Genomic DNA, 144,179 nt, shown 5'->3' with positions numbered 1-144,179 from the left:
TTAGGAAGTAGATATGGAAGGGAGGGAGCATCCCACCTACCACACTAGGCTAAGTATTTTACATACTTTATCTTGTTTGTATGTGGGCTGGTTGTACCATTAGCCCCAATTAGTAGCTACAGAAACTGAGACACAAAGCAATTATCAATGACCCTGAAGCAGCACAGTTGGTAAATGGTGAGTCTATAACTTAGTTTCTTCCTGCTGACAATAGGGCCTCATTTTGTGTGTGTGTGTGTGTGTGTGTGTGTGTGTGTGTGTGTATTGAGGATATAATGCAGGGGCATTCTGTTTCTGAGCTACAGTACCAACCTTTTTTCTATTTTATTTTGAAACAGGGTCTCAGTAAGTTGTGGACAGTCTTGCTAAATTGCTGAGGCTGGCTTCAAACCCGCCATCCTTCTGTCTCAGCCTCCCAAGTACTGGGATCACAGGCACATGCCCCTGCGCCTGGCTCATAGGGCCCATTCATAAGTGCCGCTCTATGACACCTTTGTCCATAAAGGCAGCAGATCAGAAGGTGGTGAAATTCTGTTTCAGGCTTGTGGCTGCAAAGAAGAAAGACAGGTGGCTGTGGGGTCCCCCAGCCTAGGGCACAGGACTAGCCTGACCAATGTTGAAGTGCCCCCTGGCTTCCCATTCACTCTTGTCTTTTTGTCAGTGAAACCTGACCAATGGGTCTGAGCTGAGACAGGACCGCACACGCCTGCGCTCCCCTCTCCTAGTGACATTGGTGACAGTCACCAGTGTATGGACTGGATGCTTGTGTCCCGCAAGTTCCTGTGCTGAAACTTAACTCCTAAGGTGACAAAGTGGTGTTTGAAGGTGGAGCCTGGGAGATGACTTGGTCCTGAGAGTGGGGCTTTGGTGAATGGATTCGTGCTCTTGTAGGGGGTCAAAGTGACCAGAGTTCTCCACTTCCATTGTGGAAGGAAAGAGGAAGAAGACTGCCATTGGAATGAGTAGGGCATCTCAGATCCCGACTTCAGGCATCATGACCTGGGACTTTTAGCCTCCAGAACCGTGGGAAATCGATGTCTGTTGTGTATCGGCCACTGAGTCTAGAGAGCTTTTGAGACGATCAGGGACCACCCTGGGGACAAAGGGGGTTGCACTCATGGGCCTTAACTTATACCCTGTGAGCTATTTGAGGCCTTGTGTGCATATGATCCGGCTATACCACTCCTGGGTATCTTTCCAAATGAACTAAAATCGGGATATTATAGTAACACATGCATATCCACGCTCATAGCAGCATAATTCACAACAGCCAAGTCATGGAACCAACCTAGGTGTCCCTCAACAGATGAATGGATAACAAAATCACGGGATATACACACAATGGACGTCCACTCAGCAGTAAAGGAGAGCAGAATTACGTCGTTCATACGAAGATGGCAACACCTGGAGAACATTGTGTTAAATGAGATTAACCGAGCACAGAAAGAGAAGGGACATGTGTTCCGTCATACGTGGAAACTAAGGAGTAAGCAGAAGAACTTAGAGAATGGAGGGAAAGCCCCAGTGGATAACGGGAGTGGGGGGAGGGCGGAAGGAATGAAGGAAGCACTTTCATTGACATGTGCGCATGTGAGAACACCAAGGCCGACCTCAGCATCATGATGGAAAATGGGAGGTAGCTGGGAAAAGCTTTTCAAGTACTGTGTGCATGTCTCTATCACTCTGAAATACATGATCACTACAAGGCACCGGTAAAGTATATAAAAAAGAGTTTTGCTGAATAAAAAAAAAGAAAAGAACAAAGCCTGCTGTGTGCTTTTCCCTTCTCTCCCTCTTAACTTGTGGCTTGTCAGCTATTAAGAGCACGGCACCGAGACAGCAAATTCCCAGGATCCTTAACCTGCTACCTGCCATGCTTTGTGTTCTCTGGCACTCTCCACCTATGTCTTAATACCTACACTACCTCATCCTTATCACAACTTAGATCTATTTTTACAGGATACAGGACTGTATGGGAGATACAGTGTTTGGCATTGGGATGACCAGGTGACTATCCCACCCTCAAGGCTAAAGTGCTTACCCAGCATATTAATTCGCTTTTTTATGGCTGGGACCAAAATACCTGAAAAAAAAAAAAAAAAAAAAAAAAAACTTCGAGGAGGAAAGGTTTATTTGGCTCAGGGTTTCAGAAGTTCAGTCCATGGCTGGCTGACTCCAAGTCAGAAACATCATGCCAGAAAGATGTGGTGAAGGAAAGCTGCTTAGAGCAGCTGAAAGCTGAGAATATAGGAAGAAGGGGCCAGGGACAGACCTAGGGCCCAAGGCCATACTTCCATTGACCTACCTCCTTCAGCTACACCCTATTTTCCTACAGTTACCACCTAGAAAGTCTACGTAAATCATTAATCCACCAAAAGATTTATCTACTGATGAGGTTAGAGCCCTGATTCAGTAATTTCACCTCTAAACATGTCTGTATCACCAACACAGGATCTTATCTGGAGGATACGGCATACCCCAAACCCTAATATGCAATCAAAGAAAAAAATACCCTCTAAAGCCAATTAAAATCCCCAAACTCCAATAGAACTAGCTCTCTCTTTTGTCCAGGGGGACGGCCTGACATTCTTGGTCAGGGCTGTGTCTCCCTCTGCACATACAAGAAGTAACAACAGAGAGTCTCGTTCCTGTCAGTTATCCCTTGTTCTGTTTTAGATATAGTGTGCCCTGAAAGGGTTGATGTATTGACGTTCTGCGGTGAATTGATTGAATTATGAGGGTGCTAATTTCATCAGTAGATGATACATTGTAATGGATTTATTGGGTGGTAACCTAAGCAAATGAGAAGTGGCTGGAGGAGGTAGGTCACTGAGACTGTGGCTTCAGGGTCTCTGCACACGTCCTTAAAGCCCCTTAACAAGTTCTCTCTCTCGCTCTGGCTTCCATATTGTGAGAGCAGAGCTCGCTCTCTCTCTCTCTCTCTCTCTCTCTCTCTCTCTCTCTCTCTCTCTCTGCTTCACATGCCCTGAGCTCCGCAGACTTCGCTCAGCCTAACATGGACTGAACCCCTGAAATCTTCAGCACAGTGAGCAAATAGGTCTTCTTTCCTCTAAGTTGTGTCTCCAGGTTTTTGGGGGTCAGAGCAGTGAGAATGCTGACGGAAACATTTCTCTATTTGATTCTTCTGCTGGAAAGGGACACTCGGTTATCGCCAGCAGAGCTGACTGAGACACCCAATTCCTAGCCACGGGTATTCAGGTGCTGCCAGCACCACACCCAGCCAGGAGTCAACACTCTTTCACAAGGCCGGGACGGAGAAGGTAGCTTGGAGATGTTTATATCGGCATCCAAATGGCATCCTGGCTGTAGTGTCCTCAGAGTAACTTTTGAGCCGCTGGGCACAGCATGATGAATCAGACGTGGACACTGAGTGAGAAAGCCTGGCACTCAAAGCAGTGCAGGGTCCTGTGGACAGCATGCAGAAAGCTCAAGTGTGCACACATCCAGGGGAGCTGGACCGGGCTGCGTGGAGCTCTGAGTGAAGAGGCAAACACTAATCCTTCATCCATCATCGAGTCACAAGGCAAACCACTCCTGTCCCCAAACGGCACTTCTCTCCAACAAACAGTGGCCATAAAAGCAGAGGCTCTGAAACTTTAAGAGGCCATAAACCCTGTTGCAACAGCATGGAGCTCTGAGAACGCTCATGAATAAATAACACCGAAACCTGCTGCAGAGACACTGGTACACACAGAAAGACAGAGAGCAAGAGAGGAGAGGAACAGATACCCATGCCTCACAGCCTCTTGCATGAGCCCCCAGCCACTGCCCACTGGGGACCCATTTTCCAGAAGTCCTGAGCGGAGCCTGCAGCCCCCAGGCAGCTGGAGGGGGAGCACATTATCAAGGCAGGTGGCCGCACCCCTGGGGAGCGTGAAGGTATACCGCTGTGTTGGAGTACCAAGCTTGCATTTAACTGCCAAAGTACATGTCGAGGTCCTGCATTCAGTGATGTTTGGGGGATGTTTGGCTCTGGCAGGGGGAAGGTCAGAAATCAAAAGCCAGGGTTTTCTATTGAAAGCTGGCTACTTGAGCACATAGAGATCCTGGTGGTGCACACCTATAATCCCTTGAATTGGGGAGGCTGAGACAAGAGGGTTTCAGGTTTGAACCTAGGCTCAGCAACTTAGAGATGCTCTCAGTAACTTAGACTCTGTTTCCAAATAAGAAATACAGTGGAGCTGGGGGTATAGCTCAGAGGTAGAACACCCCTGGGTTCAATCCCTGGCACCATTAAAAGAAACAAAAAAGAAGAGTCTTCTCTTCTCTGCAGCCTTCTCTCCCCTAAACTTTTGTCTTCAATGTAAAAACATTCTTTTCCCTGCAGAACTCCAAGCAGGGACTATAAACAACTGTAAGAAAACCATTAGTGAGAGACTGGATTAATGCGACCATTTCCCCTGCTGGACTCTGATGTGATCCTGGAAACCAATGGTCTCCACTTAGACTTTTCAAAGCCACAAGCCAGGGTAAGATGCCTGGAGAATTTGCGATAAAACCACAGCTGAGGGAGTGCTTTGGTGGGAGTTTTATTTTCCTTGTCTCACTTTATAAGTACACCTTCCTAATTAAATGCCCAAACACACAATCCATCAGGGCTAGGAAAAGAAAAGAAAAAAATAAACAGCACATCAAGACTCAGAGGAATGGTGGCTCAAAGGGCTTGTGTGTGAGGGTTTCTGCTTCAACTGCAGCAGCTCAAGAAAAAGACAACGCAGGAGGTGGAACCAGCCTCCTGGGTAGTCAGTCTAGGTTTCCTGAGCACTTATTATGTGATAAGGAAATCCTGGAGGGGGGGACACAAGAAATTCAAGGCCAAGAGAAAGGAGAGTGAGGAGCCCTTGGAGTCGAGGGCGATTCTCATCAGAAGGACACATTTGAGGACAGGTGTGCTCCTCCACCTTCTTCTTTGAAAGAAATTCACGTCTGGACACAACAAATGAGACATAACCTTTCAACAAATAATAATGATCTGGGTGTGGTGGTGCACGCCTGTAATCCTAGTGCTTGGGAATCTGAGATAGGAAAATCGTGGGTTCTAGACTAGCCTCAGCAACTTAGTTAGTGAGGCCCTCAACAACTTAGTGAGACCCTGTTTCTAAATTTAAAAAAAATAGGACTGGGGTGTAGCTCAGAGGAAGAATACCCCTGGGTTTCATCCCTAGTACCACAAAAATTAATAATAATAATAATAATAATAATAATAATAATAATAATAATATTGCTGTGAAATCACAGGGATAGCATGTCAGGAAAGCCCTACATCTACCTTGGCTCAAATTAGCTCTAAAGACCACATGAACCGTGTAACCTGAAGTCGGCCTGATGACATACCAGGGGAGGGAATTTTTATTGATCTTTGGTGGAGGAGGCATAGAAGTTGAGTGTCCCTGGAGAATCTTTTTCTTTTCCCTTCTTCTTCTTCTTCTTCTTCTTCTTCTTCTTCTTCTTCTTCTTCTTCTTCTTCTTCTTCTTCTTCTTCTTCTTCTTCTTCTTGTACTGAGGATTAAACTCACAGCATTCTACCGCTGAGCTACACCCGCAGCTGTATTTTATTTTTTATTTTGAAAGGGTCTCACCAGTTGCTGAGGCTGGCTTTGAACCTGTAGTCCTCCTGTCTCAGCCCCCCAAGTGTTAGGATTACTGGTGCGCACCACCATACACAGTTCCTGTAGTATCTTTTCGCCATATTGAGCTAATCCAGGGCAAACCAATTTTTCACACCCACAAATCCCCCCACTTTTCCCCAAATAAGAATTTTTATCTTATTATTAAGTAAGAAATGCTGTGCCTCACAAATGGTGCCAGATAATAAATGTTTACTGTTGCTTAAAGAAGCTATGCTTTGGAGGTAATTTGTTGGGGTAAGTAACTGGGGTGTGGCTATAAAGGAAACCGAAGAAGACAGACATGACTTTGGGACCTGGGGGTTCGTGGGGATGGAAGAGCTTCGGGGAAAGTGGGACTGTTTAAGGACCATGGTTGCCCCAGAGGACTCACAGGTAAGGGCTTCGCAGAAGAAGTGCTACCGCACAGCTGTATTTGTGGCAGCATGTTTGTTTACCAGCACTTTCATCGGAGCTGATATTGAGAGTAGAAGCGTACCTCTGTCCCGGGTGGTGTAAGAAGGGGAGTGTAGGTGATGTTGAGGCGACCATCTGATTTCTTCTTGATGTTTCTGATAAAATTTGAGAATAAGAGGACGAGCTAAAGGAAAGATCACCCAAGGAAAGGGGCCTGAGCGCCCTGGCTTTAAGAAGTCATCACACATCTGGGTGGCAGAGGGTGTGAAAGTTAAGAAAGGGCTCCCAAGCCAGGCGTGGTGGCGCACGCTTGAAATCCCCGCGCTCGGGAGGCTGAGATAGGAGGATCGTGCAGGTTCGAAGCCAGCCTCAGCTACTTAGTGAGGCTCTCAGCAACTTAGTGAGACCCTGTTTCCAAATAAAATATAAAATAGGTCTGGGAGTATAGCCTGGAGATAGAAAGCCCCTGGGTTCCACCCCCAGTACAGTACCATCAAAAATAAATAAATAAATAAATAAATAAATAAATAGGAAGGAAGGAAGGAAGGAAGGAAGGAAGGAAGGAAGGAAGGAAGGAAGGAAGGAAGGGCCCCCAGGTGAAAAGCAAGCACAGAGCGCTCTCAGGAAAGTGATCTGAAGATGAACCCAAGACAGCGGCCCTGTCCTAGTCTGCTGGAGCTGCCTCAGCAAATTCCACGGGCTGGAGGCTCACGCGGCGACATCATTCCTGCCAGGCCAGAGGCCGGAAGTCCCAGGTCAAGGGCCACAGGGCTGCCTCCGGGTGGCCTCTCCTCCTAAGCAGCTGAAGGGCCTGCGCTGGGTGCCCCATGGCCCCTTCTCCATGTACACACGGAGAGGCTGTGCTCTGCTGGCTGCCTCCTCTGCTTACGAGGGCATCGGCCTATCACAGCGGCGCCTGCCCTTGTTCCGTCATCTCACCTCAGCTCTCCTGAGGTTTGTTGCTGTCCCTGGCTCTTCGGGACAGTCTGGCTTCTGTCAGTGTGTAGGACTTTGAAGGAAGCCCAGAGACTTGAAATGTCACGTGTAAGTGCAGCAGCCTGAGGGTGAGGATGGATGCACAGAGCCCGGCTCCATGACCACAGAGAGCTCAGCAGTGCTGAGCGCCACAGGAGGAGCTCAGATGCACTGTCCAGACACCAGCAAGCAGCTGGGTAATCTGCGGGAAGGTGAAGGGTGGCTTCATCCGCAGGCCTAGACTGTTGAGGCTAGCGATGAGTGGTAGGTGGTGGATAGACAGACAGACAGATGGATATGGATAGGTGAATAGATGATGGAAGAATAGGTGCCAGTCAGATAGATAGACAGATACAGATATACATACATACATAGATACATACATACATACACACATATAGAGGCATGGGGAGGATGTATGGATGGGTGAAGATATAAGATGGATAGATGATAGACAGATAGATAGATATAAGATGGATTGATAGATATAAGATGGATAGATAGATAGATATAAGATGATAGATGATAGATATAGGGGTACAGAAAAGATGAGTGGATAGATAGATAATGGATAGGTAAACAGGTGATCCATCAATAGGTAGATAGGTAAACAGATAATGGATAAGTGGATAGATAGATGCCAGACAGATTTAAAGACAGATGATAAGTAAATAGACAATGGACAAATAGGTGCCAGATAGATGATAAATAGATGAATACATAGATGGAAGGAAAAATAGGAAAATGGATGATAGAGGAAATAGATAATGGAGGAAACAGAAAATAGATGGTAGAGGTATAGGGAAGATAGGTAAATAGATGACAGAGATAGACATATAGGAAGGAGGAAAAGAAGGGAGGGAGGAAGGAAAAAAGGAAGGAAGGAAAGAAGGAAGGGAGAGAGGGAAGGATATAAGTACAGGATAGATGAATAGATAGAACAGATATAAAATTGTGGCAGAAGTGTTTTCTAAATCTTCCCAAATATGGACAAGGATTGGAGAGGGGGCAGAAGAACACGGTGCCTGAGAATCACAGAATGCAAATACCTCGCTCTTGTTCTCACACCCGAAAGGAGGCGTCTTAGAGGCGAAGCTCAAGGTTCCCAGTTTCCCTCTTCTCTAGACACCAGTGCTGCGTACATTTCAAACAACTTCACCCAGCGCCAGCCGGGATGTCAACACTTGACCCCAAATGGAACCCTGAGAACCAAAGCACGTCCCCTCTGTCCCCTGTGTCACACAGAAGACCAGGAGAAGAGGAGGAAGCCGCCCCAAGAGCTGCCCCCGAGCTTCTCCCGCCCCATGACCGCCATGTGCTTCCTTCCTGTGTCCCCCTGGTGCCCTCTTTCTGAGTACGGAACATGGGGTCTTATATTTTGCCACTTATTTAGTATAGTATCAGGTGGCTCTGGCATGTTCTAAAGAGTGTGGCTAGCTGGGCATGGTGGTATACACCTGTAATCCTTAGGAGGCCGAGACAGGAAGATCGCAGGTTCTAGGCCAGCCTCAACAACTTAACAAGGCCCTCTGCAACTTAGTGAGACCTTGTTTCAAAAGAAAAGTCAAATAGCCAGTTGAGGTGGCGCGCGCTTGTAATCCCAGTACTTGGGAGGCTGAGACAGGAGGATCAGGCAGATTTGAAGCCAGCCTCAGCTACTGAGTGAGGCTCTCAGCAATTTAGTGGGACCCTGTTTCCAAATAAAATATGAAATAGGTTTGGGAGTACAGCCCAGAGGTAGAAAGCCCCTAGGCTCCACCCCTAGCACCACAAAAAATAAAAATAAATAAAAGTCAAATAAAGGTGGGTTGTAGTTTAAAAGCAGAATGCTCCTGGGCTCAGTTCCTGGTAACACACACACACACACACACACACACACACACACACACACAGCTATCAAGGAGGAGAGACTCAACTGTTCAGTAATAAGAGTGCAGGTCCCCCAGAGACATGAGCACCCAGCAGAGTGAGCTGGGGCCAGGAGGGGCTTGGGGACCGCTGGAGCCTGGTGGAGACTCGAGAGCTCTGGTCCCGTGAAGGGCCCGGTGGTGTGGTACCCATGCCGTGTGCGTTTCTTTCTATCCATAAATCTGGTTGTCTACGATTGCCTGGAAACAAAGAAAAATGACTTGCACTTATTCTAGTCTGGAAAGTAGCAAGTTTGGGGAGATTTCTGACTTCCCTCCCGCCTTGCCCATCAGTAGCTAAGGGGAAGAAACAACACCGCTGGTTCAGAGGAACGCCATCTGTCAGAACACAACTCTCGAGGCAAGAGGAGGTGGGCGAGGAGGCGATACCTGTGCAGAACTCCAATTAAAGTAATTGCCATTGTTAAAAAAAAAATTACTGTTTTTAAAAGACCAAAGTCTTCTACTGGGGAACACTTCAAGAAGGGGGAGGGAAGAAAGTCACATGACCGGCTCAACTGGGGAGAAAGCCAGGCATTAGGGAGACGCCTCAGCTTAAAGCCTCCCAGGCCCTGCTTGGTAGCGGGCAGCCACCATTTCTGCGAGCCCGTCGGGATTTCTGAAGTCCTCCAAGAGCTGTTGGCAGCGCACACAGGGTGGGAGGGGTTGGACTGCACGCGCCACCTATCGTGTGATGGCGGTGGTCTTCTTCCTACACAGGAATGTCTCTCTAGTTGAGAGCTCCTGAAGTGTCCCTCCTTGTTATGTATCCAGGAGTGCACGGCCCATCCATGGAGCTTGGTTCTGAGAATCCACACTCAAGAGAAGCAATGATAGACATATGAAGAAGTAATCCAAGGTTAGGACGGGATGGCGTAGCGAGCGCTGCTGGAAGTCAGGCTGTTGGGCGGTTGAGGTAACTTTTGATGCTCTGGGCGTGATGTTAGAAAGATCTGGTTGGTGGTTTCATGTTGGTAGAGACATTCTTAAATTGTCAAGGAAAGGACCATTTTGTTGGCGGTGTTTTTTTTTTTTGTTGTTGTTTTGTGTTACTGAGGGTTGAACCCCGGGGCATTCTACTTCTGAGCTACACTTCCAGCCCTATTTTACTTTTTATTTTTAAACAAGGTCTTGTTAAGTTGCTAAAGGCCTTGCTAAGTTCCTAGGACTCGGCCTCCCAAGTAGTTGGAATACAGGTGTACATTACCAAGCCCAGCTGGGAACAATTTTTAATATCTTCAGTGTGCTGTAGATTTATATATATTTTTGGTAAAGCATTCTAAAAGAAAATTCTAAGAAAGTGAAATTAATAGAACAAAGAAATGCAATCCCAGTAACTTAATGGTTAGGTTAGAAAGATTCAGAAATTCCTCTGTCGAAATGCTATGAAAGCCGGGCGTGGTGGCGCACGCTTGTAATCCCCGAGGCTCGGGAGGCGGAGACAGGAAGATCGCGCTGGTTCGAAGCCAGCCTTGCTGGTTTAAGAGACCCTGTTTCCAAATTTTAAAAAAATGCAAAATAGGTCTGGGAGTGTAGCCCGGAGGTAGAAGGGCTTCCAGGAACCCCAGTACCACACACACACACACACACATACACACACACACACACACACACACACACACACACACACAATGCTATGAAAGTTTCACTGGGTGTGGTGGCGCACGCTTGTAATCCCCGCGCTTGGAAGGTGGAGACAGGGGGATCGCGCAGGTTCGGAGCCAGCCGCGCTGGTTTAAGAGACCCTGCTTCCAAATAAAAATATAAAAATGGGTCTGGAAGTGTAGCCCGGAGGTAGAAGGGTTTCCAGGAACCCCAGTACCACCAAAAAAAAAAAAAAAAAAAAAAAAAAAAAAAAAAAAAATTCTATGAAAGTTTCTAAAAGCTTACTGCTGATTTCTGTTCTTATTTTATTGTCAACGAGTAACAAGAAATCTTCTGAACGGCCCCAGTTCCAGGTCACATTTTGAGTAGCTCTGGTCTAGGACAGGACAACCCAGACTTGGCCCTGGAATAGTCTTTTCCTGTGATAAGTGACCACAGGAAAATGAATGTAATGGTAAAATAAAGTGTGGAAACACCACACATTGTTTTGGACATGCATAATGCTTATATTGTAGATTCTGAGAAATCCTGTTTTTAAAAAGACAGTAAAGGAGCCAGTACTAGGAGTACATTTTGTAATCCCAGTACTTGGGAGGCTGAGACAGGAGGATCGCAGGTTTGAGGCCAGCCTTAGCAACTTAGCAAGACTGTTTCAAAATAAAACATAAAAAGGGCTGGGGTTGTATCTCAGAGGGAGAATGTCCTTGGGTTCAGTCCCCAGTACAAAAACCAAAACAAAACATAACAGTGAGAAGCAAGCATCGAACCAAAGAATGGGCAGTGAGGATAAGGACCAAAACCCAAAACGGGCAGGGTTTGTGTGTGGTGCGCGAGGTCCACCAGGCCACACATGGGCACAACTACCCGCTTTCCTATCTCTAAAACAGAGGAGATGCCTGCGCTGTTGTGAGGATTACATGCTTCACACAGCGCCCGACACACGGGAGCGCCGCACACCGGCCGCTCTGTTCCTACCCTCCGGTTGCCTGACACTGGGCTTCCACGGTTCCCCAGCTCCCCCACCTGCCTCGTCCCAGCGAATGGCGCCAACCAAACCCCAAAGCAACCCCGGGGGTCATCTCTGGCCCCTCCCCTCTCACTCTTCACATCCGACCCAAGGGCAAAGCGTATCAGTCCGGGCTTAAAAAAATATCTTTGGACCTGACCCCTGGTCGCTCCTGCACTGCTCTGACCCTGTCCAAGCCGTCGTCACCTCTCCTCTGCTGACACCAGATCTGAGATTTGCTCTCGCCTCTCCTGCTGGCTCTCGGTCTCCCCTCCCGACCCGCTCCCAGCACCCCGCGTCTTTCAACCAGCAGCCAAGGGGACTTGTGACAGAAGCCACATTAAAGGTTTGCTCAAAATCTTCCTTTTAATTTAATTTATATATTTATTTTGGTATTGCAGATTGAACCAGCCGCAGTCTACCTCTGAACTAAACCCCCAGCCCTCTTTTATTATTTTTTGAAGCAGGGTCTCACTAGGTTGCTGAAGGTATTCCTAACTTGCTGAGACTGTCCTCGAACCTGCACTCCTCCGGTCTCAGTCTCCCAAGTCCTAGGATTACAGGCATGCACCATCACACCCAGTCTGCCTTTTTTTCTCAGCCCGGAGCCAAGTCCTTCTAGCAACTCATGGTCCGGTGATCTGGCCCTGCTAGGCCCCTGCGGGGCAGTCTCCTGCCCCTCGTCATCTTGATTAGCCTCGCTGGCTCCCCTGTCCTTTGTCTAGGACAGCAGGGCCGCTCCTGCCTGAACAGGTGTGTGTTCCTCCTGCCCCAGAGGCTCCTTCAGGACCTCAGCATACGGGGTGTTGTGCATCAAGGTAACAAGCGCTCCCGGTCCTCCGTGCTTGAGCTGTCTGTTGACCTGCACCTCGGTGGGCTCCGTCTCTCTGGTCCTGCGCTCTCCCCTGCTGTGTCCCGGTACCAAGAGACTGCTGGACACAGAGCGGATGCTCCGCCCGGGTTCACAGGAGGGAGCAGAGGAGGGAAGGAAGGAAGGAAGGAAGGAAGGAAGGAAGGAAGGAAGGAAGGAAGGAAGGAAGGAAGGAAGGAATATAGGGCCAATTCTTTGCTTCTAATGACCTAGAAAAACACCCGAGCCGATCATGTATGGAGCCTTGCTCAGTATCTAAGGAAAACAGGCAGGCCCGTGGTCCTTCCTCCGCAGGGCAGGGTGGTGCGGCGGCTCCTTGGCACTACCCCTCGTCTTGTATTTAGTGGGTCTATGGGGTCGCCGTTGACCCCTGGGTCAACTTCCCGTGACCTTAGGCATCCTCCCCATTGGCCAGTGGGGATGCGTCACTCTGTGGATAAAGACATCTGCCCAATGGAAGTTGAGGAGCTGAGCGGGGGCGGAGTCTCGTCAGGAGCGCGGCTGCTGCGGGAGGCTTTGTGAGCGTGGCCCGGGTCTCCTGCTGAGTTCACTCTCAGGACTCCTGTGCTGCAGGAGAGAACCAGGTGATGAGCACTCCCACGTATACCAATGGCAGAGCGGGAGGTCACAGAGTTTCAGGCTCTGAGCTTTAGGATGTGAAGGAAGCCCCTCTCCAGCAAAGGAGCTGCCTAGGACCCCACCCCAAGGATCCAGTTACTCTTCCTCTGCTCAGGAGGGAGCATGGCAGATGTGTGGTGGGCTCCCTGCAGGTTTAAGACAGAGCCTTAAGCAACTAAAGCTTTTGTGTACATTCATGCTTCTCTGTGTCTTCACACATGTATTCATTCAACAAACACTGTGGAGTACTCATCTAGGTTTCAAAGATAAATGCAATGGACCAGCAGGGCGTGGTGGTACACACCTGTAATCCTACTACTCGGAAAGCCGAGACCGGAGGTTCGCAGTTTCAAGTCCAGCCTCGGGAACTTAGTGAGATGCAAGGTGCTTGGTAAATGTAGCAAGACCCCGCTTTAAAATAAAAAAGAAAAATGTCTTGTCAGGGTCAGATATAGCGTCCCCTGAAGAGCTCACGTATTAAGCACAGGGTTGATGCAGTTAGGTCACGAGGGGCTTGTAATCGCATCCATTGCAATGGATTTATCTGGGTGGAAGCTGGGCTGGGGGTGGAGAAGGTGGGTCCCTCCCTGGGCGCAGTGCTTGGCTCCCCTTGCTTGCTGGCTCCCTGCTCCCAGCCTGTGCTGCGAGGAGCACAGCTTGGTGATCTTCCTCTGCTTCCTGCCACCTCGTCCTGAGATGCTCAGAGCCCAGCCTCACATGGACTGAACCTGAATTTCCAAGGAAACCGTGAACAAATAAATGTTCTGTCCTTTAAGGTGCGTGGAGAGGTGCACTGGGATACAGCTGGAAGAATGCTAAGACATAGCTACCATCTATCCATCTATCTGTCCTCTATTATCTCTCTATCTGAAGGACTGGGGTATAGCTCAGAGGTAGAATGCCTCTGAATTAAAAAAAAATTTTTTGCAATGGACCAGACCTCCGCCCTTCTCTGTGTCTTTGACTCTGTTTCCCCTTTCTTGGAGCTCATGAGCTAATACTGCCCCTGGGGATGAACTCAGGGCAAGAAAGTTGGAGGGACCTGAAGAGGCTTGGCCCATGGTCAACACAAATGTCCTCCTTAGGGAAGCTGGAGCCCTCCAAAGGCCCAGCTGGAGTCTGCTGGTTGTCTAGAATATTCTGTAGCCTCATATGCATGACAGATGAGTTCTGGACTTTAAAAAGTCCCCTAGAGAGAGCCAGGGGTGGGCAGGAGAGCAGTGGCCGGAGCCCTGGGTTCTGTGGGCACAGGCTTGTCAGCCTGGAGCTTCTACGTGGCACAAGGCCCGGGCCTTGCAGCCCTAATTGATAGCTTAATTAAGGAATTAGGTAGGTTATGACTTCCAACCCACGGCTTGGGGAAGCTCAATTTCATTATCTCCCTTTCCCGGTGGAAACACACACATACAGAGGTAAACAGGGAGTGGGTGTTGCTGCCCAGGAACCGCAATCGTCTGGCCAGCCTGCGTGCGCAAGAGGAAGGAAAGGGATATGCTAAGGAGAAAATGCCAGCTGGGCATGGTGGCGCACACCTGTAATCCCAGCATTTGGGAGGCTGAGACAGGAGGATGGCCCATTTGAAGCCAGCCTCAGCTACTTAGCAAAGACCTTATTTCCAAACAAAAGTAAAAAGGGCTGAGGGTGCAGCTTGGAGGGGGAATGCCCTCTGGGTGCAGTCCCTAGCACCTCACAAAAATAAATAAATAGATAAATAAATAAATAAATAAATAAATAAATAAATAAGAAAGAAACAGCCAACAGGTTTTCCCTTTACACACTAGCACCCCCAAAGACAGTGGTCGGTCCTTTCCTCCCAGAGCTGGCTGACTTGCCTTCAGGATGGGAGACGCTTCATCTCCAGCAGCCAGACAAGAGCCTTCAAAGGTCCAGAGCCTGAGAAGTAGAAGCCTGTGGAGACCCCGAGGAAGAAAACAACAGCCATCTACCCATTCACCTCCATCAGCTCAGCCTGGGTGAATGACCACAGGCTCCGTGCACCATGCAGCTGCTGAAATGGGGGGTTTCTTCTGAGCCCCCAAGATGAAGCAGGGGTTTCCTGAGAAGAAACCTGGTGTTTCATCAAAGATGAAACAGAGTTTCTTGAGAAGAAACTCGGTGTTTCCTTACCGGGTTCTTGTCTACGGTGAGCGAAGAATGACACCCGCAGACTGCAGGAAGGGGAGTAAATGGTTTATTGGAAGTAGCAGGGAATAGGGAAAAGTGGCTGAACACCCCAAAGGGGCTGTTGGAATTCTGGGGTCCAGCAGCTGCCTTCAGGACAATACTTGAGAGTAGCCCAAGACGAATGCCTTCAATTACAAGCTGCTTTCTCCCAGAGTCCATGCGATCTGCCAGAAAGGAATAGGGAAAAGTGGCCGAACACCCCAAAGGGGCTGTCGGGGCTCTGGTGTCCAGCAGCTGCCTTCAGGTCACTACCCGAGTGTAGCCCGAGGACCGTCAATTGCAAATTACTTTCTCCTAGGGTCCACGCGATCCGCCAGAAAAGTGCAGGTCACCCCTAGGGGCTCTGGTCGGCCTTGATGTCCAGCAGAGGCCTTCTGGTCACTACCCGAGAGTAGCCCGAGCCACGTGCCCTCAATTGCACTCTGCCTTCTCTCAAGGCTAACGCGACCTGTGAGAGAAAGAAAAGTTCCCCAAAAGGGGAGGGGGTCCCCGAGAGGGAAAAACCCATTTGGTGGCTGCGCTAGGGGTTTTGCCAAATGTCTGCGTGTCCTCTGTTTGTGGTGAGTTTGGGATCTTGGGAATTCTGGGAAGCAGCTCTCAGAATTTGCATAGGGTATTTGCAAGTCCTTTGAAGAGTCCCCTTTCAGAAGTGTCAGACTTGCTCCAGTGATGTCTCCTGGGTTTGTTAATTAGTAACCAAATGGTTTTGTGAAGCTTTGGTCCTTCTTATCTCTGAACCTTGGCCCCTCGCCCCTCAGGAAATTAAGTTTTTTTCTACAGAGGCCTCTTCCCTATCTGCCTACTTCCTTTCTATCTCCTCACTGCCACTGGCTCCCCTCCCGTGGTCGTAGGCAAGGCTGGGTGGGGACCCAGGAACTCCAGCTTCTTCCGGCCTTCTCCTGAAAGACTTCTGGCCTTCACCCTTGTTACTTGGTGTGTTCCCTGGACCAGCAGTGGCAACTGCACCTGGGGGCTTAGAAGACAGATTCTCCCAGTACAAGGCAGGATGTGAATCTGACAGGGTCCCTGGGCAACTCGTGTACACAGTAAGGTTTTAGGATCGGTGACCCAGGTAATAGGGAGCATGGTCTCACTTTCAGTGAAAATAAACTCTGTAATCTTTTATTTGATTATTGCGAGAATCCAAGTTACAAGACTTTGACTAGGGTTGTTTTCTTTTTTAGTTAGGAGCACAGTGAACGAAATTCAAATTTACCCCAGTGGGCACTGACCGGCAGATCGGAGATGGTGTTTATACAGTAGTGCCATGAGGCCTTAGATGGGTTTTTGTTTGTTTGTTTTGTTTTTTGTGGTACTGGGGATGGAACCCAGGGGCATTCTACCTCCAAGATACACACCCAGCCCTATTTTTTATTCTTTATTTTGAAACAGGGTCTCACTGAATTTCAAAGGGCCTCACTAAGGAGCCGAGGCTGTTTGCGAACTGCAATCCTCCTGTCGCAGCCTCCCAAATGCTGGGATTACAAGCGTGCGCCACCACACCCAGCGGGGCTGAGGTTCTGAGAAGCTGCTTTCGCCCCTCTTAGCTGGGCCAAAGTGCCAATCCGTGCCTGGCTGGCTGCTCGGTGGCCGGTGCACCTACTTCCTAAGCTCCTCTCGGGTTCTTGGGCTGTGCTGGGGGCCGTAGGCGGGTACACCTCACACAAGGTCCGTATCCCACCTTTTGATTTGCTGCCTTAAATAAAGATGAAGCAGAAGTTGGGGAAGGTGAGGTCTAGAGCCCGCCTCGCCTTGTTGTGAGACCTTGACTAAGCCTCTGATGAGTCTGGGCGTGTTTCTTTATTGGTAGCTTCCGTTTATCCCACGGGGGGGGGGGGGGGGGGGGGGGGACTCCTCTCCAAAAAGGAAGGATTCCTGTCCCTGGACACACAGACTCGCACTCTCTCACTAGCTCGCTCTCCCTCTCCCACGTGGGTGGGGGAAAGGCTCGGAACGAATAAAGGCTTATGGCATCCATATCGGACGTGCCCCGTGTATTTGTGTGCGCAGAGGGATATGCTGTGCATTTCTTTTTTTTTTTTTTTTTTTTTTTTTTTTGGTGGTACTGGGATTCCTGGAAGCCCTTCTACCTCCGGGCTGCACTCCCAGACCTATTTTTTTATATTTTGAAACAGGGTCTCGTAAGCCAGCGCGGCTGGCTTCGAACCTTTGCGATCCTCCTGTCTCCGCCTCCCAAGCGCAGGGATTACAAGCGTGCGCCACCATGCCTGGCATTGCCGTGCATTTCTAATCTTACAGTAGCGTGCCAATGTCTGGGAGCATTTTGGGGACTGTCTGACCACTGACGACCAGGAAGAAGTCTCTTGCCATGGGGTGTGATCCGAGGGGCCCAAGGGGCCCACAGCACTGACAGCTGCAGGACTCTAACTCGCTGGGTTAAGCCGGGGCTCTTTCTGGCCTCTTTGACTTTGTGTGAAGTTGCCAGGTGACTAGATTCCAGTTAGGTATGGTGTCCCTGCTGCTGGTCAACACTCTATCATGAGAGCTTCTGGTGTCTTTTTGCGCTGGTCATAATTTCCTCTATCAGCCTCAGTTAAGTTCTTGTTTCTTTCACTTCTCTAGGTTTATCTCAGATGTAACTCATAGATAAATGTGAAATTTTTAAAGAAAAATACACTGTACACTTACTTTCTCAGGACCGATTAAACTCAGACACTCCCTCTGGTCTTACAAAGACTGCTTCCAACCTAGACTCCTCCGAAGTTATTTCTAAAAGCCTATCTATAAATTAACAGTTATGACATGTTTATTAGTCTCCAGGACTTCTAAGAGTGTATTGATTCTTGGCAGGAGCTTAGCATCTGGGTTGGCTATGAAATTTAATTTCCAATAACCCGCACATTCCAGTCTTATCATCTGGTGTGGAATTGGCCTGGGACAGGGTCTCTTCTGAGCTGTGTGTGGCCTGCTGAGATCCAGAGGGTTCTTTTCCTCAGTTGCAAAGAGGGTTAAAAAAAATCAATGTAGAATGTTTTTTTAAGGTAAATATGTTCAATTTAAAGGACTGCCTGCTCGGGAGTTTATGCTCATATTTCTTATTTTCTTTTTGCACTTATAATATTCTTCGATTATTTTTCTCTTTATAAACATATTTGACAAGATACAAACAACTATGAGACCATGTCCAAATCTGAGGGAACATTTTGCTGATTCATGAAATCCAAAATAGGCCATCCTGGACTAAGGGATCATCCAGTGACTTCGAAAAGATGAGACAATCTGAGTTTAAAATCTCCTCCGCCTCCTTTCTGGGATCAATAACATACCTTCCCGTGGCTTCTGATCAGGGCCGGCCAGGGATGCAAAGCCTGGCTTCCCAGGCATGCTTTTAAAAGGAAGCCTTTAAACCTAACATTGATTTATTCAGCATGAAGAGAACGGGAAGCATCTGATCTGAGATTCCTTATTGCTAGCTCTTCATATCTTTGAGCCGTCTGCCTTTAAAAATTATTTTATTATTATTATTATTCTTGCTGCTTTTCAAACTTTCCATCATCTCGCATCATTTCGACCCAGGGCAATAATGAAGTGCTCCTTCGCCCCCAGGCCTCACCAGCCGTGGACAATCAGAACACGGCTCCTATTCCTGCTCCTTGGCTTCGAGGAACCCAGCGTCTCTGGCCACCCACGCTGCCTTCCAGGGCTGCGCCCAGAACCTGTCCAGTTGTTCTTGCGGCTCCCCTCTCACTGAAAGATCAGTGGAGAAGAGAGCAGGCCTCTTCAGGGGAGGGGCTCCACCCTGTCCCCTCCCCTGAGGACCAGCCTCACTGAATTCCCAACACTGCAGCTGCTCCTTCCTGGCGAATCCCTGAGGGTGAGCCAGGTGGCAGCTGCCCCGCCTCCTGTTCCAGGCCTTTGCCCCTCCTCCCTCGTCGTCTGTGTTTCCATGTGGCCATAGTCTTGTTCCAGGTGCCAGGCCAAGCGTTCTAAACTTCCCTTTCTCTGTCCCCTCTATTCTCTCAGTCTGCACGGGCAGAACTTCCCGCCCTCCCCATGGTCCCCTTCTAGGCTCCGAATGGGCAAGTCCCATCCCCATGGCCTTTGACCCCACAGTGCCCCTAGGCTGGTCTTAGAAAAGACCAGAAGTTGCAAAGCCAACTAAGGACGGCAGCTTTTCCCACTTAGTGATAAACCAGGTATCTTTCCTTGGCGGTACATGAAAAGCTACCCACACATTCTGAAAGGATGTACTCTAACCTATCAGCTATTGATGGATATACGTTCTCTATCATAAAGAATGGTGCATCTCAGATGCCTGCTATCACATATTATCTTTTTCACTTGTATTTCTGTTCATCAAAGTAGTATTGCTGGACCAGAGGATATATAAATTCTGATACTGGAAAAGTGGCACATTTTTGGAATGCAATTTTCCTCTCCCGAGCAAAACAGGAGCACCACTCTGTCAAGCATCTTAACTGATCACTGAGTTGATCTCAATTTCTCTAATTAGAGGATGAAACACGTGGGCTTTTATATCTATACATCTTCTTTTAATCTTCTCAAAGTGTGTGTGTGTGTGTGTGTGTGTGTGTGTGTGTGTGTGTTTCTGGGGATTGAACTCAGGGGCATTCTACCCCCAAGGTACACCCACAGCCCTATTTTATTTATTTATTTTATTTGGAAACAGGGTCTCACTAAATTGACACCAGCTTCACCGAGTTGCTGAGGCTGGCTTTAAACTTGCGATCCTCCTGTCTCAGCCTCCCAAGTACTGGGATTACAGGCTTGAGCCACCATCCCAGGCTTAAAAAAAAAAAACAACTTTATCCATTCTTTATCTATATGGTGTCTTTATCTATACATTCTCCAGCTCTCCATTTTCTTTCAGTAGTTGTACACAGTCTTCTGAGTCTGTATTTCATTCGGGGGGACTTTACAAGTCTGAAGAAGAAAGACAGCTCTTCAGATATGAACAGTGTTAGCCCTTCCCTGCTGTAAACATCCCCGCTTCCCCTTCCAGGAGCCCCTGCGTCCAGGGTGCTGGTGGGACCGCGTGAGGCAAGCCTTGCGGCCTCCATGTATTCAGGAGCCGAGTCTACCAAGGGCCAGGGAAGAGACGCACCTCCGCGCCCACTGTCAGGGCTGCCTTCTTTTTGTTTCATCACTCGAAACCTCTAAGTAAAAAACCTCTAATAAAATTCTAAGATGGTTTACTGATAGCAATAGAAGGGAGATATGGCAGCTAGAAAAATAAATAAACCTGGGGGAGGAAGAGAGAAAGAGAGAGTGAGAAAGCGACAGAGAGAGACAGAGAGAGAGAGACAGAGAGAGGGAAAGAGACAGAGAGACAGAGAGAGACAGAGAGGGAAAGAGACAGAGAGACAGAGAGAGGGAGAGAAAGAGAGAGACACAGAGAGACAGAGAGAGGGGGAGAGAGAGAGAGAGAGAGAGAGAGACAGAGACAGACACAGAAAGAGAGGGAGGTACTCTTTCTCCACTGGCCAGGATGCTCTGCTCATGAACAGAAGCAGGTCCTCGCAATTTCTCATCAAGGGCTTGAAGCCCAAGGCTCCAATTTCTTGCCATATATTCCTATACAATCGCATTACAAGAACAATTTAGGTTCTAAGGATTAGATTACTGAGCCACGAAACGCCGGGCTTTATCAGTGTTTAACTTACAAAAACAAAAACAAACCTAATTCCTGGGCCCTGCTCTGAGCGACTGGGGTTTAATTGGCCTGGGCTGGGCCTGCGCGGCCGTGGGCCCGCGAGCTCTCCGAGGGAGTCTTGTTCGCAGCTCTGGCGGAGGTCCACTGTCTTCAGTGCTCTCCACTGTCCTAACTCAGGACCACAGTGTACAGCGGAGGAAAGCGAGGCCACACAGGAACGTGACTTCACCAAGGTCACACTGAGGAGTGGCAAACCTAGACCACCATGCATATTGGGCGGCCGCGCTCCACCACGCCAAGCTGGCAACCTGCAGCGTGGGGCCATTGTTATCCTTTCTTTTCCAAAGATAACTGTTTTTTATTTATGTATTTATTTCTTTTGGTACTGGGGATTGAACCCAGGGGCATTCTCCCTCTGAGCTATACCCCCAGCCCTTTTTTATGTTTAATTTTGACACAGGGTCTCACTAAGTTGTTAGAGCCATCTTTGAACCCGCAATTCCCTGGTCTCAGCCTCCTGAGAGCTGAGGTCACAGGCATGCACCAGCAGGACCGGTCGAGCGCTATTCCTAGTGGTGCAGACGTGGTTGATAACTCACAACTGTCTTTGCGTGTTTGTAACTTCCGGGTTTGTTGGTGTCGACGCCGGCTGCTCCGCTGTTTTCTGCTGCCTGGGGAGGGCTGCCTCCTCTCTCCTGGCTACGAGCCAGGTTCCTCTGCCCATAACCATGGCTACACCACCCCACGCCCACTTGAAGCCTCATCTTTTCTCAGGAGAGTCATCTTCGGGCTTGAGATGGCTGTGAAAGGCCCTTGTGCACTGGGCGTCCCTCCTTCAGGTCCTTGCCACAGAAGTGGGTACCATTGAGGCTACACCTGCCTCCCCGGCCACTTCCTGCTCACAGCAGGGGTGGGCTGGGCTTTGCTCACCAGGGCTCTCCTGGCACTTGATACCCCCTGATCCCCCCAGCACAGAGGAGACAAATGGGCCAGGATGGGGCGCCCTCCTCTTAATTTGGGAGGAGGACTATGTTCAAATGCTCAGCCAGCCTCTACCAGGGTGTACACAGCAGAGAGCCCAATCCCAGAGGCGCTTGGGACCTGCCCAGGCGCACACCACCCATCCCCGGCAGCCCCACTCGTCCACCCAAGATGGACTGGGCTTTCCGAAGCCACGGTTCATCACTCATTCGTATTTCAATTACAAAGAAGGTCACTTTTAGCCGGGTGTGGTGGCGCACGCTTATAATTCCAGTGCTTGGGAGGCTTGAGACAGGAGGATCACACAGGTTCGAAGCCAGCCTCAGCTACTTAGTGAGGCTCTCAGCAACTTAGTGAGACCCTGTTTCCAAATAAAACATAACATAGGTCTGGGAGTATAACCCGGAGGTAGAAAAGCCCCTGGTTCCACCCCCATTACCTCCCCAAAAGGTTTTCTATTCTCATCCACACACTATTTCTACACCACAGCTCTGCTGCGCGCACTATTTATAACATTTAAATCGCGGCTCCACAAGCCGATGGCCCTTGGCTCGTTCTCTCCGTGGTGCCCACTCTATATTCAGATTCTGCTGATCGTCCTCCAAATAAAGGCCTCTGAATTGCAGAAAGTGTAATCTTTTTTTTTTTTTTTTTTTTTTTTTTGCGGTACTGGGAATGGAACCCAGAGGCATTCGACCTTCGAGCTACATCCCCACCCCTATTTTTTATTCTTTTTTTTTTGTGTGTGTGGTACTGGGGTTTCTGGAAACCCCTTCTACCTCCGGGCTACACTTCCAGACCTATCTTATATTTTTTATTTGGAAACAGGGTCTCTTAAAACAGCACGGGTGGCTTTGAACCATGCGCGATCCTCCTGTCTCCGCCTCCCAAGTACGGGGATTACAAGCATGCCCCACCACACCCAGCCTATTTTTTATTCTTTATTTTGAAACATGGTCTCACCGAGTTGCAAAGGGCCTCACTAAGTAGCTGAGGCTGTCCGTGAACGGCAGTCCTCCTGTCTCAGCCTCCCAAATGCTGGGATTACAAGTGTGAGTCACCACACCCAGCTAATAACTGGTGTTTTAATACTATGAATACATAAAATAACAAGCAGCAACACAACCGAGGCCTGCCTTGTGGAGGGATTTGAAAATGTTGAAGTTGGCCGGGTGTGGTGGCTCACGCTTGTAATCCCAGCATTCGGGAGGCTGTGACAGGAGGATCTGGGTTCGCAGACAGCCTCAGCTACTTAGTGAGGCCCTTTGCAACTAGTGAGACCCTGTTTCAAAATAAAGAATAGTGCAAATAGTGTTGGGGGTGTAGATTGGAGGTAGAATGCCCCTGGGTTCCATCCCCAATACTGCAAAATAAGGAAGAAAGAAGAAAGGAAAGAAAGAAGGAAGGGAGGGGAATGTTGAAGTCGAATCTATTTCTTTCTTTTCTTTTTTTTTTTTTTTTTTGTGGTACTGGGAATTGAACCCAGGGGAATTCTACCTCCAAGCTACACTCTAGCCCTGTTTTTTAAATTCTTTATTTTGACACAGGGTCTAAGTTGCAGTGGGCCTAAGTAGCTGAGGGTGGCTGTGAACCTGCAATCGTCCTCTGTCAGCCTCCAAGTACTGGGATTACAAAACTGCACCACCACACCCAGTCCCATTTCTAATCCGCTTTGTTTCCCGTAGGACCCCCATCCCCATGATCCCCCTAACTTAGCCCATCCTTCACAGCCGCTGCTCTTCAGCGACCGTCCATCTTGTCAAATCTACATCTTTCCAGAGTCACGTCCCCTCCCACTTGTACCTGTGACCCCTGCAATCTGACAGTGGCTCTGGGAATAACAGTAGGACAGCAAAGGACCCCTACCTGTCAAAGCCAGATGGACTCTGCAGTCCCGGTCGCTGGCGTTTCTGTTCCGTTTTCCACCACCCGCCACCACCTCTCTCCTTGGGCATGGCACCATCTTCTCTACACACTGATCAGCCGTGCTTTCCCTCTCAAGCCACCTGCCTTCAGCTCTGTAGTCTCACCAGACTCTCAGGCCCATGAAGCCAAGGCCAGACCTTGGTCACTAAAACCTAGCACTACCCAGCAGCATTATTGGTGTGTAATGACTTTGCAGCAGGGACTACATAAACTAACTCAATCCTCACAGCTGTGAAATATAACTACACTCTTCATTTTGTAGATGAGGAAGTTGACAGAATATAAACTCCATGAGGACGAGGACCTGGGTTCCACCCCAGATATTATGAGTTTAGTGGTCTGGGGTAAGGACTAAGCAGGGGGAAAAATTAAATTAAAGTCCACCAAACATTTCTAAAGAGCAGCATCAAGACTCGTTCTTGAAGAAATCTTAAGTTATTTTTTGTTTCTGTCTTCTCACCTATAAAATGATGGTAGCTACGCTTTGATTTATAGATAAGTGAAAATCCTTCTGAAAGTAAAAATGTATAAATAATTAATGTTAAATGGACTTCTTTCTCCTAGGCAACCTGGGTAATCTTAAAAATAATCTGACCTCTCTCTTTGGCCAATAAGCACTATTATCCACATTAGATATAGACATTTAAAATCCAAGCGTGGTCTATATCCATTAGATATAGACATTTAAAATCCACTAAAGAAGGTGGGCGTGGTGGCGCACGCTTGTAATTCCAGTATTTGGGAGGCTGAGACCAGAGGATCATGGTTCGAGGACAGCCTCAGCTACTTAGTGAGGCCCTCCGCAACTCGGTTAGACCCTGTTTCAAAAATAAGGAATAAAAAAATTAGGCACGGGGTGTAGCTCGGAGGTCAAATCCCTAGGTTCCATCCCCAGACCTGCAAAATAAAATAAAATAAAATCCATTAAAGAAAAATTAAAAACAAATCCCCAAACCACAATCTTAATGAGATGAAGGTGAATGTACACCATCAAATGTCTGCTTAAAGGTGTTTTTCCAAGATAACTGAGCATGATAATCTTATTTCCAGAAGAAGGTGCTGCTGGCCTCTGTGGATAAAGAAGGGGGTGTTGGCACAACACTGACTAGCTACTGTTTTTGTTCTAATATTGCAATGAAACCCAAGAGATCTGGTCACCTCAACTACGAAAGTGTGTGTGTGTGTGTGTGTGTGTGTGTGTGCGCGCGCACGCATGTACACACGGCACTGGGGATGGAACCCAGGGGCATTCTACCTCCGAGCTACATTTTTATTATCCCAGACCTATTTTTTATTCTTTATTTTAAAACAAGGTCTGAGTTGCAAAGAGCCTCACTAAGTAGCCGAGGCTGTCCATGAACTGCGATCCTTGTGTCTCAGCCTCCCGAATGCTAGGATTCCAAGTGTGTGCTACCACACCCGGCTTTGGAATCTTCTTAAAATGGAAAAATAATGCTAAATAGTTATGTCCTGTCAAAACTGATCTCCTTTCCCAGAAAATACCGAAAGACCTATGGACCGAATCTCTTTTTATTCTTTCAAGAAACATTCTTTCATAATTCTTTGATATCTGAATTTATATGCATTTACATACATATGAGCTTTATAAGAAGCTCAATTTTTAAAAAGTCAAAGTTTTAAATTCCTTTGAGATTCTGAATTGTGCTTCTTTAACTTCTCAGAACTAAATAAAGAAAATAAAAAAACATGTCATGTTGGGCACAATTGTTGTAAAGAAAAGATAAATGAAAAAATCTACCTCAAGCACGCAGTTACAGTGTAAGACCAGTCTCTATTCCTTAAAGTTCTTCCCAAATATATTTCATGTATTTATTTTCTTTTTTGTTTTTTTTCGGGTCTGGGGATGGAACCCAGGGGCATTTGACCTCCGAGCTACACCCCCTGCCCTATTTTTTATTCTTTATTTTGAAACCGGATCTCAAATAAGTTGCACAGGGCCTCACTAAGTAGCTGAGGCTGTCCGTGAACCGCGATCCTCCAGATCTCAACCTCCTGAATGCTGGGATTACAAGCGTGCACCACCACGCCTGGCATATTTCATGTATTTTGACTCACTTTGCCAATATTATTTCATCTTTTATCGTTTCATCAACTTTTATTAAAAATAAATTTGAAAGAGTAAAGCTGTCTGGTGGCAAAATAATTTCAAACTAAATTCTCCTACTTAAAAGCTAACATAGCTACATTTCATTACAGGGAAGATGGAGACTAATACCTTATTGTCCTTAGTCATGTCATTAAGTAAAGGAAAGGTGATGGAGTTCTAAGTACAGTTCTACTGGAAATCAACACAGCACAACCCAAGGACTGTGGCATATCTGAAGTGCTGGGTGAAGACGAGGCCGCACCCCTCGGTCGGAGGGAATCGGCCTCAGGAGCGTCGGTGCAGCTTCGGCCTTATGAAAAAATGCACAGCAATGACACAAAACAAATGACACTTGTTACTTTCAGCATGTTAAGGACAATCACGTCAAAAAAAGTACACAGATAAAAATGTCAGAGATGACATAAGAAAATAGTATGTGTGTGTGTATATATATATTGCATATATATATAAAAATCTACAGTATTTACCACTGTTGAGATATAGATATATATATATATATATTTGGAGCAGCTTAGGTGCTGCTAACATAAACTAAATTGTACAGCCTGGTTTATTACAAGTCACAGAATCATAGTTTAAGAATTGGAATTACTATCCTTAGCTACATTTTCATATACATTTATTCCTCTCAACTTCACATGATCTAAATCAAGAGCCCCATTATTTTTCAGGATTTTGTCTAAGCTTCAATGTAGTGCTTAGCTTTAATATACTGCATTTGTTTTGCCACTTAATAATATAATTACTGAGTTGATTAAAATCACATTAGACTCATTATATACATAAAAATATTGTCACATTCACTACCTAAACACGTTACTTTCATTTTAAGACACACTTTTGTACCTCAAAAGCTTAAAGCCCCAACTTGCAACAAGAACTATCAATGTTAGATTTTTTACTTTGTTACTCAAATATGAGCAAATATATGGAAAACAAGTACTCCAATTAAACACAAGGTCATACTTTCTTGGAGTAACCCAATTTTTGTCAGTGTTTTGGTAACTGTAGTGTAACAGAATATTTTTAAAGACATCACTGATTTTTTTTTTTACCATAAAACTGAACTTTTTTCATTGGAAAAAATACCTTTAAAGTATGAAAGCCACACTATTTTCTAAAATGAACAAAATCCTAAACTCGTATTAATAATTATGATCCCTGTTTTCACAATTTTAACATGGACAATGTAATGGCCCCAGTATGTGCAGCGATATTCACTGACTACATTCTTTAAACAAAGAGTGCCAGAAAAAGGTCCTGTAAACAAGCCCCGGGGCTTGGAGGTGGCCCCCAAGAGCTCGAGGGGCAGCAGTGAGGAGCAAGCAGCCCGCTGGTCTTGCTTCCGAGGGCTCCCAGGCGGTCCTTCCTGCCCCTGCGCGCTGCGTGGCCAGCGAGCCGCGCCTCTGTGCGCGCCCTCCGTGTGTGCAGTGGTTCCCCGGCATCGGCAAGGAACAGCACACGCAGAGCTTCGCATGCGCCCAACGCGCCCAGAACACAAAGCACCACGACGGGCTGGGTGCACGGATGCGGCGCGCTGCACCTCTGGCCAGTGGCCTGCCTAACTGCCCCTAGCTGTGAGCACCATTAGTGGTTAGCCTTTCCTTCCAGTATCTTTACCTTTCAGATTGAAAGAAAATGGCAGCCACTGAAGGAGAATGATGAGCATTCCGTGAGATGCTGTAACAATAAAGGCAGGGCACACTCTTCAGTTTAGGTTCTGGATTAAGAATAGGGGGGGAAGCTGAACTAAAGACAAGTTAAGGAAAAGAAAAATAACATATTCCACGGATCTAGATTAAAAGTAGATTTCTAAAAATGTTTCTTTAGGTCTGCGTTGTGTATGCATAGATGCCTAGATTACCTATAAGTGACATACACTACATATAACCTTAAAAATATCTGTTCTACAGTTGCTCAGTGCTTCGTAACATTAGTCAAAATAGAGTGGGCCAGGAGAATAAAAATGTTCATTTTCTGGAGAGAGGTATAAAGCAACTGAGTAAAAAATCGCTATTGTGCGTGCATCACTAAAACGCCATTGCTATGTTTCCAGGTTCAGTTCAACAGGTTCAGTGCTGACGTAATTTAAAATGCTCATCGGAAGCAGCAGCTATGGGGGATGAAGACATTTCTCGATATTCTTATTACTAACATACACTAGAATTGTGCGAGTTTTTACAATAGTATAAAATACTGCTTTGGCAATTACAAACATAGCAATGAAAGTTTCATATGTTTCTATTCTCTTGTCTTTAGCAAGTATGGATATATTCTCACAGCAATACTGATTCTTGAACCGAGAGCCCCTCCCGATTTCTATAGTGATATGCTGGGGGTGAAGGCCCTGCATACTGATACCCAGATGGACTGGCATCTTCCACAGAGGGTGAAGTTTTATACCGTACTGGACTATCTATTGAAACTGCTGGGAGATTATGGTCCTGGAAAGGTGCATGTTGAAAGGCTGAGTATTTTGGTAAATTGCTAAAGTGGCTACGGTTGGCATCGCGTGCCCACGACTGTCCATGCGTCTCGGGTCTGTAGGTATAACTAACTTCTGACCACTTTCTGTTATCTGGCAAATAATCCACTGGAGGAAGGATGAAGTTTCCATTTTTTGGTGACCCTGCATTTCCCGAGTAACTCCCAGTACCAATATCAACAGGAAGAACTTCTATTCGACTAGATGGTAGGACAAGAGGCGCTGGGCGGCTGAAGGACTTCTCTGGAGAAATCTCAGCTGAAAGAGTGGAGCCGTAAGGTCTTCTGGGAGGGCTGAGCTGAGGCCCAGGGCTGGGCTGTGCAGAGGCAAAGCTGCTGTGAGCAGGGGGAGTGCGTTTCGGAGAATTCCCCTGGTACACAGGGGGGCTGCTGTAGGACGGAGGGTGCACAGGCCCTCGATCTTCGCCTTCTAACTGGTATGGGTGTTTTTCATAGTTTGAGGGCTGGACTTTAAACGTGAACTTGTTGGACGCTTTTGATGGACTGGCTCCTGGCTCAGCATGCTTCCTCGGACTGCTAGCGTAACTTGCACTCCTTGGACTTTGAGAGTATGCCCTTTCTAGCGCCTCTTCAACAGAAGCTCCATTTTCGTTCTCACTCTCGGGCACGTTATCATACTGGGATGCGTTGGAGCCTCGCTTCCTCTCATCCACATCCCAGACCTTCATCTTCTGCCGTGTGTGCGATGCCCGAGGATCAGCAGCGCTTGGGACGGGGACTGCCAGCGTGGGCTGCACTGGCCGACCTCTGCCGTCCATGGCATACCTGGCAGTTCTTTCAATAGCCGAAACATCTGAGGGTTTGTTCCACTTGGGCATAAATTCCTTCCTGATATTTGAAGTGGCATTGCTATTTTGGTTTGCAGCTGCATGATTATATTGCCTGGAATTGTCTTGTGGACCTGATGTAAGTTTTCTTTGAAAATCTGCCTCCTCTTTAACGTCTTTACTCTCCTGGTCCGCTGCTTTCCGTCGGGGCTGCTTGGCCCTTTCTGGGGTGCTGGCTCTACTCTGGTGGGGGGCGTGCTCATGTCTTTTGTGAGGTGGTGATCCACCTTCCCTTCTGCTGCTTATGTGGGGACTGGGCCTGCCGACACTCCTCTGCCCGTTGCTCAGGTGATTGGTGCCTCCACTAGGGAACTCGGGTGGAAGCTGTCCTAAAGGTTTCTTGGGATATTCATCCTCTTTACCTAAAGGGAAAGATAAATTCGTAAGTAAAACAAACACTATCAGAATACATTATTGATAAATGCATACTTTTCATATTTGTACTGATACACGTGTACATTTTTCACCACAAAATTTTAGTGGCTGATGAGAAGTATATTTTAGAGAGACTGATGCTAAGACATACCCAAACTCAAGTCTCAGTAGGCAAACAAGCAGGCAGTAGTCGTCCACTCGATTTTCTTACACATGACTCTGTGCTTTGTTAGACACGTATCACATGCTTTTTAAGACTGTGAAGCTGATGCTGTTTTCTTTCCTAACACAATCTTGCAGATCTGCTGTTCCATGTCACACAACATGACTTTCACTTCAGCCTATCTCAACTAAAATGGCTCTGAGATGTCAGTACAATTTTTCCTTTCAACTTTAAACAGGTCTGCCAAATTTAAAATGCAACCGATGACCTATTGTAGTGTCAAAGAATTTTAAAAAGAAAAAAAATCATCAAATATTTTTAGTTTTATATTTTAAATAATTAACAGAAAATTACAAAGGGATTAAAGGGAGGTACAATAAACTCGACATTTAACAAAGCATTTAAAGATGATCTAATTCAATACAGATATCAAATAAATATTGTCATGAGAAAAATAATTAACTTATAAAAATTCTAACTCTTTTCACCTGTTATTATAAAATAAAGTACTGTTGCTGAACAGTAAGTTTTGCTCTCTTCAAATATCTACTCACCGATCCATCTAACAAATATTTTCTGAATAATCTCTGCACTGAGCGTAGTGCTAAGCAATGGCCATGGAAGAGGCTTCATATAAAATTAAGATATCAAAATCAGAATAACTGAGCTAAAAATAACCATTGTGCTCTTCTAATTCTTTAAAAAAAATTTAAAAGCAAAATCTTGGAAAATCAAATTTCATGTGACGCCTCAATACATCAAGAAAGCATAAACAAAGTGAGGTGCTCCAGCTCCTCCCACTCCTGCCTTCACCCTCTTCCTCCACGAGGCAGCTCCTCAGGGCCCCAGGTTCAGGGGACGCAGTCCTGCCTGAGTTTATAGATGGTAAAAATTATTTCAAGTGATAAGCCAAATTTAAAATGCCTGTCATGGGGAAGTTTTGTTTCCGAGTGTCGTATGAAGTGACTGGAGCATCACTAGTTTGGCTTCTGAGAGCACTGGCCCCAGTGCAGCCCAGTCAAGAGTACTCACGGGCAGGGACTCAGCTGCCAGATCAACCCAACAAAGTCCTCCCAGGACCCCACAACACTGTGTCATCTCCCACTCACAAGTTACCCATTCAGTCCCAGGCAAAGACATGGATTCCTTTCCCTGTTGGCAAATAACCCCAACAAACATAAACTATCAAAAAGATATCAAACCTATGTAATAGAGGGGCTAGGAGAGGACCCAGTCGGAGAGTACTTGCCTGGCATGTGTGAGACTCTGGGTTTCATACCCAGCACCACGAAAAAACAGTAATAACAGCATAAAACAACCAATCAAACAAGCCTATGTAATAGAAAAACTGAATTCATGTATTTTGCACCAGTCCCCTCTCTCTGACAATTTATAAGGGTAGAACACAATACTGTGACCAGCTAATTCAGTGGACGACTGATATCTCATCAGATAGTAATACAGCCAGTGAAGGCGAGCCCGTTCCAGAGCACGGGGACCAGGCGGCAGGGAGTGGCCCATCACTCCTGTCAGCTGTGCCCGAACAAGGGTTCACTGCAAAGATCTGCATGCTGAGCCCTTCACCTGCCCCCTCTCCACTTCCCAGCCTCAGGCGGCCTGCAAAAAGAGCCACCAGCTTGTGATGTGTTTTAAAGCCTCCACAGCAGTACTTAAATTAAAAGTGGAAAAGATCTTAAGCTGAACCGCGGAACACACTCTCCCAGGGATGTCACCCTGGGCGGATACGCACATCCTTCTCCCGCCACCACAGGGCTCCCTGTGCTTCTAATATTTCAACCTGTGTCAACCCAGGAAAACTCAATCCACTTGGAATCAGCTGTTTCAAATTACCTTTAGGTCAACATCCTAAATCTCCAAATTGGTTCATTTCAACAAACATAAATTTTGTGGCTACCTTTTCTGTTTGAAAAAAGGTATAGTATTTTATTACTTATGATCATTTGGTCTTATGGTTCCAGCACACTTCTAATGTCAACAATGTAATGAGCCAACCAAAGCAGTGGAATGTGGCTATATACCCACACCAAAAAAAAACAAGTGGGAAAAGCAATGTACAAGACTGACCCAGGGAGTAATAAATCCATAATACACTCTAGACTTCCAAAACTCTGCAGATTCCCTATTGCTGGGAATGAGCGATTTAAGGTTGGCTTTCCAAAGTGTTTCCACAGGCACCTGAAGATAAAATGGTACCCCCCACCCCTTCCTTGCAGTGCTGAGGATGGGACCCAGCGCATCACACCTGTTGGGCAAGCGCTCTACCACTGAGCCATACCCCCAGCCCCTAAGGCTACCCTTCTACAATGTTTTTATTTAGGCAGTATTTTATGTTAGAATTTAAGAAGTGCTCTATATTTATTTTTTTTCTTTTAGTTTCACTTTTAGAACAGGTTTATTATATTGAGAGGAACTCACGTGCCATACAATTCACTCATTTATTTATTTTTTTATTTTTATTAATTTATTTTTAATTGGTGCACTGTAGTCATATATCAATCACATTGGAGTACAAGACTTGAGAGGATATACAAGCACACATCATCCAATTAGCTCTCATCCAGCCCCCATCCCATTCCCTCCCCCTCCCTCGATCCCATGCTTGTTTGGTGATTAACTTTGATACATTTGTTTATGTACCTCCTGTATTTTAAAGAGGCTCCATCCTCCCCTATTCCATACCCTCTGATTGGTCACCTTAGTTGCTTCACTATGGGGCCCTTTCTATAGCTCGACCTCTTCCTGTTGCCCCTTTCCTCCTAGTTATTGCTGATTAGGGGAAGCATCTGATTTATATTTTCTGTGATATTTCTCTGTGCATGCCGCGTTGCAAGTATCGATCCCACTCTTGATGGCCCCAGTAGTGGCCTGGCTACCCGGTGGACTGATCCAGACCTCGCTGGCTCAAGCAGTGGTCTTGCCTCATGGGAGATCCCGATTCTGGTCTCACTGGCCCCGACACCAGCCTAACCCCGCAGCTGGCTCCGATCCCGGCCTCGGAGGCCTCAGCACCGGCCTTGCCTCACGGCAGGCTCCAATGCCAGCCATTAGCCCCGGCACCAGCCTAACCCCTCGGCAGGCTCTTATCCCAGCCTCAGAGGCCCCAGCACCGGCCTTGCCTCCCGGCAGGCTCCAATGCTGGCCACTGGCCCCGGCATCGGCCTAACCCTTGGCAGGCTCCAATCCCAGCCTTGGAGGCCCCAGTAGCAGCCTTGCCTCACGACAGGCTCCGATGCCGGCCATTGGCCCCGGCACCGGCCTAACCCCTCAGCTGGCTCTTATCCTGGCCTCGGATGCCCCAGAACCAGCCTTGCCTCATGGCAGGCTCAGATGCCGGCCTCACTGGCCCCAGCACCGGCCTAACCCTTCAGCAGGCTCCGATCCCGGCCTCGGAGGCCTCAGTAGCGGCCTTGTCTCACGGAAGGCTCTGATGCCGGCCGCTGGCCCCAGTACCAGCCTATCCCCTCAGCAGGCTCTTATCCTGGCTTTGGAGGCCCCAGCACCTGCCTTGCCTCATGGCAGGCTCCAATGACGGCCTCGCTGACCCCAGCACCGGCCTAACCCCTCAGCAGGCTCCAATCCTGGCCTCGGGGCCCCAGCACTGGCCTTGCCTCACGGTGAGCTCCGATCCCGGCCTTGCTGGATGCCAGGGGACTGGAGATACACACAAAACTTATCCAAATACACTGGAACTTATGGAAAAATTCCCCGTGAAGGAGGACTGCTGTTTCTCTATATTGTTAAGAATCTTGGACATCACCTGTAAGGAGAGAGTTTAGCGGAGACCAAGGAGAAAGGCGGTGTTGAAAGTGGTCTCCGTGATGGCGGTGGAGACTTGTATTCAGGAGAAACAGAAATCAGATCCTACCAACCTTAATTTTTTGGAGAAATTACACCAAATGTCAAATGCTACCGTCACGCATGCTTAGGAACACTGGACAACATTCAGAGTGGAAAAAGAGCCTGGGAAGGATTTGAAATGGTGGAGGCAGTGGCAATGGCAGTGGCTAGTACTCAGGGGAGGCAGAGTTCTGATGCATTACACCTGGAACCTTTGAAATAATAACCCCAGAGGCAGAAGTGCTCTATATTTAAACAGAACAAACGGGGCGATTACTTCCCTTATCTGGACCTCTGTAGTGGAAATGGATTTGCTGTTCCGGTCCTCATCTTGTCTCGCGGACCCTTTTCACAGACACCATTTCCCAAATGTTTTTAAGCTGTGTGTTTCTACAGCACAGTGCAAAGAGCACGGCCAAAAGGGACAAATAAGATGAGTGTGAATCCTGGCTCTGCCATTCTAAATTTGGACAAGTTAAGTAGCCATTCCCTGGCTCAGATCTCTGACTTATAAATGAAGATAGTAATATTTATTTTATAGATTTGCGGTAAGGATTGGAGTTAATATATGAAAAAAGGTCTAGTATATTTCTTGGAATAGAGTAAATGTTTAGTAACATTATTATTATATGCTATACAACTGTTCTCAGGCAAGGTCTGAAGTTACTGATTCCTAAGTCTTATTTGGACTCATCACTTTAACGTGAGATCTTCCTGGAACTTAGCATTAGTTCTATCTCCCCATGTAATGTCATCCACACGTCTATACAAAATGGCATCAGTTCTGTCATAGTAGTAGTGGTTCACATGCAAAAATCCAAGTGACTGATAAAAAGTTCTGAACTGAGAGGATAAAAAAATGGAGTACCTTATTAAAAGCTAATAAACCCTTAAAATTATTAAGAAAAGCATTACATAAAGGATATAAACAGGAAAGTTACAGAAAAACAAAGAGAGCAGGTAAATATATCACAAGTTATCAGTGAAATGCAAATTAATATATTTCTAATATTGGTTTATCTCACTATTGTGGGCTTAGAGAAACAAGCTCTTCAACTTAACAAAGCATATTAAAGTTTTTGATCTCGCAATTTCACCCCTGGAAATTTACTGTAATAATTAAGGATACACAATGCACATTGTTTGCTATGAGGTTGCTCAAGACTGCACTGTTCTAGAAAAATTATATGCTCACCATTAGATTTGTAAAATTAGCTAATATTTAGGAAACAAAAACATGGTGAAATAAGTTATAGAATATAAAAAACTCATAGCAATCTATTGCCATGCATATATATATATACATATATACATATACATATACACACACACATACATATACATGTATTCACAAAAACTGGACTGGCAAAGCCTATCAACTCCCGCAGCAACACCCATACTCAAAGACTCTGCCCTCCATGATCATGAAGCTAAGCGGACAGACATACTTGACTTCTTTATAAAGATGCTTCCTTTGTGAAGATTAATTATCCAACTTTTAGTGAACTAAAGCAATACTGTACAGACACTATAAGAACAATGGTGGCAGTGCTACTATTTTCATATGCCAGTGAATATTTTCTATTTACCCCTCATAAAAGTAGATCCAAATAAAAACATTAACATTTTGGTGCAATCTCTTTTTAAAGCTATCTCAACCTACTTCAAGTACTATACACATGCACCCCAAAAAATATGGCTATACTTGTTCTTTGGTTTAAATGTTTCCTTTCACTCTAGCGACTAACTATAATTAAAACATTCAAGTACAGCTGCTGTCAAAACAGCTCTCTGTAGGCAAACTATTAATATTTATTATCCAGGCTTTTAGCCTGGACTTCTTTTCAATAGATATAATAATGTTGTTGCTCGCTCCACTAATATTTTTAAACTCAGCTTCATGTCTAAAATCTCACGTTCTTCCTAAAAACACAAGCTCTGAAGAATTAATTAAGGGGGGAGGCTTTTGTGAAGATATATCAGTGATATTTTTCACCCGGGCGTTCAGTCACATCAGTGGTATTTTTATGTCAATGCTTACAATAAAGGCCAAGGAAGGCCAACAGAACACTTTCACTCTCCTACAAAGATAAAGGAGAGGTCCCCTTATGTCCCTACAGGCTGCTCCATCTGCAGTCTTACTCCGGTCTCTGTCACCACCCAGTGGACACCATGCTCAACTGCATGGCCTCAGAGCCATTAGCAGCCTTTTGCACCCAACCAGAGACATTAGAGTGCCGAGCGTCCTCTCTCTGGAACAATATCCTACTTTTAAACTGCAACAACAGAATATAGGTGCTCTTACTATTACAGTAATTTTCAGTAAATGGCGTTGGGTGACTATTGGGAAAGTTGTTCTATTTGAGGAATAGATTTTCCTATCCCCTTCCATATTAAATGTCAAGTTCAACTGAATTTTTAAATATTCTCACAAAATCGCTGATTTCAAATATGTATGTATCTAAAACATGTTATTTTATTTCTGTTTAATGTACCATTATCCAGAATAATATACAATTAAAACACTATTACAACCTTCAATAAGGTGACTAAGCCCAGCATGATGGTGCGTGCTTGTAATCCCAGCATTTGGGAGGCTGAGACAGGAGGATCATGGTTCACCGACAGCCTCAGCTACTTAGTAAGGTCATATGCAACTCAGTAAGAGCCTGTATCAAAATAAAGAATAAAAAATAGGGCCAGGGGCATAGCTCGGAGGTACAATGCCCCTGGGTTCCATCCTCAGTATCACACACACAAAAAAAATTAATAAGGTCACTAAAAATACAGTTTGCTTTCTAAATTATGACTATAATTAGAAAGTTATTTAAATTTTAAAATCTGAACTTTGCGTTTCCTAGAGTTTCAATTCTCACATATGTAAAAAAAAAATCGGTAAAAGTATGGAATACCAATTTACACTATATAAACAAAAGTAAAAATTCACTCAAACCCTCCCTTAGAAGAGATGTAAAAATGTGTTAGGTTTTAAAATGCTAATTTTGGGGTGTGGGGATGAAACCCAGGCCCTCTTGAATGTTTTCTACTACTGAACCACACCCCAGTCCTATGTGAACTTTTAAAACTGAATTAAACATAAAGGAGAAATAGGTTTCTTAAAGTAAAATACTAATTTTAAAAACCTAAGTAACCCTGTACATAGAAAATTATACCTGAAAACCAAAACAAAACAACAAAAACCAAGAACAAACTTGCATAAAAAAATACCCATTTCAAAGAACTGTTAGAAAAAACTGAGTTAGTAATGTGAATTAAAGCATTTAGCAAGGGGTTTATGACACAAGGGTCAAAGCTTGTTGTTGTTATGACTATTACGTTACTAACAGTGCCGGGAAGGCAGGAAGGCTGAATTGGGAAAATAGAAAGAAGCAGAAACCTTGCTCACCAATTGGACAGTAACCAAGCGGTGCCAGTCTGGAAGTGGAGGCAGCAGGGACACGGGGCTCTGCAATAACGAAGGATGCTGAGTGCTGACTATTTACCATGACAGGGAGCACAAAGGAGAAGGGGACATGCTCTGGAGGCTGGGCGGGGACGCCTGACTCAGGCACACAGTTTGCATGAAAGCGGCCCGCGGAAGATGACCACTGAGGTACTGACCAAACAGGCTGGACGCAGAAGCTTCCAGGACAAAGACCTGGGTCAGGTTGTAGACTTGGAAGTCCTTTGAGGAGACTGCTATAACCATGAGAGACAGGATACTGCCCAAGAACAGTGTGTAAAATAAACAACGCCCTACAGCTCATTTTAAAGATGAGTCCAAGAAAAGAAACCAATAGAGCAAAGGGAGAAGAAAGGAAAGAAGGAAGGAAGGGTAGGCTAGGGAGGCAGAGCTGGAGCAGGCCCGGGCTGGGCAGTGCTGTGAACCACGCAGGAGAGAGAGAGCCCAACTGGTGCTGCGTGGAAATGCTGCTAAGATAAGCACAAGGGTTTGTTTCCTTCCCATGCTCCAGTCAACAGCTGTCACCTCCAGGGCAGAAGACCATATAAAGGAGAAGACACGGTATGGAGGCCAGTGAAGCTTGTTTTCTATAAACAGAGTAAAATTCCAAATGTCCTTAGGGGGGGAAAAGGGAATGTATCAGAGCCAAAGACAACATAATACTTTCCTTTCAAAAGATTCCTTCATTTCATATTTTCTGACATAGAAGATAAATATTAAAGTGGTTCCTCCATTATTCTAAGGAAATACCTCCTGTCGATTCCTCTGTATCGGTCGTAACCGTGACTTTGTCCTAACTGCCAGTCACACGAGGTCAACACAGGGTTCCCAAACAGACTGGCTTTTACTAATTCACAAGAGCTTTCCCTGAATAGAAGATAGAGAGAAAAAGATGGGTAAAAAGAATAAAAAATTAAGCATTTAAGCTAGGGGCGGTGGTGCAGGCCTGGAGCTCCAGTATTTGGGAGGCTGAGACAGGAGGATCACAGGTTCTGGGCCAACTCTGACAACATAGTGAGTCCCTGTTTCAAAATAAAAAAAATCAGGTCAGGGTTGTAGCTCATGGTGCAGAATGCCCTGGGACTCAATCTCCAGCACCAAAAATTAAAATTTTCATTTATTTACCTTTTCATGCAAAAACATTTTAAAGTAAGCAGAGAGCTATGGTTGGTGAAAGGGGAGCTCTTTGTTACAGAAAAAGTCAGCCAAAAAGTATAAAAAAAATACGGAATTAGAAAATTACGATTCTCTACCTTCTGAAGAATATTTGATTTAGGTAAGGATTATCAATAGAAGGTAATACCATCAGAGAAAGGTAAAAGGGAAACTGGGTATCTGCAGGTATCACAGCATTATACCAGAGATTACTTGTAACAGAAAAGGTGTCTGTTTTAATAAATAAATTTAGTTACAACTGCAGACTCAGCATCATTCATAGTAAAAAAATAAAAAACCAAAACTAGTCACTATGTACCTTTTGTTTAATTTGAATCTAATTAAACTGCTATATTTAATATCCAGTTTTCAGAAAATATAGATGCTAAGGAATAAGTTAAATGACATCATGAAAGAAAAATGAGACAATTCCAGAATGTGGGGCACTCCACGGGACAACTGGAGGATCTCTTCATCAGCGGGAGGAGGGGGGGAGGGAGGAGGGAGGGGGAAGGGAGAGGGAGGAGGGAGGGGAGGGAGAGGGAGGAGGGAGGAGGGAGAGGAGGGGAGAGGGGGAGGGAGGAGGGGGAGGCGGAGAGGGAGGAGCACAGCTCCAGGAGAAGAGCCTGAAGAAGGCTATCAGACAACTACAGAGTGACTTCTGACTAAATGCGGTTGAGGGTTGAGGAAACAGACAGAAATGCAGCTTGGGGACAGAAGGGATGAGGAGATGCTGCTGCTTTGGTGGAGGTGGGGATGGTTCGTCCTGAGCAAGGCAGGGCAAGGTCCTGTTTCCTGGATACATACTCAAGTGTAGAAAGTACCTGGTGTTTTTAAAATTATTCAGTAGGCTAAGTGATAGCTTCATGGGAGGGTGGCAATATACACTTCAATATTTTTGTATGTTTGAAAACTTCACCATAAAATGTTTTAAAACTAGTTCAAAAGCAACTAAAAATATACACAGAAAAATAAGTATAAAATATTAACAGCAGTTATATTTAGAAATAGCTGGGTACTTTCTTGAGTCAGTCAAACATATTGGCTAGCATATATTAAAAATACCAGAAGATGAAAGCACTCCGAGGGCCCGGGAGCCGCGGCCCGCTCTGCCCATGCCTGCGTCCGTGACGCGCCTGCTTAGCCATCTGGTGACGAGTGGACTGAAGCGCGCACGCGTCACGGGCTTTGCAGCTGCCAGGTCTGTATGCACCCAGGGTGGGTGCCAACGGCCAGGGTTTACACGGGACAGACTGGAGACTGGAGCGGGTCGGTGAGAGATGTAGAGCACTTACAAACTGCACCAAGAGTCATCAGAGTAATGGTAACCGGCCACAAAGTAGAGGCTGCTTGAGAAAAACCCTATTTTACAACAGGGACTTTTCCCCAGAATGTTAAAATCTTAACACCAGTGGATTCTTTTTGGTGACCTGACACAACAGCACAAAGTGAGGAGGGGAGTCAGCTCTACCCCCCTCTACCTCCTGCCCCGCTCCATCCCCATGCCATCATTTCCTACTGAAAAGATCTTGCAAACTACTGTAAGTTCCCCCATCTGTGAAGTCAGGCCCAGCACTTTTTGTTATTTTTAGGGACTAAATGAGAGGGCGTCTGAAGTATGTAGCACATTGTATACGCTGCTAATTAGATGCTAAGTCATTATCATCATCCCATTCTATACACAGGTTTTGAACTTTCATCTCAGGCTTAGATAGTTCTGCAATACATTTTTTTCATATGTCCTTTTATTAAAAATTGCCTTAAACTCTTTTTAAAAGTCGGCAAGGCATTTAAAAATAAATGTTACAATGGCAGGTCTAGTAATTGCTGCTAGAAACACATTTCCTGCTACAGGAATGATTAGTAGAAAATGGACGCTATTACACCACGAAGGGCAGGTCGCCCTCACTTAGCAAAGGCACTGGCTTCACGCGGCCCAGGCGCAACTCAATTACTGCTGTGAGGGGTGTTTTCTGGTCTGTCCTCGTGACCTGAACCTCAGGGAAGTGCTGATTAAACCCTTCTCAATTAAATAAGTACAAGCAGAGCATCTTAGTTTTTACTGAAGAAAAGTATTTTCCACGGATGTGATTCTGCTTCTCTACAGACACATCCAAGATGACGGAGGGAAACGCCAAACCCTCCTCTCCCTGAGCGCATCAATAACTCACTTTATTTACTTCTCTCACCTACAAGCTTCCACCACTTTCCCAGCCTCTTTCCACGTCATCTACTGCAAAAAAAAAAAAAAAAAAAAAAAAAAAAAAAAAAAAAAGCTTAAAAGGAAAAAGGAAAAAACAACTTTTTCTCAGGATATCATTTTCTCAGGTTGTTGAGTAAAAGTGATTAAAACGCCTAGGTTATTCCCACTGCAATCTCTCTGCACTTCCTGTCTCTCCCTCTCCTGCTCCCTGACCTCCCGCTGGCCTGGTGTCTAGTTCTGTTGCTGCCCTGTTCACTCTGCTTGCCCCCACTTGTAAAACTCCAGTCTCTCCTGTGTGCACCCTGAAAGCAAGAGACTTACTCTTTCATTTCAGGTTTTCTTTTCTTTTTTTTTTGTGGTACTGGGGTTACTGGAAACCCTTCTACCTCCGGGATACACTCCTAGACCCATTATTTTTATCTTTTTATTGGGAAACAGGGTCTCTTAAGCCAGCGCGGCTGGCTTCGAATCTGTGAGATCCTGCTGTCTCCGCCTCCCAAGCGCAGGGATTACAAATGTGTGCCACCACGCCTGGCTCATTTCCGTTGTTAAATCTCCAACAGATCATTTAGCAGAAAGCCTAACAGTGGCTACTGGAAAATGTTTTAAAGTACACTGCAACATACTGTAAAGAAGTCTGGGTGGTAACCAGGAAAACCGTGTGCCGCCCTTGTCGGTGAGCTCTGGTCCCTCAGCAGCTGCTCTGTGCCTGTCCAGGTGGTCGCTGTGATGCTGAGCCTGGAGCCCAGGGCTTCACACACTGTGCAAGTTCTCCACCACTGCGCCGCAGCCCACCCTGTAACTTCAGATTTTTTTTTTTTTTTTTTTTTTTTTGCAGTACTGGGGATAGAAACCCCAGGGCATTCTACCTTCGACCAACACCCCCAGCCCCATTTTTTATTCTTTAATTTGAAGCAGGTTCTCACTGGGTTGCAGAATGCCTCGCTAAGTAACTGAGGTTGTCCACAAACCGCTGTCCTTCATCTCAGCTTCCCAAATGCTGGGAGTACAAGTGTGTGCCACCACGCAGGCTGTAACTTCAGATTCAAGTCTGCTTCTTCACGTACGAAATGGGCTTCACTTGCTCTACTGTAGTATATGGCTTCACAAAATGAGGCAATGTAGTTAAAAAGTGCGTTCTGCTATGCTAAGTTTAAATAACATCATGGTCACTTCTAAGTGGCAATATTATTTGTCAACCAAATTTCAAAATTTAAGTAGGAATAGCACTGTTGTCCTACTAGGAGAAGTACATTTAGTAAATATGTTTACTTGCTTTTTCTTGAAAAAAGGGGGGGGGCCATGAGCAGCTGGTAAACCACTGATTAATATCTCATCACAAGTATAATGCTTATGCTTACGCTTTGAAAAAGAAATAGCCCACGCTAATTGTGCCACGTCTTCCAGTCTTAATTATAATTCAGATACAAAGCGCTTGGTGTATTTCTTACCAGGTTCGGGGAGGTCTAATTTTGCCCGCTTTAGTTCTGCCATAGAAACCTGAAGTTGCTCTATTACAAAATCATCTTCAAAGAAAAAATCTTTTGCTAGAGTGTCCTGAAGAAATTCTACAAGTTCTTCCATAGACAATTTCATTAAATGTTCTAAAGAAAGAATGAGAGAAATACAAATGTTAAGTCAATAGCTACTTTAGGTTAAAAAGATGAAACATTGTATATGGGTAGAGTAGTTTTTCTTAAAATCATTAACAAAGGACACTTATAAAACTTACACATGACATTGTGAATATCATTAAAACTCAGTAAGACAAAAAGCTTCCTGATACTAAAGCAGTCACAAAGGAGGGAAGGTTAATCATAGTGGGCAGAAAGGAAGAGGATACCTACTGCCAAATACTTTCTAGCCTAAGACTAACCATATCTAGACATTAATATGAACATATGAAGCCTTTCCCTTTATTGCTTTAAAACTCTAACTGCTATAGGCCAATCCACTGTGTGTGTGTGTGTGTGTGTGTGTGTGTGTGTGTGTGTGTGGCACTAGGAATGGAACCCACAGGCATTCTACCTCCAAGTTACAACCCCAGACCTATTTGATTTTTAATCTGAATAGGGTCTTGTTAGGTTGATGAGAGTCTCACTACTTGCTGAGGCTGTCCTTAAACCTGTGATCCTCCCATCTCAGCCTCAAGTACTGGGATCACAGACGTGCCCCAACACACCTGGCTGCCAATCCACTTTTTTTATGTTTTTATTTTTTGGCAGTACTGGGAATGGAACCCACAGGCATTCTACCTCTGAGCTATACCCCTAGCCCTATTTTTTATTCTTTATTTTGAAACAGGGTCTCATTGAATTACGAAGGGCCTCACTAAGTAGCCGAGGCTGTCGACAAACCAAGATCCTTCTGTCTTAGCTTCCCAAATGTTGAGATTACAAGTATGTACCACCACGCCCAGCTGCCAATCCACTTTTAAGTCTGTATTTATTAGTGTTTCAGAATTTTTTTAAATGGATTATTAATCTACAAGTTTATTTCTACTTATAAATTCATTTTATTGGAAAAAGTTTCAAACTATAGCAAAAAAGCAAGAAGTAAAAATCCACCAAGATCACACTACCCAGTATCTGACAAATAGATGTATATATTCATGGACATATATGTATACACATATATACATTTTTAACATTAAATTCTCCACATTAACTTACATTTTGCTTTTTTCACATCCAATAATCACTGATATCTCTTCTTGCAACAAACAATTTTATAATATCACTATTAATAGTGATAGGAAAATACAATATAAAAGTACATTGTAATTTGCTTATCAGTCTTCTAATTTGGATTACCTCTGATGTTTTTTTACCACTTAAAACGATTGTGTGATAAGTTTCTAGTAACAATGTCTCTAAATATTTGAAGACAATCAAGAAAAAAGAAAAAGAGAAAAAAATCTATCAATGAGATTTAGCTCCTAAGATGCCCAGAAAGAAGCTTTTTTTGTTTTTCACTTTGTTTTTATTTTAATTGACAAATGAAAAATTGTATGTATGTAAAGAGTATAATATAGTGTTTTGATATATGTATTGCACTACAGAATGATTAACTTAGTGACATATTCAAACACTTTTGTGATGAGAACATTTTATATCCACTGTCTTAGAAGTTTTCAAATATGATAATTACAGTCACAATGATGTACTATAGATCTCTAGAACTTATTCATACCCTAACTAAAACTTTGTACTCCTTAACATTTCCCCTTTCCCCATCCCTGCTGCCCCTCAACTACCACTTTGTTTTCAAGGATTTATCTGCTGGTGAATTAAGTCTTTGAACTTTGTTTCCCCCCCCCCCCACGAAAAAAATACAGAGCAGCAGACACGTTTCTCCACAGTGTACACAGTCTAAGGATATGCTGGCACATAAAGTAATTGCTGCGCTAAAAGTTTATCTACAAAAGATAAAGAAGCTTCTACTTGTCAAAACTGATCAAGTGTTATAAAGGTAAAATCATTTAAAAGGGAGAAAAGAGCTACAAAGAATTAGAATACTATATTTCTACTTTTTCATTGTTTAGAGAACATTAATATCTCTTAATAAAAGTTATACATTTGTTGTATACTTTGATGTATTCATAATCCAAAATGAGAGAAAGGAAGTAAAGAAAGTGGGAGGAAGCAGAGGAAAAGAAGAAAGGGAAAGGACTTTTACTTGTTATATGACAGAACCCTGAGTCTTGGAAGACGATTTGTTGTCAAAGGTTGAGTTTGGGTGCTTTACGTCTGTGTGCTGAGGAAACAAGGATTTAGTGTAAGGGGAACGAATCACAACACTTTTGAATCCTTTTCTGGACAAGAGTATCTTGACGAAGGTATCTTGTACAGGGCATTTTCATTCGTATGTAAAATATGGTTAATCTGGCCCTCACGAAGTCCACTTTTGTTAAGTAAGTAACAAAACAATTTTTGATAAAGTACCAAACACATAGTTAGAACAACGTCAAGCACATAGAGAAAACACTATACATGTGACCCAAGTGCTCAGTGAGCTTGCAGCTCAGCTGGGGTGTTGAACAGACCATTCAAGAAGAATGTGAGAGAGCGGAGTACATGCGGAGTATGAAATGATGTGGCCTGAACAAGAAATACCGTAGGATATTCTAAAACTTCACTGATTCACATCTCTACAGATGTAAGAGGAGGCACATAACGTTTAAGTGGAACCGAGACTTTAAAGATGAATAGGGTTTCTTCATGTTCATGAAGAAAAATAATCTCATGTCTTGATTTTAAACTAAGCCAAAGCAAATTAAATTCACAGAGCCCTTGGAATACTGCAACTGAAAGCTAAAAATTGTTTTTTTGGTTTTTGTTTTTTTTTTGGTGGTAATGGGGTTCCTGGAAGTCCTTCTACCTCTGGGCTACACTCCCAGACCTATTTTTACATTTTGATTTGGAAACAGGGTCGCGCGCGCGGCTGGCTTCAAACCTGCGCGATCCTCCTGTCTCTGCCTCCCAAGCGCGGGGATTACAAGTGTGTGCCACCACGCCCGGCTGGTTTTTTCTGTTTTTAAAAACAATCTGCAGCCGGGCGTGGTGGCATACGTTTGTAATCCCAGCATTCAGGAGACTAAGACCAGAGAATCGCGGTTCGTGGACAGCCTCAGCTACTTAATGAGGCCCTCTGCAACTCAGTGAGACCCGGTTTCAAAATAAAGAATAAAAAATAGGGCAGGGGGTGTAGCTCAGAGGTCGAATGCCCCTGGGTTCCATCCCCAGACCCGAGGGGGGAAAAAAAAAACCAACAATCTTGCTAGGTGTGGTGGCACATGCTTGGAGGTAGAATGTCCCTGGGGAGGTAGAATGTCCCTGGGGTTCAATCCTCAGTACTGGGTGAAAAAAAAATTTTTTTGATTGATTTTACGTAACTGTAGACACGGCCTGTTTTTGTCACAAAGGCAATGATACTGTGCAGCAGACAGACTTGCAAGTTCCCCATCTACAACTTAATGAAGATTAATAGAAATGTTCTCTCCCGTTGAGTGTGGTGATGCATGCCTGTAAGCACAGTATTTAGAAGGCTGAGACAGGAGGGTTGCAGGTTCAAGGACAGCCTCAGCAAGTAGTAAGACTCATCAACCTAGTGAGAACCCGTTTCAAAATAAAAAATGAATAAATAGCCGAGCGTGGTGGCACACGCTGGTAATCCCCGCGCTTGGGAGGCGGAGACAGGAGGATCATGCAGGTTCGAAGCCAGCTGCACTGGCTTAGAAGACCCTGTTTCCAAAAATAAAAAAGTATAAAATAGTTCTGGGAGTGTAGCCCAGAGGTAGAAGGGCTTCCAGGAACCCCAATACCACCAATAAATAAATAAATGAATAAATAAATAAATAAATAATAAATAATAAATAAAATAGGACAGAGGGTGCAGCTCAGAGGTAGAATGCCCCTAGGTTCAATCCTCGGTAACACACACACACACACACACACACACACACACACACATACCACACACTTCTCTATAGCACCCTTAACTAATGGTTTATTAGTTATCTGATTTATTTTTGCTTGCATTCATTCATATTCATTCTCTCTCTCTCTCTCTCTATCTATCTATCTATATATATATTCTATTACAAACTTGAGATTCAAACTGATGAAAATTATATGGGGTCTCAGTGGAAATGAACACTTAAGAATAATATTATTACTGAAATCAACAAATTGCATTCTACTGCTTAGGTATAAAAATAAAAGTGATATAAGGAGAAAAGAATCAAAGACGGTGCAATGTAATAAGCTTACCGCCTTGCAATGGAGTAAGCTTCTAGTCATGAGAAAGAACCAATGAAAATTAATTACCAATGAAGATAATTTTCCCACTGATTTTCAAGAAATGTTTAAACCACTACTAAAAGACAAGAATGTGAAATAGAGTAGGAGTGGAGACATTAGAGTTAAACCCCTCACTTTTTATGAAATATTTAAACATTTCTTACTTTTGTGTAATTTTAAGATTGTGTAAGACATAGCAGTGAGAACTCGTTCTCCTTCAAAGATGTAAATGTCCCATATCCTGAGGTTTAGTGTAAAGGGAGTCTAGAATTAAAAGCAAAACAAAGCAGAATTAAGGTTAACAGTTAAACTTCACTTTATAATTTTTTTATTGAGTTTTGCAGATAAATTACTTACACGATCAAGGAAACATTGAAAAAACCACTTCATTGTGTAAAAACTTGTGTATATTTCTTGAGAATCCTGAAAAAACAAAGATCTGACAAATTCTGGATCGTAGAAAACAAAATATGACAATATAACAACAGTAAAAGGTAGGAAGGCTGTTGGAGGTAATTGTCAGGCTAAATGTAAAACCATCTCAGTATAAATCTTTGTCATCGTTTCTATTTTCTTCTATTTTTACTATTTCTTCCCCAAATTTTACTTCTCAAAATTACCCCAAGAATAAATTCTTCATGATAGCATTATAATACATTTAGATTTTTATTATTATATTTTAGAGTCAGCTATCTTTGTCTGCCTAAGATACTCTATTTTACAGTAAAGCACATATATGGTTCATAAGGAACAAGTCTATAAGACTCTTAAAATGCTTTTTGCACAAAACCCTAAAAAATAGTTAAGAAATCACTCATCTTTTTGAAACTTTGTTTGCATTTATCAGCTTCATAGAAGAAGTCTGAATCTACGAATTAGGTCTGTGGTAGACCATCAATACTAAATTTTACAAATCTAATTGTTCTTCAACTGGGAATTAAAACTGCGTAACAAATAAAATCAATGATACTATAAATTAATAAGGTAACTAGGACCAAAGACTGAATGCCATTATTGCAGCTTCCTTCATAGTGTAGGTGGGTATAAGTCAGTATCACATCTACCTACCAAATGTTGCTTAAGCTTGGACAGAAATTTATTCAGTATTTTTTCATGATGTTCTTGAAACCTCAAGAGTTTAGGAAAACCTTGGACAAAAAAGCCTAGAATACAAACATAAAAATAATACTTCACAAACAATATAAAAAATTAAAATGCAACATATTTCTTTCATATGTAACTGTCAAAAATAAAAAAAAATCCAATTACCAAAATATTTTTTCTCTCTACCAAGGAAAGTTTGGTAATGAAACTTTTAGCTAGAATGCGTTTGCTAAAGATTGTCTATATTTTTATAAAATTATTAAAGAAGATAGAATAGTTCTGAATTTAAAAGAAAACTAAGATACTAAGAATAATAGAAACTAAAGCCATGTGTCAAGGTTACATATTCTTTTAAGGTCTTGAGCTGTTACCTTAAATGACTAAATATTTTATAGGTTGTTATAATATTGATTACTTGTTAGTTTTACTGTTAATGCAGTACATAAACACTTTACTACTTTTTGAAGTTTACTCTAACAACTTCATCAGTTTCATGATTTTAAAGTTGTATCACTTCTTAATTCTTTCTATAAGCTATATCTAATATCAGCTAAAACATCAAAAATCATATTTTATCCTGATTATAAAATATAACAAAATTTATGAGAGGTGATTAATGGAAAGTTACTATTAATTTGTGTATTTAACTCCTTGAACTTTATATCTATTTATTTACAAATTTCCTTCCAGAATTATATGATCCATTGGTAAGAACATATACTCAATGGACTTCTCCACATTAGTATTTTCCAAACTGGTTTCTATGCAACTTTGAAAGATGTTAATAGATGTTCTGTTTTCAAACAGGAACCTAGAGAAAATATTGTTAAGTATACTCTTCTTCTTGGGAATTCACAGTGCATATCAGTCTATTAATGTCTTTTAACATTTATTTGTTTATTTATTTATTTATTTATCTATTTATGCGGGTCTGGGGATGGAACCCAGGGGCATTCGACCTCCAAGCTACACCCCCTGACATATTTTTTATCTTTTTTTTTTTTTGAAACTGGGTGTTATTGAGTTGCAGAGGGCCTAAGTAGCCGAGGTTGTCTGCGAACTGTGATCCTCTGGGTCTCAGCCTCCCGAATGCTGGGATTACAAGCATGCATCACCATGCCCAGCTTCTTTTAGATATAATAAAACTTATTTTATTGCTTACTTAACTCAATCTCCCAGACTGATCTGGAAGTCCATTTATTTTCCTCCCCCAGAACAAATTTAAAAAAAAAAAAAGAAACTATGTTCTTTCAAAAGCTGGAGGAATGCACTTTGGGGAAACAGTGCTTTACAATCTGGGCAGGATTCTTTCTTAACTAAGAACTCTGTTTTCAAGGGTGTGTGTAAAGTGAGAGAGAGAGAGAGAGAGAGAGAGAGAGGAGAGAGAGAGAGAGAGAGAGAGAGAGAGAGAGAGAGAGAGAGAGAGAGGAAGAGAAGACAGGAGAGGAGAGAAGAGAGGAGAGAGAGAGAGGCAAAGAGAAAAGAGAGAGATAGGAGAGGGGAGAGAGAGAGAGAGAGAGAGAGAGAGAGAGAGAGAGAGAGAGAGAGAGAGATGATTGACAGAGAGAGATTGACAGAGAGAGATTGACAGAGAGAGATTGAGATTCTGTTCCTCCCTTAGTAATATTTTCCAGAAACATGATTTCATTAAAAATCTATAACTATCAGTGCCACTTTCATGGTCAATTTGTCAGAAATGAGAGTTGGGAAATTTCCAAGAAAAGTCTGATTTTTTAAAAAGTCAACGCATTTCCGTAATAACAGCCGGGGATGCTAAGGTATCCAACACTTCATCACTTTTCGGTGCTGTCCCAGGGCTGATAGTTTAGATCTCATCTCTTCCAGCCCCAGCTTCCATTCCATATGTTTACAAGTGATACTACTTTCATATACGACAAGAGCAGCGGTGACCTCTAGTTATGAAACTTCACAGGCAGACACAGAAACAAGTGTCCCTAAGTACAAACTCACCCATAATAATGACCTATATTGCACTGTACGTGCAAGTGCAACATGTTTGAATAGAATATTGCTTTATAGATTAAATTGGTGGTGGTAATTGTTGAAGCTAACAAATAGATTTAAAAGAAATTACTGTTTTCTAAAATTGGACCATCAAGTTGTAACACTGTTAACTCTTCAAGACAAATCAGCAACATCATTGCACAGAAAAGCAAAATAAAGACAGAGAAGGAAGAGTTCTTTTTCTTAGATGTCTTTGAAGATGATCCTGCCTGTTGGATGGTAACTCATTACAATAATATATCTTGCTTTTGGAGCCCAGATATTGTTACCATGCAGATAAAAATTTGTTAAAATAATTGGCAAAGAACTATAAGAGACTGACAAAAGTAAAATACACACACATGTGCATACACATGTGTATATGCGTGCACACACATGCACATGCGCGCACACATACATGAACGCACATGCATGCACACACACTCACATATCCCTCACCTCCCTCACATGCCATACATAATTTTGAAAATACTTAAATAGTACTTTATGTGGCAGGTTCCTCATTACATGCCACATAAATATACAGAATAAACTTAGATGATCCATTCTTTTTTTTTTTTATGGGTTTGGGGATGGAACCCAGGGGCATTCGACCTCTGAGCTACACCCCCTGCCCTATTTTTTATGCTTCATTCTGAAACCGGGTCTCACTGAGTTGTAAAGGGCCTCACTAAGTAGTTGAGGCTCTTAAAAAACCATGATCCTCCGGTCTCAGCCTCCAGAATGCTGGGATTACAAGCGTGAGCCACCACACCCAGCTAGATGATCCATTCTTAAGAATTAAAAATTTTAAATCTGATATTACCATATAGATGCATCAGAGAAACAATTTTGCCTTCAATGGACAAGTTGCGATCCAAACTCTCAAATCAAGTTTGATATTTATGCTTGGCAATTATTTGGAAAGGTTACTAAAAACAATAGGCTAATTTGAGAACCAAAAATTATGCCTGTTTTGAAATATTAAATAATCAAGTACCCAAAACATGTTATCAGCTTTTTACTTAAAATGGAGCCAAATGTATGGCCGGAAGAACTAAACGCTGCCTTTGGAATATGGAACCATTTAGTTACCATGTCCCTTTCCTGTAAACGCCTAAGTGTCATTTGTCCATTATATCCAGTCAAAGGAAACATCTCTTCAATAATGACTATCTTAAAATTTTGGATCAAAAGGCATCTTTTATTTTTACCAATAATATGACTTTTCCTAAATTCCTCTGAACCTACACTAGCTTCTTTTGAACGAAAGAAAGTAAGAAAATAATTTTTAAATGCCAATAACACACTTTGGGGAAATGACAAAGAAAAATCAATGTGATCAGAAAAACTTATAAAAGTTGAATAAAGAAAAATGAAAGAGGAAAGTAGTAACAAATACTAACTGAAATAAGCTTTGGTCATTCAGTTTGTTGTACTTCCTTCTATCAAACACCTTTTTGTTTCTATTTGCCTTTCCCCCTCTCTTGTTTATTGTTTATAATAACGTACGGAGTTTTCTTACCATGCATGGCATGTTTGGGGCCTGAGAAGAGTTTGACCAGGGCCCAGAAGGCGTCTTCCTCATTCATATACATGAGAAGGAGAGCTGTGATCTGGCTCATCCCCTGACAGTACCCGACTTCCTAAGAGCAAATGGGCACACAGACATAAGGAGTTGGAACATGCTTACTTAGCAGGCAAATCTAGAGGTAAGTATTATAAACTTCACAGCATTGTGCCAACTAGTATAAAATAATGAAACAGTGCTCAAGAGTAACTATATACAAAGTCTGGGCTTATTTTCTTAAAAAAACCATCTTCTGACACTGTTATACCATCTTTCAAAACTGTTACTATTCTATTTTACCTATGATTTTCAGCCTACGATTCTTCTTCTTTGCTCAAATGCGAATTCTCTCCTTCTGCAATTCCCATCTATTTCCTGTATATTTCTGTACACTGAAGTAGATATTTGGGGGATGCCCACCCACCCTACACCCTCTCTCTCAGTAGTCTGTGCCTTGGTGTGGCCGTAGGGATTCACGTTTATACCACAGGAACCATAGCTGAGGGATCAGGTGAAGCTGTGGTCCAAGGGGACTAGTTAATTGGTTGCACTGATTAATCACACTCTACTCTCTCTAGGAAATCTGTACAAAGCTAGAGATTATAGTCACATTGGGTTCAATAGTTGAACATTATAGCCACTTTGAGTCTTTGGGTGAAATTTTAGCCTGAAATAACCAGGAAATAAGTGAAGGACCCCATCTAGAGAGTGGGATAAGTGGTTTGCAGAGATCATCAGAGACAATCTGGGGCTCCAGAGTGGGAAAGAAAATGTATAGCTCTCACCAAATGTCTACCACTTTCCAGGTCCAATTCCCACAAGGCCTAGCTACTGCTTTACTTCTATGAGAATTTCCTTTAATAAATCCCCCCCTCCTTTTTTTTGGTGGGTTTGGGGATGGAACCCAGGGGCATTCGACCTCCGAGCTATACCCTCTGCCCCATTTTTTATTCTTCATGTTTGAAACAGGGTCTCACTATGTTGTGGAGGGCCTCACTAAGTAGCGATCCTCCGGTCTCAGCCTCCCGAATGCTGGGATTACAAGCGTGCGCCACCACGCCTGGCTAATAAATCCCTTTTTAACCTTCTCTAGTTTGGGTGAATTTCCGCTCTTAAAACATAAAGGGTTTAGTAAGAACAGAACTTCTACATCCCAAGGACTGAAGCTTGCCCTCTCCAAAACCTGCTCAACGTGTTGATTTTATACCTACATTAGGCATTGTCTTTCCCCAAATTATCTTCTCTCCCCAGAACAGTAAACGCCTTTAGAGCAGTATGTTTATTACTAAAGGATTTAGTTTTCGTTTACTCCTACTGGACTACACCTAATACATAAAATGTGAAACTGAAAGGCTACCTATTTGCAGTAATAAAGAACTACCAAATCAAGGAAAAGTTAATCTAGCCACCAATTCCTGTCCTCTGCCCATTCCCAGTCCTATCTGCTTAAAAGTAATAAACACTTCAAAATGTTAACAGAACAAAACAGTCTGTAGGGAGGGATAAAAATGAGGTTCACTGGCATACTGAGGCCATATCTAGGTTTTTCCACTTTCAAATCAGCTGTGTCCTAAGAACCTGGGGTTCCCAAGGGAACCATAAAGGAGCCACAGCAATGAAAGACAGTGAGGACCAACTGGCTCTGGGAGGAAGCAGTGCACCTTTTGGCCTTGCGAGGTAGGGATGCCAAAAGAAACCTCCAGTTTCTAGAATACAACTCCAAGCTGGCAGGTATGTTACAACTTACCGTATTATAAATAGAATATGCAGCAAGAACATGGAATAAGGATTGTTGCCTAGAGAAATAAAAATTTACGTTTACCACAAGACAGTTACTTCACATTCTTTTAAAATTACAAACTGAAGAAAAATAGTTGACTGAAAACAGATAATCCAGATAAGATTACTATTGAAATAAATTATCCCAAACTCAAATTCAAACAGTACTCTAAACACCCTAAAGTTAAGACTACATAACATTCATTCTGATAGAACTTTTACCAAAAAATTTCTTACATTTGTTGCTCTCTTTCACTGAACTATTCTGCTCTGAAATCATACCAATAGACACCACTGGCTTAACAGAATGATAGCATGGCCTTTGGAAGACTCAGTGACAGTACCAGCTAAGTGTAATAGCTGGGAGGGCTGGAGCAGTACTCTCCAGAAAGCTGGTCAAGCTTTCCGTCAGCCTCCAATAAATATAAGGTGTTATTTTTCCAAAGCCAGGATTCAGTGTTTGGGAGCCAGAGTGGAAATAGAAGTGGCCTGGATGATTCACTGCTCAGTTTCTGCTCAGTTTCAGCTTCTGGTCTCTGCAACCACAGGTTCTGTGGATCCAGAGATCTTAGCTTCAAAAGGAGGAGTGCGTTCCCCAAGAGAAAAACAGGTTTTCATCAAGCTGGAAGCCACAACTGCCACGTTGAGCTCCTACTCCTCAACAGGCAAAAGAGGGTGACAGAGCCTGATTACCACGGGAAAATGGGTTGCTATACATAAAGGAGTGTGTCTGAAACACGAGAGAACATTTAGGACATTTCTTAGCATTGTCAAGTCCTGAGATTAAAGTCAATGAACTATGACCCAATCCAGGTAGGACTGCTCATGGTCCAGATTCTCTAGAAATGAAGATCTGAGTCACCCTAACAGGGAAAGAATGACAACCAGGAACTTGCTGAGGGCAAACAAAATGTGGAATGGTTAGTGCAAGAAGGAAGCTATAAATACCAGCTACAATGACATGCCCAGTTGTAGAGATGACTGTAACTGTTACAAGTACTTCTTTTCCTTACTTTGATAGGAATACGTTTGTACAAACACATTTTTCTTCTTTCTTTTATCATCTAATATAAGATTTATTATTGATAGTTAACCTTATATCATGGTACTTAAATTTAAGATATTGAAGCAGAAGTGGCATCCACTTTTGGGGAGAGGGTTAGTACTTTCTCAATTGTAACTGGAACAGCAGTGTCATTTACACAGAAGAATGACTTTGCTACTGTCTCACCTGGAAATAAGAATGGTTTAAGGAGATGTGGGTGAGCACCACGTTCACAAAGGCAGACTAAAGGTTGGCTTGTCTGTCAACTTGGCGAGGCATAGTTCTCTATTATTCAAACACTAATCTAGGTGTTGCTGTGCAGATATTTTGTAGATACGACTAAAATCCTTACTCTGATGAATTTAAGTAGGAGTGATTATCCTAGGGACAACAGCTTCAGTTTATGCCCGAGAGGTCTACCTGGTCCCACCTGCCATCTGCTTTGTGGCTTTTGGACTTACTTAGCCCCCACCACTGGACAAACCAATCTTGGAATGTGTACCGTCTCTGGTTTCTGCTTCACTGGCTGGACCCTGACTGACACTGTACTTTTCATCCACAAATTGCCATGGTGACGATACGCCAAGGTCTAGTCCTGATGCCCTATTATACTAGGTTCACTAATTTTTCATTTATTTTCCTTCATTTTCATTTTTTTTACATTTTATTTCTACATGAGATGAGGTTATAGATATATTTATCACCAACAGTTCTTAAAAACACAGTCTCTCATTCTTTTCTACTTTTAATAAAATATCTATTATATTCCGGACAATCTTCAGATTATAAAAATGATTGTTCCCCAATTTTACAGCACCTATTATGTAAAAGAGCAAAAATTTTAAGATAAATTAGATGCTAAGTTTCATATAAAATAGACTCAAATGACCAAAAAAGCATAAACTTTTAGGATCTCAATAAAAATTTGGGGCTATACATGATCACATTTTACTTGATAAAGACTATTTATAAATGTTATTGACATTTTGTAGTATTAAACTTTACTTACTTAACACCATATCTGTCTCTAAACATAATATGGTCCCTAAACGTGCGGTTGACATCAAGGTCTATTTGTCTGATATCAGGTGAACAACCCCGTGCTCTCTGTTTTAATTTCTGAAGAAGAAAAAGGAGGAAGAAAATACATTTTATGAAAACCATTTATTGAAAGTCTATGATCACTAGTAAAATAAATCCCATTAAAAACCTTTCTTCTTAATTTTAGGTCAATCATTCTCAGTTATAAAAATCAAAGCGGTCTGAAAGGTACACAAGGAAACGTTCCCTCCCCTCTGTGGCCCCGAGTCACCTCCCACGCCCTCCCTCTTCCCTCCCATCCTGTCAATACAGTTAGATTTTAATTGAGGATGGGGAAGTTCTGAGCTTTGGTATTACTAATGCACAGAAAGCTATGCAGGACTGAACCGCGCAGTCCACTCACTGAGATTTCTTTATCTTTCTAGCACAGTACTTTGGTCTTCCTTGGAGCTAATCACTGCCTGCTACTCAATCCGCTTCATTTTCTACATATGTGTACCTAATCTGATCCCAAACTCACTACAAATTATCTCTCTCTCTCCTGGGGATGTTCCATAGAACAGCACTGCACTGACTCTGTCCCCTGAAGGCCTCCCTCAGAGTGGGCCTGGCCCGCTCCTGTGTGGGGGCTCGGCTCGGGTTACTGCCGGCTCTGGGCTCAGGCTACCCTTTGCTTAGTTCTGGTCTTGCGTCCCTGTCTCCTGGGTTTACTTCCTTGGTCTGAGAATTCCGTCCTCTGATGGCTCCTGTAATTGTATGGAGAATAGTTTCTGAAACCTAAATGCTGATGATCCTAAGCTCTTGATGAACTCTTCGGCAGCTCAGGAATCCTTCGTGGTCCTCTGGCCTCCCATGCTGCCACTTGAATTCTTCCCTCACTGCTATCTGGTGGAAGGTGCTCTCCCCATGTTCCCAATTTCTCCTCTCTACTTGATTTGGGTCTGTTTTACGCAGAGGTGGCACTTGGTGGATACTTTCAATCTTCAATCTTAAAAACTCACACTCACACCTCTCAGCTCTGAGACTGTCTTCAATAATTTCCTTGTCAATTCCTCATCCTCTTTCCCCTGCCCCCATTTCCTCTTTCTGGAACTCTGATTATTATAGGATTTTCTAGGCTATTACCTAACTTTCTTATATTTTCTCTATTATTTCCATCTCTGTCTTTAAATTTTATTTTCTACAAAATTTCCTCAATTGTTATTTCCAATTGCTCTCTGTTGTCTTCAAATATTCCTTATTATGACCTCCTATACTTGTTTTATGGATGTAATATCTACTTATTTCTCTGAAGATATTAACAATATTTTTTAAAGTTTTCTTTTCGCTCTATAGTTTCTTACAAACTTCTCTTCCCACTTGCTTCTGTTTTTCTTTCACGTTAGCCCTTTTCCTCAGAGGAAAAGCAATACTTGTTGTCTGTTTTTATCTAAAAATAAGACACTAATAAAAGATGTGTGCCGGGTGGGGTCACAGCAGTGGTCTTCACTGTGGAGACCTGGCCAGGCGGTTGCCTATGGAAGTCAGTATCTTTGCTTTATTCTCTCATGTTGGTCATGTTTCCCAGGGAAGGGTCGTCCTGCCTCCTGTGAGAAAGACAAACAACTGGCTGCAATGTCCTGGGGGCTGCACTGTCCAGACGTCAGGACTTCTGTGCCTCTGCTCCTGTGGAGCCGCCTGCCCCCAGCAGCGTCTGCGGGGTCCTAACTGCTTCTGGAACAGACTGTCTGCCACTTCTGTGCTCAGCCTCGCCCATGCTTCCAGAGGTGCCGCAGCTGGCAACGACCATGCCTTCTGGAAACTCTAAACAGCGATCCTGGTGCTTCTCCACATCACAACGCCAGCCCAGATCCAGCTCTCTCAGGTGTCTGAGTTTATTAACTGCCTGTCTCCGTGGTGGCTTCCCCAAACTGGCAACTGCCATCTCCTCTCCCATTTTCTTATCCCATGTAGGCTTGCCTTTTTAAAACCTTTGCTGTCAACTTAATGGCACTTCAGAGGAAACGGGAATTAAATTATGAGTATGTTTAATGTCCCACGTTTAACCAAATGGGAGATTGAAATTTATATTAATTTGACCTTAACCATGCTTAAGTATAAATAAACATCTATGTTTACATGCTATATTGATTCCTTTACCATCTACTGGAAATAGATATCTGCTAAAATCAATTCCAATAAATTCATATAAAAATTTAGTTCCTGACAAGTTAAAAGTGGAATACGGGCTTTCTGGGTAAGTGTAGAATGTATGTGCATCTGGCATGCACATGTTGTATACATGCTGTGTTTTGTGAGTAAATGTATTTTTGTGTTTTAAGGTGGGAACTCAAAGAAGCACACCTTCTGTAACTTTTTACATGAGAGTGGGTTGGGGTGTGGTTCCGTGGTACTATGCTCCCCAGCATGAGGGAGGCCAGGGCCACCCAGCACTGGCTGGAATACAACCAGAAACACGACCACAGTATGTTCCCAAAGTTCTGAAGACAGATGAAGATATTCAGAAAACAGGATTAAAACCACTAACATATTATGTTATTTTTTATAAAAATTGGTACAGAATACCAAATTTTAATTTAAAAATAAGTCTGTGCATAGTTGGTTATTTTATTATCTCTTCTTTTAAAGGCAATGGGCAAACAGAGGTTTCTATTATTATTCTACAGGACTCCTAGTTAAAGACAAGATGTCAAAACACAGGAAGAAAATGTTTGACAAGACATAATATAAAAATGCCTTAAAATAAAACTTAGTTGGAACAAAGAAGACCCAGACACATCTCTGATATTAGCTTCTCTCAAGGACAGAAAGATTCCCTCATTAAAAAAACAAAAAAGGCCTCATGACAGAAGCAAAGCCCAGTTAAGTAGATTAAAAATAACAGGTTAGCAATACCACTTCTGGGTATCTATCCAAAAGAATGGAAAACAAACTACCAAACTAATGCATGCGTATCTATGTTCATAGTCACACAATTCACAACTGCCAAACTATGGAACCAGCAAGATGTCCATCAACAGATGAATGGGTGACAAAATTGTGGGATATGTCGAATTGTACTCAGCTATAAAGAACAAAATTACGTCATTTACAAGGAAATGAATGGAAGTGAGATTAGTCACAAAAAGTTAAGAAATCAGGTGCTCTCCCTAATATGTGGAAGCTGGGGAGAAAATGGGCCATAGGAGGAACTCTAGAAGGAGGAGAAGCTGCAGATGAGCAAACAGGCGGCCTAATTGGGGATGATGGGATGGAAGAGGGAAATTCCCTAACGGGGGGTGATGGGAAGGGGGAAGAGGGATATTCCCTACTAAGGTACATGATGTACATTCACAAACATATCAAATCACTAAGCCAAACATGAGAAGGAGGGAAGGGGGAGGGAGTGGGGTGGGACTTGGGAATGAGTGACGTGTGCACGTATGCCTCTACCATCTTATACCCCATTAAGATGTATGACTAAAATGCACAATAAAAAAATTAAAAAAGAAATGTTATTTATGTCTTAAAATATTTATAAGCAAATGTACAGAATATAGTAAATCAAGCACAGTTTCTACCACTGGGTGGTTTGAGATCTATGAATATTATTGTAACATAAGGATAAACATTTTATTTTTTAAAAATGGGATGTAATGAACCCATAAACCTAAGGCAGAAGTACAAGAGAAGGCATTTAGATAAAAAGTTAGGAGCATCTCTGTGAGCCTTGCCTACCAGACTACCAAACCAGGCTAAGGCTATAATGAGCTTGTTACCCACAAACTGACCTTCTACCATCTGTAAGGTACACTGCTAGACATGAGAGATACATACAGATGAGATACAATTAAAAGAGAAAAAAAGCAAGAGATAAGAGCACAGGCTCATAAACCACAACAGCCTCGACTTTAAACCCTACCTTGGCCTCTGCTAATCCCAGAGTAAGAAGTAATTTAATCCTCCTAAGCTCAGTTTCCTCATCTATAAAATGAAAATAACAATGATAATAAATAGTAAAATCTTCCCGGGAGTACTGGGGATTGAACCCAGGAACACTCTCCCACTGAGCTACAACCTCAGCCCCTTTTCATTTTTTGAGACAGAGTCTAAGTTGTCCAGGATTGCCTTGAATTTACAATTCTTTAAGCCTCAAAATCCTGAGCAGCTGGGATTATAGGTGTGTGCCACTATCCCAGCTAACTTTAAGAATTAAATGAGGCAGTTCATGTAGCACACTTAGTTAATATCTACATACAAAAATTCTTGAGAGCCAGGCATGGTGGCATACGCTTGTAATCCCAGTACTTGAAAGGCTGAGACAGAAGGATCACAGGTTCGTGGCTAACCTCAGTCATTTAGTGAGACCTTATTTCAAAATAAAGAATATAAAATAGGGCTGGGGGTGAAGCTTGGAGGTAGAATGTCCCTGGGTTCAATCCACAGTACTGCAGGGGAAAAAATTTTTTTTGAATAAGGTCATCTTTCCTCAAGATAAAGTAGGTACAGTATTTTTAAAAAATACTATAGTAAGTCAGGCATAGTGGTTCACACTTGTGGTCCCAGTAACTGAGAGGTTGAGACAGGAGGATTACAGGTTTGACGCCAACCTCAGCTACTTAGTGAGATCCTCTGCAACTTAGTGAGACCCTGTTTCAAAATAAAGATTAAAAAATTGGGCTGGGGGTGTGGCTCAGAGGTAGAATGCCCCTGGGTTTAATCCCCATTACCACAAAACAACAACAATAAACAAATCTGTAGTATGAAATTCCAAGTTACAATCAATCTTTTTCTCTCCCTCCAACTTGAATTTGACTGGTGATTGATTGATTTGGGGTACTTTCTACCTCCTAGCTCTCACTCCAGTCTTTTTTTGTTATTTTTCATTTTGAAACGGCATCCCACTTAGTTCTGAGTATCTCACTAAATTGCTGAGGCCAGTATCAAACCTGCAGTCCTCTCAGCCTCCCAAATACTGGGATCACAGGTGCGGGCCCCCATGCCCAGCTTCAGTGTGGTTTTTATTTATATTTCTTTGATTGCTAATGATATTGAACTTTTTTTTCATGTGTTTATTGGAGAGTGTGTGTGTGTGTGTGTGTGTGTGTGTGTGTGTGTGTGTGGTACTGGGGACGGAACCCAGGAGCCTTCTACCTCCAAGATACACCCCAGCCCTAATTTTTATTATTTATTTTTATTTTTATTTCTTTTTTTGGTGGTACTGGGGTTCCAGAAAACCCTTCTACCTCCGGGCTACACTCCCAGACCTATTTAATATTTTTATTTGGAGACAGGGTCTCTTAAGCCAGTGAGGCTGGCTTCGAACCTGCACGATCCTCCTGTCTCTGCCTCCCAAGCGTGGGGATTACAAGTGTGCACCACCACACCCGGCTCTTTTATTCTTTATTTTGAAACAGAGTCTCACGGAGTTGCAGAGGGCCTCACTAAGGGAAGCTGCAGCTGGCCGTGAACCCGGATTCTCCTGTCTCAGCCTCCCGAATGCTGGGATTACAAGTATGGGCCACCATGCCTGGCTCTAGCCATTCTTCTGTTGAGAAGTGTCCAATTCAATTCCTCACTTTTGATTGAGAGTCTTGTTTTCGCTTTTTAATGTTGTTTATATAGTTTTCTGAGAAACAGGTGGCAAAGCTTTTTGTTTATTTATTTATTTTTTGGTAGTAGGGGGATGAAGACAGAGGCATTCTACCTCTGAGCTACACTCCCAACCCTATTTTTTAATTCTTTATTTTGAAACAGAGTCTAAGTTGAAGAGGGCCTCACTAAGTAGCTGAGGCTGTTCGAGAACTGCGAGCCTCCCAAGTACTGGGAGGCATCACAATACCTGACTTCAAATTATACTGTAGAGCTATTGTAACAAGAACAGCACGGTTTGAACACATAGATCCTCAAACTACAGCCAGTTCCCCCCCACACACACTTGGTACTGGGGATGGAACTCAGGGGCATTTTGAAACAGGGTCTCACTGAGTTGCAAAGGGCCTCACTAAGTAGCTGAGGCTGTCCACAAACTGTGATCCTCCTGCCTCAGCCTCCCGAATGCTGGAATTATAAGCGTTCGCCACCATGCTCGGCTTAGCCAGTTGTTTTTGACAAAGAAGTCAGAAACATATGCTGGAAAAAAGACAGCCTTTTTCAACAAATGACGATGGGAAAACTGGATATTTATAAATAGAAGAATTAAATTAGATCCCTATGTCTCGACCTGTAAAAGAGTCAACTCAGGATAGATAAAAAGAACTCGAAATTAGACCAAAAACTTTGCAATTTTTATATACATTTTCTAAGAAATATATTGGAAAATCTCTGGGTCCAAGATTCTTAACATGTAATTTTTTTTGCTCCTTTCAAAAGGAGCAAAAAAAGGATAAAGCTGAGATGGCGAAGAGAAATGTTGTTACATTGCCCAATTTAAAAAGCTGATCACTCAATTGCATTGTCCAATTTTTAAAAAATTATTGCTCAAAAATTAACTTTTTATTAATAAATAATAAATTTAGAGGTGCCACAACGATCTTTTGAACAATTCTTTTTTCAGCCTTAGAAGAATCAAGCAGAGGCAGATATTAGACAAACTCTACAAATGGCACTTTAAACCCTTTTACTGATACTATAATTAGTTGTTAGTCAGTTATCTCTATGAAAATGCCTTAAAGCTGATGGATCATTTCAAGCACTCTGACCATTTATATGTTTGAAGAGGACCTGATACTCACTGGTTGCTACAGATAATAATGCTTTTACTCAAGTATTTGTTTGAAATAAGATTACAATCAAGAGAATAAATAAAAAGCCTCTAACACCCTATATAATTTTAATATAACTTCAAGTAATGATATGGCTACCTTTATCAACTTGACAGCTAAGAGAAATGATTTTACTTTTTAATTTCAAAGCCACAGTTTGGCCACTCACATTATAAAGGTCTCTCGTCTCTTCCTTCATTTTAGGGATCTCAAGAAGCAGAGCCCAGACTTCACCTCGGAGCTGCAGAGGGATTCCTTTGTAAATTCTTCTCTGAAACTTATTGAAAGAAAAAGCAACTGGAAGTTATAAAATGACAAAGGCTGAGACCAGTCCCTTCATCAATGGAATTAATATTTGTTAGTCTCTTATTATCAGAGACTTCATAACAATTGATACATTTTAATCATTAATACATTTAGATTCTGTCATCTCTCTTTTTCAGATCCTAAGAGGGAGACAAAGACAGAGGAAAGAGTAAGCAAAAACTGCCGAGAACGCTCAGTGTATCACATGGCTACACCACCACGAAAGTGTCTCTGAAGAGGAGAGAGCAGAGTCGAGGCTCTCTGGTAGATTTTGAACATCTTATTTACACATTCCCTCACTAGATGCTTTCTTCCTTCCCCAATACACCCAGAAGGTGTTCCCAATCGCAGGCTGCGGATGCAGTCTCCTCGCCAAGTGCTGAGACAGCCCTCTGCCCTCTCTGCCTCTCGTGGCTTCCATCTGTCTCTTGCCTGACTGACAGTCGTCAGTCTCTGTCTCTCCCTCTCCTGCATGTGCGCTCACATACACACTCACACCTATTCCTTTCCTCCCTCGTGGGTCTTCTCTTGATATTTCTTCAAGAAGAACTTTGGTATTGAACCTATTCGATTAGACAAAATCAGTGAAGAATCACCATCAAGGCCTGCCTTTTTTTTAGTGAAACGAGGCATAAATCATCCATCTCATCAACTCCCTGGGACTTTGAAAAGTGCATTCCTATTGCCCTAAGAATATTCAAATTCAATATACTTTTCCTCATCATTTCATAATTGCATTGTTCCTCAAGTTGAGTTAAAATTTGTCTGACATGGCTCTCACCTTGAGAAGGCACGAGAGATATGGAGGAAGCAAAGGATGAATTCTATCTATGGGGGCTGGGAAAGATCTCTTTAGAGAAAATGGCAATAAACTCATTATTGAAAGGAACATATGGATGTACCAGGAAGGAGAGATTGAATAGGGATGATGATAATGATTAGCCAAATTGTAACAATAATAATAATAATACACTAACACTTTGATTGTCTACTATGAACCAACACTATGCTTTATGTTTCTAAGTCAATTTTGTGCTTTCAGTACTACAATACCTCTTCAGAGGTATAGTAATAGTATACCTACTACTATAGAGGTGTGGCATACTGAACGGGTTTTCTTTCTTCTTCTTCTTCTTCTTCTTCTTCTTCTTCTTCTTCTTTTTTTTTTTTTTTTTTTTTGTGTGTGTGTGTGCGTGGTACTGGGTTGAACCCAGGAGCATTCTACCTTCAAGCCACAGCCCCTGCCCTATTTTTTATTCTTTATTTTGAAGCAGGGTCTCACTGAGTTGCAAGGTCCTCACTAAGTAGCTGAGGCTGGCCGTGAAATGCGATCCTCCTTTCTCGGCCTCCCAGAATTGCAAGCGTGCGCTGCCACGCCCGGCTTGGTTTTCTAAACCTTTTGGGCCAACTCCAAAAGGAAGGAGTAATATAAACGTAGAATAATTGAGGAGTTTCAGTCTGGACATAAAATCTCTTTTGTTACTAACAAGTTTGACCTTCAGACAACTATTTAAAAATAATTTCCCTCCATTTCCTGGCCAGTTAGATAGAATATTGGCTAATACAGTCTCAAAGGTCCATTCGGTGATTTGACCAGCAAAGAAATATGAGCATCTGCAGCAGGAACTCTGCTGTGATAGAGCTGAGACACAGCATCATGGCCAGTTAAATCACAACCTTCGCTGGACAGAAATAATTTCACTGAGTAGATAATATTTTTAAAATAAAGTACACCACCCACAGGGAGGCAGTGACTCTGATAACACACACAGAATCCGAACCCTAATGGAAGTTCTTTAAAATTAAAAATCCAAAGGCTCTCCGTCAGATCTGGACCTTCTAAATCTTTACTTCGATGTATTTTTAGAACTTCTCTGTATTACTATGTAAGTAAGGGATCTGTGGAAAGAAAATATGCCTTCGCTGGGAAGAAATGAAAAACCCATGCTTCTTTTACTTCAGTGCAATTTAAAACAAGGTATGAACTGAAAGCAGTAATCCTCTTAGAAGGTACATTCTGTTTCACACCAAATTGGACCATATATATCATCAAGTGATTGTGGCATTATAGTTATGGGAGAGTGCCTTAAAATTATACATCAAAGAAATAGTTCTGTTAAAATCTCTTTTAATGGGAGTCGCATTAGCCAGAGTTGCTGTCAGAATAATAGCCTAGTAGAATTGCTCATTTTTAGAGTTCTGCGTACTTTCATAGATATATGTGTACTAGAGAAGAACATAAAGACACGTACTTCTATAAATATTTTATTAGCCTGAATGTGAAACTAAAGTGTAGGTTCAGTGAGTGGAGATTCATCCTGTAAATTACCACTGGAGCGATCTTTCCACAAGGATACAAGGTAAGTGGCTGTAGGCCCTCAGCTCATCTGAGACAGTGTACTATTAACAAGAGCACAGGTGTTTGCACTTTATCTCCCACTCTGAACTGCTGCCTCTTAAAAAATATCTTGAGTTCTAAATTCAGTGCCAGAACAGCTAAAATCAACCATCCAAAATGCACTCACTCTCGAGTAAACTAAAATAATACAACAGTCTGACTTTAAAATAAGGATATTTAGGATTCTCAAAAATTAAAATGACATTAGCCCTGTGAGGAGCCCATGACCCAAAGATTTCCATAGTTAAGTGAGTTTCACAAAATTTACGGTTACCTCTTAAAAGTTACACTGCATGTTAATAAAGAAACTCTGCTTACCTTTGGCTCTGGTTTTCCCAACTCTAAACAAAGGCGCCGTCCTGTCAGGCACTAGCCTAAGTGCTTTACAACAGTAACTTACCTAACCTCACAACGACCCTAAGAGGCGGGCTCCATGACGGCCCAGGTTACAGAGGAGAGCACTGCGGCAGGGAAAGTGAACTGACCTCGGGCCATGCCGCTGCTGAGCGGCAACACCGAGGTTTGACCAGGGCAGCCTGGCTCGAGTTTCTCTTAACCTGTGGGCTACGCTGCTTCCATGAATACCCACAAGAACCCAGGGAAGTGACGCTTTCTGGAATTGTTGGCAAATGCAGATGTATTATAACACAAAAGGGAGAGGGGTGTTATCTAGAAAAAAAGTGTGAAGAAATAGTCAAAAGCCTAACAGTTAATTCAGTTATGCTTCTCTTTAGGACTATGGAAAATTTCTTCTTTTTTCCTTAAAAAAAATGTTGTTTTTTGTTTTTGTTTGTTTTTGGGTTTTTTTGCGGCACTGGGGATGGAACCCAGGGGCTTTCTACCTCCAAGCTACACCCTCATCCCTATTTTTTCTTTATTTTGAAAAAAGGGTCTCACGGAGTTGCAAAGGACCTACCTAAGTAGCTGAGGCTGTTCCTGAACCACAATCCTCCTGTCTCAGCCTCCCAAATGCACCACCACGTCCGGCTATCCTTCGAAAATTTTCTTGTCCAACAGCCTTCAAAAAACTCTCTTGATGTTTAACATTTAGTGCATGCTTATTATACGCAAGATACAATGCTAAGCACTTCCCCTGCATTTACCCGTTAAATCTTCACCCTTTTAGCCAGGCGTGGTGGCGCACGCTTGTAATCCCCACACTTGGGAGGCTGAGACAGGAGGATCGCATGTGTTCGAAGCCAGCCTCAGCTACTTAGTGAGGCTTTCTGCAACTTAGTGAGACCCTGTTTCCAAATAAAATATTTAAAAAGTATGGGAGTATAGCCCGGAGGCAGAAAGCCTCTGGGTTCCACCCCCAGTACCACCCCCCCAAAAAAAAAAAATCTTCACCCTTTTGAAATTATCCCCACTTTACAGATGAAGAAACGGAGGCTTGAGATGTCAGTGGTTCAAAAAACACGGTTATAAAATCAAAACCATTTTTCTTACATGAATAAATTAGTGTGTATGTGTTTGTGTGTTTTACTGAAGATCAAACCCAGAGGCATTCTACCTCTGAGCTAGCCCCTCACCAGCCCTTTTTAATTTTTATTTATTTATTTATTTATTTATTTTTGCGGGTCTGGGGATGGAACCCAGGGGTATTCGGCCTCTGAGCTATATCCCCTGTCCTATTTTTAATTCTTTATTTTGAAACAGGGTCTCACTGAGTTGCAAAGAGACTCACTAAGTAGCTGAGGCTGTCTGCGAACCACAATCCTCCTGTCTCAGCCTCCCAAATTACACTTGGGATTACAAGTGTGTGCCACCATGCCCGGCTTTATTTTTTATTTTGAAAGAGGGTCTTCCTAAGTTGATGAGGGCTTCACTAAGTTGCTGAAGTTGACCTCCAATCTGCAATCCTCCTGTCTCAGCCTCCCATGTGCTGGGATTCCAGCGCCGCCACTGCGCCAGGCCTATCTCCCATCTTACTGTGCTGACATCTGCACTGGCAGCAGGGCACTGGTGAGACCCGCGAGGCACCGAGAGTGTGTCCTGGGAGGCGCGGTGCTTCTCTCCACTGAGAAACAGGTGGGCCCACTTCAGGAGGCCCTTGGCGAGGCAGTGAGACGCTTTCCTGTGGCTGAATCTCAGCTCCGAGTGATGGAAGTGCACCCGGCGCCCTCGCTACTCAGGTATGGAGCTCACTTCAGGAAGAAGCACCCAGGAGCGCCTGAGTGACAATGTGTGCCCAACCGACTACTTTTATTCACAGAAACTCATTACTGGAAAGAACAAAGACGAGCCACACCACACGGCTGCTCAGATTGGGTATTTGGCAGACATTTTCTCAAAATAAATAGAAACTGTCGTTTGATGAGAAAAAATAAATGCATTTGTGGCCACTGATAGCATTTGACCTTTGAAGCAAAAATCAGAACTTTGGACAACTCCTAGCACCATGAACCTGACACCTTTCCACTATTTAAAGACTTTTCTCACAAGGCTGGTAGTGTTTTTAATGGATGTGTGTATTTTTGTTTAATTGGTTTAAAACAGCACAAATTTAATGCAGGGCAAAAGGTGTAATGGGGGTGTTGTGCTAGAATTTCTGGAAGAGGAGACGCTGGCACTTGGGGAAGGCAGCGGCTGGCCGTGGCAAGGTGACAGGTGGCTGCGGGGCTGGGCCTGCCGCAGCGATTCGGAAGGCAAAGCCAAGCCAACCCCAGGAGGAAGCTGGCACTGCAGGAGGCAGGGAGGAAACTGAGTCGCAGGCGGCGTAACTGCACAGCTGGACCGGCCATGCCTAACACTCACGCCTAAAAGCCACAAGGCCGGTGAAGTCGGCCTGACTCGGATACCCTGCCACCTACTACATGAGACTCCTTAGGTGAGACGTTCTGCTAAACGGAGCCAAGTGTGCAGAAATGAGCACGAGCGTCACAACTTCACATGAAGCTGATCCTCGCAGAAGAAAAATACACATTGAGCTGATATGGCTTCATACAGAAACAACATTATTTGACGTTACCTTCTCAGTGTTCTTGTATTTTTCCCATCCTTTTAGCATTTTCAGCCATTTGACAGTCCTTTCAATTTCCAGGGCCTTTTGCTAAAATAAAATTGAAGTTAATTGTTACTCTTTGTTGGAGGCTTCTTTGCTTACAAATTACAAAACTAAAACAATGAAAGAAAATGTTATTATAAAAGGAGCGCTGTGAAAACCAACGTCCATCTGACTTTTATGAGTTGGAGAGGATGCGCGCTGTGCTGATGGTGTCCACAGGCAGAGCCATAGGCCAGACTCCACTTAAGCTCAACATAGGGAGGGGACAGCATATATTTTTCAACCATTTAAAGCTAACCACGGACAATCTTGTGTATCCACAAATATTGCAAAAAGAAAATTTAAAAACATCTTGAAATATCTTTTATCAAGGAACCAAAACACAACTTCAGAACTCAATTCCTTCCTTTCTCATTCTCCTGCACCCTGGCATATTAATGTTGGCAATGACCGAGTTGGGTTCTTAAAGGAGAAGTGGTTATTTACTTTTTCATTTATTTATGATACAATTACTATATAACTAGACCTAAAAAGTGTATACAAAGATAAGTCACAGCTGTTGCCCTAAGGGGATGCATACACCTGGGAGGGGCTGGCTTGGAAAGACACAGGGCTGTGGTGGGAAAGTCAAGGGCAAGGTCACAGGGGGGGCAGTCAAGTCCACCTGGGTGTGAGGGGAAATGAGCCAGAAGCAAAGAACAGAAAGGAAATCTGGGTTTTATGAAGTGCCATGTAAAGACTGCTCTAGGCAGACGGCAATACATGTACTTCTGAGATGGTTCAGCATTGTAGAGGACTGAGGGCAGTTCCAGAGGACTTTGAATAAGGAAGTATCAGGAGATGAGGCTGCCGCAGTGGGCATGGATCTTGTATTTACATGAAATTGAGATGTGGGACAAGCTAGGGAATGGGGCAGGCAGGACAAACATGCTTGCTCTTCAGTTCTTTGGCTTCCAGGAAGAAAGGGCCTGAGATCGTAATAAGTGTATGAACAAAGAGCAATGGGAAGAAAACGGTTCTGGGGACACATCTTACGCTCAAGGGTGCTGGTGACCTATGCAGGGTACGATCATATCCATGGTACAGCAAGCAAGAGCCACATGGGCTTCAGGGGCAGACCGAGGAGGGCAGAGAGGGGTTCAGACGGGAGCGTGGCTTGGGGACCTGCACTCGGAGCCACCACGTTCATTCCTAGCTCCACCTTGTCCTCTTCCTGGACACAGGCCGTGGCTCCTACGCACTGCTTTAATCCAGCCTCAAACAGGCATTATATATTTAGCTTTAATCCAGCCTCAAAGAGGCAGGCATTATATGTTGGCAGATGGCACACACCCACCACCAATATTTTTAGATCTAAAAGAAGCACAAAATACCTCCCCCCGATCCGGAATTTAGGAAAACTCTCATCAGTGAGAATATTTTTATAGATTTTTATTTTTAGGTATATTTTTAAAGCCTTTCAATTACTTTTTTCCTGGTGCTGCTGGGGATTGAACCCAGGGCCTTGGGCATGCTAGGCAAGTGCTCTACCAGTGAGCTATAATCCTAGCCCTACTTTTTAACTTTTTTTTTTGTGTGTGTGTGTGTGGTACTGGGGTTCCTGGAAGCCCTTCTACCTCTGGGCTACACTCCCAGACCTATTTTTACATTTTTATTTGGAAACAGGGTCTCCTAAGCCAACGCGCGCGGCTGGCTTCGAACCTGCGCGATCCTCCTGTCTCTGCCTCCCAAGCGCGGGGATTACAAGCGTGCGCCACCACGCCCGGCTACTTTTTAACTTTTTAAAAGTTGATTGTGCTTGGTGTCCATTTTCAATATGTTCCATGTAAAAATAAAAAAATTATGAATTTTTATAATAAAAGATGACCCTTGTTAGCAAAAGATACTGTTATTAATTCCCATTTTTCAAAAGGTTAAGCATAGTCTTCACTGTATTATTAGTGATAAAATGTTGCAGATGGTTCCTGGAATATGTTTAATTTTAAAACTCAGTAGGGCACTAGAATCTAATTAATGATTCCGCTAATGTGGCTTTAAGGAAGGGCCTGCTGTGAAACCTAGACTGATCTACGTTGCGGTGTGGTATTTTTATTCTTCTGCGCTTCCTCTCTTGACTTCTTCAAAGCATAATCCTTCTTCCCACCAATGGGAAAATACCAAATCATTCACACCAGAGTATAATAACAAATAACTTTGCCAGGAACAACCCTGCTGCGATCTAGCGGGTCTCATGCGATCTTTCATTTTTATGACTGAATTATCAAGGAATCACTTTAGTAAGTAGTCATTCTGTTTTTAAAGACACACTTTTGTATTCTAATGCTTACTGTATAGAAAGAGATTATTTTACATGCTACATATACATTTTTATACTGCAAGGACAAAACACACATAGAATTTCAAGAACCATTATGTATGCTCTTCTTCCCCTACATTAAGGGGAAAAAAGTTCTACAATTGAAAAGCTCCCAGGCCAAAGGATTTTTAAATTATACATCAGTAGTTTAATCAAGTCTAAACGTTAACACCATAATGTTCAGTTCAACTGTACCAGAACTGAATGCACATGGAAGTCCTTTCCCCTACTCACGAATCTATAATTTATGGATAAAATATACTCTCTTGCTAAACATGCTGAAGCTAAGTACTTGAAGACAAAACTGAAAATGTATGTGACAAACATGAACTTCACTGCCATAAAAAATAAGATAAGAAACAACTTTCCATAGACTCAAAACCACCAAGAAAAGAGCTCCAAGTCCAATAGGTACTGAAGAGTCTGCATATCCACAATGCTTCCTCTGTTCCTTGACATAAATCGACAACATCTCTGCGCACTAAGTCAACCAAATTAGAGCCTTAAAGTCACTTTGCGTCTCCCTGTTATCTTACTTCCCACTCCCAAACTACACTTTCTGGTCCCGCTTTCTACCTCTGTTTCCATCCTGTTCTCTGCTGTTCAAGTAACCACTGGTTTTGGATGAGAGCAACGGCTCCTTAGTGATATCCCTGTCTTCAGCTGGCTTCCAACTGCTACCGTAACTTTTCAAACGCATGCCCAATGTAAAAGCCTTCCAAGGCCACTCGTTATCCATGAGTGAAGTTCAAAGCTCTTAACAGAGCATCCTGATGATCCCAACAGTCTGGCTCACCTTCACGTTTCACGGGCTGCTGCTCTTATCCTACATTATTTGTCATTCCCAACACAGTGTGTCTCTTTGACCAATCTTTACTATTCATCTGCCTGGGATACTCTTCTGTGCCATCATTTGGCAAAACCCTATGCACCTTTCTCAGGATCCAGGACAAACATTCGAGTCTGGAACCTCTCCCAAATGCCTCCATGTTTGAAGCAAAATTCGCTGTTCCCTCAGCATTCACTAGCATGGACTAAGGACCCACTGGCTTGGATTCAAATCTGAGTTTTGTTCCTTCCAATCTGTTTCACTGGGAAAAATTATTAATTCTTCTGTGCCTTAGTTGTCTCATCTACAAAATGAAAATCATTACTATCATCAGCATCACTGCAGTACTGAATGCCTAGGTTCTAGATGCCTAAATGCTCAAGTCACATCACCAGTGTTAACGTATGAACTCCCTGACCAAAGGCACACCATGCTCGTCCTTTAATATGAACTCCCTGACCAAAGGCCATACCATGCTCATCCTTTAATCTTATCACCTGGAGAGTAGTCGTTACATAAGAAAATTTAAAGAAACATTTTTAGTTAAATAGAACTTGCATATGAAAAGGCAACTGAACAAGACGATGAAGTAGCTAACAGCACTGTGCTTCAAAGGTGGAGGAATGGGAAAATATAAACAGAGAAGAATCCAAATATTAATTTTGATATCAGTTTGATCACTAAAATATAGAAATGGCCAGTAGTGAATCAAAACAGTATTTCTATGTATATAACAGGAGGTGAAAACCTGGGCCTTCTGATTTGGTCTGTTGTCAGGGCAGTCTTGGGAGACTGCGCCCGTAACCTGTGGGTCTAAGCTACCTCTGGTTACTGTTAGAACTTAGCTAAATTGTACAATAGCCAGTCAGTGTCCACAAAGGCAAAATATCTTGGCTAAGAGAAGTGTTCTATATTATTTAAAGTGAGAGAGTAATAAAAAATTGTTTTCTCTCATCTCTGACCATGTGTTTCTTTTCATCTCATTCGATTAGGATGCTTGAATTAAGTTGAAAGGAGTCATCATGCCGAGATTCTGCCAGGAGAGGTCAGGAGAGCACAAGTGCAGGAGGGACTGGGTCTTTTTACAGAGCACCTGGACACGAGAGTCTACTGGTCATAGATTTGAAGTAAGATTTCAAACCATGCAAAATTAAGATTATTGTTTTTAAATAAATAATAGGCTCTGATATTTTATACATCATGCAAAATACTGTTCTACATGAAGGAATTGATGAATCTATAAAAATTCAGTTTTACATATTCTTTCTTCCTTATTAAAAACATCAATAAGCTCAAAAACCAATATAATCCATTATTAGTATTATTCTCTATACAGTAAATATAATAAATGTGTTTGATCATTTGTTTAAATGCCTTGTGGGGGAATCCAAAGTACTTTGTATATACCAATATTAATCCTCTTATGAGAGAGGATTATTATCCCTATTTTAAACAGGGAGCTCTTATGTGAAATAACGTATCTGCAAAGCTAGAACTGAAGCCATGATCACTTGATTAACATTAGTTTATCAGTCTTCCCAAATGAAAAGGAATGTGTGCTTTAGGTTTATGCTTTGTAAAGGCTGCAGACTTCAGCAAGGCTATCATTTTCATTGAGTTTGTTGAATTTAAAAAAAGAAAAGGGACATTGTTTACTGGTCACCTAAAATGACAGGCCTTGACCACTAGGAGTGGACTGTTACAATAGAATACGTGGACTTAATTCAAAATAAAAAAATAAAAATAAAAAATTGGGGCAGAGGGAGGAGGATCTGATAAACTAAGAAGTTTCTGGCCTTGGACTGCTTTCTGTGAGTCTCATGCCACTTTTAAAAAGCCAAAACTTAGGGCTGGGGATGTAGCTTGGAGGCAAAATGCTCCTGGGTTCAACCCCCAGTACTGACAAGGAAAAAAAAAAAAAGCCAAAACTGTAAAAGGCATACCATGCAATATGAGTGTAGTTTAGGTATGAAAGGGTTAATGAATCTCAATCAGCCTCAGAATCCTGCCCCAGCCCCAACAAAAGACTGACAATAATAATTATTAAAGCACACATTATATTAAACTATTATATTATTATATTAAACTTTTTAGAGTAAACAACCAATTAGTTATAAGCCTAACTTGGGTAAGAGGTCTTCTATTATACATGTAAGTATTCTCAAAGTACAAATACAATTTTAAAAAAATAAGACTCTTTCAAGCATACATCCTCCACTAACCCTATTTTTAATTTGTTCTTTTCCCCACTGTAATATTTAAGTCATCTAAATCACTGATTTGAAAACTCTGCGACTTTTTGGACCAGGAAAGTACAAAGAGAAGGAAAGAAGAGTTGGAAAAAGAAGTTAATACTGTAATACTGGATTTTTATTTTTGCCAAATATAAATATTTGTTAAGAATAATGCCCTCCAACACTCTCTCCCTAAATTCTCAAATAAAGAATACTTTTTGTAATACTTTAAAGTACAATCCCTGTGTCTTTAAATAAATACACACATTGTTATAAGAAGCACTGCATTCATTAATTAATTCATTCCACACTTAGTGATCATATGTTATATGCTAAGCACTGTCCCTGGTATACATCAACAACGGAAGGGAGGACAAAGAAGACAGAGAACAGAAGGGGTAGGGAAGAGAAGAAGGGAAGATCACAACGCTAACAGAAGCTGGGTTAAAAGGGGCTTTGAGCCGGGCATGGTGGCGCACGCTTGTAATCCCCGCGCTTGGGAGGCTGAGACAGGAGGATCGCGCAGGTTCAAAGCCAGCCTCAGCTCAGCTACTTAGTGAGGCTCTCAGCAACTTAGTGAGACCCTGTTTCCAGATAAAATATAAAATAGATCTGGGAGTATAGCCCGGAGGTAAAAAGCCCCTGGATTCCACCCCCAGTACCACAAAGGGGGGGGGGGTTGAAGGTCATTCTAAAAACTTTCCTTTGAATATGGATGGGATGGGGAGCCGCCATGAGGGTTGGGATCAGAAAGTGACCTGACCTCACTTAACAGGGCACTTCTGGCTGTTCCGATGAACAGATAAGACCTGGGAGCCAGAGGCAAGGGACGGGAAGCCCAGAGGAGGCCACAGTGGCCTGGGGAGCAGGAGCAGAGGTGCAAGAAGTCATCAGACTCTGCCGGCATTTTGAAGGCAGAGCCCAGAACTTGTTGACAGATGAGAAGAGTGGTCCAAAAGAAAGTCAAAGATCACTCAGAAGATTTTAGACTGACCGAACAACTAGAAAGGTGTTTTATTTAGTGGAACAGGCACTTGTTAATGGGACAGATTTAGGACTACACTGGAAACTGCTAGGGTAAAGAAAAAATCAAAACTTGAAGCATCATTTGTATCACATGGGTCTCACCCTTGCACCATAGAGCAAACAAAACCTTAAGTGGAACCGTCAGGAGTTGCAGATCATCTCTAATGGCTACGATTATGAGCTGGGCGAGAAAGCAGGAATGGAGACATGAGGGTCATGGTGGTATCAGGTCAGAGCATTAGTGAAACCAGGTCACTAGACAAAGAAGTCATGGATGGCCAGAGGACAGAAATAAACCTGCGCGTACGCTGGCACTTAACGTGGACCGACCCAAGTTCGCCAAGCCATCACCACCGCTGCCACTTCCTGTCCGTGCTCCGCAGCGCCGCGGACTCCGCCAGCACGCCGCTGAGGTTCCCAAGCACTCCGCTTCCAAAAGCCACCAACAAGCGCCCGCTGCTGTCTCTTTTGTCTTCCCTCCAGTCACTGGCCAGTGCTTCTCTAAGGCAGAAGCTGTTTGATTTAATCTTAGGATTCGACTCAGTAGCTGCACTAGTGCAGGACACATAGCTACTATTCATTAATGTAGCTATTGAAAGAAAGAAATGCCTATGCCAAAGCTCCTAAGTTAAAGTTACGGCGCTGAGAGAACCAGGTCATCTTTCAAACATAGGCAGTGCCCACAGGGGATCTCTATGTGTAATGTGGCAATTATGTCTACAGCTTAAGGTTTTGCTCATTTTGATTTTCAGAAACAAACTGTGTGTGTGTGTGTGTGTGTGTGTGTGTGTGTGTGTGTGTGTGTGTGATGCTGAGGATTGTACCCAGGGGCACTCTACCTCCAAGCTCCACCCCAGCCTGATATTTTTTGTTTTTGAAACAGGATTTCACTAAGTTATGGAGGGCCTCATTAAGTAGCTGAGGCTGGCCACAAACCCAGATCCTCCTGCTCGGCCTCCTAAGTACTGGGATTACAAGCGTGCGCCACCTTGCCCGACCAAACAAAAAAAATTATTCCGATTCCAATTTCTTCTCTACTGTCTAAAGTTCATCCCTCTCCCTTCATAAGACAGGTACAGACAAAAAATAATACCAAATGACCCCCTTACTTTCATTCCATAATTCATGTTTGTAGCAGAAAAAAATGGGGAGAAGGAAGAAAATGCTGAGCAACCAAAAGATATTCAGTCTCTACTTCATATGTACACTTAGGTGTGGAACCAGCTCCTTGCTAAGTAGACCAAGAAAAGGTTAAAAAAAAAAAAAGCTGACAGGTTTACTACCTAACACTGTTGAAGTCCTTAAAATACTAAGATTGTTACTTAAAATTAGAAAACGTTTTATTGTTGTGGTTATTTGCAAGAAGTTTCTAAGATTTCACTGAACAGTTACTGTCCAGAAAGCTACTGTCCAGAGCGTGCCTGAGAATCACCCTGGCGCCGCTCGCTAAGCTGCTGCCAGGTCCCTGCCCTCGGGAGGCTGGTTTCAGACTGAGGTGCAGCCTGGGCCAGACTGAGGCCGCCATCCTAGAAGGCAACACTCTGCTCAAGTCCATCAGAATCCACAGGCCTGCCTAAAATCAGTTCATCATTAGTTTTTGTTTTTTTCCTTATGGTAATAGGGATTGAACACAAGTTGTTCTACATCTGAACTCCACACCCAGACCTTTTTAGTTTTTACTTTGAAACAGAGTCTCACTGACTCGCGCTGAGGCTAGCCTCAAACCTGCAATCCCCCTGTCTCGGCCTCCCAAGGACTAGGATTACAAGTGTGGGCCACCATGCCAGCTTCATCATTAGTTTAATGACTTTCTTAGATTGACATAATTAGGGTCAAATTTTAACAATGACTAGACCACTTGCAGCATATAATATGGGACTCAAAATCACAAAGATGGTAGGTTTTATTCCTCTAATAAAGGCAATTCACCAGTAACTACAAGTCAATGAAGAATTGGACTTACCCGGTCCACAGCTGCATTGTGATAGGGGAGCTCCTCCTCACTGCAGAGAATAACAACACATGTGCAATGGTTGAAATCAGAGAAAACTTTGAATATCACATACCTATCAGCACATATAATGTAATACTCCGTTGCCACCACAAGAGTTGCAGGTGTGCCCACTCCACAGAATTCAACAGGACACTCTATCTATTCTGTTGCCACCACACCCCTTATCTTCAGATCTCTACATCTGCACTGTCCAACACAGTAGCCACTAGTCATATGTGGCTTTAAGTGCAAATTAAAATTAAGATCTAACACTGCATGGTGTAGTCTCACTGGTCATAGTCAAGTGTAAGAGAGTCATGCAGCTAGAGGCACCTATGCTGGATGTTCCTTTGGCTGCAAACGTCCCATCGTACAACATGGCTGGCTCTGCATCAGCAGCAGCAAATCTCTTCTGTCAAAGCAATCATTTGAGGCTTTGTGGATCATATAATCTTTTTCACATCTACTCAATTCTAATATTATATTTCAAAAGTAACCAGATAACATGTAAACTCAGTGTAGCTTTCCTAGTTGCTCCTAAAAATTTAAAAATTTAAAAAATAGGTGGTAAGGTGTGTGTGGCCTGCAGGCCAGCCTGCCAGCCTCTATTCCAGACCACCACTTTCACTCTTGGTTCCAACTATGGTTCCTAATAGTTGATTGTCATAAAAATTAGGAGAAAGAAAAAATAGCTTCCAATGGATTTGTAAGTTAAAAATAAAACTTTCACTTTTATTCTGTACAATAAAGAATGCTTTCCAGTCAAAACTTCAAGAGATAACGTTTTAAAAATATACAGAAAAAATCAAATTCATTGCTCAGGTATAGTATACCTGCATGATATCGCCTCTAATATAAAATATTCTGAGATGTCAGTAATACATTAAATTAAATGTAAATATTACATTTTACATTAAATGTCAGTAATATAGAAACAATGTGCTACCCACAAACAATGTGCTTTCAATAGCTTGATCAGTCATACTGATGCTTTGGAAACAATAAATGCATGGTGTTTAGTTTTCTCTTAAGCCAAACAGTACCTTTTTTAAGGGCATGGCAGACTAGTATTCAAAAATTCAGTAAGTTCAAAGACACACTTCTGCTACTCTGAAGAGTCCTTGGATGAACCATTAAGCCATAGCAATGGCATTGACACACAAAAAAAAGTGTGACAGTCAAAAGAGGTCTTAGTCCAAATCTCTCACTTCACAGATAAGAAAACGTACATCTTCACTCAGTCACTCAGCCCGACACAAAAATGCTCAGCACTAGCTGATCCTGTGGAGGCAAACGGAGGTCTTCAGCTAGCACAGGAGCCCATGGAGAACAGCCACAAAGGCTGAGAAACCAGTTCCCAAAGAAAAAAATCAGACTTTGAGGATTAAAATAAAAAAGTCTTCAGACAGCATGGATGGATGACATGCCAAGCATGTGGTCCAATTCCTATACAGTTTCCTGCGTCATGTGTATGCATGTGTACATGTGTGTGTGTGCAAGCGTATGCACGTATGTACGCACGTGGTACTGGGGATGGAACCCAAGGACATTCTACCTCCAAGCTACACCCCTATCCTTGTTTTTTAATTCTTTATAAAGTAGGGTCTCACTAAGTTGTGGAGGGCCTCACTAAGTAGCTGAGTCTAGCCACAAACCCAAGATCCTCCTGTCCTAGCTTCCATGTCCTGGGATTACAAGTGTACGCCACCACACCCAGCTCCGGAGTCACTTCTTATACCTAAATTTTCTTCATACAGAATTTTCTGTGTGGACACAGTGACCTCCTCAAGTCCGTGTGTTGGCATATGTCCACATTCACAGCCTTCGCAGGAGAGTGCTGCCTGCTGAGAGTTGTGTGTGATGTATGTTGAAGTCAGTGCTGCTGAACAAACGTGTGGACAGAAAGACAAACGCATCCTTGCGTGCAGAGATGCATCTTCACTGTGCCAACCAACTATCCTTCAAGCAGAGGAAAGACCACAATCTGGGTGCATGCTGAGCATTCCTTCAGGTCATCACCTATAGCCTATCAGGTCACTCAGGCCCGCTGACTAGATTTTTAAATAAAGTTTTAATGGAACACTGCCGCACTCATTCATTTAGGGAACATCTATGGCTGTTCTCATACTACAGCAACAGATCTGAGTGGCTGTCACAAAGATTATATGGCCCACAAAGCCAAAAGACATTTCGAATCTGGTGCTTTTCAGAAAATGTTTGCCAGCCCTTATTTTAGAGGATAAGGGCTTAAGGACACCTAAAAGCTGCCTTTAAAAATCAAACACCAGCTAGGCGTGGTGGTGCACGCTTATAAACCCTGCATTCGGGAGGCTGAGACAGGAGGATTGCAGTTCACGGACAGCCTCAGCTACTTAGCGAGGCCCTTCACAATTCAGTGAGACCCTGTTTCAAAAATAAAAAGACTAGGGCCTGGTATGGTGGTGCACGCTTGTAATCCCCGTGCTTGGGAGGTGGAGACAGGAGGATCGTGCAGGTCCAAAGCCAGCCACGCTGGTGTAAGAGACCCTGTTTCCAAAAAGAAAAAAAAAGTATAAAAAATTAGGTCTGGGAGCATAGCCCAGAGGTAGAAGGGTTTCCGGGAACCCCAGTACCACCAAAAAAAAAAAATAATAATAATAAATAAATAAAATAAAAATAAAAATAAAAAATTAATTAATTTAAACAATAAAATAAAAAGACTAAAAAAAACTAGGGGTGGGGGTATAGCTTGGAGCTACAATACCCCTGGGTTCCATCCCCAGTACTGCAAGAAAAAAAAAAAAATCAAACACTAAGCTGACAAGTAGCTGTATCTCATAGAAATATAGCTAAAAACATCAACATAGTTCATCAGTGGCAAAAGAATTTTTAAAAAAATTATTGGTATGCTATAATCATCCATCATCATCACACATTTAGCCCTTCCCTAATTCCCACCCCTCCCCCACCCCCTCTCCAGCTGGGCTTAGTGACAGACTCTGGTGTCTGGGGATGCACACCAAGCACATCAGGGTGCTTCCCCTTCCCCTCCCATCTCACTCAGCTGGTCGCCTTCTTTTTATTTGGATAGAATTTTTTGTACTATCACACTTATATGTGCCTGTTCTTTCTCAACAGTTCAGGCAGACTACTTCTGTCACTGAGAGATAAACTTTAACTTGGAAATGAAACTTAACTTGTTAAAATTAGTAAGTTGAACACAGTGACTAAATTCCACTTTCGTTTTTGAAGTAGATTTTACCTAGGTTTAGATACAACTTAGAAAAGACGGGTAGAAAGAGTCCTCAACCCTTTTAAGAAAAACAAATAATCTTCCTTTATTCTGGCTCTCATATATTTATATAGTCAGGATAAACTACAGATTGTCTGCTAAGTTTTATAAATATGAAAATTTTGATAAGTAGTTAAACATCTGACAGCATTAATTTTATCTCCCCTGTATTTGGTGCAATTTCCGTTTAATTCATCTATTAATAACTTGTAACTGAAAAGAACTATTTATCATTATCCAAATACCAGGCATTCGTGGTTTAGTAGACTAGCAGTGGCTATTCTGATGAGCATTTCTGAAGTTCTCTGACTTCTTAAACAAGCTCGATTTCTCCATCCTCCAGCTGTAACCCAATCACAGGCAGACTGGAGGGATGCCCCTTAACTGAAACTCAACAAGGACGCTGCTGCTCCAGTATCCAGAGAGGCTGCTCTGGCAACGGCTGTAATATTTATTGTGAAATCTACTGTAAAACCAAGTTAGTCCTGTACTGTATCTGTTAACTGCTGCTACTTCTTCATATATTTTAACAAATAATTTAAGTTTCTAAAACTGTAATTAGATATGAACTCAGCAGCCATTGCAGAAGGCTACATGTGGGGTTTTTGTCATTTTACTGTATTGACATTGAACCTAAAACTCAATTCCACCGCGGAACCAATAAAAAAATTACAAATAACCAATACAATAGAGAACTGCTCTTCTGATCAAGTGTGACAGGGAGTAATGTCTAAGCACCTACATCAAATATATTCAACGGCAAGAGGAACTTGAGTCTATGGGGACATGCAACAAAAGCCACCAGCAGCAATCTCTGAAGAAAGTGTCTTACTGAAACTAGGCATTCTAACAAAATCAAAGACTCTGATAAAATTTAAACAGTCTAACATTACATTAAATTTCATTTGTTTCATTATTCTCATGTGTGTTTAGAACTGCTTCATGGAGTAAATAAAAACATTGATGTGCTAGCATGAAAACTGGTACCAATCTGCTTCATTTTCAAAGAAGTGGCGAGCTCATCTGCTTTCGTGTACGTCTCCACAGAAGTGACCACTTCTAAGAGTATCCTCATTAGACACGCTTCTCTCCCTTTTCATTTCCTTCTAGGTATTTCAAAGCACTTACTCTGCATTTTCCTTATTAAGAGTACACATAGGCAGTAGCAGGCAGTCTACCAGAGGAGTTCAAAACACAAGGTCTGAGACTGCCGAGGTCCACCCCAAATCTGACGCTCACTGTCAATACAACTTGGGCAAGCGACTTGACTTCAGTGTGCCTGTTTTCATCATCTAAAAAATGGGTTTTTTGGGTTTTTTTTTTTTTGGTGGTGGTGGTACTGGAGGTGGAACCCAGGGGCTTTTCTACCTCAAGGCTACACCCCCAGACCTATTTTATATTTTATTTGGAAAACAGGGTCTCACTAAGTTGCTGAGAGCCTCATTAAGTAGCTGAGGCTGGCTTCGAACCTGCGCGATCCTCCTGTCTCAGCCTCTCAAGCGCAGGGAGTACAAGCTTGCGCCACCACACCCACCTAATGGGGGAGACTTTTTAAAAGCACTTATCCCAAGACTTTTTGAGAGGAATAAATAAATTAACCCATGAAAAGGGCTTACAGTAGTGTCTGGCGCACAATAAATGTCAATGAATACTAATTAATATTCCTAAGTTATTGACTGTATCCCTGCTGGAGCCAAGGGGACCTCAGCACAGAGAGCAAGGCAAACACAAACTAGCTGGCTGCAGAGTTGGGTTGTCAAACCCAGGCACAGGTCTTGGGCCACTCTCGCTCCCAAGACCAAACGCATACTGTTTCAAGCAAAAAAATAAATAAAATTTTAAAAAAAGTGTATATATATATATATATATATATATATATATATATATATATAAAACAATTCAGGAGAAAGTTTCGGATATGCAATGTTATTAAGTATAATAATAATGCACCTGTCCAAAGCTTTATAAAGTTTTCTTATATTTTATTTCTTCAAGTCCTCAATACTCTTAGGGTATGAATATCAGTTATTGACTCCAGTTTTCAGATGGAGTATAAAATGGTTAACGGGCCAGAGACCAGCAAACCCACAAAGAGCGTATATTCTCTAACTCCTACACAACTATTTCTGCTTGCTTGCTTGTCTGCTTTACCATCAGAAAAACCTGATTCAACAAAATAACTTCTGAATGCTCTGAATGCAGGGAGGAAAAAGCGTGATTAAATGGAATAAAATTAACTGTGTACTATAGGTTACTGCTATACACTATACACACAATTATGTTTTTCTTTTGAAATTTAATCATGTATTACAAAATACAAACTCTTAGCTTTTCCCTATGTATAATAAATATAACTGTAGAATAATAAATCTGAATGGAAATTTAGTTAGTCCCTAAATTGTATATAATCAAAGCAGAGATGAAAATCTGATTAACAATTCCAGGATGAGAAAAGTTGAATTCACAGTATCTTGCAGTATGTTTCTAAGAGCCAAAATCACTTTCACCGCTTCATTCTACAGTGGTTTAGCCTTCTCTTGGTTTGTTGGGGTTTTGTTTTGTTTTGTTTTGTTTGTTTGTTGTTGTTGTTGTTGTTTTGTTTTGCAAGTCTGGGGATGGAAGCCAGGGGCATTCTACCTCCAAGCTACACCCCCAGACCTATTTTTTATTCTTTATCTTGAAACAGGGTTTTGCTGAGTTGCAAAGGACCTCTCACTAAGTAGCTGAGGCTGTCTGTGATCCGTGATCTTCCTGTCTCAGCCTTCCAAATGCTGGGATTACAAGCCTGCACGACATTGTCCAGCTGCTAATTATTTTTAAATGCACTTATATAAAGTTAAACGTTTCCGGACGTGGTGGCTCACGCTTGTAATCCCCGCTCTTGGGAGGCAAAGACAGGAGGATCGTGCAGGTTTGAAGCCAGCCTTGCTGGCTAAAGAGACCCTGTTTCCAAATAAAATATAAAATAGGTCTGGGAGTGTAGCCCGGAGGTAGAAGGCCCCTGGGTTCCATCCCCAGTACCACCAAAAAGAAAAAGGTAAATGTTTACAATTAATTTTAAAATAGAAATTACTATACATGTACATTAATTTCTGCTAAATTATTGATACAATTCATTTATTACACTTAATATTCTTACCAAAACATGCAAAAAAAAATCAAAGATTGTATTTTAACTATATTTTAATTTTAATCATAGAGGTTAATATTGCCAAGAATTTACCATATTCTAGGATCATTTCTGGAACCTTATTCTCAGAAATTCTATTAAAAAATAAAGAAAATCAATATAATAGGTAACCATAGAAAAACCATAAGCAAAAAACATTAGTTTTCAATCTATATGACTTACTGTAAAAAGCCAAATCTATCTGTGACCTTGTAAACAAGATAATCAGCATCTTCCCAAGGCTCAATCTCTGCACCTTCTCGTCCCTAAAATAATGGACAAAAAGAACGTTACTAGGAGTTGATAAAACCAAAAAATGTTTGACTAAGAAAGAGCATTTTTTAAAATACAACTATTTGGGTTTAAATCATAATCAGTTTCCAGTTATAAACTAGAGACGGTCCGTCAGTGACAGCCTTGATCAGACTAAGGACAGATAAGGAAGTGAGGACGAACAGGACGCCACTCAAGGAGGGATTGCCAAAACTTAAGTTTTGAAAGTGAACACGTTTTAGAAAAAATCTTTCTTTCCTTTATCTAAGCCTCTCAGAAGAATAGGCCAGATACTGTGTCTCTCTAGATAAGTCAACTAGGCTTTTCATATACTGTACCAAAACCTAATCATGATAATGGGAAACTATGTCTGAGGTTCCAAACAACCAACTCAAACATGAAGGTAAGTGTGAAGTTGAATACGGCCTCCCTGGAAGCAGAGCCACATCCAGAAAGCTTCCTATCATTTCATGCTATTGATATTCTCACAAATAAGAAATACAAAATATTATTACAAATAAAAAAGGTACATAATTATATGTAAGTAATGCAAATACAAAATATGACACTTATAAATAACTGTATGACGCATATAAACTTCAGGATATAGTGTAGTAAGGAGAAACTGAATCATCAATAGTTGAAATTTTCTAGAACATTAAAAACTAACTCTATGTTATTAACATAAGGATAGAATAAACGTACATAAATGTACAAAATCTAATTTCTGCAGTAAACTTATAACAACATAAATTATGAATACAATGGGTATTTAGTTCTATATACTCCTTTATTCAAATATTTATTAAGTAACTGCTATGAGTCAGGGACTTTTCTAAGTATTAAGAATACATGAATAAATCAAGCAATCAAACAAAAAAGTCCTTCCCTCAGAGTTTGCATTCTTTTTTCTTTCTTTTTTTGTGGTCCTGGGGGAGGAACCCAGGGGCTTTCTACCTCCAGACTATACTCCCAGACCTATTTTTTATACTTTATCTGGAAACAGGGTCTCACTAAGTAGCTGAGGCTGGCTTCGAACCTGTGTGATCCTCCTGTCTCAGCCTCCCAAGCGCAAAAGTTCGCATTCTAAGAGGGATAACAAACAATAAAAAGAGTAAAATACATAGAATGATGATATAATAAGCATTTTGGTGAAAAATAAAGGGGCCACGGGGTCCCGGGGGCAGTAAAGGGGGTGAGAACAGAGAAGGGCACACTAAGAAGGAAGCGTGTGAGCGGAGATGTGAAGAGCTGCAGCAATGAGCACGAGGCAGCCAGGATACAGGAGTCTCGGCAGAGGAAACAGCCAGCGCAAAGGCCCTGAGGCAGCGCCAGTCTGGGTGTTGAAAAGTAGCAAGAAGGAGGGAGAGAGAAAAAGGTGAGCTCACTGTCCTCCTGAGTAAACAAGACCTGCTGTAATCCAAGCGTCCCAAAAGGTAAAGCCTTTTCTATTGATATGGTTTTTCTAATAAAACTTACTCGGGGGTAATCGGGATACTCACTCTGTCATATTTAGCAACTATTTCAGCTCGTTCCTGGCCAAGCTTGAGTGCTACATCCTGGTCTGAATCTGTGGAGAGATCAAGTTTGGATGAACTCTTATACAACAAGTTATAAAGTTAATTATAAATGAAAATAAAACAAAAATCCAATATTGCCTAAAATGAAGAATCAGGAAAATAAATAAACTTAAAAATAAAGGTAATTTCTCCACAAAATAAACTAGCACAGGATATATGTCAGGAGTTATAAGTTTCTTTATAGTACCATCATTTACGTTTTCAGGTCCTATTACCAACAGCCTCGCTACTATAATAACCTCCTGGCTGGTCTCATGCTTCAGTTCTACAACTCACACGTACACACTCATGTACACACTCATGTACACACTCATGTACGCAGCCTCCTTCCTCAATACCACTGCTGTCTTTCAAAAACACAAACGTGATGACGAAAGTAGACATGGCAACATGAAATAGTATGGATATAATTATATATTCCAAGTACCATAAATAAAAATAAAATGACATTTCTAACAAGAAGAAAAAGATAACATTCCAAAAGAATACTGGGCACAGGTCATGAGCAAGAATGTCTCCCCAAGAGTCACAAGGCAGCAGTAACTAACGGCATGTGTATTCTAACCACATGCCCGGCCCACAGCGAGATGCTGCCAGGAAGCCCACGCTGTGCCGAGCGCTCTACCACGCCTCACCACACTTACTTCTCACAGCACCTTATCTACTGTGGCACCATTAGTAATTCCACGTCAACCATACCTGGGGTTTGGAGACTTAAAGCAATTTGTCCAAGGTCACAAAACTAGTAAAAAGCCAAGCTAAGATTCAAATCTAGACCGTCCTCATTTCAGAGCCCGTAACTTTAACCACCACATTACAGACATGACTACTAGACCCACCATAAAGGACTCCACTAAAAGGTGGCAGGCAGAGCACCTGCTGCTATGCTCATTTTTAATTAAAGCCTCTGGAATGGCAGTTTAGGGATTCGTGAAACCTTCTTGCTAAAGGCCCAGAAACGGTGGTTCCTGAGGAGAGCTAAGGGTAGGGCTGCAACCTCAGGAGCGAGTGAGGGCTGAGCGGCAGATGCGGGTGGGGAGCCCTGGCTGCTCACACAGCAGGAGACCCACAGCTGGTGCCTCCAACCTCAAAGGGCCGCAGGCCTGTCATGGCGCCGTGGAAGTAAACAGAACAGCCCGCCCAGCCGGGCGCAGGCCCTTCTGTGCGGTGGCCAGCACGGAGCACTGACAGCCAGCCGCTTTCCAAACAGCTACAGACTGCCGAGTCTTTAAGCTAAGGATAGCTCTCATAAAAATAAAATCTAAATTTAAAAAACTACCAAGACGCAGAAAAAATCAGTATCATTAGTAACTAAATACGTTTTAAAATATCACCTCGCATCCACCTCAGACTAACCAAAAACTGCACTGATATTCTTAGCGTGCGGGATTTGTAGTTCCCTATACTAAGAATAATATATAAACTCACAAAAGATTTTTGGAGAGTAATTCAATATTATGTTTCAGAAATCTTCAAAGCAGGTATATCCTTTACCCAATATTTCACTTCTAAGGATTTATGTCAATGAGATCATCAAATATGCACCAGGTAATTTATAACAGTAAAAATGGCAAAGTGAGAATGAGTAAATATGTAAAAGATTTGGGGGGGAATGTTTATGTCACTACTTTTTTCAGTTAGGGTATTAACTATCCTATGAATAATAGATAGAATGGTTCAATATAATAACAAAAATAAACTCCCCTCCGCTTTTTTTTGGCAGTACTGGGGTTGGAACCTCAGGGCATTCTACCTCTGAGCTATGCCCCAGCCCTAATTTTATTCTTTATTTTGAAACAGGGTCTCACTGAGTTGCAAAGGGCCTCACTAAGTAGCTGAGGCTGTCCGCGAACCAGGATCCTCCTGTCTCAGCCTCCCAAGTAATGGGATTATAAGCGTGTGCCACCACTCTCAGCTAAACTCCCTTTTAGATTTTCTCAATGAACTAATGAAAAAGTCTGAGATAATCAGCATAATAATATATACATTCGTTACCCTATGGTAGATTTATGGGCCTCTGCGATTCCTTTTCCCCTTTTGCTGCTTGGCTTTAAAGCATGAAGGTCATACTTCTACTGAAGGGTAGGGAAAGCAAATAAAAAGAAATTTAATTCAAACTAGGAAGCTTAACTATTGAAATAAATTCCATGTCTACTAGTCGGAGCTGCTAAATATGAATTTCTTTGGTGATTAGGCCAAATTTAAGAGATAAATGATTTTTAGCATATATTTTATACCAGTCCCTTATTCCTTCTACCAGTCCTTAGGAGTCTCAATTACATTTCCAACACAAAATGAGACATTCAAAAGTATAAAAGGAGGAGCTGGAAATGGCATGGGGATGGGGAGTGAAGAGGTCAAGTATTCCCCAAAACCTTCAGTGTGGCAAACTGCAAGATACAAAGCTTTATATAGATCACTGTCAGATGAGAAATGTCCACAAAGGAAAACCTAGCTATGGAAGAGAAATTATACTAGAATTGGATGAAATTGTATCCTGACTCTACTCAAATAAGTTCTAAATCTCTAATTCCCTCTGATCAAGAAGAAAAAGACAGGGATGATCGGTCGGCTCCTTCCCCTTCCCCTCAGAGGACAGGATGTGGACCCCCAGAAGCCAGAAGCGGAGACGTTATGAGAGACTCCAGAGGTCCAGAGACTCCAGATACCGCGAGGACCAGCATTTCCACACCGCTAGTCCCACCCCAAGATCCCACTACATAAATACCCTCACTTCCTCTCTGCGGCGTGACTCTGCTGACCGTGACTCTGCTGCCTGGTCATGGGTCTCTTCCCCCACGGTCGGCAGACCTCGCCCAAAAGTGCCAGTTAATTAAGGAGGCTTGGTCTCACTCAAAAACTTGGCTGGTTTTTGCCTCCTTTGCAACCCCCAGCTCAATTTCAACATTCCAGGCATTCCAATAGAAAATTGGGCAAAGGTCATGAGTAAGAAAGTCTGAATAGTAGCAATAATTATAATTGTGTTTTTACCAAGCACTTGGCCATATTTCTTATCTTTGTATTTTACTCATTAGAGAAACCTGTGTAACGTGAATGAATACATTCTGCAAAGAACATAGATTTAAAGCCAAACAAACTATTAACACAATGCCAAATCTGCCCCCCTGGTACTAGTGACTGAACCCAGGGGCATTCTACCTCTGGGCTGCACCCCAGCCATTTTTAATTATTTTATTTTATTTTTGGTACTGGGGTTCCTGGAAACCCTTCTAACCCCGGGCTATACTCCCAGACACCTATTTTTTATATTTTTATTTAGAAACAGTGTTTCTTAAACCAGTGAGGCTGGCTTCGGACCCGCGTGATCCTCCTGTCTCCACCTCCCAAGCACAGGGATTACAAGCGTGCGCCACCACGCCCGGCATAAAATCTGCTTTTAAAAAACTAAATAGAAATGCCAATCTTTCCTAAAACTGAAGTGAAGTCATTTAATAATCCACACTGAAAGGTAATCATCTATGAAGTAAGTAGTAGTATCCTATAATTAAATTATGTCTCACACTGTCTGATTTGTAGTGGAGAAGTTTATTAAGAACTGCACTAGAGCCGGGCGTGGTGGCGCATGCTTGTAATCCCAGCATTAGGGAGGCTGAGACCAGAGAATCGCAGTTCAAGGACAGCCTCAGCTACTACTTAGTGAAGCCCTCTGCAACTTAGTGAGACCCTGTTTCAAAATAAAGAATAAAAAATAGAGCAGGGGGTGTAGCTCGGAGGTCGAATGCCCCTGGGTTCCATTTCCAGACCCGCAAAAAAAAAAAAAAAAAAAAAAGAATTGCACTAGAATACTTCCTTTGATTTCATTCTGACTGGTTATTTCAAAACTCTATTTTGAAAACAAAGATTTTACCCTACAAACTGACCACAAACGCACCAATGGCTATCTTGTGTCTGTGTGCAAGCATGCACAAAGTTCCAGGCAGCTACTAAACAGCAACAGCTGTGTTAGCTGGTACTTACATCACATGCCCTTATCAAAAAGAAAAGAACTGGGGGGTGGGTTACTGGAAGTTGAACAAAGAGCATTCTCTGAGCTATACCCCTAGCCCTATTTTATTTTCTACTTTGAAACAGGTCTTGTTAAGTGGCTGCAGCTGGCCTTGAACCTAAGATACTCTTGTTTAAGCATCCCAGGTAATGGGAATACAGGTGTGCATGCTACTATACCTGGCTAACCAAATAAAAACTTAATGAGAACATTATGCCACAAATCACACTATATCTTTATATTATAGTTAGTAAGTTTGCTTGGAAAAATTGGTCTGAAATACAGTATTTGTTGACAATATATTATGGTAATTAAATTGTTGCTCAACATGGCTATCAAAATAAACATAGCTGAAATAAGTTTTCATTAAAAAATAAAACCATGTGGAGAAATATGGGCATCCGTTTTCTTAAATGTTAGCCCTCTTACTTCACCAAGTTTTTATTTAATACTTAAGTATATAGGAAAATATCTCTGGGCACAAATTTATGGGAAAAAATGACAATTATAGCATTTTAAAAGCATTTTAAAATTTGACATGTACAAGATCTTGAATCCTCTAATTCCATTTAACTCCCCACCAAAAAAAAACCAAAGAATCAAGTATCTTTCTAAATTACAGTCTTTAAAAATAAGCAATATACCTAAATGCCTACTTAATATCACTAAATTAATCCTAAATTCATAAAAAGTTATTAAATTTAAAAGGTTTCAAATTCAATCCAATAAACTAAAATTAATAGCAGACCATTTTCCTAGTATATACTTTTGACAGATGACTGTTATATACATGAAACAAAATCAATTTTAAAAATGCTTTACCCTTTGCTGGATCATCAGTCTGGCCTTGGGAACTGACAGCTGCACCAGTCCTCATAGAGTGACTTGTCTTTTCCAAGGTGTCATTGTTATGGCATAGTTCTCAAGCACACCACGAGTTTTAGGGGCCCCTCACACACTGCAACCAACTGAAATAAAACCAAGGCTGAAGCAGCTCTGCTTAAACTATTTGTGAAACAGGCACAAGAAAGAAAAAGTTTGAAATGCATTCTATCTTTTTCCAGAGAGGAAAAAAGACCTCGCTGTGGTTCCATGGACTCTAGATATTTGAACAAAGATCATATTTGTTGAGGGTGAAACATGTCTTTCAGGCTAGATCCCAACTGTGAGCCACAGCGGCCTACACCCAGCATTCCACCTCACAACAAAAAGAGGCTTGAAACAAATGGCTTCAAAATGTGCCCTCTTCTGTGCTTCAAATTTAGCCACATTCTTGGTGCTCATGAATAAAACTTGCCACTAGACACAACAAAGATTTTTCTTAATTTAAAACTTTAAAGTTAAGCAGAAACGCTCTTCTTTTTAAATACATTTAGTATCTTACAATTTGAAGTGTGAAAACTTCAGCCTCTGATTCAGTGTAAATAAATACAAGCTACAGTAGTGGTTTGGGCGTTTTTAAAGTATTATTTCATGAAACAGTAAGTATTACAGGTTGGCAAAAATCAAACCTTCTACTCTGTTTAATTTATTCTTTCCTTTTTCTCATTACTGTTTCCCTTAAATCGGTAGGGACCTAAACTTTGAAAACCACTTTTCAAAAGTAATAGCCAAGTTAAAGGCATGCTTATAAACATTAATTATATTTAATTGGCCTCTAATGAATTAAGTTTATGCACAGATTAAACCAGATGTAATATTTAATAAAAGAAAAAGATCTCAAGAACAGAGGAAAAGGGAAAATGTTCAAGTCATAACCAAGAAATGCAAATCAACTGGCATTAAACTTCTTATGGCCAGAAGATAATGAAGCACTATTAACAAAGTTCTGAGAAAATAAATGTTAGGAACTTGGAATTCTATATCACATATGAGGGAAAATAAAAACATTTTCAATATTATAAAGTGTAATAAAGAAGTATCTCTGTTCAGAAACTAACGCCACATCCTAATGCCCAGAACCTATAAAGCTACCTCGAGAATGCGAATGGGTTTATTTACAGCTGAGATTGAATTAAGAATTTCTGGATGAGGAGATTACTCTGGATCATGCAGGTAGGTCCAACGTAATCACAAGATCCTTACAGACAGGAGGCAAGAAGGTGGAAGGAGACAGCAGGAGGAAGCAAGAGGCTGTGGTGATGCCCAGGAGGCGCACAAGGCACCGGGAGCTGGCGCCCCACGAGCCACACAGGCAGGGACAGGTCCCCGGCTCCGCAAGGCCCCAGCCCTGCTGACATCCCGACATTGGCCATGTGAAATGTGCGTCAGAGTTCTGACCTTTACAAGAGAATAAATAAATGCATAAGGATTCAAAGTTTACTGCCTCTGTAATGTTTTGAAAAATAATGAGAATAGACTATAGAAAAACAAAATGACCAACACACACACACACACACACACACACACCTTGACACGGACATGCTCTCCTTGACCAAACTGCAGTCAGGTTCCTGTGAGCCCTCTCTTAATCTCTTAACAAGGCTTGAAGGCTTGACCTTGGCCCTGTCCTGCTGTTGGCCTACCTAGCCCAGCTGTAGTAGAATCCCGTTAAGTTACTTTGGTGAGAATCCCCCTCTCTCCATATCTAGTCACCCCTGCTATCTGGTCCAATTCCCATCTCCCACGATGTTGTCTTTGTTTAGCTTTCTTGCAGTGCTGGGGATGAACCCACCTTCAAGCATTCTATACCACTGGATGACCGCCCTAGCACCTAACACTCCCCCACCCATGGTACTGGGCATTGGCCCAGGAGCATTCTACCTTCAAACTACACCCCCAGCCCTTTTTTAATTTTTTGTTTTGAAACAATCTCTCTAGGTTGCAGAGAGTTCTGCAACATTGCTAAGGATGTACTCAAACCTGTGATCCTCCTATCTCAGCCTCCCACGTACTGGGATTACAGGTGTATACTTGAACACTCAGCTTCCAGTAGCACTCCTGATATATGATCGTCCTGCCTTTAGCAGGGACATTCTACTTCTGAGCTATATCCCTGACCCTTTTCATTTTGAAATAGAGTCTCACGATGTTGGTGAGGATCTTGCTAAGTTGCTGAGGCTGGCTTTGAACCTGTGGTCCTTCTGCCTCAGTCCCTCACATCCTGGGATTTCAGGCATGCACCACCCTGCTCAGCTCAGAATAAAGATTCTTGTAAACATTAAGATCATAATAGGTCCCAGTGCCAAGAACTTCAGCATTTATTTTGCTATGCTCTAGATCCAAGGCTGGAATGCTCAAGAAGTTAAGCAGCTCAACATCAAAGTAGAGGCAAAAACAACATTAAGAAGGTACAACCTCAGTAAGAGAATCCCCAGCATTACTTCATTTGATTGGTGGTTCTGTGGACACTGAAATGAACTATGGACACCCAGAGGCCGCAGGATATCTCAAGCCAGGGCATCACCTGTATCACCTGGTGGTCTTCTGAGAAGAACTGGTCCAGTTTCTCCTGCTGCCCCCACCATCTGGAGGTCACCCATAATCCAGTGCTACATTTCCCTGCACTCTAGCCCAGCCCCATTTCCGTCTCACATAACTCTGTTAACTCTACAGTAAACAAATGTATTTCCAAAAATGCACAACCTCAACAAACCATTCATTTCCGTCATTCTCCCCAACTAGTGTATTAATCTTAGAAAACCATTTGGCTTCCTTTCCTCTTTCTTATATTCACTTTCTTATAATAACAAAAGATTCTAATCATGGATGCAACTGTAAAAATAGTACAAAAAATCATAGTAAGAAAAGGGAGGGCCAAACTCACATTTCATGCGAATGACGGATCATGAAAGACCCAGAGTCACAAACGCCTAGGTCCTCAGAGATGACCAGATTCCCCCAAAACACCACACAAGTTTCCATTCACATTTTCATATTTCTCTAATTAATATGCAGTAGCCGATACCATAAAAGCACGCAAAAGAAATAAGTCCAAACACTCTTCAATATTGACTTTTAATTATTAGCATACATGTGATTTACACCTTTCTTTCCAAGTATTTCTCATATCATTAACAGCATCTCCACTACATTGTGCTTTAAACTAATAGTTTTGAATGTTTTCATTACTTTTACAGAATATATTTCTTCAAATCCAGTTAGAAGCCTGACTGACAGCTGTGTTCTAATGGCATGGCCCCCTTCTGTGCAGTGACCCAGGCTCCTAAGAGCAGCGGGCATTCTGCACCTGTCAACACTCCTTGAGAGCTGGCCAATGCCACTGCTCAAAGGCTTTCCCTGCGAGTCAGCTTCCAGTGGCCACCTGAGCCTGCTGGCATGAGTCTCCACAGCTCTCCAGGTCCTACACCTCCTTCTACAAATTACAAAGGTCAACAGTGTACAATGGGCAGGTTGTTTTGTTTATAAGTCCATGTATTTTAAGATAATTTAGAACTAGATAAATCTCCAATATCTTAAACACAGAGCACCTAGCATCAGATAGATACTTAATATTTCTACCTAGGTGTGGTGGCACACGCTTGTAATTCCAGCATTTGGGAGGCTGAGACAGGAGGATCGCGGTTTGTGGACAGCCTCAGCTGCTATTTAGTGAGGCCCTTTGCAACTCAATGAGACCCTTTTTCAAAATAAAGAATAAAAAACAGGGCTGGGGGTGTAGCTCGGAGGTAGAATAGCCCTGGTTCAATCCCCAGTACCGCAAAAATAAAATTTCTATAACTAAAAAAATTCTAAGTTATAGTTTTAACAATTCCTGGGGATGCTTCTATTACTTGCTTCCCAATTTCTAGAAATTGTGTGCTACTGAGGATGGAACCCAGAGGGAGTCTATCTCCAAGCTACACTCCCAGCCCCATTTCATTTTTTATTTTGAAACAAGGTCCCACTAAGTTGCGGAGGACCTCACTAAGTTGCTAAGGCTGGCCACGAACCTTTGATCCTCCTGTCTCAGCCTCCCAAATACTGGGATTACGAGCTGTGCCACCACACCTGGCTACAAAACAATTTTTAAGTTCTAGAAATAATTGCTGACAAGGGCTCATTATAATAGGACCATTTTTCCTCAGATTTAGCCGAAATTTGAATTGTAGTTGCTCCTCTTACCACCAGCTAGTGCCATAAAGGCAGAACTGGCCAGTTCTTCTTTTATCTACTGTATTTCCACATCTGGTACCTTGACTATTTTATTGGATATATTTATTAATATCTCTCTTCTATTAAACTATAATCTCCATAAAGGATAGTATCTCATTGGTATCCATAGTATCTGTCACAGTGCCTAGCATATGTTAAGTGTTTACTAGGTTTATCTTAGACGAATAAAAATTACTCAATATTAATTATTCAACCAAGTTAACAATATATGTATTTGTGTTGTATACTTTTCTGGTGCATTATAATTACACCTCATACTAAGGTGTTGCGCGACGGGGACAGTCACGCACACACACTTGCTGTGTTCTCACCCGCTCCTTCCCCTTCCCTACACACTCACTGAGATCACTACTGTTAACTTCATATGTGTACATAGCATTATTTAAACTATTACCTTCATCTCGAGCTCCTCCTTTCTCCCCTAAACCCCTATCATCACTCCAGTGGAGTCTTTACTCTCTTATCCACTATCTAGAATATACAAAGAACTTTTAAAAAATACTAAAAAAAAAATCCCAATCAATTTATGTTTAAAATTAGATTTACCAGCTATTTTCCAGCGATGCCTTCACTGCAAACATTTCCTTCTGCTAAAGACTCGGCTTTCCTCTTATATATTTATGCAATTTTTTATTCTATTTACAAGGTGGCATTTGCCATTTTAATGACTCTAAAGTTCAGACATTCGAAGTTCCAGTCTATTTCTTCAAGCGGGCACTGTGGTCACTGAGGCCTTGACGAGGGACGCCAGCAGCTGCTCTGGTGTCTCTGCTCAACCCGCTCTTCCACTGGCTCCTGCCCTTTACCTCGCTGCCCGCCCACTCACAGCAGCCAGTCTCTCCTCACCAGCAGGATCTGATGTGGCTCCTACAAGTCACGCAGAGAGCTTCAGCCTGAGCGGCCCCAGAGCTTCCCCCGGCTGGCCCCGCCCTCCTCCAAGGCAGAAGGACTCTAAAGTCCAGGGAAGTCCAGGCCAGCAAGAAGCACCTGGGCAGGCTGGCAGGCTCCTGCTTCTGTCTCAGCCCCAGCCTCTGAGGGATGCTCTGGTCTGCTTTCCACACACAAAGACAGGGGCCCACTGGTGAAGGAGGCCTGGGTTTGTCTGGCTGTGTTAGTCATCCAGTGAGTAAGTCCATCTAAGTCAAACAAGTTGGCAGGCCCTTGTCAATTCAAATCTAATGTTATCTCTTCCAGTCGGCCAACAGGGGAGACATTTTGATCTCCGTCTGTCAGTTTCCTGTGCCTGACTTCCCAAACAGAACAAATGGTATCACTGCGACTCTCTGGAACTCCCAAAATCAGACTAGTAACTTCTACATTTATGTGGAAGATGACTCATGTGGAAAAGGATATGAAGTGATGTAACAATATTTATAGGCATTACTCCTGATGGGAAGCATAATCACTAGCTGTTGGATGTGAGTGCCGCTGCCCACACGGGGGCAGGGTGTGTGACACACTGCCAGCAAGACGTGAGCCACTTTACTCACTCTAACTTGCCTACAGTTGCTGACACACTCGGGATCACACCACTGTTTTAACAGGTGGTAAAAGACCGGTTTGTAACAACTCCACATTTGTAGATATTTTATAAACTGTTTATTGAGAGTTTACTATGTGGCAGATACTAGGCACTTAACCTGCATAATCTCACTTAATCCTCACAACACTCTGCTAAATTAGTTTTATGACTATCCCCAATTTACATATGGAGAGGTGGAGGTGTGGAGAGGTTAAGTAATCCAGGCCATATGGGAAGCAAGCTGCAGGGCAGGCCTAAGGCCAGGTTGACTTCAAAGCCATGTTTGCACGCACCGCACCGTATCCTTCCTGGAAGCACAAAGAGATGATCTTATGGCAGTTCCTCTCATTGCCACTGGTCCTCCGTAACTTTCCTTAGGAACAAATCTATCTGTGACTTCTAGGAATTCTTATCACTTCTATCCTTCTGAATTCCAGCAGCCTTCCAAACTCATGAAATTGTTAATCATTTGTGCAAAATGAAGATGAATGGTGGTCTGAAGAATCCAACAATTTATATATGATATTCTTTGTGCTCATAAGGAAGTAGACCCCTGTTTTAAATTGTGTTTTAGGATAATGATAGGAAAAGAGAAGAAACTGTAAAAATCTGACACAATGATCACCAAAAGGATGCTAAAGCTGTTAACATTACTAAACATTTTATGCTTTTACCTGATACTAAATCACCTGCCTCCACAATCAATCCCCATTACTGTGGGAAGGATTCTGTGCAACCTACCTCATTTATGTATGAAATGAATGTAACATGTATAGTTACATTCATTACAACAAGTGTGTGCTGAATTTGGCCCAGTAGGTGTTAAAAATAATATAATGTGACTATAGTAACATATTTTTACCAAAAGAAGATAAAAGAAATAGAACTGATTGATTGTTCACCCTATTAGCAAATAATTAATTCCATATACAACTTGTCAGACTCTATTTTCAATCCAATGTTAACTTTTCCATTCTTAAAATAATGGAAAAGCCAAGCTGTGGCAAAAATGACACAAAATAAGAATCAAATATTATCTAGTACAACTGAGAAGCACACAGCAAGAACTGTGCTATCATGCTTGAGCTATGTAAGTGTCACTTGGTCCCTGAGTGGCCCTGCCAAGCTGGCCCGTACAGCCAACAAAGGCCAGCAAGGTGCTAACACTGCTCTAATGCATGAAAGTGCTCACTCATTCAATCATTTTTTAAAAAATGACAGCCTAAGCCAGACATGATGGTGCAAATGTGTAATCTCAGTACTTGGGAGGCTGAGACGGGAAGATCACGGGTTCACAGCCAGGCTCAGCAACTAAGTGAGGCCTTTTGCAACTTAGTGAGACCCTGTTTCAAAATAAAAAATAAAATAGGACATGGGGGTATAGCTCAAAGGTAGGATGCCCCTGGGTTTCACCCCCAGTACCACATACACACACACACACACACACACACACACACACACACAGCCTAAGAATCAAGTAGAGTATCATGAAATTCTCAAAACACACAACTGCTTTCAATAAACCTCATTTAATAAATGCCAAGCAACATTATGCATAAGTATTTTATATGTTTATGTATATCTAATATGAATGTATTCCTTATAATCTATTACTACTATTGTGCTAATAATGTTGTATTTGGATGATAATATAAATAAAATCTATTTTATATAACAAATATTAAAAGTGCCACACTACTATAGTAGTCATTCATCAAGAATGACCAGATAAATTAAGTAGCAACTAAGAGCTTGGCTCATACCTAAGAGCCAGCATTTATTTTGCGTAATCTAAGCTCTTTGTGTATATTATTTCATATAATCTCCTCACATCAAAACTATGAGGTATCATTATTGTTCATTAAACAGACAAGAAAATTATTAGGTTAATTAACCTGCAAAGATCACACAGCTCTAAGTTCTAGAAGTGGCATTCAGACCCGGGCAACAAGGCTCCAGGGTGCTCCTAATCACTCCACGTGACCCATAAAGAAGCAAAGTGACAAGCAAATGAACCAAGTTTGTCAAGAAAATCTGTCAGCAGGGATCCTCAAAGAGGCATTAGTGAGGGCAAGAGGCAAGAAAATGCCTTCAGTCTACAGGAAACCAAAGGTGTTTCTGAACAGAGAGAGGCCAAAAGAGCTTCAGAGAAATGCAGCCTCCACAGGAAGGGCAGCTGCCCGGACAGCTCACGTCCCTGAGGCTGTGATGTCCATCAGGTGCATGCACTCATTATCTTGATTAATATGCAAGTAGCTCCAGCGCCATTCACCTTCTGCATAATTATATAAATTATCTGTGCACTTATCAGAGGAGAGAAATGAAACTTAGAGGCAAAGCAACTCGCCTACGGCTACCTTAGTGTGGGGACATCAATTCGAACATATACTTAAAAGGCTCCAAGGTCTATGCTTTCACTCCCAACACCACAAAATTTAGAGAGTGCAGGGTGAAAGGAAGGGAATGAGAGTATGTTTGTGTGTTTCCAATTCAATAAATTATAAGCTACTAAGAAACTATCTAGCACACAGTAACTAGGAAGTAGGCTAGTTGACTTCAGTGCACTCAAACCAACATATTCTTGTGTCTTTGCAAGTGAATATACGACTTCAATAAAAAGAAAAATCGTCCTAGATCTAAAAATGATGGCTCCTCAAAATTATTTATTCCTCTACACTTTGAGATATCTAAGTTTCTAATACGTTACCCCACGGATACTATAATTCTATAAAGTTGTAGGGATATAAATGCATTTTCATGGTATCTGGTTTATAAACAAGCAAATGTTCTGAATGTCAAATTGGGACAGCTGATGTTGTCTTATATACACTGGATACAATGAAGTGGTTTGAGTGTGTGGTGTGGTGTGGGTGTCGTGTCTGTTTTAATGTTTTACTAGTTACTACGTGTAAGACACTGAATAGAAAGAAAACAGTTCATGCATGAGCTCTCCACAAAGGGCCCTCCTACACTGTCTCTGATTCAGGTTCTCGACTCAATAAAATCCAGTCCTGCCATTATTTTGTGCAAAATCTTTTCAACAACACCCATATATTTTTCTATATAAAATACATATTTCTTCAAGGCAAAGATTAATTACTCTAAAGTAGATCAAACTTTTTTTTTTCTTTTGTGGTGCTGGGCATTGAACCCAGGGCCATTCTACCTCAAAGCTATACCCCCCCCCCAGTCCAATTTTTTATTCTTTATTTTGAAAGAGGGTCTCACTAAGTTGTGGAGGGCCTCACTACGTAGCTGAGACTGGCCGCAAACCCAGATCCTCCAAGAACTGGGATTTTAACTGTGCACCACCATGCCCAGCTAGATCAAACTTTCAAAAACAGTATTTGCAACACATCTACTGCTGATAATTTGTAGTGTATAAATACTGTACAAACACTTTAATATTTCCCCGACAAAGACAATGTCATAAAGCACTTTACCTACTGTTAACAAACCTAAAGGGATGGAGAGTGAAATTACTACATTGCTGGCTCGATGGAGCCACTGCTCCACCAGAAAACTATTGGGATAATTCAATTTAATATTATTTTGAACATCCATAAGTATAATTTAAAGAGCAGACATTTTCACAAATTCTTAACTTGATACAACTATAAAAATGTAAGTAAAGAGTTTTCAAGCTAAGTTAGTGAAAATACAGCACTGCAATATTATTATGTTAATATTACTATATCTTATTATTATATTACTATATATTATATATTATAATTATACTACTATATATTATAATATCTTATAATTATATTACTATAATTATAGTATACTAATATTAATATATCTTCAATAATTAAGAACAAGAAACAAAAACATCTTCATTTTTGGCATTGTTTTGATTACCAGTAGAGTGAATAAGTAATACGGTCTCCTTAGCTTTGCAACAAGACAACATTTGAAGGAGGGGAAAAAAAGACTGGGCTAAAGTGCACCAAAATGTTAATATTAATGCTAACAAATGATGTTTCTGAGAGGAAATACATGTAATTTTGGTTTTTCTTAATATTTTAGTTCTCTAAATTGACAATAATAGGCATATATTACCTTTACTTTAAATATTTTTAGAAATACAAAGACAACACTGACACTGTAAGTTGGATTTTTTTTAATTTTCCAAATGTACTTTAAGCTTTTTAATAAAATACTGCACAAAGTAGAACACTAAATTGGCTCATTTCTCTTATATTTAAGATAGGAAGCTATAAAACAATTTTTAAATAAAACCATTCACTGTGATCCAGATAATTCTGCCTTATCTCTATGGATACCTAAAAAATTTCACTAAGAATAGAGCCGCCAGTTATATAAGTAAATGAAGATCAGATATAGAATATAAAAACCAGGCTTCCCTTGGAAAAATGAGATGGATTAAGCTTTCCAATACAGTATTCGTTAACTCAAAACTTGCTGAGTACTGTGATTACTTCGATACTAGCTACCATGAATGCAAATAAAGGTAAAATACAGCTCCAGAAAGAGCAGTGTCTTGAGAGACTCCGACACACATGGAATCAAGGCTCAGTAATACCCTTCAGGTATGTCTTTCTAAAGCCGTGACACGGAAGCTGGTGGCAAAGGCTTTCCTGCAAAGCAACACTGGACAAAAGCCCTAAAGAGTGATAGAAACTCGCCATTTGGACAGGATGTCTCAATAAAAGGCTAGAGTCAACTCTAACTGGCATTGCCATTTCAATAGCACTTACCACAATAGGAATGTCTGATAAGAAAGATATGTCTTCAAATTTTTATCATTTCTCCTTTGCCTTTTTTTTAAAATAACAATATTGAAACCATTATAAAAATTCCACCCATGGAGCAGAAGTATACACAAGAAAATAAAAGAACTAGGGATATAATTCAGGTAAAAATGCTTTCCCACCATGTATGAGGTCCTAAGTTCAATTCATCAGCACTACAAAAATATAAACAATAAGCCGGGCGTGGTGGCGCACGCTTGTAATCCCTGCGCTTGGTAGGCAGAGACAGGAGGACCGCGCAGATTCGAAGCCAGCCGTGCCAGCTTAAGAGACCCTGTTTCCAAATAAAAATATAAAAATAGGTCTGGGAGTGTAGCCTGGAGCTAGAAGGGTTTCCAGGAGGAACCCCAGTACCACCAAAATATATATACATATAATGTATACACATATATATACACACATACATATAATAATGGATTTAAGGATTAGAAATGAGTTATAATTTCTAATAAATAAAAGTTACATAAACTTAGCAAAAATTTAACTTGTGTTTTGTTGCTATTAACATATCATATTTATCTAGGTATTTGCTCATAACTGCCGGGGCATCGAAAAGTGAATAACTAAAATAATGGTAATTGTAAGCCATTTTTAAATGATGTCAATTCTGCTCAAAAGGCAAATTCTAAAAAAAATCTAATCACATACTTATTTCTCCAATATTAAAAAAATATAAAATCTACCTATATATTGCCTCCTTGATAGTGAATATATTTGAGAACAAAAAACAGAAGTAGTAAAATATAAATTTTCAAAGAAACCTACATTCCCACATTCATTACTTTTAAAGAAACAATAGTCTCCAAGTGACCCAAGACAGAGGGCAAGGCTGCATGGGCTCTCGGTCACCCCTTGCCTGGGCTCCTGAAGTCCCCTTCAGACACATAGGTCGCGTTCTCACCCAGTGCTCTGCCTTCAACTCACATGGTCAAAGCTTAGGACGGTTCAGTCACATCCCCAGTGAATTTTCAAACAGCAGGGAAAGAGTAAATTCTTTGAAAAAGTCACAAATGGGGAAAAAGCCTCTTCCAGAATGCTATTCTTAATGAGCTTATATCTTTTCCATATAAAATACCACCACTCCAAGCACACTGGCAACAAAGCACTGTCCTAAGAGACCCGCCATCCCTCTTGTTCTAAGAAAGCTTGTGTCCAACTCACTGAGTAAACTCCTTGAAGTAACAGGGCACACTCAGAACAATAATTTAAATCCTTCTTTTATGGGGAAATAAGCATGGCCTTCACAATGAAGACGGAATTGGGAACTACATAAATATCTACCAGTTCAGCCACTGAAAATCATGAAGCAAAATTATATACACTGCTCTGGATCCATCTCTAGGACATAAGTATGGTGGCCCACAGGGCAGAGTTCTGAGCAGCACCGTGACTGCTAGGGGTAGAGGACACATAAATACACGCAGCTAATCAGTGGTTGTCTTGGCAAGATTAAACTAGGTAGCTACATGGAAAGGATACTTGGCTTCACTCTATCCTTTTTCGTGTGCCTTGAATTTCTACCATGTATTACCTCATCAAAACAAAAAATAATTTTTAATAATTATAAAGATAATGTTAAAAAAGAGAGGGGAAGCCGGGCGTGGTGGCGCACGCTTGTAATCCCCGCGCTTGGGAGGCAGAGACAGGAGGATCGCGCAGGTTCGAAGCCAGCCGCGCGCGCTGGCTTAGGAGACCCTGTTTCCAAATAAAAATATAAAAATAGGTCTGGGAGTGTAGCCCAGAGGTAGAAGGGCTTCCAGGAACCCCAGTACCAAAAAAAAAAAAAAAAAAGAGAGGGGGAAAAAAAAGAAAGGTAATGTTGGCTGAAAAACCCCTCTTGGGGAAAAAGGCGGAAGATTTAGTGCCACTCCAGCAAGGAAACTCCCGACAGCAAACCTTCTCCTCTTTACCACGCCTGACTCCGGTGATGTGGCCATGTGGAGAGCAGCTAGCCAAGCTGCTGCTGCCCAGTGTAAACTCTTCTAACAAGGAGCCGGAAACCCACAGAGCACTCAAAGCCTTAACTGAAGTCAGAACAGAACTTTAGCAAGATCAGTCTTGGTTTATTTCGATATTACAAGTAAGAAACAATCTGGCTTCTTGTTCTAGGAGATGCCTTCAGTTTGGCTTATATTCCTCCAGAAATCTAAGCACATCTAGAAATCAGGAGCTTAATTGCTTGGCAAGTATACTGGAATGCCAAAAGAAACTAAAATTAATTGCCTATTTCCTTTTAAATGTTATCAAGCACTATAAATCTTTTGAAAAATGTGTTTATCTTCATTTATAATAAGCCTTAGAAAAGGCTTCCCTACCAAAGTATGCCCGGAATGCATATATGTCCATAAACACAGAAAAACTCTAGCTTTTCCCACATCTACAGTCAACCATTTCACAACAAAATGAAACTAATTCACAAATCAATACTGATCAAAAACATACTATTAATTTTACTTCATTTCTAATTTTGGGTTTGTCCAGATCAAAAGAATTCTTTATAATATCTCTACCACTTATTGATGTAAACTTGGTCAAGTCACAGCTTGCTTCAAGTCTCATCTATAAAAGAAAAATTATTTACATTAGCTAACATTTACTAACTGTCAGGTACTATTTAAAGCATGTTATAATGTTCTAAACATATTCTGGGTGGGTGGGATACTGGGGATTGTGGTACCAGAAGCATTGTACCACTAAGCTACATCTCAGTCCCTATTTTATTTTTTAATTTGAAACGGGTCTCACTAAACGCTGAGGGCCTCAGGAAACTGATAAAGCTGGCCTCCAACCTGTGATCTTCCTGTCCAGCCTCTCAAGTACTGGGAGTACAGGCGTGCTTCTATGCTCGGCTCTAATCGCATTTTATCAAGCACATTATCACATGCAAACTCACATAACCCTGTATTTTAGTCACTTTTATGATTATTAAATCACAGAAGAGGAAAAAGGACACTCTCTGAAATATCCAAATGTCTCGCAGCAGGTGGCAGAGCAGGATTTGAACACAGGCAGAATCTAGAGTCCAGACTAAAAATCATTAAGGTATAGCTGTCTGATAATGATTAAACACTTCCTGCCTAACTTATAAATTCTTGTGAAGATCACACTTAATCAGGCTCATGAAAGCATTTTTAAAAATTTAAGTGCATTATGAACAGTATTTATTATTATTAGCAAAGCCTTAAGGACAAGATTTACTGGTGACATTGACTGCTGAAGTATCTAAGTAAGCAAAAGTTAATTTTTGAAAAAAGTGTAAAAGACTGGAAAGAAACTAAAAGTTCAGTTCCCACAAATAGTGATATCTCCCTAAAATATCTTAATAGGTGGTCACTCAATTTCTCCTTTAATGCATCCAGGGATGAAAATCTCACAGGATCACAAGTCAGCCCACTCCACCTTGAAATGTTCCAAGTATTATTAGAAAGGTCGTCCTTGTAGTCCTAAATGAACCAAATGGCAAGCCTATAAATACAAATCGTTCAGGACATGACATTTACTAATGTCTTCTTTGAAATCCGACCACCCCAATCCAACAGGATACCTCAGGATGCCTGAGGATGGCCGCACTTGATCTACGGACAAGGAGCTCTCCCCTCCCAGGCTGGCAATCAGTGGAATGGGCTCCTACTACCATTAGCTGAATTTAGAATCTCTCGGTCCTTACTTAGCAACTTTCTTGATCTCAGTCTAGAACTTGACTTTTTGTTGTTGTTTTCTTTTGCTCCTGGGGACTGAATCCAGGGTCATTTTACCTCCGAGTTGCACCACCAGCCCATTTCATTTTTTATTTTGAAACAGGGTCTCTCTAAATTGCTGAGGGTGTCTAAGTTGCTAAGGTTGGCCTCCAACTCATAATACTCCTGTCTCAGCCTCCCAAGTACTGAGATGACATGAGACTCAGAATTTGATATCCTATCAATTTAATCTAAATTTTTTCTAATTTTGGTCTATGATACTAGTCTAGAAAGATCATCATAAATCTTAATTTAATAACCCTATTAGCTACTTCTATCAGCTTTGTACTCCCCCCACCTTCCCTTCACAAATCAATAATTATAACTAAATTTTCCTCTAGTTATTGAATATGCTAAATCTAGCTGAATAAGCTAAAGCCCTAACCTAAGACATACTAGCTAAGGTCTTCATTCTGACTGACATCAATAAATTTGATATTGTCTATCAACTAAAATCTTTACATGACTGGTTCTCTTACCATCATTTCTTCTTAGAGAATACGGTAGGATCATAGAAGATTTTATTAAACACCTTTCTAACCCCCAAACAAAATCTGCTTCCAACATTTCCTTAGGTTGCCTTTTCGGTGAAAACAAATTTAAAAAAAGGAGGCTGAATTAATTTGGTGTTTCTATACCCCCCTAAAAAGCTCTTAAAGACCATTATTTCCTTTTAACACCATTCATAAACCATAATGTTTGTTTGTTTATTTGTTTGTTTGCTTGTTTTGGTACTGGGGACTGAACCCAGGAGCAGGCTACCTCCAAGCTATACCCCCAGCCCTTTTAATTTTTTGGTTTTTGGGTTTTTGAAACAGGGTCTAACTAGGTTGCCAAGAATCTCATACTGAGGCTGGTCTCGAACCTATGATCTCTATCTCAGTCTCCTAATTACTGGCATCATAAGTATGTACCACCATGCCTGGCATACACCATCATTTAATAAAAGCAAGCTAGAATTCTGATTTGAACCAGCATGAAGTTCGACAGTGTCTAGTTATCAGACTCTACCTGTGCTCCTCTCCTTGCAGTTTAGTCTTCTTGTATCTTCTCCACGTTTATTTCCCTTAAAAGACTATTCAAAATTATCCCAAAATAGACTAACTCACCTAATCCTGAACACCTAAAGTAAAAGGGTCACATTATCTCCTAACCTACCTTGGGCTTCCAATTCTCATTTCTGTCCATTTTGTTTTCCTCTGTTTAAAAATAATTCGGCTGTAAAAAGAGCAGCCACCAGAACTAATGGGAGCAGAGGAGTCTGGGGCCTGCCCGCTTTCTCAGCCTGTGCCGTGTGGTGGGCTATGAGGAGCAGCGTCTGGTTCTCAGGATCTTGTTAAGCTGTGTTAGCATACTCCAGTTTGCAGGCATGATGCATCGGGTCTCGGCTCTCCTGTTCCCTGGTGTCTGGTGCTCTCTTCCTTCCTTACTGGTTATAATGCCTCTTCCTCTACCTTTCATTCAAAACCTTTTTAAATGTAGACTCAAAGAGCACTCAAAGCAGCTACTTTATTTTGTGTGTATTCCTATGTCTATTTCTTCTCATTAAATAGTCATTACAGATTTTTCTTCTGTTGATCCAGTTTTCCTTTTAGAGTATGACTATAAACAAGCCCACATTTACTCTAATTTATTTCTAATTTATTTTCCTAGTGATAATCATATATCAGAATAGTCATTGATCACTAACAGGGTATAGAATTTTCCTCCTTCATGAGTATACATTCTAAGCTACCATCACCTGGACCTTATGAACAAGTACTTCCTCATAAGTTGGAATTTTTCCCTCCATTGTTCCCACCTCCTATACACTTAGCAGTAAGACTACAAACAGACCTATTCGTATTTAAATATTCTCTGTTGTCAGACTTAAATTCCTGCTGACTACAGAGGGTTACAATGACAGCAAGATCTCCCAGGCTCAGAGGTGTCAGGGTAACTCAATGGGGAAAAGATAGTCTTTTCAAGGAATAGACTGGAATTCAACAGACTGCTTCTGGAATAACTACAGATCTCCAGAGGGAAAGCCTGAACCTTATATAGTACACAAAAATGTAACTTGAAGTAAATCATAAGTCTAATGTAAAAGCAAATCAAACTTTTAAAATCTTTATGACACTGGATTAGGTAAAGATTTTTAACTAAAATAAACAAAAACTATTAAAAACTAACAAAACTAGATCCCATCAAAACTAAAAACTCTGGTTCTTCAAGAGATAATATTAAGAAAATGGTAAAGAGACAACTCACAAAAAAAATTTGTAAAACATATCTAAAAAGGGACCTATATTTAGAATATATAAGAAATTCTTATAATTTGATATACTAAGAATATATAATTTGATATACTAAGAAATTATATACTTATAATTTGACATGCTATGCTATTCTTATAATTTATGTTAAGAATTATATACTTATAATTTGATATACTCAACAGTCCAGTTTTTTTTAAATGAGTAAAAGTTTTGAACAAACATATCACAGAAGATATATAACTAGCCAGTAAATATATAAAAGATATTCAATACCAATCCCTAGTCATTAGAGAAATGCAAATTAAAATCACACTGAAATGTTGAAATGTCACTATGAGAAAAGTTAAAATGACTGACAAAAGCAAGAGGATTTGGAGCACCTAGAACTCCTAGACAGTACTAGTGACAAGACAAAATGTTACAGCCACATTTGAAAAGGGAAAACTGTCTTATAAAGCTAAACATAAACTTTACCGTACTACTCAGCAATCCTGCTTCCAGGTATGCGCCCCCTCCAAAAAAAAGTGACACCAAACTAGAAACAAACCAAATGGCCATCAACTGGTACACAGTTAAACAAACTGCCATAATCTATACTTTACAATACTAGTCAACAACAAAAAGTGAAAAACTGTTGACAACCTGAAACAATATAAATAAAAGTTAAACACAAAAGACCTCATACTGCACGACTCCATTTTTCCGAAATTCTAGAAAAACAAAACTAAAGTGAAAGCATTACAGATGTGCAGTGACAGAATCCTTGAGGCTGGTGGGCACGGCACACGACACAGGAAGAAACAAAGTCCGAGGAGGCTCAGTGGAATTTTTTCTTATCAGGATACAGTGGTGGTTACCTGTCTATATATAATTGCCAGAACTCATCAAGCTGTCTGATGCAAATAGATGTATTTTATTGTATAATAAGTTATACCTCAATAAATCTGAAAGTATCTCATCATTTCAGATTTTAACAACCAATGATAACTTTCGATTTTATTTTATTATACCCAAACTTTTAGGAGTGTACATCCTAATGTGCCACTTCTACACTGTTATAAACATCAGATCACCGAGCTTAGGTGAACTGCACAAACAGTGACCATTCGGGCGCTCTGAGTGAGGCCGAGGGCCTTCCAACCAGCACACACGCGTCCCATCACCGGCTCTGGCAGCTGTTTTAGAGGCCACTTGCTTCCTTCCAGGTTTTCCGTGGTAGCCCACAGAGCAGCCTCACCTCACTGCCCAAGGGCCATCACGCAGGCTACGACTCCGGTCTCTAACTCACTCCACTCCTGGTATGGCTGACTCCTATCACTCTGCCCTTTTCAAACTACAACCTTAGTGACGTATTCTATTTTATGACATCTGGTGTCTTTCTTCACAGACAATACCAAAATTTGTAATTATTTTGTGTGCTTACTTGCTTGTTTTAGGTCTCCTCCACTGAACTCATAGTTTATGTCACTTTATTTACTACTATAAACCAGTCTGGTACGTCTAATTAATTCCCATCAAACTTAGTGAATAATTAAACAAATAAACATGGATTACCTAATTTAACCCTAATCACAACTCTGGTGACCTGGGTAGCACTGTAGAAATGAGAGCAGCTCCATATGGCACAGCTCTTAAGAGGTGGTGCCAGATGGAGTCAAGTTCAAGGCCTCCCTGACTCCAAGGCCTTACTCACCTCTGTGCTAATGTCTTTGCAGAGCGGAACAGGTTCGCAGAGTTTCTGCAATGTCACATTTCCTCACCTATGAGCCTAAGTCAGTTTCTGTCACAAATTCTAAGGACTATTTCAAAATATTTCCCTGGAATTTTGTTTGATCAAATACTCTGAAATGAGTAGACCAGCTCAATTGTTCTGTTAGACAGAGATATTTATTAGGCCTCATGGTACCTCCTGAAATAGGCTCTAATTGGCAACAACTAAATTTATACTACATTCCTATGTAATAAATGCACATTTTTGCTAAATAAGTCATACAGTACTTATATATTCACACTGGAACAAGGAACTCTTGTTTTGTCTCTCGCACACTGCTACCTCTCACTATACTCTGCTTCCTGCCACGACTAGACAACAAAGTGCTAGCCATCATTAGTGAGCGCTTTCTACGTGCCCACAGGCGTGGCATACATACACCAACTGAGAAGAAACAAAGGTTATATTCAGCAATGGGAGGTTTTCTACAATAATTCTATTCATCGGGGAGAAATAAAAAACAGAAAAAGAAAAGCAGAATGAAAGAGCCTTTGAGCGACAGTGTACTTAAACAAGTGAGTCAGATCGGTGAGTCATCCTTAAGTGTATAGCTCAAAAATGTGAACAGATAGTACCATAAACTCTAAGATGCTAATCCTTTTCAAAATAAGGAAATAATGCTACTTTATGTTGTTGAATTCCTGTTTTCAATACAGTCACAGTTGTACCATATGCATCACAATTAAATAGTTTTAAGACCAGTCCTTGAAATGTTATCTATAAATAGGAGCTGCTATGGAACGTATAAGGGTATAGCTAACTACAACCACAGGTTTGGTGAAGTTCTGTAATATTCTTTAGGGTGGGAACTGGTGTAACACAATTCACATTATTTGAAGGATTCATACACACCAATAGGAAATATATCAACTAAACCTATTCTAAACAGTAAATAATGAAACATTTCCTTGCAAGGAAATAAACTTATTTCCTAATTTGCCTGTTTCTAACAATAGCCTCACCATCTCTGGCTTTAAACTCAAAAGCCTAGTGTTATTTTTAACATTTTCTATTTCCTCCACCCCTCTACATATAATTTCTCACTAATTTCTTAATATGCTTCTCAATTCTCCTTTGCCCCATTACTAATATTAACCTACAACCACATTCTGGCCACAGAATTGTAATATTTGTTGAATAAAAAGAAAAAGTTGTTTAAAGGCCGTGTACAAAATTTCCAAGTGCAGCCCATTAAGATCATTTGGTAGGTATATCACAACTAGTGTGCCAACAACAACTAACACTTGAATTCAAGTCTTTATAATAATAATCCCCTTGCTATGAATTTCCATGTTTCTCTGTGTGTGAATTGGATGGGTGTCATTTTGATATCTGCACTTACCCAACAGATAAAGAAACAACAGACAACTCACTGAGGAGACTCTTCACTGAGGTCAATGTCCATCCCAACTAAACAAAAGTGTGAAAACCAATGACCCTTATTACGTTGTGAAATAAATATATCCATTCACTGAATCATCGCTCTATTTATTAGTGTTAGGTTTATGTTAGGAATAACATAAAACTTAAAATAACAAGGCTAAAATAAGACAAGCTATCAAATTCTCTCCTACTAAGAAACCTAAACATGCATCATCCTGGACTGATAGGGGGATTCTCTAGTCAACAGGAATCCAGATTCCTTCCATCTTTCTTCCCTATCCTCTTTAAAGCCTCCTGCCCTAGAGTCCACCACAGTTCATATCGCAGGCAATAGAAATGAAGGAAGACGGGTAACAAAAGAAGAGAGTGCACGGGGAAAAGAAATGACTAGCAATGCTGGCCAAGTAAGAACTACTAAGGGACAAAGAACTCAAAATAATTTTTAGTTTTACATAGCTAGGAGACAAAAACTGAAACTCTAGGTACAGAGCAGGAGCAGCCAAGACCCCACAGAGAAGAAAGCAAAGAGAAGCCAGCCCAGACCTGAGCCCTTAGCTCCCAAGGCATTGCGCTACAAGCAGCATGGAGGAAGAAAAGCCAGAAGAAAGTGGCAACAAGTTAAAGCCAAACGGAGTTCTGTGAGCCCCAACGTCCTGAGAAAGCAAACGTTGAAGTTCTGGATCTACCAAGAAGACAGAGACCTGGGAAGCACCCCATTATCATTTGGGTCTCCACGAGCCTCCAAGAGCTGTGTGTTGAAAGCAGGGTCCCCAGTGCAGGAAGATTCGGAAGCGGGCACAGCAGGGGCGGTGGGAGGCTGGGGAGGTCCTGGAGGCTAGATAATGTCCTAGTCCCCACCTCTTGCTTTCTTTCTCTCTCTGGAAGTCGCTGGGATCTCCATCGTGCAGCTCTCTTGTTCAATGACCACAAAGAGAACCTCTAAACTGTGAGCCCAACCATCCTTCCTCCTCTACGTAGTGATGGCCAGGTGTTTTGATCACAGGAACAAGAAAGGTGATCACAACACAGCCATCCAGCTGAGGTCTCTAGATGATTAGACCTGGGATTAATGAAGAACAAGAAATAAGTGAGGCCTGATTGATACTGAAATTCAGACATGCAACAGTTCAAATGTGACTGGTCTATGCTCTTCAGCCTCTTCCTTAATTTCCTGGCAGAAGCTAGAAAACTTTTCCAAATTAATGCATCTACTCTCTGCTTTCCTACTTTCTCTCGGCAGAGGCTGGGTAAAGTTTTTTCCTTCTTTTCAAATCAACTACAAACCTCGCATTTCTGAATCAAATCAATCATAATGAACAGAATGCAGGAGAACGCAAGTGCTTCCCCAACAATTCTGCACACAGAAAACTCACCGCCCCTGAGAAGCCAGCTGCAGGAAACCAGGAGTACCAAGGAGAGCCCTTCCAGAACAGTGTCCCATGAGCATTTTGGATTGTCCACTTCACAAAAGATAAGAGCCTTCTCACAATTATTTAAAACATAAGGGAATATTTAAACATACTTAAGTAATGATTTACATTAGCCTAAGCCAGATTTTCAAAGCACAGCATCTATATTTTGTTAGATGTTTCTGATAACTGTAGTGATTAAACTAGCAGATGTTCAGGTAATTGTCATTAAAAGCTCTCCATGACTAAGCAGCATAATGACCTTTATTAATCACTGCATCTGGTATCTGTCAATTGGGGAAAAACGATTCTCAGGCAGCCTGTGTTTAAAGGGTAACCAGTTAAATGAATGGAGACGCTCAGCACATTTAAACGACAATGAATTATATTAAGATAACGGCACAAACAAACATTTAATTCCAAGTAGCAATCTAAGTGAAAACCTAACTGTTCTCTAGAGGATGTGCACAATGTCTAGCGGGCAGTCTGTTTCAGTAATAAAGTAATATAAAGACCTGGAACCCCTCAGCAATTAGGCAGCTGATTTGCTTTCTCTTTATTATTCACTGATGCGGTCATCTCTTTGATGGTAAGTGATCAAGAAGAGACCACCAGGCAGGCTCATGGACCACTGCGTTCTTCAGATTAACGTTCTCCAAAACAATGAGTGAACCGTAGTCTTTGTCCAAGATGCTCACGGCTTAATAGAGGACATAATACTTTAAAAAATGTAAATATACATGGGGAGAAGGTAATCAGTGGAGATATATTTGAAAAGCTGCCCTGAATCATTTCCAAGTAACACTTGGTAGCCTTGCTCTGCCGGTTCCCAGCTGTGCACTAAGTCACCTTTAAACCCCGAGAAAGCACAAGACTGGGAGACACCAGTGTCTCCAGTCACATGGCAAGACGTCTAGGAACGCGATGCCTACTGGTGGTTCCGTACTACCCACTTCCCTTGAGCAACATAAGACGAGAGAACAAGCACAAGCACAGCATATCTTTGTGGCAATACATACGCTTTACCACCCAAAATGCAGCTATAGATAAATTGTAGATTTGTCACCAATAAAAATTGTTATATACTGTTATTCATTCTAACAAATGGGCATTCTGCCTGATCTCATTATGCCACAGGCACACATCATTATACAGAAGCTGAAGCTTTACAGGTTTTTTTTCTTTATTTGAATGTAATAACTTTTAAAGGGTAACAAGTTACATGAATGAAGACATTTCAGCACATTTAAAAGACAGTGAATTATATTAAGATAATGCACAAGCATTTAATTCCAAATAGTAATCTAAGTGAAATAACTCACTGCAAATTTTCACTCATTTTAGAATGAAAAACAACTTAAATCATCCCTAGATGTCACTATTACAAAACAAACATATATACATATGTTTTGCTATTTCCCAGCTATACCCCCAGCCCTATTTTTTATTCTTTATTTTGAAACAAGGTCTCACTGAGTTGCAGAAGGCCTCACTGTTATATTAAATGGCCTTTTCTTTTTGACACCGACTAGATTTCCATATGATAAGCATTCGAGTATAATCAGGAAGAACACAGAAAGAAGCAACATACAGCAGACCAGAGAACACAGTGGATAAAGAACTGGAAAACAAGATAAAATCAGCATGCTTTAAGGATGTGTCACCAGGGGTGTCTACAAGAGGGATGTGCAGTCAGCACACTGCAGCCATGAACACCATGAGCAGAACACCCAGCCTCACAGGCCCGACGAGCACGCCTCTGACACTGACGTCACAGATGGCAGGGTGGGCTTTGGACTCCTGTTCTTCAGAAATTATTTGAACAAATGTAGTTTCTGATATTAATAAGAAATACCAATTGCATCTCAAACCCTAAGGACTCTTTTATTCATCAAGTACAGCTAAACATTTGCTACATGTACAGATATGATGCTACACATTCTGGGGTAGCTTATATACCATTTGAAAAGATGAACAATCACAATTAAGTATTTTTTTTTTTACAACAAAGACAGTGATTAACTGAAAACTAGAACAACAGGCTAGAATTGAATGGGATGAGAAACGAATTGGGAGGCACAGGGAGCTCCCCCAAATGCCTGACATAGGAGACTGTGCTTCACCCTGAACACAGTAAATACTCTTTAAAAATGTTTGCCGGGCCAGGCGTGGTGGCACACGCTTGTAATCCCCGTGCTTGGGAGGCTGAGACAGGAGGACTGCGCTGGTTCGAAGCCAGCCTCAGCTGGTTTAAAAGACCCTGTTTCCAAATATATAAAAAATAGGTCTGGGAGTATAGCCCGAAGGTATAAGGCCCCTGGGTTCCATCCCCAGTATGGAGGAGGAGGAGGAGGAGGAGGAGGAGGAGGAGGAGGAGGAGGAGGAGGATGTTTAAGCTAGAATGTATGACCAAAAAATTACTCTAAGTTGTGGAAAGATGTCAAAGTGAAAAATGCACTCAAGCAGGCTGGTATATATGTAATTTTTTTCTCAAAAGTGCAACAAAAGATACAGAAAGAACAAAAAGATTATCACAACAGTAATGTCCAAAACACAGAAATTTTACTTCAAATATGACATTTCTAAATTCAAAGAAATATAAACTGCTTTGACTTTCCCAAGTGCAAGTAAAAATTAGTAAATAACACTACACTGAATCAGACCCTTGCCCATAGAGCCCTGTATTCTGCCCTAGAGATAAACACCTATTAGCCATTTGAGAGATCAGCAGTAGAATATCAACTAGTGGTAACAATGATAACAAACCCAACAAAATATTCACAGCTGCTCACATAAGTCCCTATGGTGCACCAGCACTAAGTCCTTGACATGTGCTGCTCCTTCAGCCCTCATGACACACTTGTGAAGACTGCACTGTTATCATCCCTATTTTCAGATAAAGAATCTGATGCCCAGGGAAACTTCCTAAGTTGCCAAAGTCACAGAGCTAAGGTGAACACATCCAGGGTTGTTCCCCAAACCTGCCTGGTTAGAAGAGTCCGTGCTCTCAAACACCCTCCCCTGTGCTGCCTCTGTCATCAAACTGCTCACATAACTGTGTATCGACCTCGCAGTAAACTGAAAACCTCCAAAAGCTGTTCACACTGAGCCAAATACACAACTTCCTAAGACTGCTACAAACCAATTGCCATTGTGTATGTAGTGTGTGAACACAGTCAGATGAACATTATAAACTGGATTTATAACCCAAGAAGCTACTATAAAAAACAAAACTGGTGTTAAGAAACAGTGTATAAATGTGGGTACTCTATAAGGTCTCTGAGAACAACTAATCACATCTTAGATGGAAAGACCATGACACAGAGACATTCCCTGACCTGCATGAAGCCACACGGTGGTAAGCAGATCACAGGACCTCTGACTCCAGATCTCCAATACCCCTTCTACAACATTATGATGGCCCTGGCCGTGTTTCAACTTAGGGTCTGTGTTACTCCTCAGGATATAAACGATTTCTTGTTAAAACTGCCCAGTCCCAGCACAGAACAAAGTACTCTGTGACAGTGTTTAAGTTGTACACTAAGAAATTTTATATTTAAGTGACACTTGAGTTTCATTTAAGTAAGACTAGTGATGATTGTTTGGGCCACAAGTGATAAACCAAGAAATCTAGGGGAGGTCAGGCTGTACACCTGTTCCTTAGTGTTACTGATGTCTGGACCAGACCCTGTCTTTCTCCTCCACTGTGTTGCTTTTGATATCATGGCCACATTCTGGCTGCTACAACTCCAGGAATGCATTCACATTCCAGGCAGAAAGAAGGCTCAACAGGAAGTAGAGGTGAAAGCTATCTCTGAAGACAAAACATTCCCAGAAAGCCCCAGAAAGCTTTGCTTACATCTCAGGAAATGGAGTGCACTGGTTGGTTTTTTAGCTAAGCACAAGACCACTTCAAACAAAATCAGAGTTCTGTCATCAGTGAAGACTTAAAGGAGACTAGATAACGCACTGGAGAGGATTCCGTGATACAACAGAAGCAAAGGTTAAGTTCAAATTCTAGGTTTTATGGCAAAGCTATTTCAAACAGCAACGGAAGGATGGCGCACAGGGTCAGATGACAAGCCTTGCTCTTGCCTCCTCCCGTGGCACCTTAGTAAGAATATCTCCAAGCTCCTTTACACGGTCTCTACGCGGTCTCTCCATGTGTGGCCCCTGGGCTCCGTCCAACCTCGTTTGCACCACTATCCCCCAGCAGGAGTCTACTTTCTTGCCAAACGTCATGCTGTAGCTAGATATGGAATGTTCCCTCAGAGCTCGTTCCTGACTGTTCAGGGCTGATATGGCTCAGTCGTGAGGAGGACTGTGATCCCACCCATTACAGTGGGTTTACCCAGGGGGTAACAGGCAGGTGGGGTGCGGTGGAGAAGGCGGGTCCCTGGGGATGCGCCTGTGTCTTGGAACCCCTTGCTTGGCGGCTTCCTCTCTCGCTTTTCAGCACCCATGATGTGAGGAACAGAGCCCAGATGCCCCCTCTCTACACCTCCCACCGCCACAAACTGAGATCCAAAGACACTGGCCTCACACAGACTAAACCCTGAATCTGCAAAAAACTGAGCAAATAAACCTTCCTTCTCTGAGCTGAGTGGTCAGGCTTTGGGGTTATGGCAGTGAGGATGCTGACTGAGACACTTAGCAACCTGCAGTTTTTCCAATACATCCTGCCTCTCTTAACTCCGTGACTTCTTAAATATATCTCTTCCACTTGGAGTGCTCACACAGAGCCTGCCTGCCCCACGTATCTCTCTCTCCCTCTCTCTCTCCCTCCCTCTCTCTCCCCCTCGCCCCTCTTCCTCTCTCTTCCTCTCCCTCTCCCTCTCCAGTCAAACCCTTATGAATCCTTTGAAATTCAGATCACTGGAGAGCAATGGTCATGGAAGCAATGGTCATGGTTCCTTCGATCCCCTCATTATTAATCTAGGGTCAGTCCAGAGCTCGGCAGCTGCCCCCGGGGTTCCCATGCAGCTTGTTGATTACAACACCTCTCACACTACTGTAATTACTGACTTGGTCTCTGACTTCCTCAAGTACAAGTTATGTGTTCCTTACATGCTTATCAGATAAATGAAGGAGGAGGTCATTGTAATAATCTAGAGGAGAGGTGCTAAGAGACAAAAATGGGAATGAAAAGCTCCAGACAGACACCAGCACTCCATGGCTCTACCACGGGGCCTCATCCTAGAAGATCAGAACACAACACTTTATTTTATCATCACGGCCTCATTCTACATCAGCTCCTAGGAGTAATTTTAGTAAGTCTGGTCATTCAGTTTTACCACCTACCAAAAATATAAAATGAAGAGCCTGGATTATTAAGAAACATTCCATTGTGTTCAGCATAATTCTGTTTGACAAGCTGCAGAAACATGTACTATTTTCAAAATATTTTTATTCAGCCGGGCGTGGTGGCGCACGCTTGTAATCCCCGCGCTTGGGAGGCAGAAACAGGAGGATTGCGCAGGTTCGAAGCCAGCCGCGCGCGCTGGCTTAGGAGACCCTGTTTCCAAATAAAAATGTGAAAATAGGTCTGGGAGTGTAGCCCGGAGGTACAAGGGCTTTCAGGAACCCCAGTACCACCAAAAAAATATATATATATATTTTTATTCAAATAAACATGAGGCTTGTGTGTGTGTGGTAGTGGGGGTAGAACCCAGGGGCTTTTCTACCTCCGGGCTACACTCCCAAACCTATTGTATACTTTATTTGGAAACAGGGTCTCACTAAGTTGCTGAGAGCCTCACTAAGTAGCAGAGGCTGGCTTCGAACTTGTGTGATCCTCCTGTCTCAGCCTCCCAAGCACTGGGATTACAATCGTGCACCACCACACCTGGCTAACATGAAGCTTTTGAAGAAAAAAACTAGGGTCCTTAGAAATACACAGCTACAGTGCTGACAGCGGTGCACTTGCCGACAGTATGGTTTCACTGAGACGCTTGGCAGTGAGTGCTCTGCCTTCAATCCAGTAGAGCCTGCCCTCAGATGCGGGCGACGAGGGCACTGGAGAGGAAAACGGTGACGGTTTATGTTCCATTTAGCACAGTACCACTCATCTGGTCCCTTTCCCTGGTCCCCAAGACTAACCCTACCCATGATGGCCTCAGGTCAAAGCACACAAACCCATGGCAGACTCTTCTGCCCTGTCTACACACAATCTCTTGACAAAGCTGTCTGAACAAATGCTCGTTCCTTCCTTCGTTTGTTCCACAACTTCCCTCTTTCCCCAAGATCATTCTAAACCACACCTTTGGGTCCCATAAGGTTTTCTTACCACCTTATACCAAAGAAAACTAATTGATGAAAACTTGTGAAACCATTCATCATAATTATTTCACCCCAACTTTTATATTCTATTTCTCCTGCATGCATCACTTTCCTCATACCATTTATTAACAGTAATGTGAGTGCAATATTTGGAAATGCCATACTCCCTATATCCATCAAAATTCATACCACATTTTAAAGAACTGAGCCCAAGATTTTCTTACTATGGATCAGTATGTTACATTTCTCTTCGTGACCTGCTCTTCTCAAGGGGATTTTAAGTATTAAAAATAGTTTAAAAATATTTTACACAAGGAAAAAATGCTAAATATATTAAATAATTAAAACCAGTATTAGAAGCTGGGTATAGTGGCGCCTAGTGCTTGGGAGGCTGAGACAGGAGGATCAGGGTTCGCGGCCAGCCTCTGCTACTTAGGCCCTCTGCAACTCAGTGAGACCCTGGTTCAAAATAAAGAATGAAAACTAGGGTTGAGGGTGTAGCTCAGAGGTAGAATGCCCCTGGGTTCCATCCCCAGGACCACCAAAATATATATATATATATATATTAGAAGACATTTGATAAGAAACCTTTAAAAACATTTTTTTGTATAAGCATCTGCTTTCTCCTGATCACAGAAAATTCCACCTGAAACAAATTCAGAAAAAAATCTGAGAATAAATGCCAGCCTACAACTTTAATATACAGTATCTTTTGATAGTGGTTTTCCTTTTTCTGTATTTACATGGTGCTTTCTGGCACATATGGTATGCGTGCACGCACACACACACACACACACACACACACACACACACACACTTATTTCAATGACAAGACAAATATTTTTTCCCCATGGGTACATTCCAAATAACTACAATTGTGACTAAAAACATAAAAACTAGAAAAAACATTCCAATAAAAATTCTGACTATAGTTAGGAGGTCAAACTGTATGAATCTGACATTTCCAAACACACTGGGGTTACATTAATCTATATTCTCTCTAAATAATAAAAGTGGCTTTAAAATGGTTTGTTAGACTCTTACTATTTTAAAAACAGGAATGTAGTTTACTTCAGAAGAAAGGGGAAGAGAAAGTAGAAAAGAAGAGGTAAATAATTGTAAAATATACTAAATAATACTGTAATGTTTTCAAAGGTAACCAATAATATAGTTTTCCTGCTTTATGAGATGCATTTTTACTCAGTCATTTAAATACCCTGTTTTCCCATAAAGTGAAAACAACAGGCAAAAGGGTGTCTACACTCTCTCAGCTCTAGTACTCAGCGTATGGTTGCTGCGCTGTATATCACAATATTATTTTGAACCATGATCCTAAATCATTTTACATGAGTCTTAAGGAATCTCTTAAGTTTTCCTTTAAAACACTGATCATATCACATTAAAAAAAACTAAAAGAATCTATATTTGGTATTATTTGAGGTAAAATTACACTATTAAAATTATACAAAGAATGCTTTAGTTCAGAATGTTTAAGAAAGATGGACTGCATGCTTTCCTATGAAAATGCTAATATTTGCCAATTAAGTGATTTTAAAGCATAAATTAAATCAGTAGAATTGCCAGTATTATCACGTTAGCTTTTGGTCTGGTATATTTTGAAAATCAGTTCCTAATTACCTTTTTAGAGATTTACTATGTTAAATGTGTTTTATGATTTTATTGGTGCATTATAGTCCCACATGCATACAGAACTTGGTGGGCTTTCCCCGGCTCCCTCCCCATTTACCTCCCTCCCCATACAAGATATTAAGACTGACACTGGTACCCTCTCACGTGTGCACAAAAAGCTAAATAAACAAGTATTTCTTCCAGTATATCTATATTAGAACATCTTAAGATCTATAAATCACATGTCATTTTATAATTAAATGTACTTCACCATATCCCTAAAACAATGCTATAATACAAGTCTGTATTTAATATAAACAGCATTGACTAAACACTTATTATCTTAAAAAGGCAAAAAACTCTATCATTAATCTGCTAAATTCTTATCTATCATTTTATCAATTATTCAAATAAGAACCATCGAGTCCTTCTGTCCTGCTATGCAGAATCCTAGCTTGTTCCCTTTTCATTTCTACCATTAATATTTGCATTTTAAATTAAAAGAGGAGTGCAGAAATTACTTTTCTGCCTCCAAAATTCATAACGCAAGAGGATGTTTACGACATGAAACATACTGTTGCAGCAACGCCACAACCTCCTCTTACTCTCTTTACCTCATAATAAAATAATCTGCCTCTAATTTTTGGCTTAAAAAACAGAAATTAATGAGGCATGTTAACAATCATGCTATTTCCTGATCCTTTGCAGATACCATAAAATATAAGAATAGCAAAACATACACAAAAGCTCAAGATTATTCCTATAGCTGTTCTTTAGGCCAACACTTCTCAAATCCCCGAGCGCGCTCCGGCTCTGTTCTGCTGGGTATTCCTACCTTCCTTTGCTGTGGCTGCCTTTTGCCTTGATGGTGTCACCAGCTCCTTTACAATCTGCAACACTTGAATCATTGCTAGTAACAAGCCAAAGCCCCCAGCTGCTTCGCCAGAAATCCAACAGGTTTCATCCTGGAGAGCTTACTGCATTTCTTCTTCTAAAAGCCCAAGTGCAAACACAGTTCAACTCCAGAGAAATAAATGCTTTGCCTAGCTGTCCATGAAGGCTCAGAAGCAGCTAATCAGAAGCAACAAAAGACTGGCTCTATTTCTGAAATCAGAGATTCAAAATGATTTTAGCACCTGTGAAAAAAACATCCTCAAAGTCTAAAACGTATTACTTTACCAAGCATTAACTAGTTATGAACAAAACAAAAGGCAAGTAATCTGTAAATCACTAAGCACAGTAAAAACGCTGTCACACAGAAGCCACGATAGGAAACACAAAATGTTATGCTATAAATTCTCAGACAGGGGAATCGCAGATGCCATGTGCAAGATTTTAAGTAGAAACCAAAATATCCTGCAATGCCGAAAGCCTTAATACTTTTTTCCAATTTCTCAAACACCTCATATTTGAAACAGAAAATTAAATGTGGGTAAAAATAAAAATCTATCTTGCTAACTCCAAGTTCTCAGATTTGCATAAAAGATATGGTGCCTGAAAAACATCCTATAAATTCCTCGTCCTCCTCCTCACACACACCTCTGACATCTCCGCACATGAACAGAAGTCTGAGTTCACAAGCACACAGGAATTCCCAAAAGAGTTTCTAAACGCATTGCTCTCAACACTGTCGGCATGGACCAGAGAATTTCAAAACAAGTAGAACTATTACCTCTGTCATATAACTTTAACAGTCAAGTTGCAACAAATGTTCATTGCATACTGAAGACCTTTGTTACATGTTCTATTATCATATAGCAGAACTTCTCAAAATAAACCTATAGAGGTAAAAGAGAAAAGTGGCATTCAAATTGATATGGTTAAGTGTCCTGTGTACTGAACTGATTCCCCACCGGCAACCTGCTCCCCTTCACCGTATGGCCGACTTGCCTCTCCTGCTTTTCTTTCCTTCCACTTATAAGTCAATGCCCAGGTTGTAAACCTCAAGTCAAAATTGTGTTCCTCATTGAATCCCTTTGAAGACTGGATATAGACAAACAAGTAAATCAAACCTCTCGATTCAAGTTTCCCCAATTCCTTCTGTCCCTTCCCCATTTCCCAGGGCAGTTCTGAACATGTAGTGCGTGTTAAATAATCTAACTCTTTATTTTCCAGTCGTGTTTCCACCTCCTGGCAAATTGCTTCGTCTATTTTGGAAAACATTTTGAAAGGTAGCTTTCTCTTCCATTTACTGACTTTTTCTGCTGGTGCTCAGGACCAAATCCAGGGCCTTGCACTTGCTAAGGGAATTTCCTGTTAGCTTTGCTCTCCAGTCTTCTCTTTGCACACAAGGAAAGGGACAGGTTGGACATTATCTTCTCTATTAATTCTGGACTCAGTATCTGCTCAGTGAAGAAAGGATGTCTAAATTTATGTACCCATAAATTTCAGTGATACCACTCCCTGCTTTGCTGGTATTAATATGGTCTGGAAAACAAAAGTCTCATGGCAATCACTTTGAACATACTTCTACTAATGTCGATTCTTGGCTTCTGCAAAGCAACCAATAGCTTTTTCTTGTTTTTCTCATTCTCTTATCTTTCTATTATACATCACATTGGTTACAGATATTCTAATATATCAAAATACAGACAGACTGAAGAAATGTCATACGTTAAGACAGCAGAGTTGGGATAACTAAGTGCCACATATGATCCAGATTAGACAATGAACCAAAGAGGGGTCCACTGGTGGAAAGTGACTAGAACCTGTAGATAATCAACATTAACTTTCTGCCATTACATAAAAGCACATTGTGAACATTGTTTTTGTTTTTTTTAATGGTACTGAGGATGGAACCCAGGGGCTTTCTACCTCCAGGCTATACTCCCAGACCTATTTTTTATATTTTATTTGGAAACAGGGTCTCACTAAACTACTGAGAGCCTCACTAAGTAGCTGAGGCTGACTTCAAACTTGCACGATCCTCCAGTCTCAAGCCTCCCAGATACTGGGATTACACATGCCACCACACCCGGTGAGCTTTGTGAAATTTAGTATTTAGGAATAAATACTTTAACTATTCAAAATAAAACCAATAATATTAGCATATAGTGAGAAAGAAAATATGATAAAATGCTAATATTTGGGAAATCAGGGGTTAAAAATTATATTAAGAATTGTCTAACCAAGTGTGGTGGTGCACGCTTGTAATTCCAGCATTTAGGAGGCTGAGACAGAAGGATCATGGTTCACAGACAGCCTCAGCTACACCTAGTGAGGCCCTCTGAAACTCAGTGAGACCCTGTTCAAAATAAAGAATAAAAAATAGGGCTGGGGGTGTTGCTCAGAGGTAGAATGTCTCTGGATTCCATCCCAATACCGCAAAAAAAAAAAAAAAAAAAATTGTCTATACAATTCTTGCAGCAATTTCCTACATTTGAAATTACTTAAAAATAAAAAGTTACATTCTGGCTCTATATACATAATAATATTTATAAAATATATATATAGTAATTTTATGCACATCTAAATCATACAAAATGGCCATCTTAAAGAATAAGATAGTAACATAAGAATTACATTTGTGTTTTAGAATACTAGATATATTACATCTCATTAGTCAATTTGACTATAACTTAGCAAATCCTGATAACTAATACAGAAAAATCCTCTCAGATTATTCAGAAGTGAAATAGATATTTTTGGTCCTTTACTTTTCCATTCCTGCCAATAAAATTTAAAATCATCTAATGGTAAATCTTGAGACAGTGATTTGAGTTTCACTACTATATATATCAACCATAAAGTAATATTTTTATATTATGTCCAAGTTTTATTAGATTCACTTCTAGTTGTTTTATTTTTTTTCTAACACAATTGAAAATGGAGTCTCTTTAACTGATTTCTCAACTGCTGGTACATAAATATGCAAATAAATTTTTATATTAGTTTTACATATATTACACATCTTATTTATTCCCAGTAATTTACCTTAAATTCCTTTGGTCTTCTCTACATATACAATTATATCTTCTGTATTGAGATAATTGATTTCCTCCTCCTAATCCATTGCCTCTAATCTGCTTACTTGTTTTATTGCATTAGCTAGGATCATCAATACAATTTTCCACAGAAATGGTTCTAAGAGGCATACTTTCCTAATTTTTTAAAGGAGGCACTTTCAACATCATCCAATTTAAGATTATGTTTTCTCTCAGCCTTTTATAGATACTTTTTATTAGGCTAAGGAAATTTCCTTCTATTTTAAATTTAGAAAAGCAACATGGGAATTTTATTTTTTAAGAGATTTTATTTTTATACTTTTATTGGTACATTGTAATTATATATCATAGTGAGGTTCAAAGTTATACAAACAAACATGTACACTTTCAAACATGTCAATAATTACAAATATAGCAAAATATCATCTTCTGTAACTATAGATCTTAAAACTTTACATGTCAACTTAACATTAGGGGATCTGGTTGCCTCGTTTTACAAAATTCTTTGTGAGCACATGCGGTGATGAGCTAGAGTTGGCTTGCACGGCTTGCGAGGGCCAAACGTTTAAATGTTGTGAGCTGACTGCTGGTAGTCTGCGGTGGGTGTTCTTATACCATGGAAACTAGCAAACATTACCAATTAGGATACTCCCCTTCCTCGCCCTGGGAGAGCTGGCTGTTGACAGTTTACCAGCACAACACTGGGTGAGGGGACAGAAGGTTTTAAGGCCACATGAGTCATGTTTAACACCATTCCACATGCATCCATTGAGTCCTGACCATATATATGCTAGGTAAGCAGGGAGCAGCAGAGACTCCAGGAGATCAGAACTAAAAAGAGCGTACTAAAAATCACTGGTAAGTACTTCTGAGCTTGCAGCAGGCAGTTAGGGGAGTTAGAGGAGAAAGCAAAACACTTACCAGCACCATCTGGAGACACCTTTCAATCACAAGTTGATCACTGCTCCCCCTCTTTATTCCTATTAATTGTCTCAAATGAGCTGAAAAGTTTTATCCACATAAAAGCCTGCAAGTGCTTAGTGGCTTTATTTATAGTTGCCAAAAGTTAGATGTCACTCAATAGCTGAATGGATGAAGAAACTGGTATACCCATACAGTGAAATATTATTCAGCAATAGAAAGGAAATAAGCTATCAAGCCACAAAAAGATAGGCACAGTGTTAAGAAGCCAGAAAAGGCATATAGGTATGCTTCCAACTACATGACACGCTGCAAACGTCACCACTGGAAACAATGCAATAATCAGAGGATACCAGGTGTTGGGGAAGTAGGGAGGAGGGATGAGCATACTGATCATAGGAGATCTCCAAGAAAGTAAATATTCTGCATAATACTGTAATGGTGAGCAAATGTCATTTATATATTTGCCAAAATATCATACTATGTTTGTCAAAATCCATAGTTCAAACTTTATCTGAAATAAGATAAATCCAAAAATTTCAGCATTTAACTGGAGATAAAAAGTGAAGTGCTTACAACAAAAATATTTATTGCCTATGTATGTCCAAGATTGTGGCCTGGACAAAAAATATAGCTGCCCCTGCAATGGGCGACCTGCAGAATTCTTGCCTTCATCTTGTCTCCTGTATCCATATGCCTGTTCTCCATGGCTGTCCCTCAAACCACTAACTTTTGGCTAATTGCTAAAACTGGTAGCTTGCTTTTCCTCCCGTCACTTCCAAACCCACATTCTCTAAGCAGCGTACAAGGGAGAAAGTGAGAACAAGAAGGAGATACCAAGAGGCGAGTGCCATCACTAGGACCAGAAGCTCTGGAGCTCTGCACTGCACTAGCCCGTCTACCTTGCCCAAGTGAAGATAAGGGGAATCAACTGGTTTCAGAAGAAAAGGGATCAATGGCAGGAAGTGACCACAGCAAATAACGAAGAGAAAAATAGCTCAGCAGAGGAAAGAGTTTTCCAAATTCTCTTCACTCATCAAAAGGAAAAAAAACGTTTCAGCCTGAAAATCTTAATATAATAACTATATACCTGAAGCACTTTTTTTTTTTTTTTTGCAGTACTAGGGATGAAACCCAGGGGCATTCTACCTTCGAGCTACACACCCAGCCCTGTTTTTTGTTCTTTACTTTGAAACAGGATCTCACTGAGTTGCAAAGGGCCGCGCTAAGTAGCTGAGGCTGTCTGCAAGTCCAGACCCTCCTGTCTCAGCCTCCCAAATGCTGGAATAACAAGCGTGCGCCACCACGGCCAGCTCTGAAGCACATTTTAAAATGACTGAAATCTTGCTCATTTATACAAGATTTCCTAAAGCACCTAATATGTAAGAAGTACCATCCATTGCTATATTACAGATTATCAACTTCCATTCTACCAAAAGAAACTGGTGCTAAACACGTAATTACAAAGCTAGTTATCATCTGGATTACAACCGAGATGACTCCTGCCAGCACACAATGGCAGGGGACTGTGCCCTTACGTAAACAGTGAAAATTAAATTAGGCCTTACATACTAGACTACAGTTGAATACATTCTAATTTTTAAATTAATACATTTTGAGTTCTTATAGAAAGTATCCTTTTGTGTAGAACTGATGTTTCATTTGACTTTTCAAAGCCACATGCAAATAAAATACTTTTTACTCATAATATGGAAACTTAGCTGTGACCTCATTCTCTAAATCAAGAACTGAAGGAAAACAGCACCCAGGCGGTCTGGGCCCATTGCAGGGTCAAGCAAAGCACCAAATAACACTGTCTTAAAATTCTTCACTACCACAAAATATATTAAAAGCATATACAGCGCGACATTTAAGGTCAAATATTCATAGAGGTACATACATATAAAGCATGTAAATATAAAGGCAAAGGTAAGTATTTCTGTGCTTCACAAAATGCCTGTAGTATAAACACAGGAGTCCCTCTAACATCAAAAGACATCTCTGCAGCTTCCTCAGTATGACAGCTGTAATCACCGTAACACATTAATTACAGCAGGAACATAAGCAGTGCCCGACAGAGGAGCACATGAGGCAGAAGGCATCGTTGGTACCCATTCTTCATTCTTCCTCCCTTTCTGACCCCTTTTCCACCTCTGTATATTACATGTTCTCTCTGCTCTTGGCCATTACAAGTTGATCCATGTCCCACAAGAAACATAAAGTTCCAATAAATACATAAAATATATGCTTCATGCTAAATTTTAAGGGTATAAAAGCAGCACCCAAAGTTAAAATTATGATTTTTTATGTTTTTTTGTTGTTTGTGTGTGTGTGGTCCTGGGGATGGAACCCAGGGGCTTTCTATCTCCGGGCTTCACTCCCAGACCTATTTTTATATTTTATTAGAAACAGGGTCTCACTAAGTTGCTGAGACCCTCACTCAGTAGCTGAGGCTGGCTTCTAACTGTACAATCCTATCTCAGCCTCCCAAGCTCTGGGAATACAAGCATGCGCCACCACACCTGGCAAAATCTATGATTTTTTAAAACCATGTCTTGGGAGGGAAAACTACCATAGAAAGATATATTACAAAAGGAAATGTGATGTTGAGCACATGGAAAAAGTTATCTAGATTAACAAGTAAAGAGACAGATACAACCTCACCAGGATGGCAGCCATCAAAACAAAACAAAGCAAAACAAAACCAGAAATAACAAGCATTGGTAAGGATGTGGGGAAAAGGGAAGTCCTATGCAATGTAGACTGGTAGCTACGATGGAAAACAGTACAACAGTTTCTTACAAAATAAAAATAGAATTCTCATATGCTCCAAGATTCTATTTGTGGGCAGAGACTCCTAGAATTGAAAACAAGATCTCAAAGACATAATTGCCCAGAGCAGCATATTCACAATAGACAAAAGGTCGAGGCAACCCAAATGTCCACAGACAGATGAACAGATAACAAAACTTAGTATATATGTACACTGAAATACTACTTAGCTTTAAAAAGGAAAAAGATTAAGATACCTGATACAACATGAAGAGACCTTAAAGATACTATGTTAACTAGCCGGGTGTGATAGCACACACCTGTAATCCCAGCATTTAGGAGGCTGAGACAGGAGGATTGCGATTCATGGTCAGCCTCAGCTACTTAGTGAGGCCCTTTGCAACTCAGTGAGACCCTCCCTGTTTCAAAGTAAAAAGTAAATAAATTGGACTGGGGGTGTAGCCTGGAGGTAGAATGCCCCTGGGTTCCATCCCCAGGATACTGAGAAGAAGAAAAAACATTTTTTTTCAATTTTTGGACTAAAGAATTCTTGTACTATGAGATATTAATATTCTACTATATAATTTTATAAGATTAAATATGTTTGAGAAATAATTAATCCATATCCTATTACTTTCCTGGAGTCACCATTTAAAACGTTATACTATGGCCGGGCATGGTGGCGCACACTTGTAATCCCTGTGCTTGGGAGGCAGAGACAGGAGGATCACGCAGGTTCAAAGCCAGCCGCACGCGTTGGCTTAGGAGACCCTGTTTCCAAATAAAAATGTAAAAATAGGTCTGGGAGTGTAGCCCGGAGGTAGAAGGGCTTCCAGGAACCCCAGTACCACAAAAAAACAAAAACAAAAACAAAAATAAAATAAAATGTTATACTAAAGACTCAAGGATAAAAAAGCCATATTTTGAATGACAATTATATAAAAATATAGCCTATCTGAACAAAATCAGAAGGTCATATGCATACAAAAAAATTTCTTTAATGTTCATGGGGTTACAATGACCTGTCTTCCTATTTTCAAAACATATTTATTTTAATGTTATCACTATACTTTTTTAAATGACCAACACAATAACAGAGAACTGGTGAAAATGAAAACAAATGAGATTATGGATGAATGGAGGGCAAGTGTTTGTTTCAACTAAATTTACAAAATTACCAATGCAAATCTCAATGCCCGGGTGGGATGGGCAAGATGGGAGGAGATGGAGGCGGCTCACCCCAGTGCTGTGTGTACCTGCGCCCCACCACTCTGAACTGCACAGTCACATGAAACTATAATGCACTAATAAAAGCAGGTAAAAATAATAAAAGGAGAATATCTAGAGGAAAACAAAATAAAACAAACTTCATCTCCTCCAACCAAGCTGTTTCTACCAAGTCTGAACTCCTTATTTCTTAATCTCAATTTCTAAATGCCAGGCCTTTGCATGTCTTCTCTCTGGAGCATTCTTCCTCACCCTCTTCCCCTCCCCAGTTCTCAGGTCCAGTAAGACTGGCCAGGAGGCCCTGGCCTCCCTGAGGATGGGTTCCCTGGCTTCGGCACTCCTCTGTACTAATAGCTACTTACAGTATCTGTCTTCTCCACCAGCTCTGTGCCCTACAAAGCCAAGAGTCATGTTTATCTTGCTCTTGGCTATTTCCCCAAAGACCAACACAGCAACAGTATGCATGCAGGGGCTCATTAAGTACCCATTATATTAAAATTTAAAAATACTCATTACATATTCAAAATCATAATTCACCTCTTTAAAATTTGTTTTAAAATCAAATTCAAACATCACGACTAAAAAGATTTTAAGAAAATAACTTATAATACCATGTTCCAAAGTTGTCTAACTTTGAATTTGAATTTCTTATTTGCAGTATTCTAAGGGAATTTTCTGGCTTGCACTATACCTTGTAATTATTAATTTTTTTCTTTCTTTTTTGTGGTACTGGAGATGGAACCCAGGGGCATTCTACCTCTAAGCTACACCCCCAGTCCTATTTTTAGTCTTTTATTTCTAAAACAGGGTCTCACTGAGTTGCCAACAGCCTTGCTAATTATGTCTGCAAATTATGTCTGCAAATTATGATCCTCCAGTCTCAGCCTCCCAAATGCTGGGATTACAAGTGTGCGCCACCATGCCTGGTTCTAACTATCAAACTTTTAATAGGCATGACTAGATGGCAAGTATCCTGACATTTCACATTAAAATCTAGTATGACTCATAAATACCCATATACTAACAAGATTCAGTCTTGATATATTCATTTATGCTATTTTTAGATGAAATTTGTCAGGACAAAGAGGTACTAGGTACGAGAACAGCTAATCTTTAGTGATACAACCTCAATTTATATATTAATATAGCTATAACTGCCTGTTATAAAACAATTATACTTAACATTGCTATACTTTATTATATAGCATAACAATTATACTCAACGGTGCTATACTTCACTAAATGTATTGAATAACATCCTGAGATTTTTGTCAACTTAATTCAAAACAGTAATTTTGCTAAAAAGAACCTATCTTGATAAGAGCAAAATGTTGTCTCCTTTCAAGTTCATCTCATATTCTAGAAATATTTGACTGCCACTGTTCTCAAGTCTTTTTAAGAAAAAGCAAGGTAGAAACTAATAAAGCAGGGTAATAAGTCCAGTTCTTATGCAAGAGATTTGAATCATATTTCAATTAAAGAAGAAATGGAAAAATTTTCCATTTAAGAGCTAAATATCGGAGCCTACCACGAGGCAAGGCCGGTGCTGGGGCCCCCGAGGCCGGGATAAGATCCTGCTGAGGGGTTAGGCTGGTGCCGGGGCCAATGGCCAGCATCGGAGCCTGCGATGAGGCAAGGCCGGTGCTGGGGCCTCCGAGGCCGGGATCAGAGCCTGCAGAGGGGTTAGGCCGGTGCCGGGGCCAGCGGCCGGCATTGGAGCCGTCCATGAGGCAAGGCCGCTACTGAGGCCTCCGAGGTCGGGATTGGAGCCTGCCGAGAAGTTAGACCAGTGCTGGGGCCAGCGAGGCCAGCATTGGAGCCTGCCGTGAAGCAAGGCCGGTGCTGGGGCCTCCAAGGCCGGGATCGGAGCCTGCCGAGGGGTTAGACCAGTGCAGGGGCCAGCGTGGCCGGGATCGGAGCCTGCCGTGAAGCAAGGCCGGTGCTGGGGCCTCCGAGGTCAGGATCGGAGCCTGCCAAGGGGTTAGGCCAATGCCGGTGCCAACGGCCGGCATCGGAGCCTGACAGGAGGCAAGGCCACTACTGGGGCCTCCGAGGCCAGGATCAGAGCCTGCCGAGGGGTTAGGCCGGTGCTGGGGCCAGCGAGGCCGGGATCGGAGCCTGCCGAGGGGTTAGACCAGTGCAGAGACCAGCATGGCCGGGATCGGAGCCTGCCATGAGGCAAGGCCGGTGCTGGAGCCTCCGAGGCCAGGATTGGAGCCTGCCAAGGGGTTAGTCGATGCCAGGGCCAACGGCCAGCATCGGAGCCTGCCGTGAGGCAAGGCCACTACTAGGGCCTCTGAGGTTGGGATTGGAGCCTGCCAAGGGGTTAGGCTGATGCCGGGGCCAGTGGCCAGCAGTGGAGCCTGCCACGAGGTAAGGCCAGTGCTGGGGCCTCCAAGGCCGGGATCAGAGCCTGCCGAGGGGTTAGGCCAGTGCTAGGGCCAGCGAGGCCGGCATCAGAGTCTGCCGTCAGGCAAGGCCGATGCCGGGGCCTCCGAGGCCGGGATAAGAGCCTGCTGAGGGGTTAGGCCGGTGCTGGGGCCAGTGGCCGACACTGGAGCCTTCTGTGAGGCAAGGCCGCTACTGAGGCCTCCAAGGCCAGTATCAGAGCCTGCCTTGAGGCTAGGCCAGTGCTGGGGCCAGCGAGGCCAGTACTGGAGCCAGCTGAGAGGTTAGGCTGGTGTCGGGGCCAGAGAGACCAGAATCAGGGCCTCCCATGAGGCAAGGCCGCTGCTTGAGCCAGCGAGGTCTGGATCGGTCCACCGGGTAGCCAGGCCACTACTGGGGCCATCAAGAGTGGGATCGGTACTTGCAATGTGGCATGCACAGAGAAATATTGCAGAAAATAAAAATCAGATGCTTCCCCTAAGCAGCAAAAACTAGGAGGAAAGGGGCAACAGGAAGAGGTCGAGCTATAGAAAGGGCCCCATAGTGAAGCAACTAAGGTGACCAATCAGAGGGTATGGAATAGGGGAGGATGGAGCCTCTTTAAAATGCAGGAGGTACATAAACAAATGTATCAAAGTTAATCACCAAACAAGCATGGGATCGAGGGAGGGGGAGGGAATGGGATGGGGGCTGGATGAGGGATAATTGGATGATGTGTGCTTGTATATCCTCTCAAGTCTTGTATTCCAATGTGATATATGATTACAATGCACCAATAAAAAATAAAAAAATAAAAAATAAAAAAGAGGTTTATTACAAAAAAAAAAAAAGAGCTAAATGTGAGAAATGTAAAGGTCACCAAGCAGCAATCTTTCTTTCTCTTCAAGGCAGGCTTCTTGACAGAATGGCCCCAAACCAGGCACACGACAGGCTGGACCCCTTCAGAGGAGTCACCTCAGAGATACTCTCTAGCAGTCTGCAGTCTTCAAAACATTAATATTACGAAAGATAAAGATGAGAGGCTTTTCCAGATTAGAGAGACTTGACAACCAAATCCAATGTATGAATAACACCTGGCTGGATCTTGTACTTAGAGAAACGCCATGGAGGGCATTACTGGGCAAACTCAAAGTTGGAATAAGGGTGCAAGGTAAAATGAATTCATCTATATGCTTCCTTTGCCAGGGCTGCACAAGAGAATGTCCTGTTTTTCAGAACTACATACTGAAGTGTGAATGGGAAAAGGAGCACTGGAAAGGAGAGAACTGGAAAGATGTTTTCACGGTCCTGACCTTTCTCACCTACAACTTTAAATAGAGCCTACAGAAATGACCTGCACAGTCATTCTATCTCCAGAAAGAAAATTACCAAAATACCAATTTTGGGGGCCATTTCTTTTTAAGTCTACAGTACCCAGTGTTCCCAGGCAGTCTCCCATCCAAATACTCACTAGGTTTAGATCAATTTTGAGACAAGACAGAGGCTTGGAAATTTTTAATACTGACTTCACACTTTTGAAAACATGAAGAGACACCTATATAACAGCATTCAGCATACACCTTGACAGGCTCAAATCCCCTTTGCAGAAAACGTCTATTTGTGGTTCATGGAAAAAATGGTAAATGTACGGCTGTCCAGACATTATTTTAAGAACTGGAGTTAATTATAAATTTATTCATTAAAGACCATAAAACAAATATCACTTACTAAGCTGTGCTTCTTCTGTCCCTTGATAAATGAGAAATAATAAAGGTCAGACACATACCATTTCCATATAAAAATACAGTTTTAGAGAAGTTAATGTGAAAGAGATATGGACTTCTTCCCAACCAGGAAGAACCACTAGTTCTAATAAAACAGATTAAAGACTGGGCTGTGAAAAATCGAACTCTACTTTGTGAAATTAACAAAAGGGATAGCAAGAAGAACATTTAGGAGTGTTAATTTGATATATACATTCCCCTCTGACCTCTTGCCGAGAACGAGCAGAATAAGCAGGAGAACCTGCACTGCATTTCAAGTAATGACACTTTGGAAAGTGACAAGGACATAAATTCAAACTCAGTGCAATACAAGAAGGCTTAAACCCCTGAAAACTCTGCTATTTACTTTGGTGTGACAGAAGTGTATCTTGTTTTATTCAGTAGGTGTGCTCCTATATGGCAAAATGAGAAATGAAAATTTTCTCGGTGACTTAATCATAAATTTCAGAACTAAAATGCTCCCAAATGATGGAGTCCAGTCATCATGCTCATAAGCAAGTAAAGCTGGAAGGCAGGAGGAAAGGAATCAGTGAGGGCTCAAGCCACTTGCCCTATATACAAGCTTAGTTAGCAGCAAAGCCAGGACTCCAGGAACTAGAAGAGGATTGCCACTGTACACTGATTCGTAGTTTAAATACTGCATGTCTGTCATTTCATCAAATCTTGAAAGAAACAACAAACCCGCCTGTATTTAAAATACAATTCAGCTGGGCATGGTGGCACACGCTTGTAATTCCAGCATTTGGCAGGCTGAGACAGGAGGATCACGGTTCACAGACAGCCTCAGCTACTACTTAGTGAGGCCCTTTGCAACCCAGTGAGACCCTTTTTCAAATTTTTTAAAAGAAGAATAAAAAATAGGGCTGGGGGTATAGCTTGGAGGTAGAATGCCCCTGAGTTCCATCCCCAGTACCACAAGAAAAATAAAATAAAATACAATTCAACTTAAAATTTTTTAACATCAACCTAACTTCTGAGGTACATAGCTATTCCATAAAACATAACATAAATCTAAATAGCCTAGTGTTCTAGACATAATTTTTAACCATAATTAGCAAAAACTTTCTATTACCTGCTGCATAATTTTTCAACTTACTACGACCAGAAGAATCCTTAAGCCTCCACTGAGGTAGTTAGTAACCTATTCAATTACTTATAGTGGTATCTGCTCTGGCAAATGCTGAGGCAAATTGTTCCTCAGCATGAATTTAGTCTACGGCCCCAGCGAATGAGACCTTTACTCGTAGTCTACTAGAAAACCAAACACTTTACATCAAATTCCTCACTGCCATTCCTTTTCTTAGTTGAATGAGAAGTACTTTGTATTGAGAACCTCAAAATCCCCACTCCATTATTTAGGACAGGGCGGGACCAAACACTCAAGGACCAGTCAGGAGAAGAGAACTGACATCAAAGACTCAGGACACGCGTCATGTAATTAATTACAGAGTCAAATTTTCCTGAAGAAAGTGAAATAAAACACCAAAGTAGAGATTACAATTTTAAAATAGAAGCAAGCTATTTTTAATGTAAAACTTGGGAAAAGAAAATCAAGTATACCCTAACTAATTCATTTTCCTCTTTTTAAACATATTCCACCAAAATAACCCCTATTTTGTAATACCCTCCGTTTACAAGAACTTTACTTGTTTTAATCTCCATTACAGAGCTAACACATTAATTTCAAATCATAGCCACAATCTGAGTTTGAGTACAACTTTATTTCATCTTTGGCACCATATCTGACAGAACAAAATGGAGAAATCGACTGCTAAGCATTGCAAAATATACAAATACAGAAAAACAAAAACAATATAAGTCCTAAAAATGAAAAGAATTTTTGTGGATTGTAATAAAGTTAATAATCCACTATGAATTCACATCATCCTAAGAGCATCATATACTTTTCACAACATAAGTACTTTGCTTCAGAAATTGATAAAATATTTATCAGCTCAAACAAAAGCTGAAAAACATCATAAAACATTTAACAAATTCTCTATAGCTTATAGTTGGGGCGTCCTGACTACTGTGTCAAGCCTGTGCCAGGGTGGGTGGAGACACTGATGCCCAGGGTTCAAGGCAGCTGGGGACATCAGCCGGGCCTGAGTGTTGGGCCCACATGCCCCCAAATTCCACCCACTTCTCCCAAGTGTGGTACAATGATCACCATATGCTATCTGTTTCATGACACAGAAAGGGTTGGAAAATCCTCCACAAATAAATCCACCCACACATACAAGTATCCAAATTTTCTTTTAATCGCTAGAGAAACTTTGGTTTTTGCCCATCTGAGGATGGAACCCAGGGGCATTCGACCTCGGAGCTTTATACCCCCTGCCCTTTTTATTCTTTATTTTGAAACAGGGTCTCACTGAGTTGCAGAGGGCCTCACTAAGTAGCTGAGGCTGTCTGTGAACTGCGATCCTCTGGTTTCAGCCTCCCAAATGCTGGGATTACAAGTGTGTGCCACCACGCCCAGCTAGAGGAAAATTTTGAAAATGTTACTTATGCCATCATTCTCACCCAAATAGGACTGGAAATTCTATCTAAACTTTAATGACATATGTTTCTATTTTTTTAATTTACAATGTATTCATAAACTTTTCTTTAAAAAACAGACTTCTGATGTGCTCCGCTCCCACTTTTGGGAGACTTCCATCCCTGTAGAAACTGTAGGCAGCACAAGGTAGGCCTCTGTAACACTCCCAAACCTGTCATTACGGTGCTCTACTCAAGAGCAATTGTTTTTGCTACAGAAAATTGTTAAATAGGCGAGAAAAAAAAATCAGTCTGATTTAAAGAAAGCTTAAATAAAAAGAAGGAAAATCTAAGAGCAAAGCTAGGAAAAGCACATCCTGCCTGCATGACCAAGCTTTTAACTTATAGCTAGTAAAAATGTCCATTTGTCAGCACAATTTCCCCAGAAAGAAATCTTAAGCCATTCCTGCAACTCCAATCCTTCAACAGCTCCATAGCACTCCAAGATAAACCAAGCTTCCTGACCGTCGGACGGAGCCCAACCTCCTCTCCTCCAGCTCCCTCTCTCACAGCCCCTCTCCATCTCTGTACTCTGTCCTCTGGAGCGTCCCACACTGGCTGGCTGTGGAGTCAAACCCTGGGGCCCCTGCTCCATCTCCCAGGAGTGCTCTATTCTGCGCTACCCTTTACATACTCTCTTGTCTGCTTGTGGAAACAGCCAAATTTCACCAAAAAGGACTGATGCACAAAACAGCTACCATATACTAAGGACATTACCTTAGGACCGCCCAAAGATGTACAATATTTATTTAGCACCTCAGTGTCAGGAATAGTGTTTGGCACTTGGAATAAAAGGGAACAAATAGATTGGAGAAAGTTGAGAGCAAACACGCAGGCGCGGTCCTGGGGCGAGGCGGGCAAGTGCAGCTGGGTGGGGAAGGCCCAGAGGAGCACTAGCCCTGGGGAGCTGAGCCCAAGCTCGCTTGAAAATCAGCACAGCAACAGCCTGCACTATGAAGCACGGAGTCTGGACTTGACAGCATGGGCTAACCCCAAAGGCACTGATCGCTCCTTGTGGCTCCTCCTCCTTCACAACATAGACATAGAGAATCAAATAGATATGTTAACAAATAAAATATAAAAACTAATCACTAAAAGTGACGTTGTATGCCTCAAACATGTTCAACATCTGTCTGGATCAGAAATGTAACAGGAACACAATGTGCGAGAGAGCTGAAATGACTGTGGGGCCCAGAGCAGGAAAACACAGCAGGAAGTCTGACCCTGTGGGTAACTGTAAATCAAAGTGCTCCAGAGAAAGCAGGGTCAGTAGCCAGGCCCTGTGCTTCAAATAAAGCAGGTCAGTAGCCAAGCCCTGTGATACCAGGGGCTGGGACAGCACTGTTCTTCCATTGTCAAACACACTAAAAAGGCTTTTACCAACTGAGCTGAGGCTACAGATTACAGGGGGCTGCTGGCCTCATGCCAGCCGACTCAGTGACTGGATCCGTGATGTCCCCATCGCCACCGTCGCCATGGCTGGGCCCGGCTCCACCAACACAGGCTTGATTCTGATCTGATCCGGGACCTCCAAAGCCAGGGAAAGACAACTACAAACCTGCTAGACCACCAAGGGAAACCAATCGATCGATCAATCAATCAATCTCTCTCTCTCTCTCTCTCTCTCTCTCTCTCACACACACACACACACACACACACACACACACACACACCTACAACTTCGATCATTCCATCAGAATATGCCCACAAAAAATATGGAATACAATAAAAAACCAATAATATCAACAGTCATAAATTCACTGCAGACAAAACTTAAGAATTATCAAATGATCTTAAAAAGACTTTAAACATGTAAAGGATTAACAAAGAGTAAACAGACTAACTAAAGAACTAAACAATTATGAAGCAGAAACAAAATAGAGCTACTGGACAAAAAGAGCCAATTTAAAATATTACAAATAGCCGGGCATGGTGGCGCACGCTTGTAATCCCCGCGCTTGGGAGGCGGAGACAGGAGGATAGCGCAGGTTCGAAGCTAGCCACGCTGGCTTAAGAGACCCTGTTTCAAAAATATAAAATAGATCTGGGAGTGTAGCCCAGAGGTAGAAGGGCTTCCAGGAACCCCAGTACCACCAAAATAAATTAATTAATTAAATAAAATAAAATATTACAAATGAAATACACCACTGTAATTTAAAAAGGAAACATGTTATAGCCGGGTGTGGTGGCACATGCTTGTTATCACTGCGCTTGGGAGGCTGAGACAGGAGGATGGCACAGGTTTGAAGTCAGCCTCAGCTACTAAGTGAGGCTCTCAGCAACTTAGTGAGACCCTGTTTCCAAATAAAATATAAAATAGGTCTGGGAGTATAGCCCGGAGGTAGAAAGCCACTGGGTTCCACCCCCAGTACCACTAAATAAATAAATAAATAAATAAATACAAAGGAAACATGTTATATACACCATTAGGTGCCTAACAAGCCATCCTTCCCTCCTCTGCCTCCATTTTCCCAGGGAGCTGGTTTTTTAGTAGAGAAGACATTATGTCAAACACTGGGTTCAAAAATGGAAAACACGTCCTCAACACCCCAGTGAAGCCAGGGAGGTAGTCTGGGGCCGGGGAGAATTGAGGAAGGAAACACTTCCACTGACACTACATACATACGTGACAATACCAGTGCCAATTTCAGGATCATGGGTGGGGAAGGGGAGGGCATGGGGAGGGAGCCGCGTGCACGTATGTCACTAGCACTCCGAACTACATTGTGATGGGAGACTACAAGGCACCAATAAAAGTATAGTAAAAGTTTCTTAGCCAGGCACACTTGTAATCCCATAATCCCAGCATTCGGGAGGCTGAGACAGAAGGATCACGGTTCGCAGACAGCCTCAGCTACTTAGCGAGGCCCTTTGCAACTCAGTGAGACCCTGTTTCAATATAAAGTATAAAAAATAGGGCTGGGGGTGTAGCTTGGAGGTAGAATGCCCCTGGGTTTCATCCCCCATACCGCAAAAAAAAAAAAAAAAAAAGTTTCCTATCTGTAACAGTGATGCTACCAGAATCTTAACATTACAAACTAGAAGTGTCAGCACTTTTGTAAGTGAAAAGCTTGCCACTCTGTTTTAGTTTTCATGAACTCACCATCAACTTCACTCGAGTTAGGGCTTTAGAGTAGATATTCATTCTTACAAAACTTTCTTAATGAACTGAAATAACACAAGTTGTTTCTTTCCTAATCTGTATTTGATTGCATCTACCCACTATCCTTGTTGATTCAATGTATTCCAACCACAAAAGGACACCACTGAAGTCTTGAAAATCAAAGACCATTCCTTGGAATCCTTTTCTTAGCAGAAAGGATCAAAGTTTCACAATAACAAGAACATCATTGCATTTACCAACTGCCTAATATGAGGAAAGCTGTCTTAGTTAAGTAAAAATAATCAGCATAAATAATATACAAAAAATAAACTCTCTGGCATTATATTCCAATAAGAAAATGCTCATTACATCCAAAGTTTCCATAATCAGAAAATATGTACTTCAAAACTGCCAGAGAATCCCAGCCAGGGTAAAATCTCAATTCTTCCTCATCCTCTAAAAGCAAACCGTTAACACAAAACAGTAAAATCCAGTTCTGTTCACAAGCGGAAATAGATAGAAATGAACAGATAACAATATTTATATACCATCCCCTTACAAATGCGATGATAAAATCTGTATCAAATTTGGTTAAGTCCAGGATAGCCTTGGTTCCTTATTCCACAAAAGGCACTGATAGAGATATTTTTGTTTTACTCTAATGTATCAATCCATCTTATCCAGTAATTAAATTTCACAAGATAAAACCTCTCCTAATTAGGGCCAATGGCAATATTCCCTGTCATATTTCTAAAGAGTCAGTTTCCAATGCCTAGTCAAAAGAAATTTTCAAGTGACAGAACTAAATTGTTCACGAAGCTAACAGCACACTTCCTTATCACTTCTAACTTCTTAGAATAAATCAAACATCAAAAAGTATCTCCTTGCCAGGTGTGTGGCACATGCTTCTAATTCCAGTACTTGGGAAGCTAAGACAGGAAGATCACAGGTTCACAGCCAACCTCAGCAACTGAGTGAGTTCTCAACAACTTAGCTAGATCCTATTACCAAATGAAAAAGAGGGCTGAGGGTACAGCTCAGAGGTAGAATGCCCCTGGGTCAATAAATAAATAAATGTACTGGTGCCCCGGCATCAATCAAATCAATCAATCAATAAATAGTATCTTCGCCGGGCGTGGTGGCGCACGCTTGTAATCCCCGAGCTTGGGAGGCGGAGACAGGAGGATCGCGCAGGTTCGAAGCCAGCCGTGCTGGCGTAAGAGACCCTGTTTCAAAAATATAAAATAGGTCTGGGAGTGTAGCCCGGAGGAAGGAGGGCTTCCAGGAACCCCAGTACCACCAAAAAAATAAAAAATAAAAAAAAAATAAATAGTATCTTCTTGCTTTAATTGAGACAGGTATACAATACTGGGAGGAGCCTGATTCTTCAGTCTCTGAAGAAGTGACACCATTCCAATTTGTCTAGTAACACATTTTTTCTTTTCTTCTGTGTAAGAACCCACAATGCAAATGCCTGTAAGAAAGCTGAAATAAAACCAAGAAGCATACTTACTCATGACTGGAAATGTCTCTGTATGTTGTCCCAATCAGGTATTAAACCAAAATCTGCTGTCCAAGGTTTCTCAGAGGAATACATGTCCTATTCTGAAAACAAAAGAGAATGGAATAGTATTTTTCTAAAGGTCAATATTTAAAGTTTTTTTAAAGAAATGAAGAAAATAATTTGATTTCAAAAATTGTCTTCTACTTCCAAGGGAACCCCTTGTCATCATCTATTAAACATAAAAGATTCATCTTTAGAACATCATTACTCAACTCACACTTCCCTTTTGCTGACACAAGTTATTTTAAAAAATGTTAGTAATATGTAATAATATAAAATTAATATGCATTACATAATCAAAAATAAGTACTATATATAAATAACCACCATACAGAAACTAAACAGATGTTCTTCACCTTCCAAAAAAAATTCCATTCCCAATTAAGTAAATCATAGAAAGCACTCCATCGGAGATAAGCACGGCACATCACACCTGCTAAAGTTACTTCAATTGCATATAAGTTAAATGACTTACATAAATTAAAGATCACCAAGTTACTGCTACAGACTTTCTCCAGTAGTGGACATTTCCCTCCTTATAAAGGTAATATAGGTTCGTTGTAAATAATACCACTAATAGGAACAGCAGAAAAGTACAAAGAAAAATTCTCTACAATACAATATCCCACATTTACCCAGTCATGTGGGGCACATTTTCTTTTAAGACAATTTTTCTAGGTATTTAAAAGTTTTAGCTGAGCTGGGCATGGTACACAAATGTCCATCTCATACATATAATTTCACAGAAAAATCAAGACCAAACTCATATAAAATTCACACCTGTGTTACCTCCTGTGTAGCTTCCTTCATAAACCAGAAGCTACTACTTGCAATCATCAAAAGTAATGGTTATTCTTTCTAAATTAATTAAGAACTGAGTAGAATACTAAAGCCCTGAATCAAAGGATAAAACTTTTTAAAGAAAAGCTGTTTGCCCCATCTAGATACTTACTCGTTTGATGTACTACAGGTGAGAAGTACACATTAACAGAATAAGATGGGCTCAGCACTTGTATGCACAGTGCCTCCTACACTGTGACTAGCAGTGGCATATAGTCACGGTCCTGCCACACAACCATCTGACCCTCAACCCACATGCTGTCTTCTTTATCTGTGCACTAGTAAATGATTTCTATTTCCAGATAACCCAATTATCCCACAGGAAATGAAAAGCTGTGTGGAAAACTCTAAAACATATATTCCACATACTGGTTTTAGGATACAGAGTGAGGGCTTCTCACAATAAATATACCTTCGTGGTGGCGCTTTCTCAGGTCTGATTTGTTAATCTCCTTGGAAACTATGACTGGGGCGGGCTGCCCGGAGCATGCTGCGTGGTGACAAGAAAAGGCAGCCTGTGTCACAGACACAGAATAGACCAGGTGTCCACAGGCGACCCGGTTCGCTTACATTTGTGTTTGTACAGTCTATGCCAACAGGCTTTCCCTCTTGATAATGTTTATATTAAAAAACTATCTTAAATTTAAAATGCCTAAATGGTAACATCAAAGTACTTTATACTATGTAATAATCCTTCCTGCCTATAACCATCCATGATGAGCCAAGTAAATGCTTATTCAAGGATTTAAATTCTTAAGACATCAAGAATTTTCTCAGACTATCCTCAAAAACCAGGATAATAAACCCTATAAACACTGGATTTATAAACTTACATGTGAGGTAATAGATGCACATATGTCTTATAGTTTATAAATATGCAATCTGTGTGTTAGAATATAAAATAGGGGTAGGAGGGGGAAGAAGGAAATTCTCTATTGCAATCGATGTCAACCACTAAGCCAAGCATGGGAAGGAGGGATGTGGAGGAGATGGGGTGGGGATTGGGTAGAAGCTAAATGAGCGATGAGTGCATGTATGTCTAAACAATTTTTTATCCCATTATGATGTATAAATACAATCCACCAACAAATTTTTTAATTAAAAAAATAAAATGAGCCGGGCGTGGTGGCGCACGCTTGTAATCCCCGCGCTTGGGAGGCGGAGACAGGAGGATCGCGCAGGTTCGAAGCCACCCATGCTGGCGTAAGAGACCCTGTTTCAAAAATATAAAATAGGTCTGGGAGTGTAGCCCGGAGGAAGAAGGGCTTCCAGGAACCCCGGTACCACAAAAAATAAATAAATAAATAAAATAAAATAAAATAAAATAAAATAAAATGGATCAGTTCTTAGAAACATATTTACAAATGATGATTAACTGAAGTCACTTGTTCAAGATTCTTTATGCAATCTCAGCTTTAAAATATAAATCCCCTCAGTGACTTTCAAAGCAGGTCGTCTACCAATTATTTTAAGCAACAAGGCAGTTCAATAGCATAGAAAATAAAATGTTGAGATTTCCTTTCTTCTCCCCTAAATACTACCCTTCCCACTGGACATGCCTACAGAGAAGAAATAAGACTTTTACTTCCTGTTTTGCCACACACACACCCAAAAGGAAAAAAGAGTAATGTGTCTTAAGTTGTAGAGGTACACTGATCTGTAAAACATGGCCTTTAATCTCATTTTTCAGACACTTTGGTTTGGGGAGTGTGGCGGGCAGAACTGACTGCACCAGTTCTAATTGGAGGCTGCAAGAGCAATGAGTTTGCCTGCAAAACCTTACACTACTGCGCTGCACCCTGAGAAATACACACCAGGTGGCTGAAATGCACACCAGGTGGCTGCTCGCCCCAGACTGCGCAGATACCCAGCACATACCTGAAGCCAACACACAGCGCATAGCCAACCCGAGTCAGCCTCAGCAGAGATTGCACAACTATGAGCTGCTATACGGCACTGAAATGTGGCTGTTATACACAGCATTATTACAGCCAAAGACGGCTAAGACAGGCAGTAGATACTAACTTTAAAAGACAATTAACTAAATTTTTAAGTAAAAAAAGATGTTATTTAAAAATGTGGCTATATGCTATTCATAAGAAACTTACCTAAATCAAAACACATAAAGGCTAACTAGTAGCATTAAAAAGTTTGTATGATGCAAAGCTTGTATGATGCATGTATAGGACACAAAAACTAACCAAAAGGGAGAGATGTGGCTCTATCAACTCGTTCGTATCTGTGCTAGAATATATGGCGAGGGTGGCTCGTAGCAATGCTATTTATAATAGCAAAAACCTAGAATTCCCATCCGAAGAATGAGTATGTCATCTTCATGCAATGAAGAATTATGAAGCCACGAAATGAATAAACCAAAAGTATGGATATCAATAAACCTCACAAGTATTATTGACATATTACTGCATTTATTATATACTTACATATATATACAATGTTGCAATGATGCAGTGATATCATTTATATACTATTACAAAATACATAAAGCTAACAACATAGCACTGGGGGTGGGGATATATACACAAGCAATGTAGTGTCAATAAAAGCAAAGGGAATGCTAGACCAGCTGTGAGGCTGAGGCTTTCCTCAAGCCAGGATAGGAGGGGAGGAGGGAGAGGCCATCCAGGGAATGTTCTATGGCCTAATGGAATGGACATGTTTATGTTGGTCTTACCCAGTGTATTCGGTCCTTTGTACGAATGCCATATTTTATAGTGTTTTAATATGGAAAAGCAAAATTTTTCCAACAAAATTCAGAAAGGATATGATCACAACTGTAACATAAGCATATGTAACCACACATACATACAAAGGAGTTAAAAGCAGTTACAATCTTAAAGCCATAATTAAGAAGCAGAAACAGTTGTGGTGACTCATTTATTCCTTAAAAGTAAAAGACAAATCCAAGTGATAGCCAGTTCTACCACGAATTGTAAGACAGCTTTTATGTGAAAAGACTTGTTATTCTTCATGCATGTGATACAGCATCTAGCTCTCCAAAGAGTTGCAGTGTGTGCTCTCTGAGCTCAGCTGTCTGACCACTGAAGCCTCTGATCTCACCTTCACAGCTGCAAACGCCGAGCTCATTTTCTAGTAGAAATTCCCAGAGCTTATTTCTCTAAATTGCTATTTGTTAAATTGGCCTTCTCCTTTCTCGCTAAAAAAGCTTAAGAAAAATTTCCTTCATTGAAGCGTTATTTATAACAACAAAAAATTATAAGCTTAAATGTCCAATAAGGGGCTAACTGAATAGTTCATTTACATGTAATAGACTCATGTCTACTAAATTGTCTCAAAGAAATTTAATAATAGTGAATAAATGAATACTCTGGGATGGGCTTTACACCATTTTCTTAGAGTCAGCAAGAAAGAAGTATAAAAATGATGCCTTATTCAAGTAAAATTTATTTTCTCAAAGGCTTCTAAACCAATACTTAAAAGACAATTACTTACTATGCATTCAACAAAAATTTACTAAAGCAGTTCTCAGGAGCCAGGCACATTCTAAGCACAGCAGACGTGGCCATGCCAAAACAACTACAAAGCCGGGCGTGGTGGCGCACGCTTGTAATCCCCGCACTTTGTCTCCGCCTCCCAAGTGCATAAGACAGGGGGATCTCGCTGGTTCGGAGCCACGCCTCTCTGGCTTAAGAGACCCTGTTTCCAAATAAAAAATATAAAATAGTCCTGGGAGTGTAGCCCAGAGATAGAAGGGCTTCCAGGAACCTCAGTACCACCAAAAAAAAAAAAAAAAACTACGAAGAAACTACTCTCATGGAAGGGGCAGGGTAGTAATTCTAGTACCTTCCTTTCAGAACTCAGATTCATAGCTCATTTGTTCCACTATGTATGTCATGGCAGGTTCCCAGGTAAGTATTAAAGCAGCAACTTTAGTTAGTATTAAAGTCGTTACTCATTGACACAGAAGGTCTCACCACTGTACTTTCACAAGTCTTGGGCTTTCTAGAACTAATGCTCTTGCTGCAATTTATACCCCTTAAAACACAATGCTAAATTCCCACAGCCTGAAGTACTTTCCTAGCTTAAGCACAGCAAATTTTCTGTCACTACTCGAGTGAAAGTTCTGTTTATCCTATTCATTAAATCAACAAAACACTTCCTGCTAATAAGATCAAAGGATGAGATGGGCCTAAGAGCCAAATGAGAAATCTTTTGGTTTCACTGGTTTGTTTACACATGTGTGGTAATGAGGCATGAGATAAAAACAAGACAAAATTTCCCCTTCCTCAGGTAGAATTTAAGCTAGGTTTCCAAGAAGGAATTAGCAGATTTTAGCAGCTAACCTGCAGGTGTTTAGGAAAGCAAACTCCTTCCCAAGTCTTCTTTCTACTGCAGGTACAGTCAGGGCCTTTCAAAAGTGGACCGTAAGGTTATGTTTGCACTATGCACTTGATATATCATAGCATATCATAATGTACAAAATGACTGCACTCTACTGATAAAAGCTAAAAGGAAGGTTACAGTATCTCTGCTTCTCAGGAGCCTGGCCTCTTTAAACGTCTGTTAAAAATTACAGACTGCCAACTATAATAATGAGAATTATAGCAGATACCATCAGGGAATATTTAAAAAGTAGACAATTCTCACTGGGCGTGGTGGTGCATACCTATAATCCCAGTATCTGGGAGGCTGAGACAGAATGCCCACAGGTTCATGGCCAGCTACTTAGTGAGTCCCTCCACAACTTATTTGAAACTCTGTTTCAAAATAAAGGATAAAAAAATAGGGCTGGGACTGTAGCTGGGAGGTAGAATGCCCCTGGGTTCAATCCCCAGTACTACACACACACACACACACACACACACACACACACACACTTCTAAGCCTTATTTTTAACTTTATCTCTAGTTAAATTCTAAACACTAAAATGTATTCATCCATTCATTTAATAAATGTTCATTTAGCTCTGTGATGTGCAAATAAAAAAAAAAAAAACCTTCTCAACTGGCGAAAGCAGCAGCACATGGATCACAGCCACCCTGCAGGTAACAGGACAGAAGCACGTTGAGTACTGGAGTCTTGAGAGTCAAAAGCGCTGGATGAGAGGAGTCCATTCATAAGGCAAAGGTGCTAAGTACACGGAGCTGAGGAATCCAGCACAACAGTGGTAAACTGTCGGCCCCACAAGAAAATCATGCAACATAGGAAAAATCTAGCTGCATATAGGTTACTGCTCGCCTTTAGGTTAAAGAATTAGAGTCATTTCACCTCCCTAAGCCTCGGTTTACCTGTAGA

General features: G+C 41.6%; 1 protein-coding gene across 2 annotated transcripts; it reads right to left on the bottom strand.

The window, feature by feature from the left end:
- Window positions 1–28,156: 28,156 nt before the first annotated feature.
- Window positions 28,157–118,750, bottom strand: USP6NL (USP6 N-terminal like; the record flags this gene model as incomplete). Of its 2 annotated transcripts, none has more annotated exons than XM_080717160.1 (14): window positions 28,157–29,574; window positions 41,881–42,033; window positions 46,395–46,494; window positions 46,588–46,653; window positions 47,299–47,393; window positions 50,864–50,984; window positions 52,656–52,704; window positions 54,742–54,851; window positions 61,686–61,793; window positions 67,192–67,272; window positions 75,636–75,675; window positions 82,289–82,371; window positions 83,881–83,948; window positions 118,678–118,750. In XM_080717160.1, the coding sequence occupies 14 exons, from the start codon at window positions 118,748–118,750 to the stop codon at window positions 28,157–28,159; spliced, it is 2,565 nt and encodes an 854-aa protein (XP_080573286.1). The 2 variants fall into 2 exon arrangements, with proteins under 2 accessions (XP_080573286.1, XP_080573287.1); XM_080717161.1 differs by lacking the exon at window positions 118,678–118,750 and adding an exon at window positions 88,787–88,841.
- Window positions 118,751–144,179: the final 25,429 nt, after the last annotated feature.

Source organism: Muscardinus avellanarius, assembly GCF_963383645.1.
Source record: "Muscardinus avellanarius genome assembly, chromosome: 20".
Taxonomy (NCBI): Eukaryota; Metazoa; Chordata; class Mammalia; order Rodentia; family Gliridae; genus Muscardinus; species Muscardinus avellanarius.
The sequence above is the reverse complement of the archived record's forward strand: the minus strand, read 5'-3'. Positions and strand labels throughout refer to the sequence as shown.